The 144,179-nt window shown below is 41.1% G+C and overlaps 5 protein-coding genes across 5 annotated transcripts; all 5 read right to left on the reverse strand.

Moving 5' to 3' along the window:
* Nucleotides 1-6,028: 6,028 nt before the first annotated feature.
* Nucleotides 6,029-16,688, reverse strand: LOC116984974 (intestinal mucin-like protein). The gene is made up of 10 exons (XM_033039334.1): nucleotides 16,665-16,688; nucleotides 16,309-16,495; nucleotides 15,945-16,167; nucleotides 15,267-15,436; nucleotides 13,659-13,728; nucleotides 11,171-11,271; nucleotides 11,054-11,085; nucleotides 8,029-8,139; nucleotides 6,205-6,256; nucleotides 6,029-6,111 (listed from the first exon to the last, which is right to left on the reverse strand). Exons 1-10 carry the CDS (start codon nucleotides 16,686-16,688, stop codon nucleotides 6,029-6,031), a joined length of 1,053 nt encoding a protein of 350 aa, XP_032895225.1.
* Nucleotides 16,689-17,751: 1,063 nt separating this feature from the next.
* LOC116984975 (mucin-2-like) lies at nucleotides 17,752-27,364 on the reverse strand (the record flags this gene model as incomplete). The annotated part of the gene is made up of 7 exons (XM_033039335.1): nucleotides 17,752-17,790; nucleotides 18,822-18,979; nucleotides 19,150-19,163; nucleotides 22,647-24,758; nucleotides 25,011-25,031; nucleotides 25,416-27,122; nucleotides 27,294-27,364. Coding segments are annotated over 7 exons (4,122 nt in total), but the record flags the coding sequence as incomplete, so codon positions are not given.
* Nucleotides 27,365-28,578: 1,214 nt separating this feature from the next.
* LOC116984976 (mucin-19-like) lies at nucleotides 28,579-45,659 on the reverse strand. The gene is made up of 7 exons (XM_033039336.1): nucleotides 45,510-45,659; nucleotides 42,524-42,712; nucleotides 39,660-39,905; nucleotides 36,887-37,043; nucleotides 33,921-34,046; nucleotides 30,892-31,030; nucleotides 28,579-28,645 (listed from the first exon to the last, which is right to left on the reverse strand). Exons 1-7 carry the CDS (start codon nucleotides 45,657-45,659, stop codon nucleotides 28,579-28,581), a joined length of 1,074 nt encoding a protein of 357 aa, XP_032895227.1.
* A 28-nt stretch (nucleotides 45,660-45,687) lies between these two features.
* LOC116984977 (mucin-2-like) lies at nucleotides 45,688-65,606 on the reverse strand. The gene is made up of 20 exons (XM_033039338.1): nucleotides 65,520-65,606; nucleotides 64,386-64,553; nucleotides 61,653-61,830; nucleotides 61,383-61,505; nucleotides 59,949-60,229; nucleotides 57,389-57,528; nucleotides 57,163-57,301; nucleotides 56,960-57,061; nucleotides 56,800-56,872; nucleotides 56,580-56,717; nucleotides 54,670-54,828; nucleotides 53,265-53,356; nucleotides 52,498-52,624; nucleotides 50,142-50,376; nucleotides 49,995-50,056; nucleotides 49,813-49,904; nucleotides 46,513-46,661; nucleotides 46,283-46,421; nucleotides 45,857-45,961; nucleotides 45,688-45,744 (listed from the first exon to the last, which is right to left on the reverse strand). The coding sequence occupies exons 1-20, from the start codon at nucleotides 65,604-65,606 to the stop codon at nucleotides 45,688-45,690; spliced, it is 2,646 nt and encodes an 881-aa protein (XP_032895229.1).
* Nucleotides 65,607-67,681: 2,075 nt separating this feature from the next.
* On the reverse strand, nucleotides 67,682-79,833 carry LOC116984978 (mucin-6-like). The gene is made up of 7 exons (XM_033039339.1): nucleotides 79,785-79,833; nucleotides 74,510-74,545; nucleotides 73,764-73,838; nucleotides 73,437-73,665; nucleotides 71,314-71,431; nucleotides 68,578-68,668; nucleotides 67,682-67,707 (listed from the first exon to the last, which is right to left on the reverse strand). Exons 1-7 carry the CDS (start codon nucleotides 79,831-79,833, stop codon nucleotides 67,682-67,684), a joined length of 624 nt encoding a protein of 207 aa, XP_032895230.1.
* Nucleotides 79,834-144,179: the final 64,346 nt, after the last annotated feature.

Raw genomic sequence — 144,179 nt, forward strand, 5'->3', positions numbered from 1 at the left:
GCCTGCTCAACCTCTCCCTATAGTTCAGGCCCTCAAGTTCTGGCAACATTCTCATAAATCTTCTCTGCACTCTTATATTTGCAGCCACAAAAACAGCCAATTCACTTCAAGACTACCTTTGTGACGTTCAAGCCAGTTCTTACACACTCCTAATAATATTTTGTGATGAAGGTTGGGAAACTTAGCTGAAAAGTTCAGCAAATTCCATATTCCACATTAAAAGAGGGCATTTTTCTGGTAGCTCTTAGAAAATAATATTTGGTAGAATATTTCCAGTGTGTTGGGTAATGACTGGTTTGACCAGATCTTTCTGCCCTTTGCAGATAGTCAGAACATTTTTTCCCAGGATAGAAAGACTTGAGGGGCATAGCTTTAATGTCAGAGAGGGAAGGTTTTAAGGACACGTGTTGGGTAAGGTTGTTTTTCACACCGAGTGTGGGTGCCTGAAGTGTGCTGCCACAGGTGCTGGTGGAAGCAGGTACTTTAGTTGTACTTAAAAGGCTTTTTGATCGGCACAGGGATATGCAGGGAAGGAAAGATATAGAAGGAGGAGGTACAGAGGAAATTAGATTAACATGGTATCGTGTTTGGTGCATTTGTTGTGGGCTGAAAAGAATGACCCCATGTTTACTGTTCTATTTCTGTCCAAGACTATCTCAGATCTGGCAAAAAACACATTTGAAAATGTTAAGAAAAAGGTATGGATGTGATGAATGAAATGCTCATCCTTGGTTCGATATTTTACAAGTTAAACCATTTTCACAGATAAGTGACTATGGAATTAGAGTATGCTTGCAGTTATTTATTGATGTGCTTTTTCTAGCGTTGTTACAAAACCTGCCATCAGCGGCGCTGCAGATCTGCCACTACCTGTGCATGTGATTCCGGAGGCTTTGGGGGGGCGGGGATTAAAATGCAGGTTTGCATTGGTTGTCGGAGAGGAATTTGCTCTGACTGCTAGCTGATGAAGAAAATCCGTCTGCAAGCCCGCCCCCGATTTTTAAAATGTATTAATTTTTATAAAGTCGCTGGGCGATTGCTTCGCTGGATTGAACTTAAACGCGACTAAAAATACCTTCATCGTCATGGATCGCAAGTGCAGGACAAAGCAAAAGGTATGTCAATTATTTAACATATCATCTTGCTTTTTGATGCGGCTTCATTTTAATCTGCTGATGCAAAAAATGCTATTTAGGCCCCAATACAAATCGGCCATGTCTTGCTTAAATCATGGTTTAAATCATGGCAGCGGCAACATTCCAATCGATCACATTCCAGAAACAGCCACTCTCAAGATAATCAAATTCATTATTTATTTTGCACAATCATGTAATAGAATGACATGAAACATCTAAATCATCTATATTTTATGTTATTGTCTATTCATGATCAATATTTTCATACTAAATATCCACAGTACTGTTTTAGTCGGATGTATTGTGCAAAATATAATGATTTTGATTATCGAGAGTGGATGTTTCTGGATTAATTTATGGGAATTAAACATTAAATTCCTTCCATTTGGCATAGAAATTCATGACAAAGTGAGATTTCAAAATCATGTTATATTGTGAATTCTTGTGTGAATGGGATCAGTTTGCTATTTGGATACTTTGGCTATTTAAAAAATATTTTTAGCCTTCTCTTAAGAATGGGATAGATGTTTAGATTTAGTAATTGAATTTAGATTAATTTAATTGATTTGATGACACTGATGAATATTAATTTTTGTTGTGTATTTACTATTTGTTTTAACGTTACAATAATATTAAAGCTGATCTTGAGAATATCACATTTTTGAATTTTCAAGGCAGTCTGGGTGTTTATTACTATTTCTGTCACAACAGTCAATTTTGTAATTATCTACAATTAGGTAACTAATTATATGCTTTAATTTCAGGTCATCCAAGATGTATCATATTTGTTTCCAAAAATGAGGGGTGATCTTAGAGGTGTATAAAATCATGAGAGGAATAAATCAGGTAGATGCACAGAGTCATTCAGTTATTTTTTAAGAAAGGTATGGACTTTTATGTCAATTGACTGTCCTCAATCACAGCTTTTGGTTTAATTTAATGGAAAAGCAATAGGGAACAAGATGCTAATTTCCGAGTATGAAAATTACCATAACTTTTAATACTGAAGATATGATAGTGAATTGGGTATCAAAATAAAGTTATCTGATGGGATAAATTACAGGCTTGATTTTTAAAATCTCAAAATGTTGTAACATTCCTACTTTTTCAATTAAGAACAAATAAGCAGTTTATAGAGCAATGCAATAATGATGCAGATTATTTGTTGTAATTTGAAGCCCAACTAGAATTCTTTCTAAATATTATTATGATTGGCTAAATGTAATGAATTATTATTTTTTTAAATAATAACAGATTGGATTCAATATCATGCTTTATCATCTAGAAGAATTTTTCAGCATGTGGCTTTTCGGTAGAAGACCCAGGACAGACCTCCTTCTTACAGCGGCAGGATGTGATGTGAGGGTAGGTGTACAGTTCATTTTCTCTACCATCTTGGCAAGTAAGTTTTACTTTCCTAATTTCGATCTCCATTTCTTGACAGCACTCACATTTGCGTTCAGTTCTGTGTGTCTGGGTATCATAGCTGGAAAAAAAGATGACAGAATTGCAAATGTAAGAAGAATGGTCTTTGATTATATAATTGTGAAAATCAACGTAAACATTTTCCTATGATAAAATTATATCCGATATATTTAAGAGAATTTCATTTTCGAATGAATTATGCAATGTTAAAGAACATCTTACCACATTTGAAATACAGCTATGTATAACTCAACAGAGAGATTGAAGGAAATGGTTACCGAGTGGGTTTTGTGCCAATGAGGTCTTGATTTGAAAGCTTAGATGTAAATTGCAGTATTGTGACTGATGGATAAATATCATGATTTAGTTGTGCTTGGAAGCCTATAAACAGCCTCCTGCAGCTTGAGCATTCAAGTGTCAATAAGAAGCAATTTTTGTGGAGCTGTATAGTAACCAGGCATATACTTACACTGACTGTATGGTATCCGTTGTCTGTTGAACAACAGGACGTCTTAAAATGGATAAGGAAAAAGTTCACAGATTCTCATGTGTAACACTGGAGGTGTTTGAACAAAATCTGGGAAAAGTCTCAGATGTAAGGAGTGCAGAGTAGTCTGCTACTAGCCTCGCCTGTAGTCATAGCACTGTATAACACAAACGGCCTGATGAGATGTAGGGATACCACGAAAGACACAATAAGTAAACTGCATCAGTTTTGTGTTCATTATCTGCTATCTGTCTTCATGGAACTACTTAATGTTGAATCACCACCTTGGCAGAGAATAACAAAAGTATCATATGCAACCGTGCAAAGCTAAATTTACTTGTATCTCTCAAACGGAACAGATTTGTTAATGTGAAAAGTATTGCTCTGATTATTATTTCAGTCTCGGTAATTATTTTATCTCCCATTTGAAACTGTATTTAATGATTTGGTTTTAAACTACAATGAGAAGCAAAAAATAAAATACTTACTAAACTAAGCTGGCACAATTCCCTTCACACATGTATAGTTCAATGGCTGCTGTACAGTTTGTATTCTGGACTTCTTTTGTGACATTGGTGATTCTGGATTTCCGCTTGCACAAACCTACTGGAATGAATAATTGAACAATTGTAAACCTCATCTGCAATTGAATAAAAATTATGTTTGTATCTTGCATCATGGTTAGCATAGTTCAAACATCAAATGATTTTGACTTTTGGCAGATTCATTTACACTTAGCTATTCTTAGCTATTTCGAGTGGCACAACATGGAGACAGGCACTTCGGCCCAGCTTGCCTGTAATGGCCATCATGTCCCAGCTACACTAGTCCCACCTGCCTGCATGTGGCCCATATCCCAACTGTCCCATCCTTTAAGGCTCTACAACTTAAAGCTTGAAAAACTTAGGTTCTCTCTCAAAGGCTCTACCAAGACGTTCCTAGATACATGGAACCCTTTCCTGGAACTTGTTAACTCTCTTAACTTGTTTCCGGACTCGGAAGAGGACTGAGTGTCCTCTATCACAGCTCTGTCTTATTGCAGCTGCTATCCCCTCAACCCCTCCCCCCCCCCCCCCCCCCACAATTCTTTAAAAAAAAAATTATTTTTATTTCTATTTTATTTTATTTATTTATTTTTTATTTATTTTTTAATTTATTTTTTTATTTTTATTTAAATTTTTATTTTTTTTATCGTATTTGTGTGGATGTGTACGTATGTGAGTGTTGTTTGTTCCCGGGTGGCGAGGGTGGGTAAGGGTAAGGGGTTTGAGGGTCGTTTACATACTGTTATCTGTCTGTTATCATTGTATGTATGCAAATTGCTGTTAAATTCAAAATTCAAATAAAAAGATTTAAACTAAACTGTCCCATCCATGTACCTGTCTAACTGTTTCTTAAATGTCAGGATAGTCCCTGCCTCAACTACCTCCTTTGGCAGCTTCTTCCATCCATCCACCACCCTTTGTGAAAAAGTTACCCCTCAGATTCCTATTAAATCTTTTCCCAATTCACCTTAAACCTATGTGCTCTGGTCCTCGATTCACCTACTCTGGGCAAGAGACTCTGTGCATCTACCTGATTTATTCCTCTCATGATTTTATACACCTCTAAGATCACCCCTCATCCTCCTGTGCTCCTGGGAATAGGGTCCCAGCCTACTTAACCTCTCCCCATAGTTCAGACCATCTAGTCCTGGCAGTATCCTCGCATATCTTCTTTACTCTTTCCAGCTTGATAACATCTTTCCTATAATATGGTGCCCAGAACTAAACATCATACTCTCAATGTGGCCTCGCCAATGTCTTATACAATTGCAATATTCCCTCCTAACATCTGTACTCAGATTTGCAGTTTTCCCCAGATTGCCCCATGTTATGTAAAAACTAAGAATGCCGAAATACCTGCAGGTGAAACGAAAGAATCAGGCAAAAAGATCCTTTGCCGCCTGCTATTGAAAAATAAAACTTTCCCATGATTCAGCAGAACTCGAGGAGATTTTTTTTTTTTTTTTTTGTCTTAAGGTAGAATTTTGTTAGGGTTATGGTAGGGCATGTCTGACTTCCAAAAAATAACCAGAGCTGAGAGGAAATGGAAAGATAGTCTACTATTCCTTCTCTCCATAGATACTGCCTCACCCGTGTTTCTCCAGCATTTTTGTCTACCTTAGTCTTATGCCCCTAATATTTTGCTCCAAAATGACATTCTGCTCTTGCTCAGACTATTGTCTAATAAACAAGAGTGGTATTTTCCAAATTTATCCAACTCCTAATACAGCATCTGACAATTAAGTGGAAATTTCATGCTGAATTTAATTGATATTTATGTTACGAGCTCCTGGCCTCAAATGTTAAATTGACTTAATCCAAACTAATTTTGAAATAGACCCTTACACGGTTAAAGATCTGCTGGCACTACTTAAAGAAATACAGGGGAGTTAACTTGGTGTCTGATCAACATTTATCCAGCATAATTTTCCATATCAACACTTCAAAACAGATGATGTTTATTTGACATAAAATGGCCATGGCTCCATTTGACAACAATTACAACATAGCAAAAGCACTTCCATGCCTGTTTTGTTAATTAGCAGATCCTAAGAACTGCCAAGGGCTCTGTAGAATAGAAGTTTCTACATCAAGGACTTTTTACTTTATCCATCTGGTAAAACTGAACGCAACTTGCTGATAAAAATTAAACTTTTATGTTACACCCCCATTGAAAAATTTAACACACATAGTGTTACCCAGTGAAATATTTGAGAAAGGGAAAGAATATCATTAGAATCTAGCAGATGGCCAATCTCTGATAATGATTTGTTTGTGAAGTGGAATTGGTAATACCTTAAGGTCCACAACTATCTCATAATTAATACATTGTTTTATTTAAAAGTTTTGTACAAATGTTGAATAATTTTCAAAAAAATGTAGTAACCTAGCATCATGTTCAGATAACAATTAGTAATTTTGCTAAGATATGGATATTAAGAAAGACCCAAAGCCTGACTGAACAATCTACTGCCACTGAGGAAAAAATTCTGCGATGTGAGTTGATTCATAATTAGACCTAGTTAGGAATATTGAATTTAGCTGATAATTCATAGCAATCATCTGTGGTGTCCTATAAAATGAAAGCATTGATTAAAAAATAATTATTTACCTTGAGAGATACAGGTGTAGCAGCAGTGTTCATCATCCCATCCTCTGTCAGACTGAACAAAGATTTAACGGTTAGATTTAATACTGTGCATGATCCAGACATACATTGTTTAGATTTAATTTAGTTCAGAGATACAGCATGGAAACGGGCCCTCTGGACCACCATGTCTGTGTTTACATGTACATTAGCTCTGTTCTGTATATTGGGGACAATTTACAGAGCCAATTAACCTACAAATCTGTGTGTCCTTGGCATATGCGAGGGAGCAGGAGCACCTGGGAAAACCCACATTGTCACAGAGAGAACGTGCAAACACCGTATAGACAGCACTCGTAGTCAGGATTGAAACCTGATCTCTGACCTTGCGCCTCTGTGCTGACCCATAGTGATCTGACTTTGATCAGGTAAGACTGCTGAAAAGATATTATGTGTTAAAATTATTAATTTAAAAAAAATGAAGGTTCTGTTTATGTGCTAAGTCTTTCAGAAATGCCTCAAGCTACCACACAACATACTCGCAATGAATTATTTCAATGATCGCAGAATTGCCATGCTGTCTTTGGAGCTGTTGGTTAGCAACTTGTTTCTAAGGATCCAAAGCCTCAATTATGATTTATCTTGCCATAGGTTTTTTGATGTCAGCCATTTTGAGGTAATTGCCAGACATCTTACAGATAAATACAAAATAAGAGAGTTCAATGGCATACAGGACAGATAAGGAAGGGAACATAGAGTTTTATAGATTTTTGTTCCCTTGTTTTATGTCAGAAGAATGCCTCCAATGTTTAACATGTTCTAGTTAATTTTTAAAGGTAACTTAAAAGTTGTTAAATTAGAAATGGACTCTGGGCAGGTTTGAATTGTTGCTTCAGCTGGAAGAAATGTTTATGTCTTTGGATACTGGGAAGAGAACAGGTGAGATACCAAGTGTTGCTTCTCCTCTAGCTACATTGAACAGTCTGTGAGAAAGGGAGTGGTTGGCAGAGATGGAAAGCAGAACAAAGAGAATAGTCCCTTCAAAATGGGAAAGGGAGGAGATGTTAGAATCTAGTTGAAGGTGATAGAAATTGTGAAAATAACCTGGTCAATGAGGTAGGATGTGATAATCTGGTCAGATGGTAAGGACGAGGTGTGATCTATTTTTCCTCTGATTAGGAGGAGAGGGACTGAGCGATCTTTTGGGTTGAAAGTGATCATGGTTAACAATTGATTGTCTGGCAGTAATGAAAATAGTTTCAATTGTCATTTTCAAGAGAGGACTAAACGCCTACCTGAAGGAGAAACAAATTGGAGCAATGAAAACAAAATGTGAGTGACTAACTTGTTCATAGAGCCATTGTAGGAATAATGGGGTGCAATGGCCCTCTAGCATAGAATAACAATTCTGTGATTCTATTCCAATATTCAGTTGATATATCAGATTATTACTACCAGTCTTTATCAGTTTTATACTGGATTTGAACATATTGGGCAGAGTAGAAAATATAGTATTTTTGATTTACTGATATGTTCCAAAGGGTGAATTTACATGAATTTACAAAAAAATCAACTCTGCATCCTAAACTGATACAGTATGTGCTCAGAATTTACAACGTGTATAATAGAAAGGCCAATAACATATTTTAAACATATTAATATTTGGATTTTAAATAAAGGCACAGTTCATTTGATTTGTACGGTTATTTTGCTATTTTATACTTTTAATTTAATATTTGTTCTTCAAATTATTATAATTAATAATTTCAACTAACTGCGTCGCTATCTAATTAAGATCACCAGGATAATAAAAATAAATGTAGCTTGCAACTTATCTATTATACAAACCTCTTTGCAAGAGGTTTGAGGAGCACAAGTCTTTGTATGTGTTACGACTCCCCTTCTTGTGCATTTATGGGAAACACAAGTATTGTTCTGATCCTGCCAGTTATCGTTTATCTAGGAAAGAAAGCAACAAAATAAGTACATTCAACTGGCTTCACAAAGAAACTACAAGCAATTTAAGTCGACAAATCTTGTCCATAATCATTATCCTGGCACTTTTACCATTGTTTGGTCTGCTTGGCCTCCTAGTTTACTGCTGCCTGCACTTGTGGGGTTGGACTTTCTGTTTACATTATAGGCCACCCAATAGATACTTGAGAGATAGAAGATCTGAGATGTAGACAGATCTGAGATGAAGGATGAAAGAACTAGGTTGTTGTGGGCAATATCAATTCCTTAATATTAACTGGGACCTACTCGGGGAAGTGGATCAGATGGGAGATAATTTGTTTGGTGTATCCAAGAAGTTTTCATTAACCCATATGTAGATATTCCGACTTGAGGAGGGACCATATGGACTTTGAATTGGGAATCAAGCCTGGCCAGGTGATTGGTGTTGCAGTGGAAGAAGAATAATGATCACAACTCCAAACGTTTTACGATTGTTTTGAATTGGAACAGATCTGGATGTTGGGGGATGGTACTCAATTGGATCAAGGCAGATTATAAGTTTAAGAAAGAACTGCAGATGCTGTAAAAATCAAAGGTAGACAAAAATGCTGGAGAAACTCAGCGGCTGAGGCAGCATCTATGGAGAGAAGGTATAGGTGACTTTTCAGATTGAGACCCTTCTTTAGACTAATTTCGGGGGAGGGATGTTGCGGGAAAAAGAAAGTAAGAGGTGGAGACAGTAGGCTTCGTGGGAAAGCAGGGAAAGGAGTGGGAGAAAGCAAGGTCTATCTAAAATTGGAGAAGTCAAATGTTCATACCGCTGTGGTGTAAACTACTTAAGCGAAATATGAGGTGCTGTTCCTCCAATTTGTGCTAGGCCTTACTCTGGCACCGGAGGAGGCCCAGGACAGAGGTCAGAATGGGAGGGGGAGTTGAAGTGCTGAGCAACCGGGACGTCGGGTTGGTTAGTACGAACTGAGAGGAGGTGTTGGGCGAAGCGATCGCCGAGCCTGCGCTTGGTCTTGCCGATGTAGAGAAGTTATGTAGATTATAATGTCATTAGGCAGGAGCTAAGGAGTGTAGATTGGGTGCAGTTGTAATTTGATAAATTCACAGAGGAGTCGTTTGAAGGCCAGCATGATCAGCATTTTCCAGTAAGGAGGGATAACGACCGGAAATGATCAGTTGCAGAGTAATGGCAAATGGAGTTTACCCCAAGCAAGTGTGAGATGTTGAATACAAGGAGAGAGTATACAGTCAATGGCAAGACCCAGTGCAGAGGGATTTTGGAGTCCAAGTTTATAGCTCACGAACGGTGGTAGCACAATTAGATAGGATTATAAAGAAGGCGTATGGTATGCTAGCCTTCATTGCTAGGGGCGGTTCGGGTCGCTCCATTACAGGAAAGATGTTGAGGCTTTGGAAAGGATGCAGAAGAGGTTTACAGCTACAGGGAGAAGTTGGATAGACTTGGATTGTTTTCTCTGGAACATCAGAGATTGAGGGTAGACTTGACAGAGCTCCTGTATATAAAATTTTGAGAGGGTAGACAGTTGAAATCTCCAGTGTTGAAATGTCTAAAGGTAGAGGGCATGGGAGAGATTAGGATAGTTTAATGGAGATTTGCGTGGCAAGTGTTTTTTCACAGAGTGGTGGGGGCCTGTAAAGTATTGCCAGGGTGGATGTGGTGGAGGCACAATAGTGTAATTTAAGAGTCTATTAGATAAGCACATGGAAGTGCAGGGAATAGAGAGGATATGGATCATGTACAACCAGATGTTTAACTAGGCTTTGTGTTTGGCACAAACATTGTGGGCCAGAGGGCCTGTTTGTGTGCTATACTATTCTATGTTCTGTCTGTCTCATTACTGCCTCTAAACAATTGAAAGCCTGTAACACTGGGTGCGTGATTGGTAATATTTTAGTGAACCATATTATGTGTGCAAATGATCTTGTGGTCTTTAGTCCATCTAGCGCTGGTCTCCAGCAGCTCCTTACTATATGTTCTGTGTATGGTGTGGAACATGACATTAAATATAATGCTAGTAAGAGTGCTGTTATGATTTGTAGAACCAAAGAGGATAAATGCCTAAAATATCCTGATTTTAAAATTGTCTGACAACAATCTTAGTGTCTGTAATAAGATAAAATATCTAGGGCATATTATTACAGATCAAATGACAGATGATGAGTATATTTATAGGCAACGACGCATGCTGAATGTATAGGCGAATATCCTCTTGCGTAAATTTGGTGCGTGTGCAGATGTGGTGAAGATGTCGCTATTTAGAGCATACTGCACACCACTCTACACTGCGCACCTGTGGTCGAACTATTTAAAGACAAGTATGCAGAGACTAAAGGTGGCATATAACGATGCCATGAGAATACTGCTAAGGCAACCTAGATGGTGCAGTGTCAGTAATATGTTTGTGGCTGCAGAAGTCAGTACTTTAGAAGCTATCCTAAGACACCACATGTATAAATTCATTTGCAGAATAAATGACTCTAAAAATGTGCTTATTGTGGCCTTGACAAACATAAGGGTTAGCACGACACCCTACGAATCCCAGCTTTGGAGACACTGGTATCGTTGTCTCGTTGTAGGACATTGATCATCTTTTAATCTGGATTTTTAACTTAAGTATTGTGTTTAAAAAATATATAAATTATGATGGTTTTTATATGTGATATACCAAGATTTTATATGTATTTATGATATTTGATATGCAATGCATTTTTAATGTAATGTTGCCCCTTGTCAGGACCTTGAGTCCGTAATAAAGTTTATTATTATTATTAAGTATTATTAAAATGTTTCAACACCTTTTTCCTGGTAAGAAAGTGGAGTGTAAAACAAATTGTTTAATTGTGCTTGTAAAACATATTTTGCACAAAGGAAATTTCAATATCCTACCTCTCTTTGTTTTCCATTATTATCCAGGCAACCTGTTTTTAAAGAAAAAGGTTAATGAGTTCTGTTATTTTAATTGATACAATGAATAAAATTGTACATCATTCACTCCAAACTTACATGTAGAAACACATTTTGTCTTGTCTTCAGATTTCATCATTCCAGCTGGGCAGAAACAGCCTTCATGATAATTAAGTAGATTTGCCCCCTTCATCACTGAACTGAAAATTAGAATGCAGTTACCATCTTATAAGAGAAGGTGTTTATTGTCGCATCAATTTCTACCTTGTAATGCCAGCAATTGTGCCAGAAAAATGGCTTCAGGGATCCTCTTGCACCAACTTGGATAGATAGGGTGGTTAAGAAGGCTTTCAGTATTTTGTCTGCCTTCAGTAAGGATATTGAGTAGTGATGTTGGGATGTTATGTTGCAGTGTACAAGACAGTTGTACATTTTTTTCTGGCACCTCATCCATGGCTAACAATGGTGCAAATATCTTGGTCAGGGCTCCCACAATTTCTTCTCTAACCTCGCAGTTCTTGGATATGCTTGAGCAGGCCCCAGAAATGTATCTACCTTGATACATTTTAAGATGTCCAGCATCTCCTCTGCAATGCAGAATATCCCCAAGAAAACTCCATTGACAGTCTTCAGGTCCTTCTCAATTGTAAAAAGGCCTGGATTTGGTTTATGATACTTGGCAGAATTATTTATTTATTTTAGTTTAGAGATACAATGGGGAAGCTGGGCCTTCAGCCCACCCAGTATGCACCGACCAGCAATCACCGCACACCAACACTATACCTCACACATTAGGGACAATTTAACCAAAGCCAATTAACCTACAAACCTGTACATCTTTGGAGTGTGTGAAGAAACCAGAGCACCTGGAGAAAGCCCACACAGGTCATGGGGAAAACGTACAAACTCCGTACAGACAGCACCCGTAGTCAGGATCGAACCTGGGTCTCTAATGCTGTAAGGCAGCAACTCTACCACTGCACCACGATCCCACCCTGAGATTATGTCCTTTGATAGGCAACCTTGAATGAAATCTGGGGCATCAGTTATGGTGTCTGGGCAAACAACCAGACAAGATGTCACTGATCAGATGTTTTATGAATTTTTGTGATTTTAGAACTTGCAATCAAGAGGAAATGGGTTTAAAACGGATTTTAACTTATTTTGAGCATACTAACTATTTATTGGAATTGAATTTCCTCAAGATTTTCTTCATCTCTGTGCCCACCTAGTACTTATCTAGGATTAAGGCGATGCTGCCCCACCACTACGTATGATTGTTGATCAATTTAGTTAATTTCATGTTGCTGCTTGATTCCTCCTTGTGTCAAAATGATGAGGAGAAAAATGTTTTGAAGCTAACTACGTATTCTAAAGGTGATTTAAAAAATAAATTGGAATGGCACAAAGCGGTGAAGGAACTCAACGGGTCAGGCTGCATCTGTGGAGGAAATGGACAGATGGTGTCTTGGATAGGGATACTTCTTCAGACGGATAGGAATAGGGAGGAGAAAGTTGGAAAAAATGAAGTTGTAGCAGGATAAAGCCTGATAAGTGATGAGGGGATTTGCTGCCAGATGGGTGGAGTAAGTGACATGGGCTAGAGGTGAAAAGGAGACAAAACAATGTCAGGCTGGACAAAGAGGCGGGATGAAAGCTGGAGGGAAGGATAAAGGAGAAAAGAGATGGGGAGGTGAAAAGGAAGGTATAACAGGAAAATAGGAGACTGGGATGGGAGATGAGTGTATAAAGGAGGGAGCAGAGTACGGTGACGGGGAGGAATGGGAGATGCTGAGAATAGTGCAAAGGGGTAAGGAGGGCATTACTTGAAAGAAGGAGATTCATACTTCATACCATTGGGTTGTAAGCTACCCAAGCTGAATGTGAGATGCTGTTCCTTCAGTTTGTGAGTGATTTCATTTTGGCAATGGAGGAGGCCACGACAGAAAGGTCGGTATGGGAATGGGAAGGGGAGGTAAAATAGTTTTGCAACCAAGAACTCCAGCAGGCCTTGCAGGACAGGCCAGAAGTATTCATTGAAACTTGCCTAGTCTACGTATTGTCTCGTCAATGTAAAGGTGGCCACATTTGGAGCATCAAATTGCAGTAGATGAGGATTGAAGAGATACACGTGAGCCTCCGTCTCAGCTGGATGGGCTGTTTGAGTCCTTGGATGGAAGTGAGAGAGAAGGTGTAGAGACAAGTATTACATCAGTTGCGGGGGCAGGGAATAGTTCCCGGCGAGGAGTCGGGAAGAGATGAGCAACCCAAAGAATTGCAGAGGGACTGGTCTCTGCAGAAAATGTGAGGAAGGAAGATGTGATGGGTGGTGGGATCACATTGAAAGGTGGTGGAAATGTCAGTGAATGATGTGTTGAGTGCGGTGGCTGATTCGGTGAAGACCGGGGCAAATCTGTCCTAGTTCCATCTGGGGGAGCAGTAGTGCATTCCCTCCACAGATGCTGCGTGACCCATTGAGTTCCTCCGGCACTTTGTGCGTTGCTCATGATTCCAACAACTGGAGTTTCCTGTGTTCACTACTGACTAATTGTACTGGAATTGTACATCAAAATTGCCCCATACTTACTTGTCCTCACAGTAATGGTCAAGTTGAGTAGCACATGCCTTATAAACAAAGTTTTCTGTACAATTCATTTCTAAAAAAAAAACAAGGAATAAGGTTTAAAATGTATAACATTAATTACTTTTTCAGATTAACTATTGTGACATAAGTTCCCTTAAAGTTCCAATCATGCTGTGCCTGTAGGTGTCCACGCTGATAAACTATATAATCATCGTGGAGATTAATCCTTATCCAGAGAATGGCTAAGAGACAAATACAATTTAAAAAGGTAACTTCTGATGCCAAGGTAGGCAAAGAAGCAAATAGAGATTAGCATACACGCCATATTTAGCCTTTTTTTATCTTGCGGGGAAAAGACAAATAACCAAGGGATCATTAAAAACTAAATAGACAGTTGGCCGGAAGATAGCACCCATAGTCAGGATCAAACCCTGGTCTCTGCCGCTTTAAGGCAGCAACTCTACTGCTGTGCCACCTTAATTATCCAGCACAGCTGCTGATACAGCACTTAATATTTTAAAGCTTGTAATTAACTATGTAAATCTATTTCAACTGTTTCTAAATGTCATTAATGAGCAGTGGTCAATGATGGGGCCTTAAGTGCCAATGCTTGAAGCCTAATCACTAGTTGAGATCTTCCTGACTTTGTGGAGCAAACACAAGAGCGATGCCTCCAGGGAAATGACATGGCCGTCATAGGCAAACACTGCCTTATCGCTCAAATGCAGTGCAAGCTAGATCTTCTTGGGAACAATTGCAGCCATTTATTTCTGTTCCTTCATCTTTTTGTGGCAAAATGAGTGATTTAAATGGTAATGGAATTTAAAATTTAAAAAGTACTGCCTGTGAAAAATATTCCAATATCCCAGAAAAGCTATGAGAGCCTTGCTGATATCTTTTTTTTAAAATATTTTTATCAGTATCCTTACAATTTCCTATTATGAGTTTTTTTAAAGAAATCTACATGACCATTTACAAAAAATTACATCCTGTTTATAATTGCGTTGTACACAGAAATTTTAGGCACAGCACAGATAATCTGCCACTTCAATAAACATCCGTTTTTAATTCCATGCATCCTAATTTCAATTTCCAAAGGGAGAGACATGAAATGGTTTGCCAATTTAGAATCACTTCTACACAGAGGTTTAAAGAATGTTTCAAATAGAATATTTCATCTTCCTCCACTTTCTCACTGGTCTCCCACGGTCCAGGAAGCTCAGATGTGCAGATCCTAAACTCCAAACATTTATTCTCGACATATTCCCCAAACCTTTCCCTGTAAATCACCCACTTGTCGGCATGCTATCCTTTGATCCCAATGTGTATCCTCTGGCCACCTGAACTTTACTCAGTTGCTGGCCAGTTGCCACTTAATTTGGGCAGATCTTCTGTTGCACACAGATTGAACCATGGTATTAAAATATTCCAGATGTCTAAGGCAGCATTCTGCCCCTTCCTTACTTCTGCCTGATACCCAAAGTTAGCCTGTTATATTCCCATTTAAAATTGATGATACGTTGAATTAAAGTTAACAAATTAAATCACTTACAGTATAAGAACTATGTTAAAAAGTGCAATTAGATGGTTTCCTGCATTCAAAGTACTTACTGCATTCACCAGCAGGGGATCTCCAGTCAACACATGTGTCATTGCCACAATTGTCAGCAGCAGATTGAATGATGGAACAGGCAAATTCTGTAGAATTTGCCTCAGCACAGTCAAATAAACAATTTTCATAATAAGTAGCAGGCAAATTATTTGTGCAGTTTTCAAATGGTCTGTAGGGAAAATCACAAACAGATGAAAATATATGCTTTGTTATATTTTTCCTTTGTCATTTTAAATTTTAAACTCTCCTACCTATTTTCGTATCATCCATAAACATGGCCACAAAGACCAATCATTAATAGACAATGGCGAAGAGTAGTGACACCTGCGGAACTCAACTAGTCACTGGCAGCAATCAGAAAAAGCCCCCTTTGTTGCCACTCTTTGTCTTCTGCTATCCAGCCAACCTGCTATCCATGCTAGTATCTGCCCTTTGATACTGTGGGCTTTCATCTACTTTAGCAGCCTCTCGTGTGGCACCTTATCATAGGCTTCTGCTAATCTAAGTAATCTACGGCACTGTATTGATAGGTATACAGGCAGAGCACAGTTTAATGATTAGATTGGAGTGTAATGAGCAATAATCCCCAGGCTTCAGCATAGCCTCCTTACAACTGCCCTACACCAGTTATTTGAAATTTATTTTGAATGAAATTAATAGCTTAAAATCGTACATACGTTTCTAATATTTTCTTGCACACTGTCTTGCAATTTGGGGGAATGGGAGGGGGAGTAGGAGTTGGAGTGGGCGTCGAACAAGATGATGGCGGAGTTGCTACACAATATGGCTTGTTAGGGTCATTATATAGCCAATCTTGTGCTGTTGTGGGGCAGCAATCAGGGTCCTCTATTGTTCCATTTGGTCTAATGCAGTCATCATCCTGAAATGTTGTACAAGTTCCTAAAAGATAAAAGAAACACCAATTCTTGCAAATGCTGTAAAGAGAACATTAAAATTTTAATGTTTTATTTTGCAATTTTAATTTATGAATAAAATGGAAAATGATGAAATAACACAAAATGAAAATATAAAATCACATACCACACTGTCCTTGGGTATTATTCAAGAAGAAACGTTCGGCCACACTTAATTTGAAATTAAACCGGGAGGCAACAATTGTTGTTTTAATATCAGTGAAGTAAATATTTACAGCTCCATTGGGCAGTTCAGTTATCCATATTCCATTTGTAATGTAGGGAACCTTTTGCTCAATTCCATTAATCGTTAACTGTAAAATTATAAAACAGTTGCACTTAAACCATCAGCTGCAAAACAACAAAGGCTGATGGATATTGCTAAGCAGGTGGGGTTTTTTGTTCATAATATTAATAAAAGAAATGTATAGTGCTCCAAAGGAGTCTATTTAAATAAGTTCAGTGTTCTCATTTACCCATTACCCAAGGCACCAAATAGTCATCCATTAGTGCCTGGTGACTACCTCCTTTAAAGATTAGAATATTTGTCTCAGTTTAGTTTAGAGGCAGATCGGGAATAGAGGCCCTTCGACCCACTGAGTCCGTGACGACCACCATCACCCATACACAAATTTCTATCCTACACACTAGCGACAATTAACAAGGCCAATTAACCAACAAACCTGTGTGTCTTTGGATTGTGGGAAGAAACCGGAGCACCCAGAGACAACCCATGAAGTCACAGGGAGAATGTACAAACCCCTTACAGACAGAAACCATAGTCAGGATTGAACCTGGGACTCTGGTGCTGTAGGGCAGCAACTATATAGCTGCGCCACAATGCCGATCTTGCCAATTCAACTGAGCTAAGGAGGTCTGGGGCAGTAATACTGTAAATAACAAGTAGAATACTTACCACATTGACATTATGAGTTGTGATGACGATATTAACATTTCCGTAAAAAATGATTAAGCCTTTTGGACATGAAAGAGGCACAAAAGAAATGCAGTAGTAATTGTCCACTAGAACACGCAACTTGTAATTTGGATTCTGTTCTTCCATAAGCACGTAAGTGCAATTCTTGTAAAAATTATATGATAGCTGATTGAAGGTTTTATAATGTGGATCACCATATACTTCACATTCACCTGTAAGAGTAAGCATTTTTTTATTTAGTGAAAAGGCAAACAAAAACAGAGAATGTTAATGTATAAATAATTCACCATGTGTTAGTAATAAGAAAAAGAGAAATTATACTAACATCCACATTCCCAGTCTGGACAGCCACATTCATTTATTACTTCAATGGGCTTTAAATTGCTGGCGCATGTAGGCTTTTTGGGCACACATTTTTTTTCAATTGTCCATGTTCCAGTGCACTAGAATTATAGAATTGATTAATTGCATTTAGATTAATAGCATATATGGATAGAAAGATTTTAAAGGGCTAGGGACAAAATGAAGGCGAATGGAAGAAGCCCAATATGGCAACTTGGTTGGCACGGACAAGGTGGGGCAAAGGGCCTGTTTCCATGATGTATAGCTCAATGGCTGAATAAGTGGATTTCATTAACCATGTGCATCCAGCACATGGCAATTCAGTAATGTCTTAGAACAAGTGAAAATATCAGTTTAAAGTCCAACCTTTAAATTGTCCTCTGGGTTTTTCCACCCACTTCACAAGGTGTGAAAATATGGCACAAACCCCAACATTCACTTCCAATCAAGAGACCCACATAAGCAATCAGAAGTGGTAGGATCACTGAACTTACATACTCTTAAGCCTCTCTATAACAGCTATTGAATAATAAAAAAACTACCAAAAGGCTCAACACTTTCAACAATGCAATATCATGTATACGTAAGCAATAAACAGCCAATAAAGTTGTACAAATTTGCATAAATTGATAACTTTGCTCCAGGTGCTACAAAGGGAATTGACATAATCCACTTTAAATATGGTCCTAAATGCATGAAGTGGCAATTTTGAAACATTTATTTCCCTCAAAATGCTGAAAGGGGAGCGGAGGGGAATATGAGTCTGGTAGTGAATTCTTGTTGGAGCTGTTGGTAATTTGGAAGGCTGATCCATTGAATGCAGAAGTAGGGGGTGTGCAATGTGAAGTCCAGGGGAACTCAGGGGATTTCTGTTCTTGCTCTGTTTCAGTTCAGGCGGTAGGAAGATTTTTCAGACCCACCAGTACAAAAAGTCTCATTGTCACACCGAATGTAATTGAGATAGAAGAAATGGGAGCAAAAATAGGCAGGTAGGATGGAAAGTACTATCAAGACATCCATCTGCAGGAGCCTGTGAGTTTGTAATGATTTGTTGTGCTTGTCTGTCCCGAGATTAAGACAAAGGGATTCAGAAAGGGGTAGAATCAGTGATAGACTATGTAAAGCTGAGAGCAGGATGGAAACTTGCAGCAAAAGCAAAGAAATAATCAAGCTCTATATGAGAAAGAATTGGCAAGAGTGGGGCTGAATCAAAGAATGTTCTGTTTAGCCCATGGAAGGTAAAGCCCATACCTTTGTTTAGTTTAGTTTAGAGATAGTGTGGAAACAGGCTCTTTGGCCCATTGAGTCCACACGGACCAGCGATTCAATACTACAATATACAGTTAATTGCAAAAACATACCTGATGTTCTGTGTTCACATTACAGGAACATGTCGTTGGGGGAGTTGTAGTTATTACTGTAGCTGTGGTTGTTGGTGTCAAAACTGTTGATGAGATGGTTGTTGGTGTTGTTGAAACAGTTGTTGAACTGCTAGTTGGAGTTGTGGTGGTTGGAGTATCTGTTAAATGTCAGTTGAAATTGAAACAACGATAATTCTTCTCTTCTTTACAATATACCTCCTCCCCCCCCCCCTGCCCCAGTCAGGCTTTTAATTAATTTCAAATCACATCTGAAAAATCACGTGAGCTCACTATAGCACAAAAATATTAGACCAGATGATGTACTCACTCTTTGGAATGAACCTGCAAAGAAGATATACAATGTTATTTGGGGATGAAAATTCAAAGCAACATGAAGTCTGCATAAAGGGGAAATCAGAAGATAAGAGTGTAGCGGCACCTGCTGGTGCCCACAGGTAATCGAACCCTGCGGCCGGGTGCCTTGGACATTTGACTCTGGGAATGGGTTGTGTTTTGCGCGCTTTCTGGGCGTTGCCCCTTCAGTTGTTCTGGACCACCGTTGTGGCTGGATCTGTATACTGGCTGTGTTGAGTTGTTTCATTGATTGCATCATTTTATTAATAAAACTCATTTGGAAAATCAACTTTTATCATCAATAGTATATTTTAATTTCTAAATGGCATTCAGTAAGATGGCATATAGAAGGTTATTGTGCAAGGTAAAATCTAATGGCATGGGTACAGATAGAAAGAAGGCAACCAATTAAGTGCTTTAGTTTTCCAAGCTATAAACAGTTTACTGCCTGAGAAATGAGCATTGGGGGTCTCAGACCTGTTAATCATCATTTTGCCTATGTGCAGAACATGAAGACATTAAGGAATAGTTTCAATATTAACCCTGAGGTGTATCCTTGTAGAAGAAATGTTACCTTTGACTCAATGTCTGCCGGACAGCTCAGCTCCAGGTCTGCAGGTTGAAACAATGCAAAACAATTGGAGTGCACCTTACTGTGCAGTTCACCAGCTAAGACATTTCATGTGCAGCTTCAGGACATTGATTATTCCACCAACAAGGGCATCAAGTCATGTTCCACTCATAGGCCCAGCCTGCCATTCCAAAATTAACCACATTTTGCATGATTTCCATTACCTTATAGAGGTATATAATATAATTAGGGGCAGATATAAGGTGGATAGTCACAGTTTTTTTTCCAGGAGAACAGCCATCCAAAATTAATCTGCATAGGTTTATGGTGAAGGGGATAGATTTAAAGGGGACTTGACAAGAATATTTTTCAAATATAGAGTTGGTTGGTATATGGAATGGGCTGCATGAGGAAGCGATAGAGACTGCTCCAATTGCAACATTTAATAGATATTTAGGAGTTACCGGGATGGGAAAAGCATTGAGAGATATGCACCAAATGTTGGCAAATGAGACTAGTTGAAGACGACACCTTGCTCTGCATAGATATGTTGGGCTCAAATATCTGTTTCCGTGTTGAATATCAATGTGAAAAACATGCACCAAATTATCTGATTTCTAGATTAATATTAATGGATTGAGACAACATAATGCTCATTACACAGAAAGATCAGGATGTCTTTGTAGAAATCAAACATCCACAGTTGCATGTATACCAAATAATTTGGAAGGCAGTTGTGCTTCCTTCCAAGGTGGGTGCAGCATAAAAGCAAGAGAATTTTGCTGCAACTCAATTGGGTTTTGATGAGAACTCAAATGGAGTACTGTGTTGAGTTTTGTTCTCCTTAGATATAATCATATTAAAGTGCAGAGAAGCTCCACTCTATTATTTACTGCTGTGAAGGTGTTTTGAGGAATAACTGAGTCATTATCATTCGAGTTGAGAAGAATGAAAGGTTATGATTTGAAACTAATTTGATTCTGCAGGTACACAAAAATGCTGGAGAAACTCAGCGGGTGCAGCAGCATCTGTGGAGTGAAAGAAATAGGCGACGTTTTGGGCCGAAACCCTTCTTCAGACTGATGGTGGGTGGAGGGGGAGAAAGAAGGAAAAAAGGGAGGAGGAGGAGCCCGAGGGCGGGGGGATGGGAGGAGACAGCTCGAGGGTTACGGAAGGGGAGGAGACAGTAAGGGCTAGCAAAATTGGGAGCATTTAATGTTCATGCCATCCGGACGCAAGCAACCCAGGTGGAATATGAGGTGCTGTTCCTCCAATTTCTGGTGTTGCTCACTCTGGCAATGGAGGAGACCCAGGACAGAGAGGTCGGATTGGGAATGGGAGGGGGAGTTGAAGTGCTGAGCCACCGGGAGTTCAGGTAGGTTATTGCGGACTGAGCGGAGGTGTTCGGCGAATCGATCGCCCAACCTCCGCTTAGTCTCACCGATGTAAATCAGCTGACATCTAGAGCAGCGGATGCAGTAGATGAGGTTGGAGGAGATACAGGTGAACCTATGTCGCACCTGGAATGACTGTTTGGGTCCTTGAATGGAGTTGAGGGGGGAGGTGAAGGGACAGGTGTTGCATTTCTTGCGATTGCAACGGAAAGTGCCCGGGGAGCGGGTGGTACGGGAGGGAAGGGAAGAATTGACAAGGGAGTTGCGGAGGGAGCGGTCTTTGCGGAAGGCAGACATGGGGGGAGATGGGAAGATGTGGCGAGTGGTGGGGTCACGTTGGAGGTGGCGGAAATGGCGGAGGATTATTTGTTGTATTTGCTGGCTGGTGGGGTGAAAGGTGAGAACTAGGGGGACTCTGCCCTTGTTGCGAGTGCGGGGATGGGGAGAGAGAGCAGTGTTGCGGGGTATGGACGAGACCCTGGTGCGAGCCTCATCTATGGTGGAGGAGGGGAATCCCCGTTCCCTGAAGAGCGAGGACATTTCCGATGCCCTGGTGTGGAACGTCTCATCCTGGGAACAGATGCGGCGTAGGCGGAGGAATTGGGAGTAGGGGATGGAGTCTTTACAGGGGGCAGGGTGGGAAGACGTGTAGTCCAGATAGCCATGCGAGTCAGTGGGTTTGTAGTGTATGTCGGTCAGAAGTCTGTCCCCTGCGATCGAGATGGTGAGGTCAAGGAATGGTAAGGAAGTGTCGGAAATGGTCCAGGTGTATTGGAGTGCCGGATGGAAGTTGGTGGTGAAGTGGATGAAGTCAGTCAGTTGTGTGTGGGTGCAGGAGGTGGCCCCAAAGCACCCTTGATTCTGAAGGTGCTTGACATGTTTGATATTTATATCAATGGGAAATCTAAAACAAGAGAGCAAAGCTTTAAATAACAAGTCAACCATTTATTACTTTTTCAAGAGGGTTGGGAATTTTTGGAACTTTCTATCCTGTGCAGGCCAATTAATTAAATATATTCAAGGTTCAGACAGAATTTGGGTCAGAACAGAGATTATGATTTTGGGGGATCAGCCAGGAAGGTAGTGTTGGGACAACATTTTTAAATCACCCATGATTTTACTAGATGCCAGGGTAAGCTCAAAAGGACTTGTTTATTAATCTTACTCTGATTTCTAATATTCTTATGTTAATTTACTAACCATAGTCTAATTATTTGAAAGGAGCAGAAGAAATCTTATTACAACAGGTTTAATATTAGTTTTCCAGGTGACACTTCGAACTGGAATTTTGTGCCAGGCTATCAAAATATAATCTGTTCTACTGTTGCCAAGGACTCCTGCCCTTTGTGCTTTCTTACCTACATCCATCCACTTTCTTACCCACACTTACTTGCTGTGAATAGGGTTGAAGATGTTGAAGTTGAAGATGTTGTTGCTGTTGTTGTTGTGATTGGAGATGTTGTTGGTGTTGAAGTTGGAGATATTGTTGTTGCTGTGGGTGGCAACATTGTAGTTGGAGATGTTGATGTTATGGTTGGTGATGTTGTAGTTGGAGATGTTGTGGTTGTAGATATTAATGTTGTCGTTGGAGATGTTGGTGTGGTGATTGGAGATGTTGTTGATATTGTGGTTGGAGATGTTGTTGATGTTGTGGTTGGTAATGTTGTTGATGTGTTTGGAGATATTGTTGATGTGGTGGTTGTAGATGTTGTGGTTCTGGATGTGGGTGTTGTGGTTGGTGATGTTGTGGGTGTTGTGATTGGGGATGTTGTCAGTGGAGTAGTTGGTGATGTTGTTGATGCTGTTGATGTTGTGGTTGGTGATGTTGTGATTGTAGAGATTTTGGGTGTTCTGGTTGGAGACGTTGTTGATGTTGCGGTTGGAGATGTTGTTGATATTGTGGTTGGCGATGTTGTGGATGTGGTGGTTGGCGATGTTGTGGATGTGGTGGTTGGCGATGTTGTGGATGTTGTAGTTGGAGATGTTGTGGTTGTAAATGTTGTGGATGTTGTGGTTGGAGAAATTATTGAAGTTGTTGATGTTGTGTTTGGAGATATTGTTGATGTTGTGGTTAGAGATGTGGTTGGCGATGTTGTGGGTGTAGATGTAGTTGATGTGGAGGATGGAGATGTTGGTGATGTTATGGTTGGAGATGTTATTGATGTTGTGGAAGATGATCTTGTGGATATTGTGGTTGGAGATACTGTGGTTGGTGATGTTGTAGTTGGAGATGTTGTCGATGTTGTGGTTAGAGGTGTTGTGGTTGGAAATGTTGTTGATGTTATGTTTGGAGATGTTGTGGGTGTTGTGGTTGTGGGTGTTGTGGTTGGAAATGTTGTGTTTGATGATGTTATGGTTGGCAATGTTGTGTTTGATGATGTTATGGTTAGTGATGTTGTGGGTGTAGATGTTGTTGATGTGGTGGTTGGTGATGTAGTTGGAGTCGTTGTTGATATTGTAGTTGTTGATGTTGTGGTTGGAGATGTTATTGATGTTGTGGTTGGAGATGATGTGGGTGTTGTGGTTGTAGATGTTGTTGATGTTGTGGATGGTAATGTTGTTGATGGCGATGTTGTGGTTGGAGAAGTTGTTGGTGTTGTGGCTGTAGATGTTGTGGGTGTTGTGGTTGGAGATCTTGTGGTTGGTGATACTGTTGATGCTGTGGTCGGAGATGTAGATGATGTGGTTGGTGATGTTGTAGATGTTGTGGTTGTCGATGATGATGTTGTGATTGGTAATGTTATGGGTGTTGTGCTTGGCGATATTGGTAAGGTTGTAGTTGGAGAATTTGTTGAGGATGTGGTTGGCAATGTTGTGGTTGTAGATGTTGTGATCAGAGATGTTGTGCTTGGAGATGTTGTGGTTGGAGATGCTGTGGGTGTTGTTGTTGGAGATGTTGTTGATGTTGTGGTTGGTAATGTTATGGGCGTTGTGGTTGGTGATGTTGTGGGTGTAGATGTTGTTGTTGATGTGGTGGTTAGTGATGTTGTAGTTGGAGATGTTGGAGATGTTGTGGTTGGAGAGGTTGTGGTTGTTGTGGTTAGAGGTGTTGTGGTTGGAGATGTTGTTGATGTGGTGGATATTGATGTTGTTGGAGATGTTGTGGTTGTAGATGCTGTGGGTGTTGTGATTGGTGATGTTGTGGGTGTAGATGATTTTGATGTGCTAGTTGGTGATGTTGTGGTTGGAGATGTGGGTGTTGTGGTTGTAGATGTTGGTGTTGTGGATGGAAATGTCGTTGATGGCGATGTTGTGGTTGGAGAAGTTGTTGATGTTGTGGTTGTAGATGTTGTGAGTGTTGTGGTTGGAGATCTTGTGGTTAGTGATACTGTTGCTGCTGTGGTCGGAGATGTAGATGTTGTGGTTGGTGATGTAGTTGGAGATATTGGTGCGGTCGTAGTTGGAGAATTTGTTGATGTTGTGGTTGGCAATGTTGTGGTTGGTGATGTTGTAGATGTTGTGGTTGTAGATGTTGATGTTGTGATTGGTAATGTTATGGGTGTTGTGCTTGGCAATATTGGTGAGGTTGTAGTTGGAGAATTTGTTGAGGATGTGGTTGGCGATGTTGTGGTTGTAGATGTTGTGATCAGAGATGTTGTTGATGTTGTGGTCGGAGATGTTATGGGTGTTGTTGGAGATGTTGTTGATGTTGTGGTCGTAGATGTTGTGATTGGTAATGTTATGGGTGTTGTGGTTGGTGATGTTGTGGGTGTAGATATTTTTAATGTGGTGGTTGGTGATGTTGTGGTTGGAGATGTTGTGGTTGAAGATGTTGTGGTTGTTGTGGTTAGAGGTGTTGTGGTTGGAGATGTTGTTGATGTGGTTGATGATGTTGTAGTTGGAGATGTTGTGGTTGGAGATTTTGTTGATGTTGTGGTTGGAGATGTTGTGGTTAGTGATGTTGTTAATGTTGTTGGAGATGTTGTGGTTGTAGATGCTGTGGGTGTTGGGGTTGGAGATGTTGTAGTTGGAGATATTGGTGAGGTTGTATTTAGAACATTTGTTGAGGTCGTGGTTGGCAATGTTGTGGTTGGTGATATTGTAGATGTTGTGGTTGTAGATGTTGAGGTTGGAAATGTTGTAGTTGGAGATGCTGCGGGTGTTGTGGTTAGAGATGTTGTCAATGTTGTGGTTGTAGATGTTGATGTTTTGATTGGTGATGTTATGGGTGTTATGATTGGCGATGTTGTGGGTGTAGATGATGTTGATGTGGTTGTTGGTGATGTTGTAATTGGAGATGTTGTGGTGGGAGATGTGGGTGTTGTGGTTGGAGATGTTGTTGATGTTGTGGTTGTTGATGTTGTGGTTGGAGATGTTGTTGATGTTGTGGTTGGAAATGATGTTGTTGGAGAAGTTGTTGATGTTGTGGTTGTTGATGTTGTGGTTGGCAATGTAGTTGGAGAATTTGTTGATGTCGTGGGTGGCAATGTTGTGGTTGGCAATGTTGTAGATGTTGTGGTTGGCGATGTAGTTGGAGATATTGGTGCGGTCGTAGCTGGAGACTTTGTTGATGTCGTGGTTGGCAATGTTGTGGTTGGCAATGTTGCAGATGTTGTGGTTGTAGATGTTGATGTTGTGATTGGTAATGTTAGGGGTGTTGAGCTTGGCGATATTGATGAGGTTGTAGTTGGAGAATTTGTTGAGGATGTGATTGGCAATGTTGTGTTTGGCGATGTTGTAGATGTTGTGGTTGTAGTTGTTGTGGTTGTAGATGTTGTGGGTGTTGTTGGAGATGTTGTTGATGTTGTGGTTGTAGATGTTGTGATTGGTAATGTTATGGGTGTTGTGGTTGGTGATGTTGTGGGTGTAGATATTTTTGATGTGGTTGGTGATGTTGTTGTTAGAGATGTTGTGGTTGGAGATGTTGTTGTTGGAGATGTTGTTAATGTTGTGGTTGGCGGTGTTGTTGGTGATGTTGTTTTTGTTGTTGTTGGAGATGTTGTGGTTGTTGTGGTTAGAGGTGTTGTGGTAGGAGATGCTGTTGATGTGGTGGTTAGTGATGTTGTTAATGTAGTTGGAGATGTTGTGGTTGGAGATGTTGTAGTTGGAGATATTGGTGAGGTTGTAGTTAGAGAATTTGTTGAGGTCGTGGTTGGCAATGTTGTGGTTGGCGATGTTGTAGATGTTGTGGTTGTAGATGTTGAGGTTGGAAATGTTTTAGTTGGAGATGCTGTGGGTGTCGTGGTTAGAGATGTTGTCAATGTTGTGGTTGTAGATGTTGATGTTTTGATTGGTAATGTTATGGGTGTTGTGATTGGCGATGTTGTGGGTGTAGATGATTTTGATGTGGTTGTTGGTGATGTTGTAGTTGGAGATGTTGTGGTTGGAGATGTGGGTGTTGTGGTTGGAGATGTTGTTGATGTTGTGGTTGGAAATGTTGTGGTTGGAGAAGTTGTTGATGTTGTGGTTGTCGATGTTGTGGTTGGCGATGTTGTTAATGTTGTGGTTGTGGATGTTGTGGGTATTGTGGTTGGAGATGTTGTGGATGTAGACATTGATGTTGTGGTTGGTGATGTTGTAGATGTTGTGGGTGTAGATGTTGACTTTGTGGTTGGAGATGCTGTGGGTGTTGTGGGTAGAGATGTTGTCAATGTTGTGGTTGTAGATGTTGATGTTGTGGTTGGTGATGTTGTAGTTGGAGATATTGGTGAGGATGTAGTTGGAGAATTTGTTGAGATTGTGGTTGGCAATGTTGTGGTTGGCGATGTTGTAGATGTTGTGGTTGGCGATGTTGATGTTGTGGTTGGAAATGTTATCGTTGGAGATGCTGTGGCTGTTGTGGTTAGTGATGTTGTCGTTGGAGATGCTGTGGCTGTTGTGGTTAGTGATGTTGTCGATGTTGTGGTTGTAGATGTTGATGTGTTGATTGGTAATGTAATGGGTGTTGTGGTTGGCAATGTTGTGGATGTAGATGATTTTGATGTTGTCGTTGGTGATGTTGTAATTGGAGATATTGTGGTTGGAGATGTTGTGGTTGGCGATGTTGTTGATATTGTGTTTGTCGATGTTGTGGGTATTATGGTTGGAGATGTTGTGGATGTTGTGGTTGGTGATGTTATGGTTGGCAATGTTGTGAGCGTTGTGGTTGGAGATGTGGTTGGTGAAGTTGTGGGTGTAGATGTTGTTGATGTGGTGGTTGGTGATGTTGTTGATGTTGTAGTTGGAGATGTTGTGGTTGTAGATGCTGTGGGTATTGTGGTTGGTGATGTAGATGTTGTAGTTGGATATATTGGTGAGGTTGTGGATGGAAAATTTGTTGAGGTTGTGGTTGGCAATGTTGTGGATGTAGATGTTTTTGATGTGGTTGGTGATGTAGTAGGAAATGTTGTGGCTGTAAATGTTGTGGGTGTTGTGGTCGGAGTTGTTGTTGATGTTGTGGTCGGAGATGTTGTAGGTGTTGTGGTTGTCGATGTTGTGGTCAGAGATGTTGTAGATGTTGCGGCTTGAGTTGTTGTTAATGATGTAGTTGAAGTTGTTATAGGGGATGTTGTCGTTGTTGATGCTGACAATGTCGTAGTTGGAGATGTCATTCGACTTGTCACAGTTGTATTTTCTAAAAAAAAGTAATTAAGTCAGCAGCAAATATTTTACTTTGTGCATCAAATATATTTAAGAAATGGTTATGAAATAGATATGTCACTCAAGAATATAAGTATATACTTTTAGATATTAACAGGAATATTTAAAGTTACCACACAATTAACATTACTGTCTCTTAACATATCCTGCTTCAAAATTAATGCCGAACCTATGGTAAAGTGAAACAGTTGCTGATCCAATCAAGAAGAAGACATTAAAAAAAGACTGTGGGTCAGGCAATATCTCTGGAGCACATTTGAAAGGTGACATGCAAGCTCCTCCTCTTGAAGAATAGAATGGAAGAATAGAGGAATAGTGGCATTGAATAGTGGAATAGGCTCAATGAGCTGTATGTTTAAGAAGGAACTGCAGATGTTGAAAATCGAAGGTAGACAAAAGTGCTGGAGAAACTCAGCGGGTGCAGCAGCATCTATGGAGTGAAGGAAACAGGCATCATTTCGGGCCGAAACCCTCCGAAGAAGGGTGTCAGCCTGAAACGTTGCCTATTTCCTTCGCTCCATAGATGCTGCTGCACCCGCTGAGTTCAATTAACTGAATGTCAACACCTAGTCTTATATTTCTGTTTCTGTGTTTCTAACACCATATTTCTCCGAAAGATTTTATAACTGTTTTATATCTGCTCACTTCTCTATATTTTAATCACAGAAAATTAAGTAAGATAGAGAGAATTTAGTGTTAATTCCCTGACACCAATAATTCTTTCTTAGCAATAAGAACAATTCTACATGACGGAGCTGATCTATAAAATGAGTTACCGCATGCTGCAAAAATTCTTATACCAACCGGTTGGGTGGTACTTCATCCTGAGTAGCTGTCAATTATTTGTTTCCATCATGGTTTATACAGTTAAGTTATTGAAAAAGAAAGTTTGCTCACCACATATGACTCTTCCATCAGTGCATTCACTGTAAAATATTAAATGGTTAGATTATTTATTCTTAGGGAATCAGTACAAAACATTCCCACATCCTCGACAGAGTCTCCATATCATTGACAGTTATCTTTACACAATATAGGTTGATATATTTGTTCAACAGCGAAGTGGAGAGGGGTTACAGTATATTACCAACCTTTCTTAACTCACTGGTGAGGAAAGCCAAGAATGTTGTACTCTTATCCAACTGGGTGTCAGGGGTTTTGGGGAGAAGGCAGGAAAATGAGCTTGAGAGGAAAAGATAGATCAGCTGTGATTGATTGTCAGAATAGATTTGATGGGCCGAGTGGCCTAATTCTGTTCCTTTCACTTATGAACCGTGTCCAGCAGTCATTTACATTTTCCTATCCAAAATAATCACTTTTCAGATGACAGTGAAACCATCCTTTAGAGAGTACATTTTTCCAACAAAAAGGATATGCATAATTTTAATGTATTCTCCACAATTATCAGTTGCATTGTGGACAATGCAAGGTGCAAAATATTTGAGGACACTCTTAACTTAATTTTGGCAATTGTGCGTGCACACGGACTGACGGGTGAGGGTGGTGAGAATATGATTGGATTTAAATATCTGAGTTCTATACAACCGACTGTCATTACTTTCACCAATCATAATTATGAAATATCTCAAAATATTCCCAAAAGGCCAAATTATTTCATTTTTAGCTATTTGGTTTACTTATTAAAAGGCACAATCAAACTACATTAAAAGGGTAAATCATGTTGAGCTCACATCTAATTGTTTAAGATGAAATTGACACTTCAATATCCCCTGAGGGGTATGGGTGCTGGGTGACGTTTCGGGTCTGAAGAAGGGTCTCAACCCAAAATGTCATCCATCCTTCCCTCCAGAGATGCTGCATGTCCCACTGAGTTACTCCAGCTTTTTGTGTTTAACTCAGACTAAGATCCTGGCATTGACCTTGCCTCTATTTAAGCAGCAATCTCATAACTTGCAACTTCAAAACATGAACAAACAGTAGAGTTTGCACCATAGAATGAATGTAGACATTGCATATAAGTTCATAAGTTGTAGGAACAAAATTAGGCCATTCAGCCCATCAAGTCTACTCTACCATTCAATCATGGCTGATATATCTTTCCCTCTCATCCCCATTCTTCTGCCTTCATCCCATAACTGTTGGCACCTGTACTAATCACGAATCTGTCAATCTCCACCTTAAAAATATCACTGTAATTATTATGATATGCACATTAATTTAACTAGCATGTTGGACATAGGTAACTCTTTTTTGTTTCTTTAATCTATAGAATTGTGAAACAATGTCCCAGCTAGTCTTCTCCAATATTCCTGTGAATAGTAGCATGACAACTGACAAAAAGTATGTATAGTTTCCTTTATATTTGGCAACAATTCTCATGTTCTTTGGAAAGTGAAGAAATACACATCAGTAAAAGAAGAATGTAAATAATGTATTTAACTAAAAGGGAATGATAAAGGTAGACTCAGATAAATACCAATGATGGATTTTCAAAATGACCCAATGAGGCAAGTATTGCTTCTTGTTTGTTAATGGAAGCAAGTCACTTTTAATTAATGAAGAATTTCCCAGGGAGGCCATGCCAGTGGCAGACGTTTTGACGGTTCATAGGCATATAGATTCATCAATTATAAATAGGTCCATATCAATTGAAAGAAAATCATAAACAAATCCCTCCAATCCACCACCTGTCAGTTCTTATGAAGCCCCAATTATTACAGGTCTTAAACCAAACTTTCCAAATTTCATTACGGGTCTGTAATTGAACTATAAGAGGAACAATGTGCAATCATGAAGTTGCTTCCAGTCATCTAAATAAATGCCAATTTACAGAAAAATATTTCTCAATTCTGAAATATATTTTGGGTTAAGTCTAACAATAAAAAGTCAATGTGCAGCTTTAATACTATGTTACATTGCTTGCTGCACAGAAGTGAGGTATTCAGGCATATTTTAGTGCCACAAGATCTTCTTTTCACTCTGTTGTCCTAATATAAACTAGTAACATGTCATCCCATTCTTTTCACCATCATGTTTTCATTTAGCAAATCCACCACGTGATAGCATGTTTCACATTCTATCCGTTCACTGGAATAAAATATTCCTTCATTTCTACTTTGGTACTATTTTACACATTTGATCCCTTGTTTGTGGGTTTCCCAACAAACATAAATAATTTAATTACAGATTAGAAACTGGTAAAGCACTTTACCAGTTTCCACAGTCAATTATGTTTTCATTTGCATGATATATTTGCCCATTGTAAAGGCAGGTGCACTGATGGAGACGGACACATTTCATGATATTTTCATCCAGATAAGGAGCCGTCTCTGGGCACTTTGGATAGCAGCCTAATCAATAGAAAAATGTAAAATTAGGATGAGGTATTAACATTTATTATCATATTATCAATATATTAGTTCATGGTTTCATCACATAATTTAGTGGCTGACACATCTTCAACATTCTGGTATTGGTTTATTACTGTCATGTGTACAGTGAAAAACATTGCTTAGCATTCAATCCACCGTTCTATACATAATTACAACAGGTGATGCAAATAGAGAGACACTAAACAGTGTTACTGCTACAGAGAAAACACAGGTAAAAGAATGCAAAGATTATTGCTTAAATGGGGAGAGAATCCAGAAATTGTAGGTGCAAATGGACTTGGGAGTGCTGGTGCAGGTTTTCCAAAAAGTTAATCTGCAAATCGAATCGGTAGTAAAGAAAGAAAACGCAATGCTGGCATTTATTTCGAGAAGGCTTGTATACAAAAAACAGAAATGTAATGCTGAGGCTCTATAAGGCGCTCGTCAGGCCTCATTTGGAATATTGTGAGCAATTTTGGGCACCATATCTGAGGAAGGTTGTGCTGGCTCTGGTGAGGGTCCAGAGCAGATTTACAAGAATGATCCCAGGAATGAGTAGGTTAACCTATGATGAGCGTTTGTCGGCACACTGGGCCTGTACTCGCTGGAGTTTAGAAGAATGAGGGGGGACCTCATTGAAACATACAGAATAGTGAAAGGCTTGGATAGAGTGGATGTGGAATTGAATTTTGAAATAATTTAATTGCCACACAACCAAGGTCGGTGGTATTTGGGTTGCCAGCAGCGGTACAATAATAAAGAACACAACCACAATAAAAATTTTACACATACATCCACCACAGCATTCATCACTGTGGTGGAAGGCACAGAGCTTGGCCAGTCCTCCTCCATTTTCCCCCGTGGTCGGGACCACAGCCGTTGCTGCGGGCGTCCAGATGGTAAGGGACAAAGTCAAAGTCAAGGTGAGTCCAGGATCGGCTCTTCCCAACCAGAGACCGCGGCTTCAGGCTGGTGTAGGCCGCAGGCCGGCGGTCAAAGTTTTAAAGTACCTGCCGTGCTGCAGCCGGAAGCACCGCAGTCTGCAGGGCCGGCAGTCGAAGCTCCCCTCCTGGGAGGATGTTTCCACTAGCAGGAGAGTTTATGGCTAGAGGTCATAGCCTCAGAATTAAAGGACCTTCTTGTAGGAAGGAGATGAGGAGGAATTTCTTTAGTGAAAGGGTGGTGATCTGTGGAACACTTTGTGAAGGCCAAGTCAGTGGATATATTTAAGGCAGAGATAGATAGATTCTTGATTAGAGCAGATTGCAGAGGTTATGGGGAGAAGGCAGGAGAATGGGGTTAGGAAAGAGAGAATGATCAGCCATGATTAAATAGTGGACTTGATGAGCCGAATAGCCTAATTCTGCTCTGATCACATATGATCTTATGACAACTGCAGATGCTGGTCAGTACACAAAAGAATGGATTAACTCAGCAAGTCAGGCAGCTTCACTGTGGAACGTGGATAGTTTGTATTATCACAAATTACTCTGTAATTACTCTGTAATTTGCTCTCTGGGTTATTTTGACATTATCACTCAAAACTACACATTTTACATTCAAGAAGGATAAAGGCAGAAGCCACTTGGGAAACACCACCACCAGCAGGTTTCCTCATAGTTGCACAACATCCTAATTTGTATTGCTAGTCACTTGATCTAAATCTTGGACGTTGTTATTTAACAGCACAGTTTGAGTATCTTCACCAGCAAGATTGTAGTGGTTCAAGCAGGCCGCTCAATTAAAATTAAATTACTTACACTTTATTCTTTTGTCCCACAGTGTTCTACCTAATTGAACTTTAAATGGCCGACCGGATATGCCAAGTTGACTGGATGGATGCTCAATGAGCAGATATTTCAGCTTAATAAATGGAGAATTTTGCAGAAGTTTGTGTCTTCAGGCTGGTGGCCGAAATATATCCAATGTCAGTGCCCAATTGTTCAAGAATTAGGGATTAGATGAGCAGATTCTTGGATTTCTTCGGACTTCTGAAATGTTAACAATAATTCTATCCCTATCTCTCTTGCATGAACTTTGTTTAAATAATCCAAACACGATTGAAGAACTACTGAGGGGAATTATTCACAGGTTATTACATTATATGGAAGTAGCTGCCATTAATTCAAAACAAGAACTATTCTTCAGAATATCTCTTCTAATGTTCAATAAACTGCTTCTGGAAAAAGAGGCTCCTGCCTCCCCTACACCATTCTGGTTTACATGTTGGTCTGTTTCCACATTAACGTAAATTTGCATTCAGGAAATTACAATTACCCAGTTTCACCAACATTTCCAGACAAGAATGAAATAACATAAATCATGAGCAAAAATCCATGAATTGTCTGACAATATACAAATGCACATAGATTGAAATCAATGTTGTTCTCCATGTCCTCTCCATGCTGATCGGAATGTGTGCCACTGCTTACCAAATATTGAACCTTGTTTCTTTGTTTGTGTAACTCAGCACTCAACTATTAGCAGTACAAAATGCACGGCACAGTGGTGCATAAGTAGAGATGCTGCCTTACATTGCCAGAGATCCAGGTTCGATCCTGGATATGGGTGCTGTCTCTACCGAGTTTGCTTGTTCTCCCTGTGACCACATGGGTTTTCTCCGTGTGCTCCAGTTTCCTCCCACGTTACAAAGACATGCAGGTTTGTGGGTTAATTTACTTCAGCAAGTTGTCTCTAGTTTATAGGATAGAACTAGTGCACCGGAGCTGAAGGGCCTGTTTCCACACTGTAACTCCAAACTAAACTAAACAAAAAATAGGACCTCACCACATTAAAATCAATATAAACATACATCATAAAAAATCCAACAGCATAACCACGTTATGGTAAAGCTGTGAAATAAACCCACCTTCAATAACTGCAGAGAGCTTTTTTTTAATTGTATGATCCGAACATGTTTTAGCTGTCAATGTTCCACATGGCTTGTAGTGCCAGCTACATTCATTGTCGTCATTATAATAGTCACAGTAAACAGCTGCAACATAAAATGAAAAGAGTTAGCATACTATTGTCAGTAAATGAGTCAACGCACAAATGATTAAAAAGAGTTGTTTCACATCATCATCCAAACCCGATTGAAGAACTACTGATGGGAATTATTCGCAGGTTATAACATTATATGGAAGTAGCTGCCATTAATGCAAAATACGAACCATTCCTCAGAATATCTCTTCGAATGTTTATTAAAAGCAGTAATCAGTTAGAAATTAAAAGGGCTAAGACATTTGAGTATGTTAATTGAAAAACAAACACAAAGTACTTGAGTAATTCCACAGGTCAGGCAGCATCTCTGGTGAACATGGATAGGTGATATTTCAGGTCAGGACCCTTCTTCAGTTAATTGGGCATACCACAAACCAGAAATCTTCAGCTTAAATTATTTCACACCATCGCGACAGAGATGAAGAAAGCTTCCAGACCAAACTTATTTTGTCATTTAAAAAAAAAGCATGATCATATTTGTCTGTCTAGCAATGTGGTATATTTGTACTCAAGAGAGTTAGCTCTCACAACACTAATTCTGGGTAGACACAAAATGCTGAAGTAACTCAACGGGACAGGCAGCATCTCTGGAGAGAAGGAATGGGTGATGTTTCAGGTCGAGACCCTACTTCTTCCCCATTATGTGGCCAGCACCCCCAGCAGTCTTAGGGAGCGAGTATTTTTAAGTGTAACACCAAGTCCTTCGATCTATTCAGACCAGAAACCACAGGATTACAGTATATCAAAGAACATGGTGGAGTGCTGAAGAGGCAGATAAAAACGTGTGTGTGTGTGTGTATACATGCAAGGGACTAGTAATCAGATAGTACTGGGTAGTTTGGTAAGACAGGGACACCAGTTGTGAAAGGTGGTTACTGACTGGTCGGATTGCCAGAGGGGAGTCTATAGACACGTTTGGGAGCTTGTCCACTGGTTGTTAGAGCATGCTTATGGTTGTGAAGAATATCTTTGAAATAAGCCCTAAGAGAAAGAGTAAGAATGGTTCACATGTCATATGAAAGGGAATACTGCTGACATTATGAGGCCAGTGACCCAGAAGGGGGAGATTGCAGAGAACATACTCTCTGATTTTACAGATCTGTTCTACTTTTGTGCTTCATTTGTCTTTTATGTAAGGAATGTAAGGAACAGTTGAGAGAGAGGGAGATGGAGAGTGAGAGGGAGAGGGGGGAGGGAGAGAGGGAGAAGGAGAAGGAGAGGGAGAGGGAGAGGGTGAAGGAGAGGCTAATACAGGAAGTAGAGCTAATAGAGAGAGGAGAAGCTAATAGAGGAATTAGAACAATATAGGGAACAATTAGTTAATGACGGATATTCTGAGAGATGAATGGAGAAGGGTACAACAGGTGGGCGTCTACTGGGTAGCAGTCATGGTAATTGCGAATGAGGAAGGTGACAAGGTTGTCTGTGATGTGCTGACCTGGGAAGTTGATGTGGGAATATGCCAGTAAACAGAGGAAGTTATGCGCAGCCATGACTGTTAAGATGACACCTATTGAGGTCATACAATAGCAGGCCCATAATCCTGATGGCCCTAGCCAACCCATGACACTGATTACCGCCATTCATTTATACTTCAGCCCAGAGAGGTGCAGAGCATTCTATCTGAACTGCCCTCACTTGGAGTTGTGTAGGAAGGACCTGCAGATGCTGATCTGAAGAAGGGTCTCGACCCAAAAGTTACCAATTCCTTCTCTCCAGAGATGCTGCCTGCCCCGCTGAGTTACTCCAGAATTTTGTATCTACTGTATCTCATTTAGAGTTGCATGTGGGAATGCAGAATTTCAGCACAAGTTAGAATAAATTATTGAGATTCGTCAGGCACACCCCAAAGACATACATGTATGCCCAGGAGATATGTAGGCCAATATGGTTCAGGGGGTATAAGATGATACACGGGCCAGTGGGAGTGCCAGTGATGAGGAGAGGTTTTGTACCTTTTAGGGGGAAGTGAGGCAGCGACTGGGTGGGGTGAGAGCAATTGGGGAATGATTACGTAAGTGGTTTAGAGAGCTGATGAGCCTGCTACGGATTATGCAGAACATAAATATCAGGCATATGAATCCTGGTTAGGATGATCCCGTCTTCTGAAATTGCTGAAGGAAAGGCCAAGCTCAGGCCACTAGGAGGTTTTAGTCTTTGGAATAACTATGGGATGTACCTATTCCATAATAGTTTCATGGGGGGGGGGGGGGTTAGTAGATGAGTGGAGAGGTCACACGCTGGCTGTAGTGAATGGAGCTGCTGGGGGGACAGAAGGACTTGCTTTGTGTGCCAGCGACCGGGACACTTCACAAGGGACTGCTGCACGCGACAGAGATGGGTGAAGGAGATGAGATGTTACAGCTGGGGCCTCCGGGACCATGATTGGAGGTGGTGTCCGAACAAGGGAGGAAGGCGTGAGAATGGCCTGAGAGAACAGGCAAACAAAACAGCAGTCCCTCTCTGTCCACTCTAACTGATGGCCAGATTATAAAACTGTTAAGAACAGCATCCAGGTCAGACAAACAGTAGGCAGTGGAATATGGGCTGGACAGAAACAAGACTGTGGGCAGGGACAGATAGAACCAGTTAAAATGAAATGGGAAAGTAAGCAGCAGATAGCTAATGAGTGGGGGGACCTCAGAACAAATAGAGCAGCAGAGGAACAAGTGATGACAGAAATTGCTAGTGAGGAGAAAGCAACTATCAAAGCCTGTCTAGTAAAATTGTGTACAAATATGGAGGTGGAAAAGATGAAGTGCGGAAAACAGGGAGTAAGGGAGGAGACAGGTGGTACCTGGACATGGGGAGGTCGGATTAATTTAGACTTACGACATCGTTCAGGAGTTCTCCAGCGAATACAAACACCAGCTTTATTACAAGCCTCTGCATATACTGCTACAGCAGTACAGAAACCCAGGTACTTCCCCTCTTTATCGCAAGCACAAGCTTCTTGGAGACAAGCTTCATAGTATGGGTTAGGGTCAACCTGTTAAAATGCCAGGGAGTCAGAAATCAAATCAACAGAAAAAATATACATTATTCTTCATTTAAACAAGCAGAATGTCTATTTTAAATTTCAACAACAGCATGAAAACAATCCATGATCAAAAGGAGATGATTTGGGGTGAATATGGTCCAAAGGAATTGTTACAAAGAACTCCAGGGATGACATGGTAAACGTTAACACCTAACTTTACACCCGGCAGTTTCACATCTTTGAAGTTTTGCCACCACCATTTCAAGATATCAACCATTTTCTGCATAACGAATGTTTCCCTCAGACCACATTTCAAACAACCTCCTCCCGCTTTAAACCTATGCCCACTTGGTTTTGATATCCCTACCAAGCTAAAATGATTCTGACTGTCTACCCAATCTATGAACGCCTATGTTTTTATACACCTCCATCAGGTAACTTCTCAACCTTTTTTGCTCCAGGAAAGACACATCCATCCCATCCAATCAGTCCACATAATTAAAGTCCTCCAATCCAGGTAACATCCTGGTTCATTATCTCTGCACTCGCTCCAGTCATATTCTTTCAAAAATGTGGGGATCTGAAATGCACTAAGTTTCAATCACTAAGTTTAGTATTAATATGGCTTTAATTGGCTGAATTATATTTCATCTGTAGCATATGATAGGACAGGTAATTTTTCCACTAGATGTCGTTCAGTCAGATTCAGATAAGACAAGAATGTACAACGGAAACACAACAGGATTTGGAACAGACATGCGCAGCACAAAATCCTGTCAATTATTAGGACCTTACACCATCTTGTGCTCAGATGACCAAACTACTTCCAGTGAAACCAACTGCAGGATAGATAATGATGCCTATGGTGGTGGCCATCTCAGATACAGAGATTATCTACTTGTCAGCTTTTGCTGAAGATGCTCGATTAAAAAGACTCCTTTTGTGCTGCCTCCTGAGGCATTTTTCTCTGACACCACAAAAGTGTTAAAACACGTGTCCCTTCACTTCCTCTCACTTCCATCCAAGGGAGGCAGTGGTTCACAGCATTTCTTTCAACCTCGTCTATTGCATTTGGCGCTCCAGATATGGTCTTCGCTATTTCGATGAGACAACAATAGCATAGATTCATCGAGTACTAGCTAACTGACCATCAAGGCCAGGTGGAGATCCCGGTTGCTAACCATTTTAACTCTCCTTCCCATACTGATCATTCTGCCTTGGCATCCCATTTTGAGAACATCACTTCATATGCCATTTCAATACCCTACAACCTAATGGTATGAAGACTGATTTCTCCAATTTCTAGTTATATCCTCCTACCTACTCCTTCACTTCCTTCCCATCACCCTGGTGCCCACACATTTCTTCCGCCACTCTAAGCACCCTGTTCTGTTTTCCTCTTTGGACACTCATTTCCCACCACTCTCATCTCTGTGTCCACCATTCCCATTTTAACCTCCCTCTTTTCCTTCTCCACTGTCCAATCATATCCCTTCTCTAATGTTGAGGCTCTAAAAGGCTCTGGTAAGGCCGCATTTGGAATAGTGTGAGCAATTTTGGGCACCATATCTGAGGAAGGATGTGCTGGCTCTGGAGAGGGTCTGTAGGAGGTTTACAAGAATGATCCAAGGAATTAGTAGGTTGACCTATGATGAGCGTTTGTCAGCACTGGGCCTGTATTCACTGGAGTTTAGAAGAATGAGGTCATAGCCTCAGAATTAAAGAACATTCTTTTAGGAAGGAGATGAGGAGAAATGTCTTTAGCTGGAGGGTGATGAATCTTTGGAATTCATTGCCACAGAAGGCTCTGGAGGCCAAGTCAATTGATATTTTTAAGGCAGAGATAGATAGATTCTTGATTAGTACAAGTGTCAGAAGTTATGGGGAGAAGTCAGGAGAATGGGGTTAGGAAGGAGAGATAGGTCAGCCATGATTGAATGGCGGAGTAGGCTTGATGGGAAAAATGGCCTAATTCTACTCCCATTCCTTCTGACCATCCTCTGGCTTTACACTTGTCACTCTTATTTATTTATCTTACACCCTTCTGTCTGCTTTTCACTTCTTGTCTGTCACTTTCTCCACCTATCTGCCAATCACCCTTCACCCAACTCATCTCCCCCCACCCTATATCCACCAATCAGTTGTCAGACTTTCCCCACCCCTCTTTTTTCTAGTTTTCTCCAGTCTCCTCCAACAGTTTATGAACGTCATCTGTCCATCCCCTCCAAAGATACTGCTTCACCCACTGAATTCATCCAGAGCTTTGTATTTTTGCTCTACATTGCAGAATCTGCAGTCTCTTATGTCTTCCTTGGTACTCATATGTTTTGCTCCACCAGACATGAGAATGAGAACATACTCAGTAAGGAACATGAGATTGCAGGGAATAGAGGAATACGAATCATGTACAGACAGATGAGATCAGTTAATTAGGCATCATGTTGGGCATAAACATTGTGGGTCAAGGGGCCCATTCCTGTGCTATACTGTTCTATGTTCTATGCAGAATTACACTTTTGCAGAAGCTAAGCAACCTTACCTTACCATATGCAAATAGAATTATTCCTACAAGCATATCATTACAATTGTGGAAATTTGAAGAGTAGATTTATAATAGTGTCTTACCTTACTGTGACATTGTTGAAACTCTCCATTTGGATTATTAATTATGGAACATTTCTTTGTTGCCCAGGGTGAACAGAATGGATTTTCCTCACAGGGGAATGATTGAGTTACTGAACTTGGGCAGGAATCTGTAGACTTCCAACTGTTTCCATACTCAATTGAATTGCTTGCCAGAGAGTTAAATCTTGTTTTAAGATCATCTTCAGTGTTATCATTGAAGTTTCCACAGAGACCACACACTTTATCCTATTGTACCAGTTACAAAATAATCAAAAATGTTGTTGAAGATGTTAATCAGGCATTCCATAGTCAATGTTCAAGTAGACTAACAAATAAAATGACATAATCCACCATTCAGAAATATATGCTTTCAGCCTGCAAATATCACCATTTTTCTGTTACCACATTTGATCATGTTATTTTTACACCTACATTGGTTCATGCTAAATATGTCAGTTCACCTCGGCTGACATGTCATGACTTGACCACAGCATTATTGGTTTAGGGAAAAAGGATACAGGAGAAGATCAGTTGAGTATAATAGTTGAGAGCATTGTGAATAATAGTCGGGGTGTCATATTAAAGTTGTACAAAACATTTGTTAGATCAGACAGTTTTGGTCTCCACACTCCAGGAAGGATATGATAATGTAGAGAGTGCAGATTTTGACCAGGATATTGCTTGGAATGGAATACTGCAGTTATAAAGAACTATTGGGTGAGCTGGGTTTATTATTACTGGAACATCGGAGGTTCAGGGGTGAACTTGTGGAGGATTATAAAATTGAGGAACATAGATCAGGTAGATAGAATTGTATTATCTGATTCTAGGGACGTCTATAACGATCTGTGGAGTACGTTTTTGACACAAAGACTGGTGAATATCTGGAATGAGCTGCCAATACAGGGAGTGGAAGCATATACAATTACAATGTTTAAAAGGAAATTCGACTGGTACTTGGTCAGGAAAATCACAGAGAGATACGAACAAATGTGATCAGCATAAATGAGCATAATGGCGAGAATAGATAGAATGAGCCAAATAGACACGTTTTTGTGCTGTACATTTCTGCAGTTCTAAATTCTCATTAAAAACAACATGCAGCACAGAAGTGGACTGGAATGCAAATCTGCTGGCCTCGTTGTTTGGTATCATGTTGGTCTTTGATGGTCTTTTGGCCTACGGTGTGGACAGTCACAAATGCACAGCAATTCCACTCCAGCATCTTTTTGTGTTGGGATGTGGGTGGAAACTAGAGCACCCAGAGGAAATCCATGTGGTCACAGGGAATCCAAGTGTACACATTCTGCACAGACTGCACCCATAGTCAGGATTGAACCTGGGTCTCTGGTGCTGTGTCACTGGCAAGATCTTTGGGTAAGTAAACTTGAAACTGAGGATAAAGCAGAATGCTTTGATCTTGTTTTTGTAGGATTATACCAGATGGTATCATTAGTAATACACCATCTGATTCATTAAAATCCTGCAATTTTTTTTTCTCCCACCCGCAAGAATCTGAAAACAGGCGAGGGGGTTAAAAGAATTTTGACCATTGCATGCCATTTATCAATGCTTTCACTGTCAATTCAGCTCTCTTGTTAAATTTCATTTCACGGTTATGTTTCCCTCATCAATGTCTCCAAAGACGTACGTCTCCAAAGACACAGGTTTGAAGGTTAATTAGATTGGTAAATGTAAAAATTGTCCCTAGTGGATGTAGGAAAGTGTTAATGTGCGGGGATCATTGGTCGGCCAAAAGGGCCTGTTTCCGCGCTGTATCTCTAAACTAAACTAAACATGCGGGAGCACAAAGATGCCTTGCTGTAATGCGGAACTTTAATGAAAGCACATAAGGAGCAGTGAACAGCTACCCTAAGAAAAGAAATCCATGTCATATAGGAAGGAGACTGAGCGTTCTCTAGTCTTATTCCTGGAAACGCAGAGTGGATAAAATATGATCATATTCTCTGAAGTTTAGAAGAATGAGAGACAATATCAGTGAACATTGGTGGGGAGCTTGACAGACCATATGTTGTGGTTTGAATGTTGGGCTTATGGACCACTGTCATAGGAAAAGGTCCAGCCACAGTATGATTGAGTTGAGTAGAAATTTCTGCACACAGAGAGGAGCAAGTGTATTGATTTATCCAACCCTTGAGGCTATGTATCCTTAAACATGCTCAACTCTGTGTCCTTTCCAAGTGTTCAACTGTTCTGAACAGTGGCTACAAAACAGGTGAAGTACATAACAAAAAAATTCACACACCATTACAGAGCTGGTTAGGGTCAAGATATAGTTGTAGGCCATCTCCCTGAACTCTTTGCAAATGGCTCAACCTTTATGTGAGGAGTTGTGGGAATTTACCACTCATAAACATTCATCCATGGCAAACCCATCTGAAATTTCTCCAGTTGTATTATTTTTCTATTTGATGCCCTGGAAATTTAAAAGATCTGAGGGAAATTCACAGTGCATTGAGGAATGATGAGGAAAATTAACATTTTATTTTTCTCGTTGGATTAGACCCCTGAGGTTACATTACTCGATTGGTCTTTTTTTTTCCTTTCCCATATCCAATTTGATCCATTATTGATGCATTTATGCTGATATTCCATCAATATGAAAGCTTTCTTCTCTGCCAATATCAATACGATGTGCTTTAGTTCAGAAAAGAATGCTTTTATTTTGGTCATAAATAGCCACATCTAATCAAGCATTTTTCTCCTGAGCATCACATTGCTGATAACTTGTCTGATAGATCTCCATATTCTACTGTTCAGTGACATCTCAGCTTCCATTTGTCTGGATTGAGGAAAAAGATTCACAACCAAAAGAAAATGCTTAAAGTCAAAATGTCACCCACCTTCCAGTGTTTATCAAGTGTGACTGAGAACCTTGTGTGCTTGTCCCAAATCACAGTGATTCCATTGGTGAATGTCAGGCTTAAATAAAGCCCAACAGTGTGAAGTGAATAAGAATCAACTGTGCAACTTGAATTTGTATTTCCACCAAACACTTTTACTTTCCCATCTTCCAAATGTATTTCTTCTCCCTAAAGGCAAATAAACTCTTGCAAATTAATGCTTAATAATCAAATTGATCTTCAATATTCAGAACCAAAATTTTGCATTTTGACAACATTTTTGTCATGTTTGCCTTAATAGATCACAGAATGGAATATAAGAGTCATGTTGCGGTTCTATAGGACGTTGGAGTATTGTGTGTGGTTCTGCTCAAAGATCCTATAGCGGAGCAAGATGGGCTACTCCTGCGAAATGCAATGGGCTGACGTGTAGTACGCTATGGAGGAGATCCTGGGCATTTCACCCCGCCCATTTTAGTAACCTATAGCAGAGCTATAGGATCTTTGGTGTAATTCTGTTATTTCACACTTCTGTTAATTCTTGTCAAGAATAAAATTTGACTCTGGTAATCGTCTTTTTTAATGTTTTTTAAATCATTTCTTTTTAAATGGTTCATATGCTGTATTTGAGTTGATTTTGTATTACACTTGCACTCTGTAATTCATTCATCTAATCACATTAATGTAATCACACTGTTCACATCTGCAGTATTTGGGAAAATAATAGCAATATGAAGATAGTGGAATGAGATCTGCCTGTGGGGTTATCTAATTGAAGAATTTCACAAAATTAACTTTGTTTTGTGCAAGATTTACAAAAGATGTATAACTTAAGGATGGTTTTATTCCATGAGCATACAACTGACTAGATTGTGCTGGAAAGAACACACATACATGAATGTGATATAGATGTATATAATCATATAACACACACAATTATATTTCTTCTGATTTTTATATCCAATGATGAACTTTATTTCAGACTAGACAAGGGACATTAAATAATAAACATTGTAAACCTCCCCGCAACTTCACACACACTAGGCCCTATCCCACCCGTCAACTCTCCCCCCCCCCCCCCCCCCCGCCGGCACTCCCTCGCCTCCCCCCACACCACAATGTCTCCCCCCCTCCTATGCCCCTCTCCCCGCTGCCCCGGGCCGCGCACCTCCCTCTCCCCGCTGCCCCGGGCCGCACACCCCCTCTCCCCGAGCCGCACACCTCCCTTCCCCACTGCCCCGGGCCGCGCACCCCCCTCACCCCGGGCCGCGCACCTCTTCTCCCCGCTGCCCGGACCCCTTCTCCCCGCTGCCCCGGACCCCTTCTCCCCGCTGCCCTGGGCCACGCACCCCCCTCACCCCGCCAAGGCCTCAGGCCTCCCCGCTGCCCCGGGCCGCGCACCCCTGTCCCCGCCCAAGTCAAAGACCAAAGCGAAGATACGGGAGCGGTGGCGGAAGCAAAGATCGGATCTTTGGCCGGAAGCAAGATGGCGGAACAAGATGGCGGAGCAAGATGGCAGAACAAGATGGCGGAGGCTGGTTGCTAAAATGGGTCCTATAATCACCCATGAATCTGCCCATGACCGTACTACGCGTTTGCTTGAGAGTAGGCCATCTTGCTCTGCTATAGTACCTTTGCTTTGGAGAGGGTGTGGAGAAGGTTTACCAGAATGCTGTGGGGATTAGAGAGTATTAGAGGTTGGACAAACCTGATTTTTTTCTCTGAACATTGGAAGTCGAGGAAACAACCTGATAGAAGTATATAAAATAATTATAGAGAGGCTTATGTAGGGTAATCTGCCGGAAAGCTTTTTTACAGAATGGAAATGTCAAGGATTAGAGGTCATGGCTTTAAGTTGAGGGAACAAAGTTTAAAGGAGATGTGCGAGGCATGTTTTTTTGACACTGAGTGTGGTGGGTGCCTTGAACACGTTTGCCAAGAGTGATGGAAAGGCACATATACTAGTGGCATTTAGGAGGTTTTTAGATAATTATATGGAAATGCAAGAATGGATGGGTATGAATCGCAGAGCAGAGCAGAGCAGAGGAGATTAGTTTTGCTTGGGATCATGTTTTCAGGCACGGAACTCGCTATCAAAACATGGAGGGAACCGGGGGACAGGGGGGACACAATTTTTTGGCGGCCAAGCGTGCATGTGCACACTCACACACACGCGTGAGGCTTCGGAGGCTCAATCCAGCGCTAAATGCAGCTCAACTCTGCCTGTCTCGCCGGGTTAACCTACAAGCCCTGATTGGACTGACGGAACACCAGGCTGCTTCTCCGCGCTGGCCATATTTCCCGCAAGCACAGGCAGATTAATCTGGCGGGACAGGCAGAGTTGAGCTGGGTTTAGCGCTGCTTCTCTGCGCTGGCTGTGGGCCTGGGGGTACAGCTCGCGTCTGACTCCCGACCTCTCTGGCCACCCGTGGGGGGGGGGGGTGAGGGCACTTGGGTGGGGACGGGACAGGGCCGGAGAGGCGGCCGGGATCGATCCTGGTTGCGGATGAGGCGCAGGTCTGTGCCACGTCTCCCTCCTCCAATCACCGCGCTCTATCCTCAGTACCACACCCCCCCCCACTCCTCCCTCCTCCAATCATCACGCCGAATCATCTTGTCCCGCACCCATTGCCTGTTGACCAACATCTCTCTCGTCCAATCGGTGCCCTCGATCAGCAGTCCCACCTCCACTGTCTCGCGGAAAGCGGAGATTTTAAAATCCGGATGACAAAAACTTGGGGGGGCTGTCCCCCACCTCTCAAAACTTGGGGGGACGTGTCCCCTCTGGCCCCCCCCCCCCCGGGTTTTCCGCCCCTGCATGTTTTGCACAGACAATGTGGGCCAAAAGGCCTGTTCTTGTGTGTACTGATTGATGTTTGTTGTTTAATGAAAGTAGCAACAGAAACAGATGGAGTTAGCGACGATGGACGCGACGGGCGAGGAGCTAGGCTGATAGGAGGGGAGAGGGAACCGGTGTCTGGCCTACCACACCTTTGTGATTGGCTGTGGGAGGTACCCCCGGGGAGCAAAGGTGGACGGGCGAGGTGAGGGACATGGCATCCAAGGAAGGAGATGGCAGGAGGCCCACAACAGCTTGGGACTTGCCTGGTATAGGCACCGCTGATAAGAACCGCATGGTGCCTCCTGCATGCGGGTTCACGAGACTATTTCTGTAAACTTGCTAATCGTGGATCAAGAGTGCATGGTAAGATTCTACTGGACTGTTTGTATGAAAAATAATTTTACTGTGTTAACACTTCACACATGTGACAATAAAGGCACCATTGAACCATTGAACATAGTTAGGTAATAATTATAAATTAGTAGATATACCTTAAAAATAATCATAATATTTCTTGAACATGTCACTCCATTTTCACAGCAAGGAACATTTTCTATGAGCACTTGAAATGTACCACGTTTTCCATTGCAATGGTCCTGAATATATGACAGTTTGAAACAAATTCATGGAGTGTAGTTTATATTCCAGTAAACAGTTTAGTAATCAAAACCAATCAACAGTACATATCAATATAACGAGAAAAATGCACAAAACTTTTTTAGTCGTAATTCAGTACTGTGATTAATTATATAGTCAGGTTGAAGAGGAACTTAAATGAGCTATGTTGTAATTTACTTATTGGTAATGAGTATTGTTATATTTGTTTAAATCTTTGTTTAACGTTAATCCGATTACATGCACATATATTAATCGTTTTCTCTTAAAAGTAGGTTAAATACTTGGTAATTGCAATTTACCTGAACAAATATATATTCACAATTACCCTCGAACGTGAATCGAAAATCATCAAATGTTATGTAATGACCTTCACCATAAACTTGACAGGTCTTTGTGCATGGCTTATCAGTGCAGCTCCATGAACCACCTTGGCATTTGCTGCAATATAAAGAATGGTGAAACTTGTGCCATAATATCAAGCACCTTTTAATATTTCAGATTTATCAGTTTTACATTTGCTGGGCCTCACCACTGGCTGCAATCAAGTTGGATTTCTTTTCCTTTGGCATAACTACTCCCTGCATATAGACAAGGGCAATTTTCGGTCAAAACACAGTTTCCACTGTCATCTTCAGCTTTACCTTCAGGACAAACACATCCAGGTACACATTCGTTTGTCTGTTGTGCAAAATAAAAATTAAATGATTTATGCAACATTTTTTGTAATGATGTCAAAAAATATAAAAGAGCTCTATGTTAAAATGATTTGAAATGAGTCTGAAGAAGCATCACAACCCAAAACATCGTCTGTCTGTTTACTTCCATGGAAGCTGCCTGGTCCATTGAGTTTCCAGCACTTAATTTATTGCACAGAAGAGGGAGACTCATTGCAGGGAATGAGAAGAATGCAGAGTAATGATCCAAATGCATTGGCTCTGTGCCACAGAAGGGAATACTGGTAATTTTCCGGAATGGTTAAGAAATCAAGAAGCTAAAGAACACAAAAATTAGCATTAGTAAGAAAATACAATTGGAGAAATTTGTGGCACTGAATCTAATAAATTACTAGGACTTGGTAACGCGCTTCCCAGAAAACTAAAAAAGATGGTTACGGAAATAATGGATATATTGGTTGCATTTTCAAGAATTCTATGAATCATGGAATCGTTTCTGCAGATTGGAGGATGGCAAATGTAATCCTGCCATTTAAAAAGGCGAGAGAGAAAACAAAAGAAAGGGCAGACCTGTTACTTGATCATGAATAGAAGGGAAATTTCTAGAGCCTATTACAGAGGATGAGGTAACAGGAAACAAGAACAATATGAACAAGATTAGACATTGTCAACATGGATTCTATGAAGGAAGTAGTATTTTACAAATCTTTGGAGTTTTTTGAAAATATAACTGGTAACGTGGATAAGGAATAAGCAGTGGATGTAAAGTGATTGGATTTTCAAAGGTTTTATAAACGTCCAACTCGAAAGGTTAGAGTGCAAAATTGAGGTATTTTGATGCGACGTAGAGGAAACAAATAATTGGAATAAATAAACGCTTTTTGGGGTGGCAGGTGCTATTGTGAAGGATCCAACAAGAATATTTGGACTTCTGCTATTCATAAATAATTTGATTGTGGAAATAAAATTCAATATTTTGAATTTTGTCAATTACATTATGCTGGGTTGGATTGTGAATTGTGAGGAGGATCCTAAATGCATCAACAAGAACACATAACTAGGGGAATAAGTATAATTTACTACAATAATGCAGGGCCTTGATGAGATCACATTTGGAATATTATGTCCAATTTTGGTTTCCTCGTCTATCAACGTTTATACGTAATAGGGAGACACTTCTTTACTAAGCAAACGGTTAAGCTATGGAATTACATGATGGCTGTACAGGCCAAGACACAGGATGTAAGGTCGAACAGACAGATAATTACTTAGACACAAGAGGTATCAAGGGATAAGGGAAGAGCACAAAAAGATGGTATTGAGTCAGATATCAGCCTCAATCAAATTGAATAGCTGTGAAGGGCTGAATTACTTTATCATGCTCCAATTCTCTTTCCATTTTTGGCAACTTTTGTTTATCAGTATGACCACTCTGAGATGTACATATTTGATTAATAAAGAACTTAAACAACACTTACAGTGCAGATTTTTCTCTCACAAGCAATTCAATGTTCATTATCTTAAGAATATCTGAGATGGAAACAAGGCTCTGAAGCTTGCTTCATCAAGGTAAGGCTCATGGTTGAAGTTTTATATCAATTGCATTTTCCTCCCTCCCCATTTGCTTTCATTACTTTCGACACTCTAGATTATTCAGTAACTCAGCAAGCACAGCCATCTGTGGTAGAAAATCCTAAAGAAAAAAATATTTTCGGCTCATCCTAAATGTCCAATCTTTACCATGAGACAAGGATCCCAAATGATAGATTCTTAGCTGTCTCTCAAATGGCGGACGAGGCCATTTAGTTGAAGAGCATTTAGATAAGGTTATTAAATGCTTAACCTGCCAACAACTTAGACCCTGTGAATGTATTTTAAAAATTGGTGTAGATCATTCAAGAGAAACCAACCCTCATAATCTACTGAAGCTCATACAAAATGTATGTATCAATGCTATAACCAGTGGACTGATTCTATTAAATCTTTAGTGAGATTTTTCTTGGTATTCCATCTAATGTTCCTCTTTTCCAGATATTTTCTTAGGGAAGGAAAACTAAATAGTGGTCTTCATAATTTCATCAAAACTTTATGTTTAATTTTCTAATCCAAGCACAATAAAGGTTAATATATAATCTTTCAATGATGCATGCGATAAAGTACAGCCATCCTTTTGAATCACTGGACAGGCTTTTCCTGATAAAATATTCTTTGTAGTAATTAAAAATGATTAAAAAACAGCAACTACCGGAATGTTTTATTAAAAACAGAAAAGGCTCCAAAAGTTGGGTCCCATCTGTGGGATAATTGTATCAGTTCAGGTTGAATACCTTACGTTGATTACCTACTTTGGGTCTTTGGAGTGTTTCTAAACTTTTAATATCTTTACTCGCAGTTCAAAATATATTCCTTCTTGTTTATTTTATTACTGATCAGGACATGAGAATCAATAACAAAGCCAGCATTGGACTGACTGAGTTAGGCTTGTAAGAGCCATGTTCTGAATCAACACATTTCTGTGGGCCAGGAATCACATGGAATCACATGGAATCACATTGGACAAGTACATTCGATTTCTTTCTTTTAAGGGCATATTGACCAATTTTGTGACAATTTATGGTCTCCCATACTTATATTAGCTCCTTATTCTGCCTGGCTTTGATAATTATTTCAAGCCTCTGCATTATTATTAAGGGCCTGTCCCACTGTACGAGGTAATTCAAGAGTTCTCCCAAGTTTCCCCTGATTGGAACTCGGAGAATTACGGTAATAGCCGCTCGTAGTTACTCGGGGCTCTCGTGGACATTTTTCAACATGTTGAAAAATCTTCACGAGCTTATCGCGTTTCCCGAGTACCTGCCGTTAGCGTTATGAGCCACTAAGAGACGTCTCGAGCTCCGAGGTACCCGCAACGTACATTCTACATACTTACCACGAGTTTGATTTTTTTTTTAACTCGGGAGAGCTCTTGAATTACCTCGTACAGTGGGACAGGCCCTTTAATGTAACCAATATGATACTATAAGCCCTTGATTTGAATGGCATGTCTAATTATATTTTTTGTTAAAATTGAGACTATTTTGTGTTATGGTTCAGTACTTTGTGTGGTATGCAAGTATGTATAATTTGAACAGCTTATTATATTGGACAAAACTTACACAAGGTAATGCCAGGTTACTGCATTTCATTCCACAGTGAGTCTGATTTCCAGTAGGGGAACAACGAACAAGTTCCTTTCCCCCTGTGCATACTATTGAATTAAACAAAAACGGAAAATTATTTAATGGAGATTTCGATGCAGGCCTCTGATTATGACAGCACGAAAAGCTACAAATTTTACCTGTGGGTGTAGTCGTGGCTTCAGTAACTCGATTGCAACCAATTGATCCCCCTTGGCAATAACTGAAGTGACAAAAAAAAGGAGTTAATGATCTAGTTTCATCTGGTTCACAATCACATTTTAATAGACTTTAACAGGTATGTTTACCAATCATCAACTTCCTCTCCAGGTTGAATATAAATCCCCTTGTAGTAACAAGAGCAGTCTTCAGCATTAACACAGGCTCCATTTTCATTCATATATTTGCCCTCTGGGCAGCCACAGCCATAAACTGGAGTATCCTTCACGTCACAGGTGAAATCAGTTTTGGTTAATAATTTGCAGTTCCGGTTACAGGTTGTCATTTCATTGTCAAACATTTGGTTGTTCTTACAGGTTGTATCTGCAACAAAAAAAATCAGAGTAGAGCTGAGAACCAATGAAAGCCACACATCGAACACTCATAATTATCTTCAGAAAGACGTTTCAGAAAATCCACCTTGAACAGGACAGGTATAACTGGCCACCAATGCCAAATTCCAGCTGATTTTCTTCACTCTACTTAATATCTAAAAAGTGGCTGAGTGAACTTAGTGACAATTGATGCAGAAGATCAGTGTCGTATTGACACCGTTCCTGGCTGTTCAAACAAGTCTTTGACAGTGGGTCTTTCTGATAATGAGGAAGCTTGTTCAGCGTATGCCCTGTCCACAAAAATTAAACCAAATCAATTTTATCCAAATACTGTACAGACGGTTTATTTTTTGAAAGTTTTGGAAGTGAACTTGAGTCCAGGCTGCATTTGACCAAGTTTGAGTTGAAAAAACCCTGGCATAATAAAACTCTGATACCCTCACACTTGTGAAATTTGGTGGTGCTGGACATGGAAACGTTTTGAACAGTTTAACGTTATGCCTCTTACCAGAAAACACTATTTTTTCACTTATTATACCAAGTTACACAATAATTTTCAGTGTACTGAGGGATTTTAAAGGGAGTGGAAAATTTAGCCCAGGTAAGTTTAAAGGACCACAACAAACCTCATGAGCTTCAGCTGGGAGGGTGGTTGGGTCAATGTCTGGAGTCAGGATCTGGAGTTTTTTGACAACTGAAACATGAACTGAAGTTTACAAACATTGGACCTTGATTCACACTCCAGATCCTCACTCAGGCTGCAAACCTGCCCATGATTTTGATTCCCAGAGATCCTGATCACAACCCCGACCACTGCTCTGGTGGTACACTCCTGCTGCAATCCCACTAACGTACGGCCAGCCTTGTGTGACAGCGAATACCAAAGCTGCATGTAATGAGAACTTTGTGCCCTTATGAGTGAGATAGATGCAGAATCTTTGGACGCTCCAAACAACTGGATACCAGATTACCAGGAGCTAAAGCTAATAATAAGAAATTAGTTATAAGATTCAGGGGAAACTCCCCAATTGTTGGAGTCATGCATTGTACAAAATAGCATTATAGTAGCAAGTAAATCATCTAAGACCTCGGAATAAAGTTGAAGGAATTCCTCAGAGCAAAGTCCAGCAAATCTCTGCAACTACTTTATTGGGGAAAATTCTCCCATTAGGGTCAGAAGTGAGAATGTTCAATGAAAATTCAAAACCGTAAATGCTAGAAATCTGAAATAAGATGCTGGAAACTCGAAACATCAGTCAGCATCTGTGAAAAGTTAAAGACACTTTATTGAGATGTTTGGTAAAGGGTAACTCTGTAGAGGTTAACAAGGGAGAGACAAAGGGTATATTCTTAAAGAGAAATGCATTATTTTTAAGGAGCTGTGCATTATCTCTCCTTGTGTAGTCTAAATCTATTTATTTATCATTCCAGGTATAAGTGTGGTGCCTTGGGATGGACTGCTGCATTATTTGAAGTATAATTGGAACTATCCTATCTCACCAGTATTAAACATTCTCTCTCAATAATTAAGGCAGCATCTGTAGAGAGAGAGATACAGGGTTAACGTCTACTTTTAATCTTCACCAAATTATTGTCTTTAACTTAAATCTTTCTGATACTGCCCGATATTCAATGTAATCATTTCTCTCACCAGCATTGTGGATGGCATAGAATTACTTTGATATTATGAGCAGAAAAGTGATTGCTTATGATGTAGTAAGTGGTTCACCTCCTTGACTCATTAAAGTCTTGCACCATCTATAAGGTATCAGTCAGTAGCATGATTGAATACTTTTGATTTTTTTGCATAAGATCAAATTCAACATCATTGAAGAAGCTACGCATTATCTCGGACATAGCCCTCTTTATTTGCACACAATCTACCATATTCACTTCCTCTACTGTGGCACAATATCGTTATACCGTATACAGTATAATCTATGAGATGTATTGCAGCAATTCCCATGGCTTTGTTTGCGTACTTCACAAACTCATGGTCTACACTATTTGGAGTCAACTTGTGACCTCCAGTTTTATTCAATGTCATAAACTGCTTTTCATTAGCAGGAAAGGAGATGCATTTCTATGAAATGTAAAGACCTCAACTTACTGCAAATTGTTCCACTCCAACCCCTCAGTATGACACCTCTTGCAGCACATGCATGAACATAAGCCCCCAGTGCAGCACAGATGCAATGATCAAGATTCTCGCAGTTGCATATGGAAATCTTGCACATCTTTAAAAAAAATGCAAATATAATAATCACTTGGTCATTTAACATTATTAAGTTCATGTAAACTGGAATCGAGAGATGACAACAAGAAAACACAAGTCATTATACAATTTAAAAACAAAATGGGATCTTATTTAACTGACATAATTTTTGAGATCTCTGATCATCCAAGTTTGTTAGAAGAGCCGGTCACCATCCAATCCAATTTAGAAGATTCGGCAAAAAAAGGCAGATGACTGTGAGTCAGCCCAGCTTCAGAATGCCATTACGGGTTTCATCGAGGCAGTACGCTAGGCTCAATTTGGGAAGGTTATCCAAAGATTGATGACCTTCCATCTTTACATCAGAAGTGGAAATAGTTGCAGGTTATTGCCATTTACCAGCATGGGCTGATAAGTGGCAATTAACATTCATGCAGAAATGCCATGCAATGAGATTCTTCAGCAAGAGAGTGATTAACCATCCTTGCATGGTAATTTAAGAGATTATGCATGGGACAATAGGACAGGTTATAGTCAGTTTAACTTTTGCCTCTTTTACTGTTTCTTTGTTGCAGAGGTCGAATGCGGCTGTGTGGCTTTTCATTTTACTTAAGGCAGGAAACGTTTCTATTTGTACATATTTACATAATGCTTGTCCTTACCTGATAATATTGAATGTAATCCACTGTGGAATGACATTGAGCAAAAACACCATTTGTTTTCAGAAGAGCACAACGTTCCTTTGCATAGAATTCTACAAAAGAAGTCGGATAAGGTATGGTTGAATGTAGTCTGTGAATATCTTGAATTCAGATATTAGAATCAAACTTAATTTAATACAGATATAGTGAAATAAATTATACTGGGTCAATGGAGTTGCATCACATTGCTAGAACGTTGGTTCAGAATCAAACACAGGTTTTGGAGCTGTGCAGCAGCAACACTATTGCACTCTGCTGTGGACTGTCAACCCCCAGCTTGAAATTAAGTGATTGATCAATGTGGCATCCAGTTGAGAAGGAAACATCCTAAGGCAGCTTGTAGTACAGTGGATATGTTATTCAATTTTGAGAGTTGGCGTGTCTGACCCTAGGCCTCTGCATAGGCTGTGGAGATCTATTGAGAGAGGAACACTGATAATAGACACAAAATGCTGGAGTAACTCAGCAGGCCAGGCAGCATCTCTGGAGAGAAGGAATGGGTGACATTTTGGGTTGAGACCCTTCTTTAGCTTTGAAAGAGGAAGCTTGACAAAGATGTTCCATCATTGAAAACTGTGCAGACCTGAGAACATAGAGCAGTACAACATAGGAACAGACCCATCGGCCCACATTGTCTGTGCCAAACATGACACCAAGACCAATTATTTTCTGCCTGTGCATAATACATATCCCTCCATTTCCTGCATAGTCATGTGCCCATCCAAAAGACTCTTAAATGCCACTTTCGTAGCTGCCTCCACCATCACCCCTAGCAGCACATACCAGGCACTCACTATGATGTATTTGTAATGTACTATCATTGAATGTATTAGAATGGAATTTGTGATGTATATGTAATGTATTATCTAATGTAAATGCCAGTGCCCCTTGAGGCCAAAAGCAGAAGCTGGCAAATGTACCTGTGCCTCGTGACTGACGTCAAGTGACCATCTGGAAGTTTCAGTTATAGCAGATTAAACTTATATTACACGATGGTGGACGTGAATTCTTTGTGCTAGTCACAACAGGGCCTGACAGAGAGCATTACACTCGCCATTCTCTATGTAAAAAAAACATACCCAACGCATATCCTTTAAACTCTGTCCCTCTCATGTAAAAGCTATGCCATCTAGTATTTGATATTTCTGTCCTGAGGAAAACAATCTGTCTAACCTTTCATGTTTAAATTAGAATTTAATTATTATCATAGCATTATATTTCAGACATCTCTGGTTTCTCACGTGACCTAAACAATCCACTTTTTGTGTGCTGAAATTAACTATGGCCATCAAAGTGATCCAGGTCAAAAATATACTGCATCAGAATAAATACTTAGCAAAATATTTATGTGGAAACAGTACATTACCATTTTCTGAACTGACACAAGTTGGAATTTCCTTTTCAGGAGAGCTGCATTTAATGTCAGCAGCCCATGAATGAGCAAAAATGACATGTGATTGTTCCACCACATTCTGTACAGAGGTGAAGTCATCAATAGCCTTGCCATTAAAATTGCCACACAAGCCTAGAACGCAAAAAATAGAAAAGCTTTAGGGAAATGAATTTACTTAATTTGATTGAGCAGTTGTTTTAATTGAGAAATATCATAAAATACGACCCAGTCTTTGAACTGTTTTACAGAAATGATTCCCCAGATACTAAACAAAATACAACTTTAAACATGTTAAAACATTGATTGTTTAATGCATATCTTTACGTCATCTCTTTTTTTCTGTTGAAGTTAACCAGTGCTCCATTATTGTTTTTTTATTTCAATGCGATTAATAACACATCTCTAAAATACCATTTCAATTGGCGCACCTTTTGTTCTTCAAAGTCCTTAAATTATTGGTGAAGCCCAAATATGTCCTCATCTTTACTATTAGGCTTCCCTCCCTGTCAACTCAATGTAATAATACATGTACCAAGATAGAAAATGTTCCTCTTAATAATTGTGATACATTTTCTCTTCTTGTCCTATTCAAGTTTTCCCTGCAAATGTTGACAGTCTCTCATACTGTCATCCAACAGAGCTTCAGATCCAGTGTCATCTCTCATGTTGGCTATGAACCGTTGCCAGTGTCTCTTGTAATTGCTTCACTAGTTTTCTCTGCACCATCACCTCCAGATGTCTAAAAGGATTATTTCCTCTGGGTCATTCTGATTTAACTTTGTTTCCTACAGGTTTTTGCAAACACAGTGTTGGCTTCCAAAGATAGCTTCTTCTCATTTATCTTTCTTCCATTTCAGTTCTAGTTGCCATAAACTTCACTGGCATCCAAATGCTACAATTCCACACTTCCTTCTGAGCACAGCCATTCTTATCGAATACTGCCCAGGTTTACTCACATTCAACCATCACCTCTTCCAGCGACCTCAATATGAGCAAGGATAACAAAGATAATGGTGTCCTTCACAAATGTGAGATCAACAAACTGTGCAGTAACTCAAGTAAAATGTAATCTCACTTACTTAATAATTATCATCAGATTCTTTTTCTGTGAACAGTTTGATTGACTTTATTTTGATATGCTTGAAGCTAGACCACAGAGCAAGGTAATTTCCCAGAACACAGTGGCTAAATGTCTATGTTACCTTGGAATTTGATAAAGCAACACCTTTTCCTCAGGAGATTATATTGAAATACAAAGCATTGTCCAATGTTGCAGTTTTCAGCTGCATTTTACTAAAACAAGCCCAGATCATCATAACAAATATCATTTCATAATCACAAAAATAAAGGAGCATCACATGCCAAAATGTTCAAATGAAGACAAATTCAATCATCAACATTCCAACATTCCAGTGTTTGATCACAATATCTGATGTACTCAAAATATGCAGACATTTTCCTTACTCCATAATTGTTCACAACTTTTTTGCTTAGTTGACCTTTCTGCAGCTGACAATAATATGGAGTCGTCTATGCCATGGAAATTCTCCGCAAGGAACATGACCACACACACTAAAGGTTACATTGCCCTCAATGCCTTAGCAACCTTTTAAAAAGCTGGTTTGTTGCTGCAATGCCAATGTGATCCTTCAGTTATGGCAAACTTCCTTGCATACTACGGGACAAAATCTTGACAATCGCTATGAATCTTTGCAGTTCTCTGTGGGAAATGAGTACGTTGCGATTTATTGCTTTGAAGTAAAAACTATGTCAATTTGATTTGCAAAGACTGTTATGATTAATTGGGGTTATATGACATAATGCCTCTAATCAACTCGAGGAGTTTAAATCATGTTCACTCCTAAGTAGTCATTTAACCTTACCTCCTAAACTTCGTTTATTACCATCCAACAAAGAAACGTAAAGCTGCATAATGGGAGAAATCTGTATCTGCATTGTCAACCCGTGTGTTGTTTCAAGTTGAATGAAATGTGAAGATGGTTTAAATATTATAGTTCCATCTATGAAATAAAAAATGTTCATTTAATTTATTTACAGCTTCCTTCTTAAAAGGAACTTAATTTTCTTTAGTTTTGTTCATACCCCTTTTCAATGGAAGTACAACATTTTCTCCGTCAAATGTAACGTCACCATTATTATTGAATTCATACTTGGTCTATAAAAAAAATTCAAATATTAATGATATTTCAAATATCATTTACATTTATAACAAAAAGTACTAAAACAAAACATAAAGTCTTACATTATGTGTGGAAAATATAATACGACGTAAGCAAATATGTTTTGTTGCTTTGTGACATTCTCGCATCTCAATGATCACTCTCCAGAGATCGTCCTGCAGAGTCTACAAAAATATTCATTAAAGTTTAGAACTTTCAGCTTACTAAACAAGGGTTAATATCAGAGTGACCATCCATCACTGTTGTAGCAAAATGTCTCACTTACTGAAACTGCAATGTATGTGCAATCTCCTCTCAAATTATAGTTTTTCCCATCAAATGTTGTAATATGTGTTCCTTCTTCCACTTTGCAACTTCTGGAACAATTATGATGAGAACATTCCCATAGTCCACCTTTGCAAACACTGAGAAAAAGAAGACCAATATTGTTAGTAAAGTATTTGATGAGTGTGGATGAATGACCCACAATAGGACGAATTAGAAGCTGTTACCATGTTTCACACGAAGTGTTCCTTTTGTCTCCAGCATCATAAATGGTTCCACTGTATTCACAAGGACACTCTGATTTTCTGATGCATTTGTTGTCAAGTCGTATGTTATCAAGAACAGTGTCTGAAGTTGAACAGAGTACCTGCTTAAGTCATTTTATGAACAGGGTTAAGTTTAATATTTTCCCTATTGAAGAACTTACGGGGACATTCATGTCCGGAATTGTATATTTGATGATATGGTGGGAATTTGACACTCATAAACAAAGGGAATTTTCATTCATGGAAATAAAAGTTGTTACTGAGTTAGATGGCAATGAAGGAAAGTAAAAATATACCAATTGAAGATGGAGAAGTTATTTGGATTCGTCATATCTGCTCCGTCATTGAATAATGCTGAGGCTGACAACTCACTTTGGTGCCAAAAAAAGACACAGACTGCTGGAATAATTCAATGGGTCTGGCAGCATCTTTGGAGAACATGGATAGTTGATAGGGATCCTTCTTCAGAATGCTGGATTGCAACTTTGCAAGAGGCAGGGTGGGAGGAAGTGTACTGGAGTCGGCAGGATTGTAGTGGACATTAATCAATAGTCTACCCCCTGTGATGGAGACAAGGAAGAGAGGTGTCATAGATAATCCAGGGGGGGGGGGGGTCAGTTGATAGGCAGAGGGTTAGACAATGGCCAAAGATGAAAAGACAGAGGTCTGATACAGAAGGATTGAAGAGCTGATAATTGTGAATCTAGAGAAAGGAATGGTGGAAGCTGAGGAGGAGGGTAGAAATAAGTGTGGGGGAATGTAGGGGGTTAGGGAGATGAGTGGAGCAGGTGTTCATAGCATTGAATTGTAAGCTATCTAAGAGAAATATGAGGTACTGTTCCTCCAGTTTGCGTATATCCTCATTCTGGCAATGGAGGAGGCAAAGGACTGAAAAGTCAGTATGGGAATGGGAAGGGTGTTAAAATGGATAACAACCGGGAGATCCAGTAGGCCTTTTCTGCGCTTGCTCTCGGCGATCTATAGGAGGCTACATCGGGAACACGGCTGCAGTAGATGAGGTTAGAAGAAGTGCTGAAGTCACTGGATGAATGTGAGGGAGGAGGTAAAGAGCAAGGTTTTCTACTCCTATGTTTGCAGGAGAAAGTACCTGGGGAGGCGTGGTTTGGGTGGGAAGGATGAGTGTTCCAAGGAGTTACGGAAGGAACAGTCTTTGCAGAAGTGGGAACGGGGTGGGAATGGGAAGATGGGACTGGTGGGATCACATTGGAGGTGAAGGACATGTCAGAGGATGATGTATTGAATTCAGAGGCTGGTGGGATGAAAGGTGAGGACTATTGTTATTCTGTCTGGGGGGAGAGGGTGTGAGAGCGGAACTATGGAACACAGAATAAACGTGGGTGATGTCCCATCTAATTCAACAGAAGGGAAACTACATTTGCTAAAGAAAGAGGATATCATGGATGTCCTAGAATCGAAAACCTCATCTTGTGAGCAAATACGGCAGACACGGAGGAAACGATAGGAGTGGATTGCAACTTTGCAAGAGGCAGGGTGGGAAGAAGTGTACTGGAGTCGGCAGGATTGTAGTGGACATTAATCAATAGTCTACCCCCTGTGATGGAGACAAGAAGAGAGGTGTCATAGATAATCCAAGTGAATTTGAGGACGGAATGAAAGTGGTAAAGCTAAATGAATTAACAACAAGGGAGGCACTTTTGTATTCCAGAAAGCCCGCCGACAGGGGAGGTGCTGTTGTAGTCTGGCAGCCTGGCCTCTACTGTACTGAAGTCAGTAGCCAGCTCTCGGACACCTCCTCATATCTACCCCTTGACCATGACCCCACAGACAAAAACCAGGCCGTCATCCCCCAGTCTGTTTCGGATCCCATCACCTCTGGTAATCTCTCCTTCACACCCTTCAACCTTATTGTTCCCAGTCCCGCATTGCTGGCCTCTAGCTTCTTCCCAAAATCCTCAAATAGGACAGCCCTGGCAGACCCATTGTTTCTGCCAGCTCCTGCCCTACTGAACTCATCTCCACGTATATTGATTCCATCCTTTCCGCCTTGTCCAATCCCTTCTGATTTACAGTACATCTGAAACACCTACACACCCTTCAAATCTTCAATGACTTTCAATTTCTAGACCTCCATTACCTCATCTTTCCCATGGATGTCCAGTCCCTTTACACCTTCATCCCCCACCAGGAAGGTCTCAAGGCCGTACTGTTCTTCCTTAAACAAGGTCCCAATCACTTCCCTTATACTAACACTCTCCTCCACCTGGCAGAATTTGTCATTACCCTCATCAACTTCTCTTTTGACTCCTCTCAGTATCTTCAAGTTAAAGGTGTAGTTATGAGCACTCACACTGTACACAGGCATCAGCTATGCTTGCCATTTTGAAGATTGTGTTGAATATTCCCTGTTGCAAACATACACTGGCGCCATCCCCCAACTCTTTCTCTGCTACATCGATGACAGCATCAGGGCTCCCTCTTGCCCCTTGCTTGTTGATTTCATTAACTTTACCACTAACTTCCACACTGTACTCTCTCTTACATTAGAGCCACTTTTCTTCAACAATCCTAAAGCCTTGGTTCGATTCACTATCAAAATATCAATCTCTGTCCTAAATATCTCAGGAAATGAATCTCCAAAGTCATTTTGTTTAGAGAATTTCAAAGCTTCACTATCCTCTGAATATTTATCCGCTTCTTTCTTGAACAGTCGACCACTTATTTTGAAACTGTGATCCCTGGATCTAGACACGCCAGACCAACTCCTATCCCAGGAAGCATTCCAGTGAACTTGCATTGGAGCCCTTCCATCGTACCTCTTTTCTAAGATAAGCAGATGGTTGATCGGCAAATGGTTGGAACAAAGGCCAGAGAATAAAACAGAAGGTGCGAGACAAAAGACTTGATGAGTTGCTAACTGTGAAGCCAGAAGAAGGGTGGAGGGGGAGAAATGGGTATGTATCCAAGTGGAGTACAAGGGAAAGGAGGATGGATGAAAGGTGGGGTGTGGGGTGAAAGGAAAGGAAGAAAGGGCATTGTTGGAGCTTACCTAAAATTGGATCATTCAATGTTCGTACGGTTGGGTTGTAAGCTACCCAAGCGGAATGTGAGGTGCTGTTCCTCCAGTTTGTGTGTGGCCTCACTCTGGCAATGATGGAGGCCCAGGCCAGATGGGTCAGTATGGGAATAGAAGAGGACTTAAAATGCTTAGCAACTGGGAGATTCAGTGGACCTTGGCAGACCAAATACAAGTGCTTGGTGAAACGGTCACTGAGTCTACACTTGGTCTCGCTTATGTACAGGAGGCCACCTTGGGAACACCAGATGCAGTAGATGAGGTCCGAGTAGGTGCATGTGAACCTCTGTCTCACCTGGAAGGACTGCTGGGACTCCTGGATGAAGGCGAGAGACGAGGTATAGGGGCAAGTGTTACATATTAAATCGGTTGAACGGGAAAGTACCTGCGGAGGGGGTGGTGTGGGTGGGAGGGTATGAATGAACATAGGAGGTCCGAATTGAGTGACCTCTGTAGAAAGTGTAAAGGGGTGGTGATGTGAAGATGTGACGTGACCTCCTACAATCAGGCTGACCAGAAACTTATGAAAAGAAAAAAAAGATACAAGGCTGTTGTCAATTAATTAAGAAAATAAGTCAGTGAAATAAAGAAAAGATTAGAAAAAAAACCTACCAAAACTTACCTTTCAAATGAAGGTTGCCAATATTATTCAAATGACTGGTGAGTAGCTGGAAGGCCAGACATTAAATGTATCTAGTCATTCAGCCAAGCAATTTTAATTTGAACATGGAATTGAATGAAAGGTCAGATGCACTAGCACATTCTAAACTTCTGCATTGCAGTCTATAGTTATTGACTGTAGAATGGAATGTAGCAGTCCTCGAGAGACGTGCTGGCTACCCATCAGCATATTCTCTAATTCCAACATAATGAATCTATTTTAGTCAAAAGTATTGTCACCTTTTGGACATTCACAAGTATTTTCAAGAGCATCTTTCTGTTGCGGATCTGGATCAGTACAAGTTGGAATAAATGGTTGACCATAATCACTGTAGATCCTATTCCCAGGACATTCAGGTTTCTCTAAAAAAGCAAATTCATGTATTTCACATTTTCAGTTATAAAAAAGTACAAAGGCACAACTGTCATTGTGCTATTTCTGAATGAAAATATTTGGTAATTGTAAGCTTAAATTGAATATTTATTTTCTCAATATGGAGAAAATCGTACCACATCCTGAGGTATTTCTCCAATCCTCCTGAATTTGACAATGCCGTGCAAATTCTTTTATACTCGGGCAGTGACCTTGATTTTTATTGGGAAAAGCACTGGTATCCATTGCACACAATCTATAGAAGGTTTTAACATCCTTACAACTCAAAAGTGTTGAGAACGCCTTTGTGCAAGCCTAATAAGGAAAACAATAAACAGTAAAATCACACAGTTATTAAACATGCAGATCTGAATCAATGCAAGTTGGAATAAATGGTTGACCAAAATCACTGTAGATCTGATTCCCAGGGCATTCAGATTTCTACTCTAAAAAAAGTTTCAAATTAGGCCCTGCCTCCTGCTGGAATTTTAACAATTACTAGACTAAGTGGGACCCGTTGGGTCCCAGTCACATGGGAGGCCTGGTCCGCCACAACGCAACCCATTCCCCAATGCAATATTCCACCACTCACCTGTTCCCCCAACGCAACCCGTTCCCCAAAGCAATGTTCCACCACTCTGGGGAGGGCGTGTTGGGGAGGAGGGGTGGGGATGGGGTGTGTGGGGGTGGGGGAGGGGGAGAGTGGGGGTGGGGGAGGGTTGTGGGGGAGGGGTGTGGGGGAGGGGGTGGGGTGGGGAAGGGGTGTGGGGGAGGGGGGAGGGGAGGGGAGGGGATGGGGTATGGGAGGTGGGGGAGTGTGGGGGGTTAGGGGGGTTGTGGGGAGGGGGGTGTGGGGGAGGGGGAACCTTCAAAACCTTCACACCTTTTGTACTATTTCACCGATTGGAACAAAAGTTATTTGATGCAGCAGAGGAGAATGGTGAGTAAGGTGGCAAAACATCGTAGTGCTATGGGGATCGTTTTTGCGCAAATTTAATTACAACGCAGACAGGAAGTCGTCAAGATGAGAGTTTTAGTGATATATATAGATATTTAACGTGATGATGTTTCCTAAAGAAAGGCATTACACTTTCAAAGAAGAGCACTTTTATTCATTGTTAAATCTATGTAGCTGAACCTCTAAAGCATGAAAGAAATGGTCACAATTTTAACATCTTTTTAATTTAATGTCCGATATTAGATTATAAATGTGAAACAGAATTGATGGGGAGTTTGAGATTAAATGTTTAGTTTGCAGAATGGGATGCACAATAGAGTTTATTGTATTTTAAAAAATAGGATTTTAAATCATACCATAACAATAACATCAATCTGCTGAAAATTCCAGTGAAAAGACATCAAGCTGAAATGTTAACTCTGTTTTAACTCTTCACAAATACTGACGGATCTGTTGAGTATTTCTTGTATATTGATGAATCTGAAATGGTATAATTTCATGCTGGCTGTGCCATCCAGTCAGTAGGAAATCTATACATCTATTTCTGAATCACCAGAATAAATTCACAGAAAAGTCTGAAGATAGAGGGAGATGGGGGGGTTGGTGGAGGGAGATGGGGAGGGGTGGAGGAGGGAGATGAGGTGGGGTGAAGGACTCTCTACTTCCTCCCTATCTACCATCACTCCCACGCTCTCCACCCTCTCCTACTCTACCCCCCTCCCTCGCCCCAACTCTACCCCCTCCCTCTCCCTCTATCTCTCTCTCTCTCTACCCCCTCCATCTCTGTCCCTCTCCCTCTCTACCCCCACCCCCCTCCCCATCTCTCTACCCTCCCTTATTCCCACCCCTTCCCTCCCTCTCTAACCCCTCCTCCTCCCTCTCCCTCTCTACTCCCTCCCGTCCCTCTCTACCCCACTGCCTCTCTTCCCCACTCCCTCTCTACCACTGCTCCCTCTCTATTCGCCTCCCTCTCGATCACACATCCCTCTCTACCACCCCTCCCTCTCTACCTTCCCTACCTCTCTTCACCCTCCCTCCTTGAAGAGGGAGGGTGAAGAGGAGGAGGGAGTGCTGGGAATGAGGAGAAATAAGCCGTGCCTGCGCAGTTGGGGGCTATGTATGAGTGGTTCAATATTGCATTGGGGGAATGGCTTGCATTTGGGTGGTGAGTGGTGGAATCTTGCGTTGGGGAAGCAGACCCAACGGGTCTGCACTTGGTCTAGTTTATATCAAAAAAATCTGGAGGCTTAGCATTGAGTTCTGTGGAAACCTCCTGTTAGTAAAATTCCTTTTGTCTGCTTCTCCCTGTCCTCTATCACTGAACCAGTTTCACTTGGATGAAAGATCATCACTGGCTTGATAAATTCACACTAATTGCTTTTGATTAATCCTTGCCTCACTCAGTGTTAATTTATGCCATCCTTCACAGCTTTTACAACAATTTTCTACCAGTGATTTTAGGCATACAGGTTGACAGATACAAGAGGCTGCAGATGCTGGAAGCCACTTAGGATTGAGAAGAGAAGAAAATTGTTCTCTCAGTATATCTGAATTTTCTAAGCTTTCTACCCTCAAGAGCATTGTTTGCCTAGCCATAGATTGTGTCAATATTTGGACTTATGGGAACCAAGGGATAAGGATTAAAAGTTAATTTTATATGAATGTTCAGCCATGACCTTATTGAATGGAGCATTCTCAGATTCATTAAGTTCTTCTAACAGAAATAAGAAACTGAACAGAACTCAGTAGCTTAATATATAAAAGAGATTTTTTTGTAGATTATTTAACATCATTGTCTGCATCTCTGCACTTATTAACAAGCACTTATTCCTGGCTAGAAGTTAGGTTATAATTAAATTAAAATGAAATATAGTTGGAGTAATAGTAAATCCTGCAGAAATGCAAAACTTACCTGGAATGATTGGGGATTCGTAAGATCAGGTATGCTGACAGGACAATTACCAACTGCAACAAAGTCGCCACGAAGAGAGGTAGCAGTCACTAGAAAAGAGTGTGAAAGCGACATTGCATTTTGAAATGCAGCTAGAGTTATAATTGCGGCAAATCCAGCGGACTTGGACTATAAGTAAAAGCATATGTGCAATTCAAGTTAATGATTGAAAATATTCATGAGATTTTCAATAAATATTGTAACGAAATCTGGGGCTGGATTTTTTTGTAAAATTGGTTTGGCATATGTTCTGATTGCTGTTGGAGTTATGTCCTATGTGCAATGGGATCAATTTGTTTTCCCCCAATATGTACCATCTTTTTTTAACCAGCAGTTCTTGTGTACAGTTCACATATCTATTCCTTCACATTGCCAATTTATCTTTGCAGTGTTTTCTAATTTTGATACTTATGACTGATGTGGGTTAGAAATGGTGCAGACATTCATAGAGTCATACAGCATGGAAACAGGCCTTTCGGCTCAACTTCCTCACGCCGACCAAGGTGCCCCTATGCCTCTTCACTAATCCCACCTGCCCACTTTTGGGCCCAGATCCCTCTAAACATTTCCTGTCCATGTACATGTCCAAATGTCTTTTAAATATTGTATAATACCTGCCTCAACTACCTCCTCTGGCAGCTCGTTCCATATACGCACCACCAACTGTGTGAAATATTTGCCTCTCGGGTTCCTATTAAATCTTTACCCCCTCACCTATGGCCTCTGGTTCTTGATTCCCCTCTGCATCTGTGCATCTACTTTATCTATTCCTCTCACGATCTTATACACCTCTATAAGATCCACTGGGTGGCGCCGACAATGGCTTCCTCGCCAACAGTCTGCTGTCCTTTCTTTCCTTTGTGTTTAATAGTCTGTGTTAAATGTATGTTTTTTTGTAGTGTTTTTTAGCTTCTTTTATGTGGGGGATGGGTTGGGGAGGTGTGGTGGGAAGCTTTTTCTCATCTCTTACTCGACGGAGATGCAATTTTTTCCCATATCATATCTCCGTCCGCACTGCGGCCTAACATCGAGCAGTTGGCGGCCTTTGCTGGGCTCAGTCTTCAAGAAGCTCCACTGCAGAGCCTGCAAACTTACCATCGCAGAGCCCGTGATCCCTTTGCCAGGGATCAACTCGGAGCTCCAGCCATGAGTGCTTATGGACTTTAACATCACAGAGCCCATGGTCTCTGGTCATAGACCGACTTTGGGAACTCCAAGCCACGGGAGTTTCGACGGCCCCAACGCAGGAATTTCGATCGCACCGATGCAGGAGTTTTGATCGGCGTGATGTGGGGGCTTCGACTGCCGGCTGTGCGTGCTTCGATCGCCCTGATATATGGTTCAACAGCCTCGACCGCGGGAGAATAAAGAGTAAGAAGATTTGGACTTTTTTGCCTTCCAGAGTGAGGAATGTGGTGGATGTTTATGTTAACTTTTATGTAATTGTGTGTCTTTTTTTCTTTTCCGTATGGCTGTATGGTAATCCACATATCACTGCACCTTAATTGGTACATGTGACAATTTAAGGCCTTTGAACCATTTGAAACCTTTGAAGATCAGCACTCATCCTCCTGCGCTTCAAGGATTAAAGTCCTAGCCTGCCCAACCTCTTCCTGTTGCTCACGCCCTATGTCCTGGCAACATCATTGTAAATCTCATCGACTTCATGTACAACTATAACATAACAACCCAACTTCTTTACTCAATACCCTGACTGATGAAGGCCAATTTGCCAAAAGCTTTCTTGATATCCCTATCTGCCACTGATGCCACTTTCAAGAAACAATGTACCTGCACTTCTAGATCCCTCTATTCTTTTTTTTATTTTATTTTATTTTTATTAGAAGTACGGTAAGTTACAATAATACACAACACATATGTCTTAATACATTTTTTTGTACCGCTTCATTTTTTAAGCTTTAAGAAAAAGATAGAAGTAAAGAAAGTAAGGAAAGTGCGCAAGAGTCGTGAAGTGCAAGAGAGTGTTGAGAAAAGAAAGCCCCTTAGAAAATAAGTTAGAGAAGGAAGTAAAGAAAGAAAGAAAGTAGACCCTAGAAAAGAAGTAAAAAGAGAGGAGAAACAATCGCTCTATTATAACATTAAACTCCGCAGAAAGGGTAGATCCCTCTATTCTACAACACTCCCCACAGACCTGTTGTCCTCTGGTTCTTGATTAGCATACCCTGGCAGAAAGACTCTGCATTCTCCCTATCTATTCCCCCTTATGATTTTGTATACCTCTGTAAAATAACCCCTCAGCCGCCTGAGCTCCAAGGAATAAAGTCCTCAAGTCTTAGCATGCCCAATCTCTCCCTGTAGCTCAGGCTCGTGTCCAGGCAACATGCTTGTAAAAGTTGCAGAATATTTTCAAAAGCCTTGCAGAAATCCATATAGATTATGTCTACAATGTAATCAACCTCTTAGTTACTTCCAAAAGCTCAATCAAATTCATAAGACACAATCTCCCATGCACAAAATCATACTGACTTTCCATAATTAACCACATTTTTTCACAAATGCACATATCTCTTATTCGTCAGAATCCTCTCCAGTAACTATCTTATCATGGATGTTAGTCTTACACGTCTATGGTCTCATGATTTAACTTACAATTGAGACATTGGTTAAACGTATTCTTCAGAAGTTAAAATTTTCAAGAAGTACACTTTCCTAGTTTGAGCAAGGTATAGTCACCTTGCTAACTCTGGCAGATATTTAGAGCTGTCTGATCCAATGTCCTATTATGAGCATAGTAAAACTTTAAATAATATCTGCACATTAAAGTCAATAGATTGGGATTGCTTAGCCTAGCAACTGGATTTCACTGGATTTTTGTTGAGCTGAGGCACCATTGCCAAATCAGGTAGCTCAAAAAAGTAATCATAAAATGGACTGCAAAAAGATTGGAAGACAATTAGGGTGAGGCAGTGTTCATTTGAGATCTGCCTTAGAACCAGTGGAAGTTCAGAAAAGGATGTCAGCCGTTAAGGATACTTCACTCGGGCCACAGGCACACAGAGACGACAAACATTGTGATTGACATCCTTCTCAGTGAGCTGACGAAGGCATGGATGAGCACCAACATTTTCAAAGAGAAACGTTACAATATTGGTGAATTAAATACATTGGAGCCATACAAGAAATAATATCAGGCATTCGGGGCAGGGTAAGTTGCTTCTCTACAGCATCAAAATGGTGCTTCAGGATCCATGCACACATATACACACATATAGCATATTCTCCTGCACACACCACAGTCAGTTCTCCAACAAATAATTCAAGCCTGCAAATGTGTAATAAGATGTTTATTTAAATCAAATAAACTGTCAGGAATAGTAGGGAATCCACCCGAATAGGTCTTACAGCCCACCTTTTTATAGGCAGTGGGGCACTTACTACTAAATAACTTTGTCAGTGGATACATTATCAAAATGGACTGCCCATGAGTTTAATCACAGTCTATACTTTGGGAGGTTGGTGAACAGTCTTCAGTGATATTTGTAGCGGCTTTGTGGAGTGCCTATTGAAAGTCGAGTGTCACTTTAAATAGTGTGTAAATGTTCAATTCCTTGCATTTTTGCAAACAACAGTTATTTGCTAGACCTAGGTGCTCCACTATACTGTATGTGCAGTAAAGCTCCTAATGTGCAATGCATGACAACTGATATCTGAGTATGTGTATAGCAGTGGGATAACACTAATAGAGTAAAGCAGATCCCGTCAGCCAATATCTATTCTAAAATACAAGATTGAAGTGAACTTATCCAGAAATACTCCCTAATGCCTTTTGCTCCCATAGTGTCTTGATTTAGGATTGCATTGCCGTGACCAAGCCAGCACAATGCAATCCATTTTCTAGGTATCCATGTTCCCTCTATCACAAGCGCTGCCTCGTTCTTTCAACCTGCTTATTTCATCATTCAGTTCACCATGTTTCATCATGGGGCTTTCATGTGCAATAAGAACATATTAATATTTTACTAGACAGAGTACATCTAGAAAGAAATTAATTTCAATCAATAGACAACATGATTGTTGCACTTAAATTCCCATATTCATGTAAAATTATATTTTCTGTACTTCACTTGGAGAAAAATGCCAAAATATAGTAGGAAAATGGATGCTAACTTACATGCTAACAATTTATACTTACCCTGTTTGAATCTCAGATCTTCATTTCCAATCTTTTCAAAGTTTCCACAAAGTCCACAGACATGTCCACTGTACCTAGGGTGCAGTTTAAGCTGAAGACAAAAATGTATGCTCAAAATCATTTGCATAGTTTGGTAATTTAATTTTCTTACAGAAACATCATCACCTGAAACTGCATCACCAACAATTAATCTAAATCTAAATTTGGTCTTTGCTGATCATTTACACATCCTGTAATTAGTATGCTTTTTTTTACAACATACTCATAAAACTTTTAGATTGAAAATGGACAGTATGTCAAAAGTATCTCTTGAAGACATTATAGTCAACAACCAAAAACAAAGAAGTCTGATGCTTTGGGGTAATCATAAGGATGTCATCTTTGGGGTATCCATAAGGACTGTCCTTGATAAGGACGTCAGAGATGAAGGCAAACAGACAGTGGTTTGATTGAGTTGGCATTTAACTTAATCAATAAGTTAGAGGCATAAGGAACTGCAGACACTGGAATCTTGAGATGTAACACAGCGTGCTGCAGTAACTCAGCGGGTCAGGCAGCAAGGAAACGGATAGGCGATGTTTTGGGTCGGAATCCTTCTTCTGAGTGATTGCTATAGTGGGGAAAGAGAGGTGGGAGTGGACAAATCCTGACAGGTGGGTGAATGCAGGTGAAGGGGGTTGATTGGTAGATGGGTGTAAAATGTGACAAAAATATGTCCGATTAGGAGAGGTGATGTGAAATGTAAAGTCAGAGGGAGGGATATAGCTGAAAGGGGATGTGCTGGGAGTGGTAGGAAGAGGGGCAGAATAGTGCGAGAAACTGGTGTGCACTGGGGGAAGGAGAGCACAGAAAGGGGAGATGGGGCATGGAGGGTATTACTTAATATTGGAGAATTCAATGTTCAAACCGTATGGTTGTAAGTTACCCACACGCAATATGAGGTACTGTTCCTAATATGTGGGAACACCGCCTTTCTGCTTTTCGTAGAGACAACTCCCTCCTCAACTCTTTGGATCAATCATCCTTTCCCACCCAACTCGCCCGCTCGCAGGCACTTCCCCTCCCACTGCAGGAGGTGTATGACTCACCTCATACACCTCTTCCCTCTCCTCCATTCAGAATTATGAACTCCAATTGCTGCATTTACCCCTCTCTCTTATTTGACTGTGATTCCCTGTCTGCACAATCTAATGCGATTTCCAACCAAGTGTCAGTTGCAAATTCAAATATAGAAAGTTCAACACTTACATGGGAGGAGTATTGAAGGAGTTTAAAGAAATAGATGGTGGGAGAATTTAGTGGAAAGAGTAGCCAATAGACTTCATGTGAATAAAAGAGGCAGCAAAGTGATATAATTAATTAGTAGTTTACTACGTTTAAGTAGAAATATTAGATAAAGCACTTTTTTTTTTACCCATATGTGGTTTTGGTTTGGAATGCACGACCCAAGTAGGTGCTGCAGACAGCGACTCTCACCACATTTAAAAAGAGTGCATTTGAGCACATCGTACAAGATGTTACAAAGTGGAGGAGACTCAACATGAAATAATTACCAAAGTGATGGATGTCTCTGTGAACAGGAACAATAGGTAAGCAGGGCTTGAGGACCATCATGGCATGAACAGGAGATTTGGGGAGATCTTCAGTTAAAGCATGAGGGGCAATTTTGATGAGAAAAGTGTGAATAAGGGTCTAGGCAGCAGATTGCTTGAAGAAGACGTGGAGACTTTGATGCCATTGGAATGATTAGGATTTGGGATTAGAACATCATCTTGGGGTCAATTTGGGACGCTGGATTCTTGAACAGTTTGGATAGCTACTAATTTCTAAATCAGAAAAATAATTTCCCACAATTTCAGTGCAGTAGGGAAACTGAGGGAATATATTATAGAGGAAGTGGTAAATGGTCACTTGGGAAATAACAACAGAAGTTTGTAGAGTCAGCACATTTACGAAAGGGAAATCATCTTCAACAAATCTACTAGAATTTTTTTAATGTAATTAGCAGAATAGATGAGCCCAAACCAGTTGATGTGATGCACTTGGCCATTTAAAAGGCCTTCATTAAAATGACACACAAGGGATTATTAGACAAATTTAGAATACAAGTTGTTGGGGATAGTGCACTGGTAAGATTCTAAAGTTTAGACATGGAATCAGTTTCAACTGGAGTGAGCTTTGAGAAACAGACATTCTTTCCACAGAAAAACTGCACTTTGTTCCCTAACACACTTATAGTTCTGCTCTGTAATATTTTTTCTTTATATGAAATGTGTTTGCTCAGATGTAAGAAATGTCTGTTCCTATAGGGTGCAAATAAAAGCAATACATTTCTGATAAAATGGTAGTTTCTCTGAGGTTGCACAGACACATTTTTGAGAAATGTGATTACACCTTCATTTGCCTCGGATAGAAACCATACAGGTGAACTGCATGTTGTGGAGATTCACACTCACACAATTCACAAATGTGAGGTAGAATTCACTCCACTGGAACTTATATGAAAAATGAGTGAATAAATCAACACGAGATTTATTTTTGTTCTGCTCACAGTTCTTGACGAGTGTGCAGTTTCACGTTATAGAAACCGCGATAGGGGCCATTTTCAGAGAACACAACCACCTTCACTTAATGCAGCCATCTTTTATATCCCATTAAAGCAGATTGAAACATAATTCATGGTGTCATTACTTACTTTACTTGCTAAGAAGGAAGATTACACTGAAAATATCTCACCGATAATGTATTGTTACCATTCCAGATGAGGGAAATCGAATGCTTCTTGTTTGAAAATTTGATATTAACTCCATTGCTATGAATATTGATCATCTTGTTGTCAAATGGTAAAGTTACTCTAGAAATAATGGTGACATGAAAGTTGGGTTAAAAATACTTTTACCATAAATCTTAAAGTCTTTTTAATCCCTAATCATTAAATAGGCCAAATTGTGTTTAATTCAGGATTGAATCTTCCTCAGTCTCCAAATCCCAGTGTCGGGCATTAAGTAATGACCACTTGGGTAAATAAGCCTCAGCTGGCATGTCAGCCCTCCAGAGGGCTATTGTCAGTATTGTAAACAGTATTCACAAATCTCTGATAAATGCACTAAAAGTATTGCAAAAACTTGAATAGTAAGTTTTTTTAAATATTTAAAATTATTGATTAGTACCAAATAATTAAATATATTAAAAATTGAAGTAACTCAAGTACAGATATGTACTTGCCTTTCACCTCAAGGGCGTTGAGGGTCCCGTTAATCGAGGGTCACTATCCTGCTAGACATAATATACTATGTACCTGATATAACTATTGATCAGTAATGAGTTTCTGTTCTCCTTGCTCATCTCGTCTCATCTTATTTTCAAAGCTTTTTCGTTGTAGGAGCAATATGTTGCACCAACTAGGTGTCGGATTTTAAGGTTAGAACTGTGGGTGGCACAGTGGTGAGTTGCTGCCTTATGACACCAGAAACCTAGGTTTGATCCTGACCAGGGGTAGGTACGCAGTTTTTACATTCTCCATGTGACCGCGTAGTTTTTCTCCGAGTGCTACGGTTTCCTCCCACATTCCAAAATGTGTGCGTTATTTGTCATGTGTGTAGGATAGTGTACCGGTCATCGTTAGTGAGCCGAAAGGCCTGTTTCACTGCTGTGTGTCTAAAAGTAAAACTAAAAACTGAAAGACCAAAACAAAATCAATCAGAACTTTATTATTCCAACAAGCTCTAAAAATCAGGGTTTTTATTTCACTTGACCAAGCAGAGGCCATTCAGCCCATCGAGTTTTTGCCAGCTCTCTGAGCAATCTCATCATTCCCCATTTATATCCTTACAACCAATTTTCTCTCACATTCCCAAATACTCCATCCTTAATTCCCTGCCACCTATCTACACATCAAATCCATCAACCAGCAGGTTTGGGGATATGGGAGGAAACTAGAGCACTCGTGGGAAAATCAAACAATGTTAGGAACTTGCAAGTTCTACACAGACAGTACGAGAGTCTGGAATTGAAGCTGGGTTGGTTGAAACTTGAGGCCCAGCACTAAGTGTTTTGCCACTGTGGCACCCAATTTTCGGTCAACAAACCAAATTAATTTGCACTGAAGTATACAACAGATTACATAATGATTGACGCAGAGAAACTGTTTAACAGAACTCTGCAACTGCAAAGTTTGCTTTCCCCTAAGCATTTAACAGCCTCACATGTTAGTCAATTCTACCTTTAGCAGTGTGGCATTGGCATCTTTTGGTGCTTTTAAGTAATAAGCGATGGCCCTCCGGAAGAAAGATTTGATCACAAGAAATGTACAATCAAATTTTGCTAATTTCAAGTAACCATTGCATTATTTCTCTAATGTCAAGTAATCGTTACATTCCCTCTCTCTCTGTCCCTCCCCCACCCTAGTCGTCTTGATAGCTTCACTGTTCATATCTCTTTATTATCACCTCGTCCATAGCCAACAATGGACCATTGTGGGCCTCACCTTTCCTGAATCATCGATACAAGCTCTGATTTGTTCTGTTCCTTTTCAGACCCCTATATTCCCTTCCCCCTAACTCTCAGTCTGAAGAAGGCTCTCGACCCAAAATATCACCTATTTCCTTTCTTCAGAGATGCTGCCTGACCTGCTTTCCTCCCATATCCCCAAAACATGCAGGTTTGTAGGTTAATTGGCCTCTGTAACATTGTCCTTAATGTGTAGTGAGTGAGTGAGAATGTGGGATAACATGGAACTTGTGACAATGGGTGATAGGTAATCGGCATGGTTCTGGTGGGCAGTTTCCATGCTGTATTTCTCTAAATTCTCTAAAGTCTTAAAATGACAATCAAAAGCAATCCTGCAGAATTCAACTTACATTTGGTTTTTAACCTTAATTACTCCATTAGTCACAACAATCGTATTGGTATCAATTTTAATGAATATCTCCTCGAGGTCTCCAGATGATCCACGGCGGATTTTCACCTCATAACTATCAAGCCCTTCCTTGCATAGCCTGCTCATGAAGAAGTCACAGGTTGATGCAAAGTAGAAAGCTTCATTGTTAAATGCCTTGAAAGACCCTGTTCCCCATGTTTTGCAGGTATCTGGAAGAAAAGAAAAACTCCCTCTGTCACAACAGCAAAAGATTAAAATCAATCTAATGTAATTGATCAATCAAATATTCTGAACATAATGTACTTACGATGATTATCTTGTGCTTTAGAGACTTCTCGGATTGAACGCTTGAATACTTGGGTGAGGACATCCTGATCCAGATCTTATACAAAATAATATTTTTAAATTACTACTTGTAGAATATACTATGCTAGTATGCAGTTTATATTCAATAATATTTTTGTGCTCATGCCATGCTTTATTAAAATTAATTAAATTAATTGAAAAACCTGTGATCATTCTATTTTTTTAAAATGTTGAGTTTATCATTGTTTCAGCCATGAACAAATATAAAATGTGTATAAATATAAATTATATTTCAAACAATTTTAGAATTGTTAATTTTTGATTGGGCATTGATAATACAAATCCATACAATTTGAACAAGCAATTTATTGTGATGCATTAGAATTGCCATTATTTATATTTTTAAGAACAATATTTTTGTTGTCATGGTTGTCATTTGTGAGGCAATGGAAGGGCTTATTGGGCAGGGGACCGGCCATTAAGGACTTCAAGTGCAATTAACCTGTAAACCAAACTGACAAGTGAAAGGGTATGAAAGACAGAAATATATTTCATCGTTTAAAAAAAACTAATTAAAAGATAATTACAGAGAGATTTAGGTGACAAATGTCAAAGAAAAAAGGCAGAAACACTTCTACTAGTACCTCAATACAACTTGGAATTCAATTAATACATTTTTAACTATACTATCTAGATGTTTTCATCACATTGCAAAAATGATTCAATTGCCTGCTGATGTTAACTTACCAAAAGTGTTCGTGGAATAGTCATTGCCAGATGAGGCTGAGGTAGAAAAGTAACAAATATGGAAAATAATTCACTTTAAATTTTTCCTTCTTGACATTCAAATATTGTAGGTTAACATTTATTTTGATTATAAGAGTAAAATATTTAATTATCATTAATTAACATCAGGTTCATATCAGATCTGAAACACAATTAAATTCAAAAGCATACATTCAAGATGTTGGGTAAATGGGCTGAGGAATGGCAAATGGAGATTAATGCAGATAAGTGCGAGGTGTCACATTTTGGGAAGTCAAACCAGGATCTTTAGAACATAGAACAGTACAGAACAGGATTGGCTACTGGTGCTTGCCTGGTATGGGCATTACTCATAAAAACTAGACATAATAAAACATGGCGCCTCTTGCATGTGGGGTCATTTGAGTACTTCTGTACAATTTGCTGATCAGGGATGTGCTTAGGTATGGTAATACTCTACTGGACTGTTTGTAAGATAAAATTCCACTGTGCGTTGGGAAATGTAACAATAAAAAGCAACATTGAATCATTGAACCATACACTCTAATTTAGGAAGCATTCTATAAAACTCTTCAGCACCCTTTCCAAAGTCTCTACATCCTTCCTGTACTGGGGTGACCAGAATTGTATACAATATTCCAAGTGCTCTAATCAAAGCATTATTAAATTGCATCATGACTTCCTGACATATAGTTAATGCCAACCTATGAAGGCAAACATACCATATGAAACCTTTCCCACTATATCTACTTGTGTTGCCACTTTCAGGGAGTTATAGACTTGGACCCCAAGATCAATCTATACATTCATGGTGATAAGGGTCCTTCCAGTAACTGTATACTTTCCCCTTACATTTGTCCTTCGAAAGTGTCCTCACACATACTCAGATTAAACTCCATGTAACATTTCTCCGCCTATTCCTGTAGCTGATACCGCTATTAAACGTGATAACCTTCCTCACCCAACGTAATTCTAGCAATCTTGCTGTCATCAGAAAACTTCTCAACCAACCCATCTACATTTTTATCTACAAGGACACAGGAACTGCAGATGCTGGTTTACAAACAAAGACACAAAGTGCTGGAGTAACTGAGTAGGTCAGGCAGTATCTTTGGAAAACATGGGCAGTTGGCATTTCTGATCGGAAACTGCTTCAATCTTCAACCCGAAACATCACCAGTTCATGTTCTCCAGAGATGCTGCCTGACCCACTGAGATACTCCAGCACTTTGTGTCTAGTGTTACAGCGGGGCCCCTCCCTCATGTGCCACTCTGATCCCCGTCACCGGCAGACAGGCCAGGAGAAGCCAAACCTCAGCATCATGAACCTCGTCCAGCTGCCGTAGATCACTGACTGTCGTAGATCACCGGCTACCGTAGATCACCGATGCTGTAGATCACCGACTCCACGGACAGAGCTCCGGATTGAGCCGAGGCCACGGCCAAAGGAGCCGTGTCCAATTAGCTGCCATTGGACTGGCCCTGCAGCACCTCATCATCCTTCTGCTTAAAACCCAAAGCAATTCCAGCAAGCCAGAAGCATGAGAGAAAGGCTGAGAGAGAAAGTAAGATAGCATGAAGGGCAGAGGAAGGCAGAGAAAGAAGGGAACCTCACAACTAACTGTGTTTTCCTTTTGCAGACTTGGAGGAAGACTGAGTTGCAAAGACAAACCGGAGACTGACTGCGCCCCCTCACCTGCCCACAGACCATGAGGGACTGTGCACCACATGGTGAGCAAAGCATAAGCTGCCGAGACAAGCCCTAAACAGCACGCACCTCCCTTGAGACCTAGACTGATCTACCGTGACAAGCTCAAGTCCACCACTTCCTCCTTTGAAGCCGGAGCTGCCGGGGCAAGCCCGAGACCATCAGTGCCTCCTCATTTGAGGTCAAGACTGAGGGTGGCAGTGTCTCCTCACCTCATCTTTGCGGCAAAGACTGAGTTGCCAGGCCAAGCTTGAGACCTCCGGTGCCTCCTCTTCAAGGCAAAGACAGAGTCATGGGGACAAGTCCTAGACTGCCAGCATGTCCTTCAAAGCCAAGACTGAGCTGCCCAGATAAGATGGAGACTGCCAGCACCCCCTCTCAAAGCCAGAGTAAACTGCAGGGGCAAGATGAGATCACCACACCTGCTCCTCTAGGAATTCAGAACTAAGCCACCAGGACAAGCCTGAGACCGGCAGCAGCCCTCTCGAAGCAAGAGTGAACTGCAGGGGCAAACTTGAGATTGCCGGCCTAATCCTTCGATGCCCCGACTGCACAGCTGGATCAAGTCCAAGACAGCCAGTGGCCCTTTTGGGGTACTGTACTTTGACTGATTGGGGGGATCTTATAGAAACTTACAAAATTCTTAAGGGGTTGGACAGGCTAGATGCAGGAAGATTGTTCCCGATGTTGGGGAAGTCCAGAACAAGGGGTCACAGTTTAAGGATTAGGGGGAAATCTTTTAGGACCGAGATGAGGAAAACATTTTTCACACAGAGAGTGGTGAATCTCTGGAATTCTCTGCCACAGAAGGTAGTTGAGGCCAGTTCATTGGCTATATTTAAGAGGGAGTTAGATGTGGCCCTTGTGGCTAAAGGGATCAGGGGATATGGAGAGAAGGCAGGTACAGGCTACTGAGTTGGATGATCAGCCATGATCATATTGAATGGCGGTGTAGGCTCGAAGGGCCGAATGGCCTACTCCTGCACCTATTTTCTTTGTTTCTATGTTTCAATGACTGGCTGTACTTTGTGCCTTCCACCACAGTGAAGAATGCTGTGGTGGATGTTTGTGTTAAATGTTATTGTGTATTGTGTATTCTTTTTTGTACCATTGCTGGCAAGTTCATTTCACTGCACTTTATTGTGTATGTGATAAATAAAAACTGATTGATTGATTGATTGAAGACTGAGCAGCCCTGACAAGCGCAAAACAGCCAGTGCTTACTTTTCCAGGTCAAGACTGGGCTGCTGGGACAAGCTGGAGATGCTACACCTCCTCACATGTAGATCATGAGGGATGAGGGACTGCAACCCCACACGACCTTCTCATCACTAAAATTAACCCATATAATGACAGTTTACCCTACTGCGAATGTCGGTTTAGTCATTATCGACCGGGCATCATCCCTGACGTCACACTACATTTAGTCCAATTCATTTGTGTATGTCACCAACAGCAGAGGTCCCACCATAGATCCCAGTGGAAATCCACAGGTCACAGATAACCAGTCTGAATAATACCCTTCCATCGCAACCCCTTGTCTTCTATCAGTAAGCCAATTATGAATCCATATGAGCAAGTTACTCTGAATCCTGTGCATCATAATCGTCTGCATCGGTCTAACATGGAGCACCATGTTATCCAACCCCTTACAATGTAGAGAATATCCATTGCCCTACACTCATTAATTACCTTCATTGCCTCCTCAAAAAACTTGATAAGTAGGACACCACCTGCTATACACAGAACCAGGCTGACTGCCTCTAAATAACCCAATCTCTACCAAATGAGAATAAGCCCCACCCTGAAGAATCCTCTCCAATAGCTCCTCTATCACTGAATTGAGGCCCACCAGCCTGCAATTCCCTGGATTCACTCTACTTCCATTCTTAAAGAAAGAAACAACATCAGCTACTATCACCAGAGTCCTGCAGAACCTCATCTGTAGCTAGAGACACTTAAATGATATTTGTGCAACGTCCTCTCTGAATAACCCGGGATAAATCTCATCAGGCCCCTGGGGATTTATTTGTTGACCCTGCTAATCTGGTTCCCAACCCCCTACTGCTCTAGTTTAAACCATCCCAAGTACCACAAACAAAGCTTCCTGCAAAGATATTGGCCCCCTCCAGTTCAGGTGCAACCCGAGTTTCTTGTACAGGTCACCACTGTCCCAGAAGAAATCCCAATGGTAAAAAAATCTGAAAACCCATTACCCTACTTAACTCTGCACCTTGATGATTGCCAGTCACCCCCCCACCCCCCACCCTTGGATAGTCCTTCCCCTAGTGACTGATCTCCCCCCCTAAAAATTGCACTACTGCTACTGTATATACATATATATATTTTACTGTTCCATTATTCTGTGTTCACACTTCTGGGTGAGATGCTAACTGCATTTTGTTGTCTCTGTACTTGTACACTGCACAATGACAATAAAGTTTGAATCTGATCTGCACCAACGCCTGAACCGCGCACTCATTAGTCCTATCTTCCTATTTCTACCTTCACTAGAACATGGCACTGGAAATAATCTGGAAATTACTCCTCTTGACGTCCTGCTTTAATAGTTGTCTAACTCCCTATAATCACTCATCAGGACCTCATCCCTTTTTCTAGCTATATAATTTGTGCAATGCACACAACAACTGTTTCCCCTCCCTCTTGAGAATGCTTTGTAGCCACTCCAAGACTGTCTGGACCTTGGCACCAGAGAGACATCACACCATCCTGGAGTCCCATTTGCTGCCACAGAATCTCCTGTCAGTCCCCACACTAATGCATCTCCTATCTCCTTTGGCTCTGCCTGACTTTACCCTTCCCCCACTGTGCTAACGATTACTTCCATAAGTATAATTAGCTGTATAAAATATCAAAGCAAAGCACTGATTTCCTTGGCAACAATTAACAAGGTGGTGTAAACAGCTAAGGATTTCATTTCTGTGATCTGAAAAGACTAGCTGATAGAATGAATCACATTTATTTTCGCAGAACTAAAGTTTTACTAAGATAATTTGTATTCATTAATGAAAATATTGTAAACAGTGGGAGCAAGAATGCAAGCATAATAGACCCACATAAATCAGGCTAATTACACTACTTTACAAATGACACATTTACATTGCCAAGACAGAGTGCAACTGTGCACAAGATGTGAGGAAACAGAAAAAGGCATTTAATTATGGAAAATTGCTGCAAGTTGAATGGCTAAAAAATCATTAAAGGAATTAATACTTATAATTGATCTCTGTGCTGTAATTGCCTGAAATTGGTGACCATACACGATGAGCATTGGAGCAGTTGGGCAGATGGACCTATGCTTACTTGTACTAATTTCGAACTGCTGTTTGTTATCCACCACCATTATGCATAAAAATAGAAATAAGTAATCAGGTAAAATTATTAATGAACTTGCAATGCAAAAGTTATAATTATCAACAATTACTTGTTACTTGGAGTAATAAAACACTAACGTAGTTAATTTGTTTAAAAAGTTACACATTTCGATGGAAATAAATAAATCCTGCAAAAATACTTAGAAAGTTTTACCTTTAATGAGGGCAAGAACCCAGATCACAACTAATCGAGCATATTTCATTATTGGTACTGCTGGCAGACTTACGGCCCTTTGAATGGATTTATACTTAAGATCAGTTCATTGACATGCAAATGGCATGCGGAAGTGAAAACTGGAAATATTGGTTTCCAGTAATTAAATTGCATGCGATTATGAAGGACCAATGCAGATCCTAATTGCATCTGTTTAAAACATGTTATTCTTATTTTCTAAAGTAAAAGATTGCCAATTAAATCAAAGCATTGAATATAACCTCTAGCACTTGGTCTCTTGTACGTTCATATAATTGGTCTTTCCACTCCTGCTTCCAAGACCTAATGCAATCAGATGGACACAAAGTGTTGGAGTAACTCAGCAAGTCAGGCAGCATTTCTGGAGAACATGGATAGGTGACCTTTCGGGTCAAGACCCTTTTTCAGTCTGATTCAGCAATCAGTCTCAAGAAGAACCTTGACCTGAAACATTGTTTATCCGTTTTCCAGGGATGCTGCCTGACTAGCTGAGTTACTCCAGCACTTTGTGTCCTCATGTGTATTAACCAGCATCAGCAGTCCTTTGTTTTTACCTAATGCAATCTATTGTCCTGTAAATTTTACATACACAATCCAATACTTTGGAAATAATATAGAAGAGATTGTCTTTCCCTCTTTCTATGGATATCTTTCAGTTTACTAAATATTCAAGCATCCAAGCATTAGTCTATTCACAGGCTGAAGATGGACTATTAATAGTCTGATTAAAGCTTCTTAGTACTAAACATATTTATTATATATTCATAAAACTGCAAATTACAATTTACAAGCAAGACAAATATGTAAAGAAACCATGTTGGACCTCATTGATAATTAAGTATGGTCTTTGATATTCCTCTTAATAGATTGGATAAGCCTTGGATAAGCCATTCTATATGCACCCATTATTCATCAAGAGCAATGGGTAGTCATAGTTTCAGAAATATTTCAGTCTACCTCTACATTTGTATAAGTTCCAATCACTCTGTTGCTCTATTTGACACAGTTCCCCAATCTAGTGTGTAAAGATAACTTTGAAATGTATAGGAACTTGTTTAACCTGGCTACTAATACATGGGGGAAAAATCCAAAACAGTGAATTCTAAGATAACTAAAACTGTAACATAAAACTTTTCAGCTTTATGAAACACGCAAACAAAAGTTCAGGAATAAAGCTGGTGGAAATAAATGAGTTACAGGCAATGATGAAAGAGATAAAACAAAGAACATGATACAAGGCCTTGGTACAACCATAATTCGGGCAAGTAGCCCATTTTATTTTTTACATGATGTAATGACTATTGAGAACTTAGAAACAATTGAACAAACTTATACAAACTTAAAACCATACACATCATATTATGTACACATCATATTCCATATCAGGAATTGAGGCTGCCTTTTCAGAGGAAAACTAAAGTGACAATGTTTGAGATTCTTACATTGATAACAATTGAATTATTTGAAGTTAATTCCATTTGAAAAATATTATTTAGACTCAAAATGTATGAAAAAAAAGATAAATATGCCAAATAATTCAGATGTTGGGAATACAGATTTAATAAAAAAAAAGGAACTGCAGATGGTGGTTTATACCAAAAACACACAAGAATGCTGGAGTTACTGCGGGTCAAGCAGCACCTGTAGAGAAAATGGATAGGTTGGAATTCTTCATCAGACATTTAATTTTGAACCTCAGTATTATAATATTACAGTCTAGGGAGCATGAATTATACAGTTTATTACACAGGAATGTACCCATTGGGTCCAATTTAAAAGTCAGTGAGCATCGGTTAAAGCTTGTGGCAATAATTATAGCCATTGCCTATAGTTCTTAAGGATGAAGTGCTCACTGCCTGCGCCCAATGGTTTAAGACATTTCAAGTTCTGGAAGTTTCAAAGAAGTCATGGAAAGGATGAAAGAAATAGCCACCAATCTAAAAAGGTAAATATGAGACAACTTGACCACCTACAGGATTCACAGGCAACTGAAGAGTTCAGTGTGATATAGGAGTATATTTAAATCTGTTTAATTTATCTATTGATTTCTCAGAACGCAGGTGTTCTTGAAAGTCCAACATTTATTGCCTATTCCTATTTGGCTTTATGAACATGGTGGTCAGCAAGCTTCTTAAAATGCTGCACTCCTACTGGTGAAGGGTCTCCCACAAAGCTGTGGGGAAGGGAGCTTGAGAATTTAGACCCAGTTCCATTTACCATATTTGGTTCAATGCCTTCTACACCTTGGTGATTCAAGTGTTCATACCGATAATTCTTAGTTGTTGTGCAAGTAGCTACTTTTACCCAGTGATGAGGGTTGCCCACCAACAAATAATCCAGCAGTAATGAATGGTTTGCTTGAAAATATGATTCCCTGCCTTTCCCATTATATTCAAACAACCCAGTATCATCGTAACTGCTCTAAAAAGCCACCAAATATAGAATGGAAAGCCATTTGGCCCCCTGTGTCTGTGCTGGCTTTTTGAAAACCATCTCCAATGAATTCTTTCTCTTAAGCCTTGTATTTTTTTCCCCTTCCTGATAGTTATTCAATTCCATTTGAAAAGCTGTTATTAAATTGGCTGCCATGCTTTCACTTCAAACAACATGAGCTTAATTGTGTGACCTCTGGTTACCCATAGAATATAATTCAATACAGCTCCAATAATTACAACTATAATTTAAAATAAATACTTTAAGCTCTGACCAATTGTAAGCATTAACTGCAGAGATTTCCTTTCTATAATTTTATTTTTAAATCATATATAGATTTCTTAAATTTTGTCTGAGATGCAATTATTGCTCCAGTTTTAGTATTTAATGGGCTGACTCAGAGGTTGGAATCTAATCCCTTATGTAAAATAAATTACTATGCTCGATGGACACTTGTTCTCAACATTACATGATTCTAATTGTTGTTGGCAAGACATTATGGAGTAAATTTTAGTCAGGGAATGAGTTAGTGATCGAGTTGATTATATGAAAACATACCGAGAAATGAACAAGAAAAAAAATACCTGAACTAATGATAAACAATGTCTTTGTAAAACGAAGTAAAGAAATGGTAAAAGGATACTGGCAATTAGTTCAACGTGAGGAGGAAGTTATTGTAAAATTGTAAATCTCCTGTTCAGTTCTAGCTTTTAATATTCTTTTCAGTTTAGCCCATTAAGATGCAAAGGAAATATTCAAACCTCCCTTAAATGGATTCATGGATAATCAACAAATTTCGGGCAATTTGGTCCTGAAAAAAGAAACATTGTAAGAGACCACAAAATATATTATATATGTAATATTGGTTACAGTTTTACTCCAAGCCATATTAGATTCCAAAAGGAAAAAAACAGATTTAAACCAATTGGAAAATTAAGGATTGACAGTAAGACATTAAGAGTTATAATAGTCAATGTGTCATACATCACAGAAGCAAGCCTTCAGACCTGGATAGTCATGACAACCATCTTGTGCCCATCTATCCTGAATCAATTTACAAACATTTGGTTCCGTTGCCATGCAAACAAAAGTGTTTCAATATATCTGTAAGAAAGAACTGCAGATGCTGGTTTAAATTGAAGGTAGAAACAAATGCTGGAGTAACTCAGCGGGACAGGCAGTGTCTCTGGAGCGAAGGAATGGGTGATGTTTTGGGTCGAGACCCTTCTTCGGACTGATGTCAGGGGAGTGGGCTAAACAAAGATAAAATGTAATCGGAGACAATAAGACTAGTGGGGAGAACTGGAAAGGGGAAGGGATAGAGAGGGAAAGCAAGGGCTATTTGAGTTAGAGAAGTAAATGTTTATAGCGCAGGGGTGTAAACTACCCAAGCAAAATATGAGGTGTTGTTCCTCCAATTTGCGCTGGGCCTCACTCAGACAATGCAGGAGGCGCAGGACAGAAAGGTCAGATTGGGAATGGGAGGGGTAGTTGAAGTGCTGAGCAACCAGGAGATCAGGTAGGTTAAGACGGGCCGAGAGGAGGTGTTCAGCGAAACGATCGCCAAACCTGTGCTTCATCTCGCCAATGTAGAGAAGTTGCCACCTGGAACAGCGGATACAGTAGATGAGGTTGGAGGAGGTGCAAGTGACCCGGTGGAGGTGCAGGTGAGTCTGCCGCACCTGGAAAGACTGTTTCCATCTTTGGATGGAGTCGAAGGGGGAGGTAAAGGGACAGGTGTTGCATCTCCAGCGGTTTCGGTGGAATGTACCCGGGTAGGGGTTTGTTTGGGTAGGAAGGGGCAAGTTGATCAGTGAGTTTTGGAAGGAACGGTCTCTGCGGAAAGCAGAAAGAGGTGGAGATGGGAACATGTGGTGAGTAGTGGGATCATGTTGGAGGTGGAGAAAATGTTGGAGGATTATATGCTGTTTGCCACGGCTGATGGGGTGGAAGGTGTGGACAAGGGGGACTCTGAATGCGGGAAGAGCGGATCTGCGGGATATCAAGAAGATCCTAGTAAGAGCCTCATCTATAATGGAATAGGGAAACCCTCGTTTCCTAAATAAATTATTTCTCAATGATTTCAGTATATCTCGGTACACGTGACAATAATAATAAACTAAACTATGCCTTGGTTATTCAAGTGTTCATTTATATACTTTTTAAAATGTTGTTTCTAAGTGGCTGCTTCTTGCCAGACTGTCATCACCCTTGCAGGATAAGCAGCTTTTCCTCAGATCCTCCCCTCCCTCTTACTCCTCACCTTAAATCTGTGACCGAGATTTTAGATGTCTCCATTATTGGGCAACAATTTACACAGTTTCTAACCATCAATGCCCATCATTATTTTGGATCCACACATCAGGTACCCGCATCAGGTACCCTAACTTCACTCCAATGAAAGCCAACCCAGCCTAACCAGACACAAGAGATGACTGAAGCTGGAACCTGGAGCAAAAAACAAACTCAGTGGGTCAAGCTGAAAGAGTTAAAGGAAGTAGGTTACAAAATGGATTCTGCTGTAGATTTAAAAGTATACAAAATGGATGCTTTGTCCTTTCCTCTCCATACTCAGCAAGATTAAAGTGCACAAACACTGGATGCTTTGCCCTATGATATAAATACTCAGCAAGATGTACAAAACACTGGGTCCTTACCCTTTCCTCTGGAGATTGTAATGTACAGACGATGAATAAACAAGGTAAAAAAACAAGACCGTTTGAATCTTCAAAGATAAGGAATAGCTTCTTTGAGCAAAACCATATATGGACATAACCTTTCCTCTATCAGAAGAAACTGCCGATCTTTAATATTACCATATATGGACAAGGCAAGAGGCTGTACAATGCTCTGTAAGATAAATAATTGCTCAATGACTGACTATTGGGGTATAGGTACATCTGATTGAAAATTACATCTTGGTGTGGAACACAAGAAACTCTGTAGTCTGTGTTTACATACTTAGAGTTGCCTCCCACACCCGCCTGGGTGAAATAAAGACGTTACTGTATTACTAACTTTGAGGAAGCACCAGTTGCATATCGCTACAGAGAACCTTGAGTCCATATTGTGCCCCCAACAATTCTGGGTAATTGATTCCATGTGTTGGGGAATTACAGACTCCTGCTCATTCCATCTGCCCCCAAAGCTTTAGACTGTGTTGGTGTCTCCCCATCCTTAGCCGCTTGCATAGGTCTGAAGAACCCTCGATGGCTTTCGAGCAAAATTTCCCCGAGCTGTCTCCCATTCGTTATCCACCATAGTTATTCAACAATGGCCTCTGCTGGCAAACCATAGTTTGCCAATTCGGCCTGCATGTAATCTGAGTGTTCGTTCCTTTGCTTGCTGTAAGTTCTGGTAATGCAAAGGCCCGTACTGCTGGGAATGCAGCTACTATTTGCCAATTACACTCGCTGTTTGCCTGATAGATGGCTAGAATTTGACTATCAGGTCATTGCAGGCTTAATTAATATTGTCGTTTGCCCCTAGGCAAAGTCACCAACATATTTACTGTTTTTGATAGTAAATTCTAGGTAATCAATTACCCTTGTAGGTGTCAATTTTGATTTAACTGGATGGATGAGGTAACCAATTCTTTCCAACAGGGTTTTGGTTTGCTTGACTGATGCTTCTGCCAATTCTTGGTGACTCCAAAATGAAAATGTCTTCCAAATATGCCATTACTATGTGGTTTTGAGACCTTTGTAGTCCCAAAATTGGTTTCTGTAGTTTAGTCAATAGTCTAGGAGCTGATGTCAACCCATTTGGCAGAGCCATGCCATCCAGTTAAACTTCAAATGTCTCCTGTTCTTAATGAATAGACACCGAATAGTATGCATCTTTGAGGTCGATGCATGCCATGTGACCATTTTATAGGAAGCTCCTATAAAACAGTTGTTAGACCATAACAAAAATTGCTGTTTCTAAAAGTCTGTACTGCACAAATGAGTTAAACCTGGATGAAGTGACATCCTCCCTCCGTCACCTGTCCTGGAAGGCAATCCTGCCCAAATACTGGGCCTGCCTTGAAGACAATTCCGGTCCGAGTTCCAAGTCTGCTTGGAACCTATGCATGTTGTGCAGTAAAAAATAATCACATGTTGTTATCTGTTTTTTAAAACCAGATCTGAAATTCATGTTATTGTTATTTTGAACAAAAACACAAGAGTAAAATTACCAACATGTAGTGGTCCACAATCCCTTGTTTCAGTAAACCCAGGCCCACCCATCTCCATGGCTACCGGTGGTCTTGTGGTAAGCCCAAAGGCCCCTGATCCGGGTTCCTTTTCTCTCCTTGATTGGGAGTTGGACTGGTAGGAAGTGTGGATTCCATGTTTCTCCTGACCTCTGCTTGGGTCTTGGTCTGAAAACCTTATCATACTGAGCCTGCCTTGTCGGACAATTCTGGCCATAATTCTGAGTCTGCCTTGAAAGACGACTCTGATCATATTTCCGTGCCCAGCTTTCAAGCTACCACCGGCTTCAGTGAACTGCTTACCCCCTATGGAGGTGTGGGGTGTGTTGTCGCCTACTGATGAAGTTTGCTTGTCGTTGGTACCTTGATTGGTCCGACAGTTTTTGCTTCCTTCTTCTGGTCTTACCTGAAGAGAGGATTCGGCGGTTGGTTTCTCCAAAGTCACCCTGATAATGCTGTTCCCTTGCCGGCATTTGTGCGGATATTCTGCCAACTGCTGTCTCTTGAGGCCATATGCATGTGCTTCAGTATGTTCATACTTTAATTCGAGATCAGTTACCTACTGATCTCGAAACCAAATTTCGTTTGAACGTTATGTGAGGTTCAAATGACAAATAAATGGTATTGTATAGTATTGTAATTCGAGACCAGTTACCTACTGATCACTCACACTCCTCTCCATTGAGAGTGAGATTTGTAGGTAGCCCTGAAAACAGGTGCTGCCGCAGGCCCCTGAGGATACCTGCGCTGACATGGCCCCTCCAGCGGGCCTAAATGAGATTCTTGCTTTGGGTCAGACTGAAACTGATCGTGAATGCTCCTCTCCTCAGAGCAGGAGACATTTTCTAGATCTCTATCCAGGGAAGCACCCAGTGGAACCTGGATGATTGCAGAAGTTTTTCTTTTCTTTTGTGCTTATTATTTATTTTATGTAAAGCTTTTTGGTGCAAGTTAACTTAAACAGTGCTATATAAGTAAAAGTTACTTACTTCCTTTCTTCTGCTTGTCCCTGGGAAGGTTTCCCCCCCCCCCCCTGCTTTTGTACTCTGATTCAGAGTGGTTTCTTCCATATGTACTTCCCCCTCCAATGGGGATCACATTGGGCTGCCCCATTATGCGAGGCTCCCGGTACTGCCTGCTGCTCTAGGCCCGGGCTGACACAGCTCTCTCCTTAGAGCAGGTCATTTTTGGAGCAACTTCTCCAAAAGTTGCTCCTATGTGGGAGAGTCGTCCTCAGACGCTCTCCGTTGAGGGAGGGTATCCCTTTCCCTCCCCGGGCTCTTCTGAGTCAACGGGTTGTTTGACTTGCGGGTGGATTTTCCCGTATTGCAGGACCACCAACGGAGCTCTCCTCCTGCAACAAGTCTCCTGCCGGTTCTGCCGGCACTATGTCGGGAAACACCGTCGCCCGCTACTGGGAAATGCTGCGGTCTTCGGCAGCCGACTTCCCCGTGGACCGTATCCTCGACATCTGGGCCCTGAAACTACAAAAAGTTTCAAGCCCGAAAGAACACAGGTAAGTGATTCAACTTTCCTTACCTGCCCATCCTAACGGCCTGGGAGGATGCAGTGCCTCTCCAGTCCATCGCGCGTTGCGTTCAGACGTAATGATGCGCACACAGACGGACGGCCCTTCTTCACGTAGACACTCACGTGCCTCCGAAGTAAAATTCCTCGTATGTTGCAAAACATACTTGGCTTATAAAGTATTATTTTATTGTATTGTATCCTTATCTCTTTGTATAATTACCTTACTCCACCAAAAAGGTCATTCACAAGCACTTCAATTATTTGACTGATTCCATTTCCTATAATTACTGACCCTTTTCTGGTAGGACTATCTACCTACTAGTATAAAATGGTTTCATGTACCAACTTAAACAATTCTAATCCCTCTAAGCCTTTAACACTAAGGCAATCCCAGTTAATTTTGAGGATGGTGAAGTCTCTTGTGACTACAATCTTAATACCCTTACATCTCTTTGGGATTTATGCCCTGCTGAGTGTATGGTAGCCTGTACTATACCCCAGCAATATTATCGCTCCATTTTTTAATTCAGCTCTATCCACTCGCCTCACTTTAATAGCCATCTAAGACATCCTTCTTCATCACTGCAGTGAAGAGCTCCTCATTGACTCCTTCTCTTCACTTCCTTATCTATCACACCTGATGCTTGTCTACTCTGTAACACTGAGATGCCATCCTTGCCCTTCCTTCTACAAAGTCTTGCGATTGCAACCATATTATGTTTCCATTTGGTTATTCAATTGGTCTGCCATGTCCTTGTTCCCCATGATCAATTCGCCTGTTTCTGACTGCAAGGGACCTACATTTGTTTTAACTAATCTTTTCCTCTTCACATATCTATAAAAACGTTTGCAGTCAGTTTTTATGTTCCCTGCCAGTTTTCTTTCATAATCTATTTTCCCTTTCCTAATTAAGCCTTTTGTCCTCCTCTGCTGGACTGAATTTCTCCCAGTCCTCCGGTAGGCTGCTTTTTCTGGCTAATTTGTACGCTTCATCTTTTGTTTTGATACTATCCCTGATTTCCCTTGTTATCCACGGATGCACTACCTTCCCTGATTTATTATTTTGCCAAACTGGGATGAACAATTGTTGTAGTTCATCCATGCAGTTTTTAAATGCCTTCCATTGCATATCCACCGTCAACCCTTTAAGAATCATTTGCCAGTCTATCTTGGCCAATTCACGTCTCATACCCTCAAAGTCACCTTTCTTTAAGTTCAGGACCCTTGTTTCTGAATTAACAATGTCACTCTCCATCCTAATGAAGAACTCAACCATATTAAGGTCATTCTTGCCCAAGGGGCCACGCACAACAAGACTGCTAACTAACCCTTCCTCATTACTCAATACCCAGTCTAGAATAGCCAGCTCTCTCGTTGGTTCCTCTACATGTTGGTTTAGAAAATTATCCCGCATACATTCTAAGAAATCCTCTTCTTCAGCACCCGTGCCAATTTGATTCACCCAATCTATATGTAGATTGAAGTCACCCATTATAATTGTTTTACCTTTGTTGCACGCATTTCTAATTTCCTGTTTGATGCCATCCCCAACTCCACTACTACTGTTAGGTGGCCTGTACACAACTCCCACTAGCGTTTTCTGCCCCTTAGTGTTTCGCAGCTCTACCCATATCGATTCCACATCCTCCAAGCTAATGTCCTTCCTTTCTATTGCATTAATCTCGTCTCTAACCAGCAACGCTACCCCGCCTTCTTTTCCTTTCTGTCTATCCCTCCTGAATATTGAATATCCCTGGATGTTCAGCTCCCAGCCTTGGTCACCCTGGAGCCATGTCTCCATGATCCCAACTATATCATATTCATTAATAACTATCTGCACATTCAACTCATCCACCTTATTACGACTGCTCCTTGCATTAAGATACAAAGCCTTCAGGCTTGTTTTTACAATACTCTTACCCCTTATACAATTATGTTGAAAAGTGGCCCTTTTTGATTTTTGCCCTGGATTTATCTGCCTGCCACTTTTACTTTTCACCTTGCTACCTATTGCTTCTACCCTCATTTTACACCCCTCTGCCTCTCTGCTCTTGCACCCATCCCTCTGCCACATTAGTTTAAATCCTCCCCGACAGCACTAGCAAACACTCCCCCAAGGACATTGGTTCCATTCCAGCCCAGGTGCAGACCGTACTGTTTGTACTGGTCCCACCTCCCCCAGAACTGGTTCCAATGCCCTAGAAATTTGAATCCCTCCCCCTTGCACCATTTTTCAAGCCACGTATTCATCTGCAATATCCTCCTATTTCTACTCTGACTAGCCCGTGGCACTGGTAGTAATCCAGAGATTATTACCTTTGAGGTCCTACTTTTAACTGGTGGAAGTGAACATCATGGGGATTGGGGATGAGGTGCAGGACAGTGGGAGAAATAAGTGCCCACCAGGGTGGGGTTGGGTGGAGTTGCACAGGTAAGAGAGAGGGGGAAGATTGGTTGTTACTTAATATTGGTATCAATGTTCATACCACTGGGTTGTAAGCTACCCAAGTGGAATATAAGGTGCTGTTCCTCCTGTCTGCGTGTGGAGTAGGCCCATTTGCAGGATGAGCAGAAACGTTAGTATGAGAATGGAACGAGGAGTTAGAATCGTTAGCAACCCGGAAATCCAGCAGGCCTTGGAGGTCTAAACAAAATGATCACCTAGACTGCACCTGTGCCTCACCGATGTAAAGGGGGCCACATCAGGTGCACCAAATGCTCTAAAAAAAGGTTTGAAGAGGTGCAATGAGAACCTCTGCTCACCTGGAATGGCTTCTGGGATCCATGGATGAATGTGAGGGAGGAGGAATAGGGACAGGTGTTACATCTACTGCAGTTGCAGGGGAAAATAATTGAGGAGGGGGGCTGTTTGAGTGGGATGCAAAAAATGAACCAAAGAGTCGGGAAGGGGTTGATGTCTACAGAAAATGGAAAGAGGTGGAAATGGGAAGACGTGACTAGTGACGGGATCACGTTGAACCTATGTTCTAGAGGAAGTTTGTAGGAAGGACCTGCAGATGCTGGTTTACAACGAAGATAGACACAAAATGCTGGAGTAACTCTGCAGAACCCATTTCTATCTAGAAATACTGCCTGTTCCAATGCATTACTCGAGCATTTTTTGTCACAACCATGGTCGAAATGTAGAACAAAACTAAATTCTTGAGGTAAAGTGGGAGTTATTGCCCGTTGAGGTCAGGATTTGACTGAATGTAGCATCAGGTTGACTTGGCATAATTGGTTAATGGGTAAAGGGTTGCACAGTAGCGCAGCTGTATAGTTGCTGCCTTACATCGCCAGAGTCCCGGTTTCGATCCTGACTATGGGTGCTGTCTGTACGGAGTTTGTATGTTCTCCCTGTGATCGTGTGGGTTTTACCTGGGTTCTATGGGTTTCTCCCACACTCCAAAGATGTACAGGTTTGTAGGTTAATTGGCTTTAGTAAAAATTGTAAATTGGCCCTAGTGTGTAGGATAGTACTAGTGTACAGGGATTGCTGGTCTTCACAGACTCGGTGGGCTGAAGGGTACCTCTAAACTAAATTAAACTTCTGTTTCTGGATATATCTTGGAAATAAATGTAAATGGGTTGGTTAGTAAGTTTGCAGATGTTACCAAAATCAGTGGAGTTGCGAGCAGTAAGGAAGGCTGTCAAAGCTTGTTTGTTCGGCAGTATATAAACCTGTGCCGTCTGTGCTCTCCCAGGGCAGTTCCTCCGTGATATCACATAATAAAGTCTCGCTCTCCATAAGTCCGAGTCCTCGATTGATTTCTCTGAGACAAAGGTTACATTGGGATATAGACCTGTTACAGGTAAGGGTGGAGAAATTGCAGATGAAGTTTGATTCAAGCAAGTGTGAGGTTTTGCACTTTGGGAGATCGCTTGTATGGGAATGCAAAGAATGTATACAGTTAATAACAAAACCTTTATCAGCATTGATGTACAGAGAGATCTTGGGGTCCTAATCCATAGCTCCTAAAAGATGCAACACAAGTAGATAGCGTGGTAAATAAGCCATACGGTATGTCAGCCATCATTGGTCAGGGCATTGAATATAATGTTCAGGAAACATGTTGCAGCTTTATAAAACTTTGGATAGGCTGCATTTGGAGTGTGGTGTGTAGTTATGTTTACCCTATTACAGGAAGGATGTGGAGGCTTCAGAGAGGATGCAGACGATGTTTACCAGAATGTTGCGTGGATTAGAGGGATTAGAGGGATTGGCTTGGAATGCATTGCCAGGGTGTGTGATGGAAGCTGAGACAATAGTGATATTTAAGCAGTCACATGAAAATGCAGGGAATGGAATGATGTGGATCATGTGCAGGTGGAGGAGACTAGTTTAACCTTACATGATGTTCGGCACAGATATTGTGGGCCGTGGGGCCCTTTCCACTGCTGCATTTCTTCCATCGTTAGGACATTATGTACTTCATGGATAAAAAATATTTAGCTAGCTTGTAATCATTACTTGTTACAATAGTCATAAAAAGAGGCATAGAATCATACAGCACAAACATAGGCTCTTTAGCCAACTCATCCACACTGAGCAAAATGCTGCTTCTGAGCTAGTCCCATTTTCCCACAATTCCCTATAAACTTTTCCTATCCATGTACCTGTACAAGTGTCTTTTAGATGTTGTCATTGGTACCTGCTTCAAATGTCTCCTCTCGCAGCTCATCCCATATACCCACCACCCTCTAAATGAAAAGGTTGGCTCTCATGTTCCTATTATATCTTTCCCCTCTCACCTGAAACCTATGTCCTCTGGTCCATGATTTCCCTACCCTGGGTAAAAGACTCAGTACATTCACCCTAACAATTCCCTTCATAATTTTACCTGTATAAGATCGTCCCTTAGCTTCATGCAGTCCAAGGAATAAAATCCTAGCTTGCCTTATGTTTCTCTATAGCTCAGGCCCTCCAGTCCTAGCAACAGTTGTGCAGAGCCCTAGTGAGACCACACCTGGAGTATTGTGTGCAGTTTTGGTCCCCTAATTTGAGGAAGGACATTCTTGCTATTGAGGGAGTGCAGCGCAGGTTTACAAGGTTAATTCCCGGGATTGTCATATGCTGAGGAGTGGAACAGCTGGGCTTGTACACTCTGGAGTTAGGAAGGATGAGAAGGTATCTCATTGAAACATACAAGATTGTTAAGGGCTTGGACATGCTAGGCAGGAAACATGTTCCCGATGTTGGGGGAGTCCAGAACCAGGGGCCACAATTTAAGAATAAGGAGTAAGCCATTTAGAACGGAGACGAGGAAACACTTTTTCTCACAGAGAGTGGTGAGTCTGTGGAATTCTCTGCCTCAGAGAGCGGTGGAGGCAGGTTCTCTGGATGCTTTCAAGAGAGAGCTAGATAGGGCTCTTAAAAATAGCGGAGTCAGGGGATATGGGGAGAAGGCAGGAACAGGGTTCTGATTGGGGATGATCAACCATGATCACATTGAATGGTGGTGCTGGCTCGAAGGGCCAAATGGCCTACTCCTGCACCTATTGTCTATTGTCTATTATCTATTGTCCATAACAGCCTCATAAATCTTCTCTGTACTCTTTGCAGCTTAATTACATACTTCATATAGCAGTATAACCAAAACTGAACACAATATCCCAAATGTGTAGGAAGGAACTGCAGATGCTGGTTTAAAGCGAACATAGACACAAAAAGCTGGAGTATCTCAGCGAGTCAGACAGCATCTCTGGAAAAAGGAATATTCCAAATGCGGCCTTACCAAGATCTTTTACAACTTGAAAGTAAGGTTCCAACATCTATATTCAATACCCTGACTGCTGAAGACTAATATACCAAAAGCCTTCTTTGTCACCCTATCTTACTTTCTATATTGTTAGTTTACGATACTCTCCAGGGCCCTACCATTCACTGTGAATGTCCTGCCCTGGTTTAACTTCACAAAATGCAACACCTCGTACTTATCTGCATTAAAATCCATTAAACATTCTTTTGCACTCTTGCCCATCTGACCAAGATTCCGTTGTAATTTTTGATAACCATCTTCACTGTTTGTGATACCACCTAGTTCTTGGTTACTTCTTCAAAAGGCTCAATCACGTCCATGAATCATAATCTCCCACGTATAAAACCATGTTGTCTATCACTAATTAGTCTTTGTTTATCCAAATGCATATATATATACATATATCCCTCAGGATCCTCTCCTGTAACTTACTACTAAAGATGGTAGGTTCACTAGTCTCTAGTTCTCAGGGTTTTCCTTGCATGTTTCTGTTAAAGTGAAAGGCAAGGCAGGTGGGAGTTAGGAAGCTGGAATTAAGTGCATCCCTGCTGGCGCCTCATCTGTGCCTAACGGTGATTCATATATCTCAGCTAGTGCAACTGCAATTTCTTCTCAAGCTTTCCACAGTGTCCACAGATAAATCTTATCAGGTCTGCAAGATTTATCTACCTTAATACACCTGAGGATGTCCAGCAACTCCTGTGTCTGCTCACATTGATGGCCACTTCGGTTTCTATTCTCCAAAGGTCCCATTGGTCCAAATCTCTCGCTCAAGCCACCCTCTTTCCCTTAATGTACTTTTAATGTTTTTGGATTTGCCATAATACTATTGCCAGAGCTATCTCCTGCCTCCTTTTTGCCCACCCAATTTCCTTTCTAAATATGGTCCTCACTCCTCCAGGGATACACTTGATCCCAGCACTAACAGGAATATAGATGCTTTGAACTTTCACTATCACACTCTTTAAGTATTCCACTTTCTGAACATTCGTTTGTTTACAAACATACTACTCCAATCACAGTTGGCTTTGGCCTAATTCAGAACTTTAACTCATAGACCAGCCTTTTCCTTATGGATGACTATTTTCAGGCTAATGGAACTGTGGTTTTCACTGACACTTCCTCAAATGCCCTTCCCAATTTCCTAAGAGTTGATTGTTTTGCCTTTTCCCTTGTAATGCCATCTATATATTGGGTACGGAAACCTTCCTGGATATATTTGATAAATTCCACCCCGCCTAATCTGTTGATGCTATGGCAGTCCCAGTCAATGTTTGACATGTTAAAATCTCCTACTATGACAACCTGCTGATCTTGCAATTACTGCAATCTCGTGCATATTTGTTCTTCAAATTCCTATAGACTATTTGGAGGCCAATAGTACACACCCAATAAGGTGATCATTCCCTCTTTATTTCTCACCTCACCTTTCCCCTTAATTGATAAAGAAACTCCCATTTTGACCCCCACCTCTGTCTCACCTGCAGTACCTGTACCCTGGAATATTAAGCTGCCAGTCCTGTCCCTCCGTACGCAAGTTTTCCGTAATTTCTTATAACACCCCAGTAATACTTAGCTAACCAGGCCCCGGGTACAGCCACTTTAGCCATCAGGTCTCTTGCATTAAAATAATGCAAATTTATCCAAAATCCTTCCTTGCTATCAGCCACTATCTTGTGCTTTCGATGACTTCCAGCATTTCACCTGCCTCATTCCTGCTTTGGATCCCGTTTCAACCATCCCAAGTAGCACTAACAAACCTGCCTGCCTAGATAATGGATCCCGTCACGTTCAGGTGCAACCGGGTTCTCTTGTACAGGTCACCTCTGCCCCAGAAGAGATCCCAATGATCCATAAATCGGAATCACTGCCCCCTGCACCAACTCCTCGGTCATGCATTTGCTGTCCTATTTTCAGAAAGCATGGGGAGTGGAATTAGAGACATTTAACAACAAATTATTCAATTTTACATCAAACTGTGACCTCGTTGTGAGCAGATGTGGGCTTGATGATTGAGATGAAAATCTACTGAGGATCAAGTGTGGACCTGGAGTGTAGGTATATTCATCAAAGGTGAAGCCACCATGATTGTTGAGATGAATGGGATGAATAAGGTTTAAGGCCAAAAGTAAGTTACAAAGGTTTGCTTTTGATTGTAATTGTAAGACTGCCATGTATTTTATCGGTTTGCTTCATATATTTGATTCCTAATCCACAAGTTTTGATTTTGTAAAACATATAATTCACAGGTCTTCATTTTAAAATAACCCCAATGCAACAGTGGCATAGTAGTAAACCTTCTCAATATGTTGAATTATATATTCCTTATCAAGCAAATGGATATATGGATTGTCTTGGTAAATTCAGAGAATGCCAATCAATTTGCTATTGATAGGATAACGTTGTGAAAATTACTTAATGCGATTCGAAAAAATTGATTTACATTTTTTTCCTAATTTGCTATACATTAATATAGACCAATATTAAGAAAACAAATGAAACTGTTATTTTTTAAATTACTATACATTTAATCTTCAGGTCAGGTGGCTTGTTGATGCCACATGATGGCAGTGCAACACTGAAGGAAGGAAGGAGGCATCCACAAGGTTTTGTTAAATTCTTAATACAATCTTGATGGAAGGCAGATATAGGCCAGGAACAAAAATATTGTATAATTAAATAATTGTTTTGATAATGCTGCTAATTAAAATTCAAGTCATTGGACAAGCATAAATTATTGATTTTTAGAACTTGATATAGTAACGTTCCATCTGGCTTGATTTTATTTTAAATGTATTTCTTAACTTAAAATGAAACACTAAGGTAGTGTAGTGCTATATTTCTTCAAATATAATACCTCGGAAATAAGATGGCTTCATGTTCCTAATCAATGGTCGTACCATTGGTTCTGTACATTATTCTGTGTCTTGCGAGATATCCTTAAAGTCAGTGCTTCCACTCCACTGATATTATTTACTTTGTAATTTTTGCATGTTTTGAATAATGAACATACTAAAGATGAGTAAAATCTTCAAACCATTGAGTTGCTTCGTAATTTTATTTATTGAATGCAATTACTTATTATTTATTGATTCTCAAATTTATCAGCCCCTGATTCAGAGTGCTGAGTTGTTTCTTGACTTCCAGTTAAGCTTAAATTAAAATGTATTTTATATTTTCTATTTTCTCTGAATTTACACAGGTCTTTCTTCACTTATTTCGAACGCCTGGCATTAAAAGACAACCAGTAATATAATACAAATTTAACAGTTAATACCTTTGACTGATGTACAGAATATAATTCTGCAGTTACTATAACTTCTTGTTATCTGTGGTAATTTAACTTTCAAATCCACTTGCACACATACTTGGCTGTAAACTTCCCTTCTGTTCCACATACATTGCTAAACCGCTTTCCGATTAGTTTAATTACTACTATTATTTTTAAACCAATAATCACCACATTTCATTACATTAATCACATCTCCTTATCTTTCATCAGGAGCATGGAGAATAGTTACTGCTCTGATTAGTATTTGCAGCTACACAGGTTATCAGTTTTGCAACGTTTATTGTGCCTCATATGTCCATGATTCATTTCACATACTGTATGTTCCATCAGCTTTAGATTAGGGAGGGATGGTGACCAAATAGTGACACCATTTGAATGGGGTCACCACCATTGAGAAAAAAGGTAATCGCAGGTTTGCGCTTGGGTTATTTTAGTTTATGAAACTTTAAAAAAAAAATAATTGTTAGTTATTGGCATATTAAAATATATGTATATATATATATTCCTTGAACGTTTTTTCAATTTGCAGTTTTAAAATGCCACTGACTATCAGGATCACTTAAACACTGTTCAATACAACTTGTCAGCCAGTGAGCTGCTGCAGCGGAGGAAATCTGCGTGGTTACAGGGGGAACTTGTGAACTCCACACTGACTGCACCCATGGTCTCTGGTGCTGAGGCAGCTGTCTACCAGCTACGTCACTGTGCCACCCTCTGCCCCACCATGCCACCCTCAATGGAATTATCAAATCAGGTGTTTGAAACTATAAAACATACACCACAGTGGCACAATTACTGCAGCCACTGCCTTGGTGCCAGATATCTAGGATTGATCCAGGTGCTAACTGTGTAGAGCTTGCAGGTTTCTCTCTGTGACATTGTCGGTTTCCTCTGGTTTCCACCCACTTCCCAAAGATGTGCTGAGGGGGTGCTGTGAATTACCCCTAGTGTGTAGGTGAGTGGTAGAATCTGGGGGTAGTTGAGGGGCATATTAAAAGGGCTGGTTGGATTACTCTAAGTGGATAGTTGAAGGTCGGTGTGGACTGGCTGGGCTAAAGGACCCATTCCATGCTGTATGTCTTTATGCCTCTACATCAAGGGTCTCCAAACTATGGCCCGTGGGCCACATCCGGCCTGCCACAAGATTTTAACTGGCTCGCAGCAAGCTCTTAACACGTAGGGGGGTGGGAGGGGGGGGAGCACTATGCACCAGCAGTGCCAGACAATGTGCTGTCTGCATCGTGGAGACTGTAGGCCTGGTGCTGAGCCTAGAACTCTGGTGAGGTGACGGCTCTGGCTCTGGGTGTGGGCATGTGAGTGAGTGAGTTTGTATGTATGGGTTGGTGTGTGAGTGAGTGAGTGTGTGGGTGGATGTGAGAGTGTGAGTGAGAGTGTGTGTGTGTTGGCCGGTGTGTGTGATTGTGGGGGTGAGTGTGTGTGGGTGTGTGTGGGTGTGTGTGTGACATTTCTTTATTTTTTCCTGCGGCCCGCAAAAATGTGCCAAATATATAATGTGGCCCTCATGCTGAAAAGTTTGGGGGCCCCAACTCTATATCAACATACATTTATTGGATTTCCGGGGAAATCAGCAAATTAAAACAAGTTTGATATCATGTTTAAGTAATTAATGTTACTTAAACATGTTAATGTTACTTAAACATGTTTCCTGTTCCTATAATTGAATCCAAATCCTTAAAATCAGATAAATATGATATTTCCTCTGGTTATTAAATTCAGAACAAGGGATATAATTTTGAATTTAGGACCAAAATCAGGAAAGCAGTTGTTCACAGATGGGAACTAATCTGTAGCCCTCTTTCTTGAATACAACAGATAGTAGGTCATCTCACAGACTGCTTCTTGATTGAAATACATAGGGTTTTACTTGTAAAGATAAGAAATGTGGAGTAAGTCAGGTAACCCCCAAGTTGAAGATACAATCAAGCAAGATCTGATTGAATGGCAGAGCAGGGTTTATTGGCTAAATTGTGTATTCCTGCTTCTATGTCCTTGAGTCGTTGGTCACTTTAGGTTTTTTTTTAATTCTGTCATTGCTTTGGTAGTCATTTATTTTGAATTCCAATGAGCTGTCTTGAGATGTTGTATTTCATATACGTGGATGAGAGGTTTTTTTTGTTCAAGAAACTGTATCCAAAATATTTTATTCTTTATCTTGCTACCGGAAGTGGTGGCACTGCCTAAGCAGTTGCGGCTCCGTTTGTCTTTTTTTTTTTTTTTTTTGTCTTGTTAGGAGTATGTTTTTGGTTTATTTTTAGTTGTGTATATGTGGGGGCATGGGGGAAACTTTTTTAAACTCTTCCTTGAACGGGGACGCGACCTTTTCCTTGTCGTGTCTTCGTTTCGTTGGGGCCTCCAACTGGAATCGATCTGAGGGCACCAGTCGTAGAGCCTGCGGACTTACCATCACGGAGCTGGCTGACTTCGGAGGCTGTGGTGGCACTGCGGCTGTGACCTGACTTCGGAGCTTCGGAGGTTTCGGCCGCAGGCCCTGTGGACGGTAAAATCGTGAGCTGACAGGTCCCCGGTAGGATACCGATTTTCGGGAGTTCCCGCAACGGCAACTTCGCCCGCCCTCGAATCGCAGGGTTTGAATCGTCCCATTCGCAGGGCCTTACATCGCCTGGCACGGCTTAATCGGCCGCGGGACTTACCATCGCCTGCCGGGGGCTTTAACATCAAGAGCCTCGATCGCCTCGACACAGCAGTTTGACTGCCTGACTGCGGGGTAAGAACAGGGAAGAGATAAGACATTTGCCTTCCATCACAGTGAGGAGGTTTGGAGATTCACTGTGATGGGTGTTTGTGTGCAACTGTGTTAATTGGGTGGGTTTTTTTGTTGTTGTTATAACTGCAGGGAATGACATTTTGTTCAAACCTTTGTTTGTTTAAATGACAATAAAGGCATTCTATTCTAATGAAATGTACTGCCTACTCGTTTGAGTTGTTGCCTTTTAACCTTAATCTCTGGCTAAAGTTAACTTTTCCAGGCATGATATTTTACTACACAAGGATATCACACTTATTATTTCTGAAGTGGTTTGTTTGTAATGTCTCTTAGAAATACTCTGGCAAAATGGTCAGTTTCAATTTGATGGGAATATGTTGTAAACATTTAATATTAGAAAATGTTGCAGAGGAAGTAACCAAAAAGGTTGATGAGGCCAAAGCCATAGATGTTGTCTATATGGACTTCAAAAGGTGTTCAATAAGGTTTGATACGTCAGGCTGCTGGATCCAAGGGATCCAGGGCAAGCTAACCAACTGGATAGAGAATCAGCTTCAAGGAAGAAAGCTGGGGTTGATGGTGGAAAGTTGTTTCTTGGACTGGAGGCCTGTGACAAGTGGTGTGCCTCAGGTTTCGGTGCTGGGCCTCGATGCTGTTTGTGGTTTATATCAATGATTTGGATGAGAATGTTTTAGTAGGTTTTTAGATGACACTAAAGTGAGTGGTATTGTAGACAATGAAGATAATTATAATATTTATAGCAGGATCTTGACCAGAAAGGCAAATGTGTTGATGAATGATTAATGGAGTGTCATGAAATAAATTTGAGGTATTGTATTTTGGGAAGTCAAATCGGGTCAATACCTTCACTGGATGACAGGGTCCTGGGGACTGTTGTTGAGCATAATCAAACAGCGCAGGCGCAAAGTTCTTTGAAAGTTTCGTTACAGCTAGATAAGGGTGGTCAAAAAGACTTTTGGTACAATGGCCTTCATCAGTCAGGGTATTGAGTATAAAAGTTGGGATATTATGTTACAGTTGTTCAATACATTGGTGAGGCCACATTGGTGAGGCCTTTTATTTATGCATTGTAAAACTGAGCCCGTGAGAACGATCAAGTTACGTAAAATATAGCTGTACAGTTCTTGGCAGAGGGTGCCAGCTGAGAGTTGAGAAATTGTCTCTTCTTTGAAAAGATCTTGCATGTGCAGTGGAGTAGGTAGCATTTAAAATATTGACTATTTAGTCTGGAGTGTTCCATGGTTCATAGAAGGCCGAGTAAGAGGAGACCATACTTATTAACTTGATCAGCCATTCAATAAGGTCATGGCAGAACTTTCATACTGACTCCTTTTCAATAATTCCCACATTGCATGAATCAATAAAAGGCATGGCAAAGAGAGAGTAACTGAGGCTATAGGTACTCAGCGGGTTGAGCAACATCTATGGTGGAAAGGAATGGTTTATGTTTGAGTCTTGCATTCTAATGCAAAATTTAGACCATTCCATTCTACCCACAGATGCTGCTTGACCTGCTGTGATCCTCCAACTGATCATTTCTTCAGATTCCAGAATTTGCACTCTAATGTCTCCAGTAATTGAGGCTATTTAACTATCAGGAAGACAGCTGCTCACAGCCGTTTGATGAAACTTTCTCTTAAAAGTAACTGTGTGAACAGCGCTTGGTCCATTCTGCCTGGGGTAAATGTCACATGAGCTTTATCAGCCTATGACTGAATATTAATCCGATTTTTGGTGCATTGAAAGAAAAATTATTTTTAATTATGTATCACCATTAAACAACCACATTTCTGGTTAATAATGAAAAAGCTGAACATGTTACAACTACGAGGATTTGAGTATAGGAGCAGGGAGGTTCTACTGCAGTTGTACAGGGTCTTGGTGAGACCACACCTGGAGTATTGCGTACAGTTTTGGTCTCCTAATCTGAGGAAATACATTATTGCCATAGAGGGAGTACAGAGAAGGTTCACCAGACTGATTCCTGGGATGTCAGGACTTTCATATGAAGAAAGACTGGATAGACTCGGCTTGTACTCGCTAGAATTTAGAAGATTGAGAGGGGATCTTAAAGAAAGTTACAAAATTCTTAAGGGGTAGGACAAGCTAGATGCAGGAAAATTGTTCCCGATGTTGGGGAAGTCCAGAACAAGGGGTCACAGTTTAAGGATAAGGGGGAAATCTTTTAGGTGAGAAAAACATTTTTCACACGGAGAGTGGTGAATCTCTGGAATTCTCAGCCACAGAAGGTAGTTGAGGCCAGTTCATTGGCTATATTTAAGAGGGAGCTAGATGTGGCCCTTGTGGCTAAATATATTAGGGGGTATGGAGAGAAGGCAGGTACAGGATACTGAGTTGGATGATCAGCCATGGCCTACTCCTGCTCCTATTTTCTATGTTTCTATGATACTACCTGAGGAATTCATGTTGTAATGTTTCAGGACTGAGACACCTTAAGGGCCTGTCCCACTTGGCTGTCATTTACGTGACATGCCGGTAGTGAATGACGCGCGATGGTCGCGCACGTCATCATGCGTCCGCACAGCCGTCTGGAGCGCTTGACGTCATTTGAAGATAGACACAAAATGCAGGAGTAACTTAGCGGGACGGGCAACATCACTGGAGAGAAGGAATGGATATTTCAGGTCGAGACACTTCTTCAGTCTGTAGAAACTTTGGATCCAATCCTCCTCAGTACAACATAGAAACATAGAAACATAGAAATTAGGTGCAGGAGTAGGCCATTCGGCCCTTCGAGCCTGCACCGCCATTCAATATGATCATGGCTGATCATCCAACTCAGTATCCCGTACCTGCCTTCTCTCCATACCCTCTGATCCCCTTAGCCACAAGGGCCACATCTAACTCCCTCTTAAATATAGCCAATGAACTGGCCTCGACTACCCTCTGTGGCAGGGAGTTCCAGAGATTCACCACTCTCTGTGTGAAAAAAGTTCTTCTCATCTCGGTTTTAAAGGATTTCCCCCTTATCCTTAAGCTGTGACCCCTTGTCCTGGACTTCCCCAACATCGGGAGCAATCTTCCTGCATCGAGCCTGTCCAACCCCTTAAGAATTTTGTAAGTTTCTATAAGATCCCCTCTCAATCTCCTAAATTCTAGAGAGTATAAACCAAGTCTATCCAGTCTTTCTTCATAAGACAGTCCTGACAACCAAGGGTCTTGCAAGAAATATAATAGGTACATAAGAAATTGGAGCAAAATACAAGGTGCTGAAGGAACTCAGCAGGACAGGTAGCATCTGTGCATGGAATGGACAGATGATGTTTCAGATCAAGGCCCTTCTTCCATCTAAAGAAGTGACTAGACTCAAAGCATTGTCTATCCATTCTCTCCACAGATGCTGCCTGACCTGCTGAGTTACTCCAACATGTTGTGTTTTACTCAAATTCCAGCATCTGCAGCTTCTTACGTTTCCATAAGAAATAGGAGTAAAGTAGGCCATGCAGTCCCTTAATGCTGTTGATCTGAGCATTGGCTATCTCTCTACTTTTCTGCCTAATTGCCCAAAACCTTAATTCTTCCATAATTAAAAATAAACTATTTTAATTTGGAACATATGTAATGATAAATCATCTGTGGCTCTCTGGGGTAGGAAATCCAAAACATTCACAACCATCAATGAAAAATTACCCATATCGCAGTCCAACAATGGCCAACTTTTTATCCACATACAGTTTAAAACAAAACATTGGGCAGAAGCCTAGCCTTCAAATTCCCCTGCACCTTTTCTTGCATTAAAACAACATTCCAAGTCTCTCTGATGCCATATACAAAAGTCCCCAAATTATCACAAAATTACACCATGAAAAAAACACGATTGTTTGAATTCCTCAAATTCCACGCAGCTGCCAGCTTTTAGTGTGCAGCCTAGTTTTCATTTTCCAGCTCTCAAAGGCACAGACATAATGCAACTAGCTGTCTTGCAACTACTGCAGAAGGCTGATTACATGCAGATGAAAGCAACTGTTTAACCTGAATGCAGAGAGCTTGGTCCCAGGATACAGTGAAAGGAATTTAGAGACTGATAGATTATATAATTCAAATGATGAATATCTTATTTGCAAAGTGGCCATATGTATTCTCCAAAGTTACATGCAAGTGATGCTGGCAGGAAATTGCCAGGGAGATTTACCAACATGAGCAACATCCCTTACAGTAAAGTCAAAGTAGCCTTTATTGTCATTCAGACCTTGCGGTCTGAACGAAATGTCGTTGCCTTGCAGTCCTACATATAGTAAAAAATTGGCAAAAACACACAAAAAACACAAATTAACATCCACCACAGTGAGTTGAATACTCCTCACTGTGATGGAAGGCAAAAGTCTTAAGTCTTTGTCTCTTCCCTTCTTATTCTCCCTCTGCGCCGAGGCGATCCAGGCTTCGGATGTTGTGACCCCGCCGGGTGATGGTAAGTAATGTCAGTCCCGCGGCTGAATCCAAGCTCCGCAAACGGGCCGGTTCAACCTCGCGGCCCGGGGTGGTCGAAGCCGCCGAAGCTGCGGCCCTCCAGTCCAGAGGACACAGCTGTTGTCGCGGGAGCTCCAGAGAACAGGTCACCAACCTGCGAGCTCCCGACAATGTCGTCCATCGGGCCCGCGGCCGATCCTCCGAGGTCGGATCGCTGCTGCCGCTGCCTCTGCCCGCTCCGAGGTCTGGTGGCTGCTGCCGCTGCCTGCTCTGAGGTCGGGTCGCCGCTGCCGCAGCCGCTGCCCGCTCCGAGTTCGGGTCGCCACAGCCGCTGCCCGCTCCGGGGTCGGGTCGCTGCAGCCGCTGCCTGCGCCGGGGTCGGGTCGCCACTGCCGCTGCCCGCTCCGAGTTCGGGTCGCCACTGCCGCTGCCCGCTCCGGGGTCGGGTCGCCACTGCCGCTGCCCGCTCCGAGTTCGGGTCGCCACTGCCGCTGCCCGCTCCGGGGTCGGGTCGCCGCTGCCGCTGCCATTCCGGGGTCGGGTCGCCGCAGCCGCTGCCTGCTCCGAGGGCGGGTCGCCACTGCCGCTGCCTGCTCCGAGGGCGGATCGCCGCTGCCGCTGCCTGCTCCGGGGTCGGGTGGCCGCTGCCCCAGCTCCGAGGCCGCCAGCTCCGCTATTAGGCCCCGGCGCAGGCAGAGACGGAGACGGGGGATACGACAAGAGAAGTCGCATCCCCCCGAAATAAGAGACCAAAAACATGTTTTCTCCCCCCCACCCACACACATACACAATAAACCTAAAACAGGACAAAAGAACAACACAAAAAAGAAAAAAAACAGACGGACTGCAGGCGAGCCGCAGCTGCTAAGGCAGCGCCGCCATCTTGACACCAGTCTTGCAAGATATACCAAAATCTTTGTTCCCTTTCAGGCTCTCTTGTATCCTCTGGCTCTCATGCAATGTCTTCACCAACACAATCAAACTCACTTCCCCGAGACTACATGTCTTATAGTCTTATAGGTAATCTTATAGATGTGTATAAAATCATGAAAGAAATAGATCGGGTGGATGCACAGTCTCTTGCCCAGAGAAGGGGAATTGGGGACCAGAGGACATGGACTTAAGGTGAAAGGGAAAAGATTTAATAGGAATCTGAGGGGTAACTTTTTCACACAAAGGGTGGTGGTTGCATGGAACAAGCTGCCAGAGGAGGTAGATGAGGCTGGAACTTTACCCAACATTTAAGAAACATTTAGACACATACATGGATAGGACAGGTTTGGAGGGATATAGATCAGACACGGGCAGGTGGAACTAGTGTAGCTGGGACATGTTGTCCAATGTAGGCAAGTTGGGCCGAAGAGCCTATTTACACACTGCATCACTCTATGTCTACAGGTACACCAGTTAGTACCAAGCAGTCTGTGGTGCACCAAAGCCACAAATCCATCACTGTCATCTTGAGAGGAAATTTGCATTTTTGCAGACAACAGAAAACAAATTGCTAACAGCTTGATGGTAGACTTTGTGGAAGAACAAAATATTGAGTGGTGTTTCTATGTTAACATGGAAAACATAACAAATAAGAAATGTTTGTAATGAGTAGAATATGATTAATTGACTGAGCAATTTCCCTTTTCAGTCAGATATTCTGTTAAATCAATGCTATTGCTCTATTTGTGCAGCATATTCTGAGAGAAGCTGTTTGAATGATGAGCGATTGATCTCAAACATTGAGTTGCTGAATTCCTTGCTATTACACAACTATGGCAAATCAAATGATTGCTTTGATGTTTATGTGGTTGTCAACAGCACAAAGTGAACACCCATGTAATTAGAGGCAAACTATATCCTGTTGTCGTGAGCTGGCAGTTATCATTTATTATTCTTGTCCATACCAGCCAACAAACACCCATTTGTACTAATCCTATACTATTTCAAAAAAAATTCCCCCACATTCCCACCAACTTCTCCCAGCATCTGCCAATCACTTACACATTATGGGTAATGTCTGGTGGCCATTTAATCCAATTTTTTGTTTTTATTTTAGATTTCCAACATCTGCAATTTTTGTAATTGTAATTTCACTGATTAACTCTGCTAATTGGTGTTGATATCCTATATACCATTAGCATACTTAGCTGGGAATTTTGCTGTAGGTATTTGATGGGTATCGGTAACTCCTGCATACAGAAAGACTGGCCTACTGTTTAAACATTTGCACTGATTATGTTAATTCAAATATGAAAATTGAAAGTCATGTGTAAAAAGAATAAGTCATACTGTACAAAATGTCATGAAAAAATTGGCATTAAAAATTATGGCTTTTGCTCTGAGTGGCATATTGTTGAAATGTCTGTTTGCGACCAAGTACAAATTTGTGATTATTCACCTATTTTTTTGGGAGGGAAATTCGCTGTCTTTTTAAGCTAAGTAATTTCCTTGAAATCATAACTTTACAGCCATACCAGATTTATCACTAATTGATTGAATCATGTTAACTGAAGACTTTCAAGAGCAGTAGTCCATCAACCTAAAGGTTTATTAATCCATCACATGGATTTTAGATTGGAAATGTTTATTTGGTTTTAAAATCTTAGAAAATACAGCATGGGACAGGACAATGTTGAACATAATGCCAAGTTAAACTAATCTCCCCTGCCAGCAAATGATCCATATCCCTCCAATCCCTGCATATCTACGTGACTAACAATAGTGGTATTTCAGTGGTAAGCAAGTTGTTTCATGAACAATAGTGGTATTTCAATCTGAAATGCCACTATTGCATATGCCTCCACCACCACCCCTGGCAGGGCATTCCAGCCACCCACAACTCTGTGTAAAAGAACTTGTCCTGCACATCTCCTTTACACGCTAAAACTATGCACTCTTGTCTTTGATATTTCCACCCTGGGATAAAGGATCTGACTATCTATCCCTTTTAATAATTTTATATACTTCTATCAGGGCTCCCCTCAACCGCAGATGTTCCAGAGAAAATAATCCTTACCAATCGGCTGAGTTTGCCGCCTATATCCAGGGCTCTGGAAATCCGGACCGGTCCTTTCCCATAATTGACTTCCGTGGCCAACTTAGCAGGCAATATCTTAGCCCCCCCCCCCCCCCCCCCCAAGGCAGGGACCTCTGTTGGACTGGAAAAACGGATAATCCAGAAAGGCTCTGCAACCAAAGATGCCAGAAAATTGGTGGTAGACCCGAAATACAATAAATCAATAACAAGCAATACTATAATCAATATGTAAAAACACACATTGCCTGATCCATCAGTACCCATGCACAATCAGGCAGTGTCTACCACGTTCTACAACCTCTTACTAGCGGCATCTTTAACTGACCATTAATGAAGGAACACACACTGTCATTATTGTAATAGCACAGAATTGTATATTTATTTGTGTCGTTATTGTAAAGCTACAACAAGTAAGAATCTACTGCTGGTATATATGACAATTAAATACTTGATTTGAACAGAGGCATGCCTATACGTGTTAAAAGGGAAAGTTCGCTGGATACAGTTGGCAAGAAAGAGATCTTTCAATTTTGTAGAAAGTCATGACCGGACAAGAACAAGAGAAAAACTTGTAATACTTAAGTGAAGAGATGACCACTTCTCATATTGCAACCAGAAAGTTCTATAGGTGCAAAGGAAATAATAATAATAATAATAACTTTATTTATAAAGCACTTTAAACAACTACAGTTGCCACAAAGTGCTGTACATGAGAACTCATGAACAAAAAGCTATTACAAACAATTAAAAACCATTAAAAACCGTAAAACGAAGGACTATAAAAACACACTAAAAATTAAAACACATTAAAAGCACTAAAAACAGGAGCAATGCCTCAGCCAGTGTCGAAAGCCAAAGAATAAAAATGTGTTTTTAGGGAGGATTTGAAGATGGACAGTGAGGGGGCCTGTCTGATGTGCAGCGGCAAGGTGTTCCAGAGTGCCGGAGCAGCAACAGAAAAGGCTCTATCCCCTCTGAGCTTCCGCTTAGACCTTGGTACCTCAAGGAGCAGCTGATCAGCTGACCTGAGGCACCGGGCAGGAGCATATAGGTGGAGCAGCTCAGAGAGGTAAGGCGGGGCGAGGAAATGGCTGATCCATCTCTCCCTCATTAAACCCCATTCTCCTGCCTTCTCCCAATAACCTCTGACACCTGTACTAACCAAAAATCTATCTATTGCTACCTTAAAAATATTCACTAACTTGACCTCCACAGCCTTGTGGCAAATAATTCCACAGATTCACCACCATCTCACTAAATAAATTTCTCCTCATCTCCTTGAAAGAATATCCTTTAATTCTGAGGATATGACCTCTAGTCTTAGACTCTCCCACTAGTGGAAACATCCTCTCCACAACCACTCTATTTAAGCCTTTCACTATTCTGTATGTTTCAATGAGGTCCCCCCTCTTTCTTCTAAACACCAGCGAGTACAGGCCCAGTGCTAACAAATGTTAATCATAGGTTACCCTACTCATTCCTGGAATCATTCTTGTAAACCTCGTCTGGAACCTCTCCAGAGCCAGCACATCCTTCCTCAGGTATGGTGTTCAAAATTGCTCAGAATATTCCTAATGCAGACTTACCAGCACTTCAAAGAGCCTCAACATTACATCCCTGTTTTTGTATACAAGCCCCCTTGAAATAAATGTTTGCTTTCTTTACTACTGATTCAACTTGCAGATTGGGGTGGAAGATTGCAACCTTCACGCGGTCCGCCCTGTTTCGACTAATGCAATCAACTAGACGTGCACAAATGGAAGATCAAATAGAACAAGTTGTCCAACAACTTTAGGCTGTGCATGCCACACGAAAGAAGAAGAAGAACTTGAAGATTGACTTTTTGGGAATCCTGCACCAGCACTCCCAAGTCTCTTTGCACCTCTGGTTTCCGGATTCTCTCCCCAATTAGAAAATAGTCTACGCTTTTATTCCTAATACCAAAGTGCATGATTCCACACTTTGCTACACTATATTCCATCTGCCACTTCTCTGCCCACTCGCCCAACCTGTCCAAGTCCTTCTGCAGAGTCCCTGCTTTCTCTACACTACCTGCCGCTCCACCTTTTTCGTATCAGCTGCAAACTTGGCAACAAAGCCTTCAATCTCCTCATCCAAATCATTAATATACAACGTGAAGAGTAGCGGCCCCAGTACCGACCCCTGCGGAACTCCGTTAGTCACTGGCAAGCCAACCAGAAAAAGCCTCCTTTATTGCCACTCTTTGCCTTCTGCCATCCAGCTAACCTGCTGTCCATGCTAGTATCTGCCCTTTGATACCATGGGCTCTCATCTTCCTTAGCAGCCTCACGTGTGGCACCTTATCAAAGGCCTTCTGAAAATCTAAGTCAACAACATCTACTGACTCTGTCTGTCCTGCTATTTACTTTTTCAAAGAATTCCAGCAAATTTGTCAAGCAAGACTTCCCCTTCACAAAGCTATGCTGACCGGCCTATTTTATCGTGAAGTACTAAGTACTTCGTAACCTCATCTTTTATAATGGACTCTGAAATCTTACCAACCTCCGGTCAGACTAACCAGCCTACAGTTCCCACTATTCTGCTTTGCTCCCTTCTTGTGAAGTGGGATAAATGTCCCAAAGTTAAATTTACATTCAGCCAACCAGCCCAGACTGTTCTTGGTGAGATAATGCAATCTAAAGCTGCACCTATTGACTCATAGCTGTTTATTCTACCTGGATATTTGCCATTTCCACCTCTTCATACCTTGCAGTCATCCTGCAGCCTCCAAAGAAGCAATACTTCTTTGAACAAAGAACAAAATGGCAGGCAACAGCAATCAGAAGACAGTCATCAACACATCGGATCAGCTTAGTCTTGTGTGATGTGAGCTGATCTATGACCCACTAGAGCAGGCCTTGGGTGATACCAATAGATTGGTTGTGAATTAATAGCACAGGCCTTGCACTGAAACATTCTTAATTATGCCAACTCATTGCTCAAATTGATGAAATGTAATCTTGCATATTCTGTGCCTATAAAACTGTCAATTTTGCTATACCCATTACATATTTTCAACACGCTGAAAAACAGATCAAATCTGACTTTAACTTTATATCTCTTTTTCTGAACTTTGTACCTCTTGACCTTGGTTATCCTTTTTGTAGTAGATTATATATTAGAATCTTTGCAATGCTGTGGGTCCTACATATGATGGCTGTGGCCAGCCTATGATATTTGTGCTGAAATAAGCATAGGTTCATAGAGAGAGGGTTGTAGTGGAAGTTTGTTATTCTGGCTAGAATGTCTGGGACCAGTGGCGTTCTACAGGGATATATGTTGGAAACTGTGTTTGTTTATATGTAGAAAATTTATATATAGATGTTGAGCAACTTGGATGTAAATAGGTTGGTAAGTAAATTTGCAGATATCACATAAATTAGCACAGTTGTGAATAGTGAGGAAGAATGACAAAGTATACAGTGATACAGATCAGCTGCAAAAATAGGTGGAGAAATTGCAGATGGTGTTTAATCAAAGTAAGTGTGAGATGTTGCATTTTGGGAGGTTGAATGTAAGGGGATCGTGGGTTCCAAGCCCACAGCTCCCTGAAAGTGGCAACACAAGTAGAAAGCATGCTAAAGAAATCGTATGGTATGCTTGCCTTCATCAGTCGGGGCTTTGAGTATAAGAGTCAGGAAGTTACTTCACAATTTTATAAGATTTTGGTTAGGACACTTGTAGAATTATGTGCGGTTCTGGTTACCTCATTACAAGAAGAATGTGGAGGCTTTGGAAAGGGTGCAGAAGAAGTTTAACAGAATACTGCCTGGATTAGAAGGCTTAGCTATAAGGAAGGTTGGACAAACTTGAATTGTTTTCTCTGGAGAGCCGGAGGCTGGGGTGGAGACATAATACAATTATGAGAGTCATACAGGCGACAGGTAAAACCTTTCTCCCCAGGGTGGAAATGTCAAAGATTCGAGGGCATAGTTTTAAGGTGAGAGGGCAAAGTTTAAAGGATATTTAAGGGGCTATTTTTTTAAACACAGAGCATGGGTCAATGCCTGGAGGCAGATATATTAGTGGCATTTAAGCAGCTTTTGGATATACAGTGAATGGAGGGAAATAGGTCAGGTACAGGAGACTAGTTTGGTGTTGCGTCATGTTTGGCACAATCAGTGTGGGCGAAGGGCCCATTCCTGTGCTGTACTGTTCTATGCTCTATACCTGAATGCTTCATATCTCAAGACATTGTGTTAGGAAGGAGTTTGTAATCTGATCCTCCCATGGTATATGCACTGCCTTTTGGAAGGTAGTTCAGATGTAAACTGTCAAATTTTGAAATATGTTGATCATAGATGGCCCAATTCTTGTAGCAAGATATTGGTGCTGAAGTATGAAGAGTATAAAAGAGTGCAGGTATTGGAATGTAAAGTGAAAAACTGGGGGGAAATCAGTGGGTCAAGCAGAATTCCCTTTGTGGAGGCAAATGGAAGGTCAACATTTCAGGTCAAGACCCTACATCAGTCTAGATACTGCTTAACCTGCTGAGTTCCTCAAGTACCATGTGTTTTGGTGCCAGAAGTATAATAATCACATAAATAACCATCCTAACCTCCATAATTATGTCACTTGTATTGTCTTTAGTGCACCATCAAAATATTTTCACAGTTGGCAAAGCCATGACCCCAACTTCAGTAGATGTCCTTGACTTGCAGAACCTTTTAAAAAGTTACTAAAATAAATTAAACATCTAAATTACTTTAATTTTTCTTTAGTCAAAAACTTTAAAACAAACATTATTGATTTAAAATCAATGCATGTGGAGGCCAGTGTTAGGGAACAGCTGGGAAATCACTGGTGGACCACAGCCAGCAAGTTCAGGACACGTCTGTGTAAGGGCCCTAGCTTTCCTGGCACTTATTTGTGTAAATTAACAGTGTAAATTTCTGGCCCAATGCCATTTGTACAAAACTCAACCATCTTGGTTATAAATTAAAAACAAATTAAAGCACTCATGTCATGACTGTGGGCCGAAGGGCCTGTTTCCACACTGTATCTCTAAACAAAACTAAATGTGTTTTGTTGCTCATGATGGCACAACACTTTAAATTGACATGAATTTCCAAAAAGAGGCACTCAGTCATGTAATAGTCAATACAATTAATATGTGGAAGGCTCCTATGTGGTATGCGCTTTTGAAACTCATTGTATCTATTGTGCACTCAAGCACAGAAGACAGGAGTGGTACTTGCTGGTAGCCTGCATGGAACGTCACTCCACATGGAACATGAGTGACACAATGCATTCTAAAGTATCCAGCTGCAATTGACAAGGAATTGGGCCTCTCAACTCAGAGAAAGCACCACAATTCCCCCTTCTTTTTCGGTAGAGAGTAAAAGAGAGTATCAGGCAGAGGCAGCCTGTGGAATCTTTAGGTCAGTGGACTTCTAGTTGGTGACAGGTGCTATTGACTTCTTTCACAAAGCCTTGAGGATTTAATTGTTGAGAACTTTGTTGCAGATGTGAAATGCATTTAGTAATGTCCCGAGTGTGGTATGTTTAGGTATTGAGAGATATTGAGGGATTGCATCGCTTGGGAAATCCAAAATGTACAAACATAAAAGAGGTTGGTCATTGAGAAGAAATTGAACTCTAAGCATGCACAGGAAATTGAGGCAGCAGAATTTGCATTGTCCCCCAGGATGTTCAGAATGTTAACAGAATATTCAGAGAAGGGAAAGAATGATGTGCTGTCATTATAGTAAAACACAACTTCAAACCAATTAGTGAAAATAAAAAGAGTTAAAAAAAACGGAGGGTACATCTGTCATCAATTTGCTTTAAAGCAAAGCAAAACCACAGCTAACTTGTGCAACCTAGAAGTATGAAGCTTGCTGAGAAAAATAGGAAAAGGTAACACATGAGTCATCTGGGTGAAGAAGGTGTTGACTTGAATGAATCGTTTGACTGGTTGCCAAAAGTTCACTACTATACACCAACATATGATGAAGAAAAGTGGTTATAATATTTCAGAATCAATGGTTTGTAGCACTTAATTTACTATATTTTTGTCAAATGGTATAATGAAGCCCAAGGAGTCATTTACCATTATTTTTAACTTGCCTGTGAAAAGATTGTGATGAGAGAATAATATGAATGAGATGTGGTGAACATAAAGCACAGATCCTTCTGCTGCTTGTACTAGAGCAAGAATGAAAATTGATAACAGGTCATTGAAGATTAGCTGGATTGGGGAGAGATCAAAGCAGGAATGGCCTATTTTTCATCAGCTGACAATTGACAATTAACCCAAAGTAACAATGAACCCATACTTGACAATTAACACAAAGTATATCACGTTGACGCTGAACGCATTCATATCATAGAAACCATAGTTCATCAAGAAAATAATGTTCTACCTTAATTATTACAGTCTCACCACCAATGTTAAATATCATTGTTGTCACCATTCAATTTTCATGGTCCTGTGAGTTGCCTCAGGCTTGAGGAGCTGCCAGAAACATTTTACGAGAATTAAATCAACCTCATTGACTCAGAGATAATCCAATTTTTGGCAAGCTGAAGACCTACGTGTCAAAAAATAGCAAGTATGTCAGATCAGAGAAAATTGATATCTGACAGCATGCTCAGCTCATGACTGAAATTCAGAATAATCTTTGGTATTTCCTTCTGCATCTCACTTGCCTTTCAATATAATCAACGTCATTGAGCATCACATGAGGATCATGAGAAGAAATCCTGTATCCGTATAATGCATTCTAGATTATCTTGATACCCTGCATGTGGGAAAGACAAAACAAGGAGCTGCAAATGCTGGTTTACAAAAGAAGACACAAAGTGCTGGAGTAACTCGTTGGGTCAGGCAGCATCTCTGGGGAAAATCGGGAAATTTTTGGGTTGGAACCCTTCTTCAGAGTGTGTGTGTGTGTGTGTGTGTGTGTGTGTGTGTGTGTGTGTGTGTGTGTGTGTGTGTGTGTCTGTCTGTCTGTGTGTGTCTGTCTGTGTGTGTCTGTGTGTGTGTGTGTGTGTGTGTGTGTGTGTGTGTGTGTGTTTGTGTGCTTGTGCGTGAGCGTGAGCGTGTGCGTGTGCGTTTGCGTGTGCGCGCGTGTGCGCGCGTGTGCGCGCGCGGTCAAGAAAGCTGGAAGATAGGAGGGGCAGGACACATTTGGCAAGTAATTGGTTGATACAGATGAGGGGTGTTTTGACGGGCATATGGTTGGACAAAGGCCAGAGATGAAAAGACAGAAGGTGTGAGACCAAAGAATAGAAGAGTTGCGAATTGTGGAATTAAAGGAAGGAATAAAGGTGGAAGTGGAGGGGTGGGGAAGAAATAGGTGGGGCACAGGGGAGAGAGGAGGAGGAGGGGAGGGTGGTGGGGGAACAAGGACGAAGGGGGTTTGTAGCTACCTGAAACTGGGAGAATTCAATGTTCATACAGTTAGGTTGTAAGCTAATCAGCGAAATATGAGGTGCTGTTCCTCAAGTTTGTGTGTGGCCTCACTGTGGCAATGGAGGAGGCCCAGGACAGAAATGTCAGTATGGGGATGGGAAGGGGTGTTAAACTTTTGCTCTAAACTGGAGGATGAGATAGACATTCGGCAGCCAGGTCAGGGCTTGCATGCTATCACATCTACAAGGCAAAATCAAAGGTAGCCCAAGAAATAGCATAGGATCACTCTCAGATGAATTCAATGGTTTCTACAGTCACTTTGACAAGGAGAACATCAAGGTACCATGTCAGGCCACCATACCCCCGGTGATACTATGATCTCAGTCACCAAGACCAATGTCAGAAGACCATTCATGAAGATGAACCCATGCAAAGCATCTAATGCGCTTTCTGAGGGTGCACCTTCATGGAGGCCCCAATGGTGTACTGGCTGCATTATTAAAAGCTGCGCTGTTTAACTGGCTGGGATTTTTACAGGCATCTTCAATCGCTCATTACTAAGGTCCAAAATTCCCACCTCCAAAAGGACATCAATAACACCAATGCCCATGAAGAGTAAGGTGACTTGCCGCAATGAATCTGACCAGTGGTACTCACATCCATGGTAATAAATTGCTTTGACAGTTTGTTCATTGACTGCAGCTCAGGGTTCAACATCATCATTCCCTCCAATCCTCTCCTCAAACTAAGAGAACTGGGTCTCTGCTTATCCCTAAGCAATTAGATACTTGACTTCTTCATTGGCAGACCACAATCAGTACAAATTTGCAACAACAATCTCTGCTCGGTACCATCAATACAAAAGCATGTCAGGGCTATGTCTTCAGTTCCCTGCTTTAATCCCTCTTGAACCCATTACTGTGTAGGTAGACACATCTTAACTGCCATTTTTAAATTAGCTAACTGATACCACCATCGTTGGATGAATGTCTGCTAATGATGTCAGAGTCCAAGAGTGAGATTGGAAATCTGACAGAATGGTGCCAGAACAACTATTTTGCAGTCAATTAGCAAGACCAATGCTGATTGTTGGCTTCAATAGACAATAGACAATAGGTGCAGGAGTAGACCATTCAGCCCTTTGAGCCAGCACCGCCATTCACTGTGATCATGGCTGAACATCCATAATCAGCACCTCATTCCTGCCTTCTCCCCATATCACTTGACTCCGCGATCTTTAAGAGCTCTATCTAACTCTCTCTTGAAAGCATCCAGAGAATCGGCCTCCATTGCCTTCTGAGGCAGAGAATTCCACAGATTCACAACTCACTGGGTGAAAAGATTTTCCTCATCTCCATTCTAAATGGCCTACCACTTATTCTTAAACTGTGGCCCCTGGTTCTGGACTCCCCCAACAACAGAAACATGTTTCCTGCTTCTAGTGTGTCCAATCCCTTAATGATCTTATACATTTCAATAAGGATCCCTCTCATCCTTCTACATTCCAGTGTATACAAGCCGAGACACGTGATTCTTTCAACATTTGACTGTCCCGCCGTCTCGGGAGTTAACCTCGTGAACCTACGCTGCATGCTCTCAATAGCAAAAATGTCCCTCCTCAAATTTGGAGACCAATACCCCAGGTGTGGTCTCACTAGGGCCCTGTACAACTGCAAAAGGACCTCTTTGCTCCTATACTCAACTCCTCTTGTTATGAAAGCCAACATGCCATTAGCTTTCTTCACTGCCTGCAGTACCTGCATGCTTACTTTCAGTGACTGATGTACATGGACACCCAGATTCGTTGTACTTCATGTTTTCATAACCTAACAACATTTAGATAATAATGTGCCTTCCCGTTCTTGCCACCAGAGTAGATTTTGTTTTGTTTTTTAAATATTTTATTTATTAGAAGTGAGTACAATGCATTGGTACAAAAACGATGTTAACATATTACATTCTCTGTACAACTTCCCTTTTTTTTTTTTTTTAAAGAGAGAAGTGAGAAAGGAGAGAAGAAAAAGAGGTTGTGAAAAGTGAAGAATAGATTAGTGAGCGTGGGTGAGAAACCGATAAAGAAAAAGTGAAAGAGAAGGAATAAGTGAAGAAGGAAAGCAGGAGGGAGATTGTTCAATCGCCACAGTGAGATGATTTTTTTTAAATATTCTAAATCATCTTTCACCCATACCTGAAACTGTTAGTTTTCATGATACTATGTCACAACATGAATCCAATAAATCAATAAATGGGGACCAACTCCTTAAGAATAGGTCTTGTTTGTCTATTAGGAGGAGTCTCATTTCTTCAAAATGTGCTGTGTCCAGCATATTACTGATCCACATTTTAAATGTTGGTATATTAGCATTTTTCCAAAATTTAAGTATAAGTTTTTTTGCTGTTATTAACCCATAATTGAAAAATGAGTTTTGGTGTGTATTTAATTTGTTCCCATCTCCACTTACTCCAAATATAATCATTTCAGTATTAGGTTCCATTTTTGTCTTAAATAGCTTTGAGAATATATCAAATATGTCACACCAAAATTTATAAAGTTTTGTACAAGAGACAAATGAGTGTGTAATATTAGCATTTTGAGAAAGACATTTATCACAAATGGGAGAAATATTTGGATAAAATTTATTCAACCTAGTTTTGGAATAATATAATCTATGTAATATTTTAAATTGAATTAAATTATGTCTAGCGTTGATCGAACATTTATGTTTATGTATCAAATATTTTTCCCATGTTTCTTTTGTGATTTTTATCATTAATTCTTTTTCCCAGTCTTCTCTAATTGCCTCTGTTGATGGTAATTCTATATTTAAAATACTGTTATACAAGTATGATATTAATTTTGTTGACTCCACATTGATATTCATTACTTCTTCCAGTGGGTCTAAAATTATACTTTGGAATCTTGGTATATATTTCTTCATAAAGTCACATACCTGTAGGTATTTAAAATATTGATTGTTATTCAATTTAAATTTTGATTTTAGTTGTTGAAATGATAATAAATTTCCCAATTCATACAAATCACCTACCTTTTTAATTCCCACTTTTTCCCATTGTTTATGTTTTATCCATACCAGATGGTTTAAATACTGGGTTATTCACTATTGGTGTTAGCACTGATAAATTTCTTAATTTTAAAGTTAATTTTATTTGTTTCCAGATTCGTATTGTATTTTGTATAATTGGATTCTTCTTATATAACATATTATTCAGCTTTATTGGGGAAAAAATGATCGCTCCTAGATCGTAGGGGGCGCAATTCTCTTTCTCCATTCTTATCCATTCCAACTGTTGAGCAGACCTGTCCAACCAATAAATTATATTTTTAACATGTACTGCCCAATAATAGTATAGAAAATTAGGTAGTGCAACCTCTTTGGGTTTGCACAAGTGATTTCTTTTAATTCTATGTGCTTTATAATCCCAAATAAAATTAAAAATATTTGAGTCTAAATTTAAAAAAAAAGTGTTTTGGTATATATATCGGTATAGATTGGAATAAATATATTATTTGTGGTAGCGCTATCATTTTTATAGCGTTTATTCTGCCGATTAGTAACAGTGGGAGCGTGCTCCAAAATTTAATCAGTGAATCAAATTTATTTAATAATGGTATAAAATTAGCATTAAATAATGATTTATATCTTCTAGTAACTTGAATACCCAAATACTTAAATTTTTCCGTTGCGATTTTAAATGGAAATTTTAATAGGTGATTCGCTTTCTGGGGTTTTAATGACATAATTTCACTTTTATTCCAATTTATTTTATAACCGGAGAAAGAGCCAAATTCCTCTATTAGATTTAATAGATTCGGGATGCTCGTTTGGGAGTTTGTAATATATAAAAGTATATCATCTGCATATAGTGATATTTTATTAATAGTATCCTTGGTATTATATCCCTGAATATCCGGATGCTTTCTTATCTTTTCAGCAAGCGGCTCTATCATAAGTGCAAATAGCAGGGGTGATAAAACACAGCCCTGCCTATTGCCCCTCGATAATTGAAATTTTGAAGATAATATATTATTAGTTAGTATTCTTGCCATTGGTTTATCATATAGTAATTTAACCCATCTGATAAAATTCTCTCCCATATTACATTTTTGGAGTACTTTGTATAAATACTGCCATTCTACCTGATCAAATGCTTTCTCTGCATCCAGAGATATAACTGACAAGTCTTCCTTTTCCGTTTTGTATGAATACATTATATTAAAAAGGCGTCTCAAATTGCTAGATGATTGTCTTTTAGGTATAAACCCCGTTTGGTCCGGATTTATCAATTTATTAATATATTTACTCAATCTTCTTGCTAAAGTTCTTGCTAAAATTTTCTGATCTGTATTTAGGAGTGATATGGCTCTATATGAGCCCGGTTCTTCTAAGTCCTTATCTTTTTTAGGTATTAACGTAATTGTGGATTTGGCTAATGTTTCTGGTAATTTATTTTCGGTAAAAGCATATTTATATAATTTAAGTAACCGTGGTACCATTAACTCCTGGAAACCTTTATAGAATTCATTATTAAAACCATCTGGTCCTGGCGTTTTCCCATTTTTTTAGCTCTTTTATTGTTTCACATTTCTTCCCTTGTGATCTGAGCTCCTAATTCCTCTTGTTCCAAAATATCCAATTTTGGCAGATTACAATTATCTAAAAAATCTACAATTATATTGTCTTCTATTTTCATTTTAGACGTATACAAGTTTTGATAAAATTGGGCAAACCTTTTATTAATATCCTGGGGTAACGTTAATAGTTTCCCATTCTCTGATTTGATTTTAGTAATCGTCTTTTCCTTCTCCTGTTTCTTCAATTGTCTAGCCAAAAGTTTATGTGGTTGATCACCAAATTCAAACTGTGCCTGTTTTGTGATCTGAAATAATCTTATTACTCTTGCCGATAATATTCGATTAAGTTTAAATTTCAATAATGTGATCTTATTATGTTTATCTATAGTTGGGTCTTTTGCGTTATCTAATTCTAATATTTTAATTTCCTTTTCTAAAGTCTCTTGTTCTATGCAGTTCTTTTTATTTTGGTAACTTTGATATGATATTATAACTCCACGTATAAATGCCTTAAACAATTCCCATAATAAAGATGGTGAAATGCCTGGTGTCTCATTTGTATCAAAAAAGAATTTCATTTGTTGTTTTAAATACTCATAACCTTGTGGATTATTAATTAACTGTGTATTAAAACGCCAAAACGATTTTATACCTGGCGTTCCCTCTAGTTTTAAAGTAAAGGTCAATGGTGAGTGATCAGAAATAATACTATTGTGATATTTAGGGTTAATCGTATAAGGAATTAATTTTGTGTCCACTAAAAAATAATCAATTCTCGAATAAGTTTTATGTAAAATGAGTATTCCCTTCCCGTAGGATTGACTATTCTCCATACGTCTGTTATATTAGCGTTTTTTATATATATGTTTAAAAATTCACTAGTTTTAGATTTAACCTTACTCTTCCTTACTTTTATTGATTTATCTAAATATGTATCTATAACACAATTAAAACCCCCCCCCCCCCCCAATATTACATTTTGGTAATTATACTCATCTATTATATCCGTGATTTTCTTAAAAAATTGGGGGTTATCAAAATTTGGTGCATAAATATTTATCAGAGTCAGTGGTGTAGAATAAATGTCTCCTGCCACCAGAGTAGATAACCTCACATTTCCAGATTAAACTGATTCTGCCATGCATTTGCCCATTCACCCAACCTATCCAAGTCACCCTGCCTCCTCATAGCATCCTCTTCACAGTTCACGCTGCCACCCAGCTTTGTGTCATCTGCAAATTTGCTAATGTTACTTGTGATTACAAGTAACATTAGCAAAATTGCAGATGACACAAAGCTGATCTAAATCATTAATGTATGTTGTAAATAGCTGAAGTCCCAGCACCGAGCCTTGCAGTACCCCACTAGTCACTGCTTGCCATTCTGAAAGGGACCCATTAATCCCTACCCTAAGTAGATGCTTTACCATTTTAGAGAAGGCATATGGCATGCTTGCTTTCATAGGTCAGGGCATTGAATATAAGAATTGGGAATTCATGATGTTACTTTATAGGACTTTGGTTGGGTCGCATTTGGAGTATTGCATGCAGTTCTGGTTGCTCCAGTATAGGAAGTATGTGGAGGCATTGAAAAGAGTACAGAGGAGGTTTACCAGAATGCTGCCTAGATTAGCTTTCTCTGCACTTGCCTGTGCTTAACAACCGAGATTAGGGGATATTAGCCTTAGGGAGAGGTTGGACAGACATGGATTGTTTTCACTGGAATTCCAGAGGTTGCTGGGAGACCTGATAGAGGTATATAAAATTATGAGAGGCATAAATAAGGTAGATATTCAGAACAATTTTCTAGGATGAATAAATCGAATACTAGAAATCATACCTTGGTAGAGGGGAAAAGTTTAAAGGGGTTGCATGGGCCACTTTTTTACACAGAGGGTGGTGAGTGCCTGCAACATGCTGCCAGGGTTGGTGGTTGAAACAGAAATGTTAGTGGCATTTAAGCTTCAGGAGAGGCATATGGATATGTAGGGAATGGAGGCATATGAATTATGTGCAGTTAGATAAGAGATGGTCTTGGCATCATGTTCGGCACAGACATTATAAGCCAAATGGCCCGTTCCTGTGCTGTACTGTTCCATGATAATAATAATAACAATAAATAGGTGCAGGAGTAGGCCATTCTGCCCTTCGAGCCAGCATTGCCATTAAATGTGATCATGGCTGATCATTCACTATCAGTACCCAGTTCCTGCCTTCTCCCCATATGCCCTGACTACACTGCCCTCTGCGTCAGAGAATTCCAGACTCACCACTCTCTGTGAGAAAAAGTGTTTCCTCGCCTCCATTCTAAATGGCTTACTCCTTATTCGTAAACTGTGGCCCCTGGTTCTGGACTCCCCCAACATCGGGAACATGAATAACAATATTTTTATTTTATGTCACATCATAAGGATGATGCTACCTCAGGCCAAATGTATGGACTATGGTCATCTGTATATTCTGCACTATTTTGCTTCCATCTGTGGATTCTACATGGTTTGGGGTTGATAATTATGAGAAAGAGTGAGTGGATTGTATCCCTGTATTCTGGCAGTCCACAAAACCCGCAAATGAGTCTGCATCAATATCAGTTTTATTCGTCAATATCAGTATTCATCACTTGCACATAAAGTGCAAGTGAAATGAATTTGCCAGCAGTGGTACAATGAAAAAAGAACACACAAAAACACAATAAAAATTTAACACAAACATCCACCACAGCATTCATCACTGTGGTGGAAGGCACAAAAGTTGGCCAGTCCTCCTCCATTTTCCATTTTCCTCCGTGGTCGGGACCTCAACCCTCCGCAGCCGCTGCTGAGGGCGTCCAGATGAGTAGACAGGTAAAAGTCCAGGTAAGTCCAGAATCGACGCTTCTCCACCGAAGACCGCGGCTTCAGGTTGGTGTAGGCCACAGGCCAGCGGTCGAAGATTTAAAATCCCTGCCGTGCCGCAGCCAGAAGCACCGCAGACCACAGGGCCGGCAGTTGGAGCTCCCCTCCAGGGGTCCCCGGCGAGGGACCCCGCTCCGGTTGGTAAGTCCACGCCGCGCCCACGGTAGAAGTAGGCCACGGGCCGGCGGTCGGAGCTTCTTCTCCTCCCGGGTCCTCAACGAGGGATCCCAGGCTGCGGACGCCGGGCCAACTGAAGCTCCGCAGACCGCGGCTTCAGGCTGCCGCGGGCCAGCGTCGGAGCGCTCCCCTCCGGCAGCACCCGGCGAGGGCTCGCCCGCACCGCAGCAAGAGTCCACGCTGCGCCCGCCGCTGAAGCACTGGGCGCGTCTCTGGGAAAGGCCGCACCGATCCTTACTGTTAGGCCACGGGGGAGGCGACATGAAAAAAGTTGTCTCTCCGTGGAGGTTTAATTGATGTTTATAAAACAATGAGAGTCCTGGACTAGTTAACAGGATGGGTTGTTTTCCTTTGGTGGAGCTAAATAACAATGACTCATTTAAGTTAATTGGTTGATGAATTAGAGGAGATTTGAGGACTCTTTCAGACAAAGAGTATAGAGGCTAAGTTCTTATAGACAAACTGGCACCAAGAACATGCTATACTTAAAGGCAGTTTTGTGGCACTCATACATTTAAAAAAAATGGCCAGCCTTAATTTCCCATTTACCACGAGGGACTGAGGGGCAGTGAGATGAGGGAAATGTTGAAAGAACTGGTGAATATTCGTTTAAGTTTAGCCATTTATTTTCTTCTCTGAATTCCTGTAATCTAGTTGTCATAAAATTTAAAGTAACAACTTTGACACTGCCAATTAAAGTTGGTGACAGTAGGGAGGGGGTTTGTTGGGTCCAGCAAAACTGATAATGCTGCCTGACTGATGCATTTTATAAAGTGAGTTGTGAAGTGTTCATAATTGTAGGTTCATAGGAACTGTACAAAGCAAAATGTGAGAGTTAAACAAACTAAAAACATTGTCTCGCCTGAATTCTTGTGTACTTAATGCCAGAATGTTTAGAGGCTTGACAAGCAAGATGCAGTTGTAGATAAATCATATTAAGAGGCATATGGCAGCTGATAATGGCCACCAACTATGAGGACATGGCAGTCAGGAAGAATGAGTTGGTTAGTTACCTGAAGGCAAACATCTCCAGACCATTGGCAGATTGGGTAGCTATATGTGGGTATTAGTTCACAATTTAGAGAGGGTGTCCTAGATTGCAGTGTCAGCCATTACATTCAGTTCTTTTAGGTAAGCAGCATGGAAAGAGGCCCTTCAGCCCGCTGAGTCCATGCTGACCATCGATCACCTGTTCACACAATTCTATGTTATCCCTTTTTCTCATCCACTCTCTGTACATCAGGGGCAACTTACAAAGGCCAATTAACCTACAAACCTGTGTGTCTTTAAGATGTGGGAGAAACCCCATGCGGTCATAGGGAGAACGTGCAAGCACAACATAAACAGTGTCAGGGGTGAGGATTGAACCTGGGTCTCCAGCGCTATGAGTTATTGTAAGCTTTCAACTCAAGTAAATGTTCATTAATGCCGAATAAAAAATCAAGGTGTGTTATGATTGATTACGTCCCTTACTGGGATTCTTGTATAGCTGGGGACTATATAATTGCACCCCCCCCAACAAATGTCCAATTGAGACACTTGTTAAATAAGGGAAACAATATCACCCCAGGGTGCCGCACGAGTGGCAAGGGTGCTTGAATTAAGGATGGTTCTGAACACTACTGAATGTGACAGAAATTAATGTATAGATGCTAAAAATATCAGTATAGCTTTAGTACTGTTTTTGTTTCATTGTTTGGTTGCACCAAGACCTTGCTTGGCTGCTGTTGAGTCTTGCTTCCAATGCACAATGCTCTTGGGATGGCTGCTATGAAGAGGAAACTGTCTTCATCCTTGCCAAATTCAACATCAAACCCAGAACATTGTGTCTCTGCTCCTCCCTTTGCAGCTGGATCCTCAACTTTCTTTTCGCCAGACCTCAATCTGTATGGATTGGCAATAAAACAATCTTCTTGCTGCAGACAGGAATCAAAGAGTAGGGATTAACGGGTCAGTTTCAGAATGGCAGGCAGTGACTAGTAGGGTACCACATGACTCAGTGCTGGGACCGCAGCTATTTACAATATTTATTAGTGATTTAGATGAAGAGATTACAAGTAACATTTGCAAATTTGCAGGTGACACAAAACAGTGAGGAGGATGCTATGTGACTTGGACATGTTGTTTGAGTGGGCAGATGCATGGCAGATGCAGTTTAATTTGGATAAATGTGAAGTTATCCACTTTGGTAGCAAAAACAGGAGTACAGATTATTATCTAAATGATGTCAAGTTGAGGAAAGGTGAAGTACAATGGGATCTGGGGGTCTTTGTTCATCAGTCAATAAAAGTAAGCATGCAGGCATAGCAGACAGTGAAGTAAACACATCGCATGTTGGCCTTCATAACACGTGAAGTTGAGTATAGGAGTAAAACGGACCTTCTGCAGTTGTACAGGGCCCTAATGAGACTACACCTGGAGTATTGTGTGCAGTTTCGGTCTGAATTTGAGGAACGACAATCTTGCTATTGAGGGAGTGCAGCGTAGGTTTACAAGGTTAATTCCCGGGATGGCGGAACTGTCATATGCTGAGAGAACAGAGTGGCTGGGCTTGTATATTCTGGAATTTAGAAGGATGAGAGGATATTTTATTGAAACATAAGATTATTAAGGGTTTGGACACACTAGAGGCAGGAAACATGTTCACGATGTTGGAGACCAGAACCAGGTGCCAAAGTTTAAGAATAAGGGGCAAGCCATTTAGAACGTAGATTAAGAAACACTTTTTCACACAGAGAGTTGTGAGTGTGGAATTCTCTCCCTCAGAGGGCGGAGGAGGCTGATTCTCTGGTTACTTTCAAGAGAGAGCTAGATAGGGCTCTTAAAGATAGCGGAGTCAGGGGATATGGGGAGAAGGCAGGAACGGTGTACTGATTGTGGATGATCAGCCATCATCACATTGAATGGCGGTGCTGGTTCAAAGGGCCGAATGGCCTACTCCTGCACCTATTGTCTACAGAAGGGGTGAAATGGTTGTATTTCTGGGTGAAGATAGGGGGAAGGAATAAATAAATAGATTTTTTCAACAGGGGTGGTTGTTTGTTGGTTCATCTCCAAATATTGGAACATTCTATATTCATACTTTTAATTTGTAAGCTACCCAAGGCTGCAGAAAGTGGTGGACATTTTCCATTCCATCATGGGTATCGACCTTCCCACCATGAAAGGGATCTAGAGGAACCTCTGCCTCAAAAAAATGATATAATCAAAGCTGATATCAACAAAGACCCAGACCTCCCCAGCCACAACTTCGCTCATGGCTAAATTGGGGAAAAAGTACAGATGTTTGAAAGTCATTATTCCAAGTTCAAGAACTGCTTTTTCACCATCAACAATCAGGATCTTGGACTAGCCTGCACAACAATAACCACAGCCCTACCAGCACTGAACTATATGGACTTTAGTGCTGTAGTATGACAATAGCATGAACTACTGTGTCTGAAGAAGCATTCTGACCCAAAACATCTCCTATTCCCTTTTCTCCAGAGATGCTGCCTGACCCATTCCATGTCTACTATGAACTTTGCAATAATTATGTTGCACTACGTATCATTCATTATCATATTCTACCTAGAATATTTGCCAATGTATTGTATATATATTTGTTGTGTGTTGTGTAAAGCAACATAAAGTAAGAATTATATTGATCTGGCCGCGGTGCTTATGACAATTAAACACTCTTAACTTTCAACCCGTAACTTTACAATACATCAATTATACATGGTCTCTTGACCATTTCCAATTTAGTACTACATGAACATTAACTAATCCCCAATAACCTTTCATCCTATCTTAAAGAAAATAAAAAGTTATTTACAAAACTTGGCAATTGTTAGCTGAAATCATCAGAGAAACCAATGTTTATTGTGTGGGTTGAAAAATTGCTTATGTAAATAATGCATGGTGACAGGTTCCGGGATAGCCTGAGGGCAAACCTTGCAACAAAGACACTGACACTCGTAACTTTAATAATTTCATTTCCCCAGGCTGTGTGACTTATTTAAGTATGGAAACAAGTTTAGCCAGAGTATAATTACTTGTTGCACAGATTTAAATTTAGCGATACTTAGTGAAAATTAATATTCGTATACGTTTATTTTTTCACTTGTACCTAGTTAAGTGACAAACCTTAGACAGACACAAAAGGCTAAAGTAACTAATTGGCTCAGGCAGCATCTCTGGAGAAAAGGAATAGGTGACATTTCGGGTCAAGACCCTTCTTCAGAATGAGAGTCAGGGGAAAGAGGAACGAGATATATCGACGGTACTTAGGAGAAATTAATGGAATATATGCAAAAAGCAACAATAATCAAGGAAAGGTAGACGCAACATTCTGGAGTAACTCAGCGGGACAGGCAGCATCTCTGGAGAGAAGGAATGGTGACATTTTGGGTAGAGAATAATCAAGGAAATGTGGGGCCACAATAGGCCAGTGTTGGCTGTGGGATAGGTGATAACATGTATACAGCCTGAGGAACTCAACAGGGTGACAGTAAAAATATCGCTCGGTTGTAAGCTGCCCAAATGATAGATGATGTGCTGTGCCTCCTATTTACATTTGGCCTCACTCTGACAATGGAAGAGGCCCAGGATTGAAAGGTTAGTATGGGAATGGGAAATGGAAGTTAAAGTATTTGGCAACTGGAAGATCACGTAGGCCGAGACGGACTGAACGAAAGTGTTCAGCGAAACGATCGCCGAGTCTGCGCTTGGTCTCGCCAATATATAGGAGTACACCCTTGGAACAGCAGATACAGTAGACAAGGTTGGAGGAGGTGGAAGTGAACCTCTGCCTCACCTGAAAGTACTGTCAGGGTCCCTGGACAGAGTTGAGGGAGGAGAAATAGTGACAGATGTTGCATCTCCTGCGGTTGCTGGGGAAAGTACCTAGGAAGGAGGTGATTTGGGTGGGAAGGGATGAGCTAACCAGTAAGTTGTGAAGGGAACGGTCTCTGCAGAAAGCAGAAAGGGGTGAGGATGGGAAGATGTGGCTAGTGGTGGGATCCCGTTTGATCAGTTGTGTGCCCACATTTCCTAGATTATCGTTATCCCTGACTCTCAGCCTGAAGCAGGGTGTCGACCTGAAATATCACCTATTCCTTTTCTCCAGAGATGCTGCCTGACACGCTGAGTAACTCCAGACTTTAGTGTCAGTCTTTGGTTTAAACCAGCATCTGCAGTTCCTCCCTACCCAAGTGACAAGCCTTGTTTTGTATGCTATCTAGGTGAAAACATCCATATATGATTACATCAAAGCATCTCATTTAATGGATCATCCACCATAATTTCTACTGCCTTCAATGTAATACCATCACCAAAAAAATACTCCCACAAACACCCCTTTTAGCATTCCAAACAGACCATTCCCTTCAGGGTTCATTTCCCCATAACCACCTATGCCTAATCCCTTTTTCAAGGCACTTTTCCAGTTTTAGCTCCGAAACTTCTTCCAGATGAAGCAAAGATACACTCGTAGTTCATCTAGTTTTGTGCACTACATCTGCTGATGTAGTCTCTTCTACACTGGAGAATCGAAATGGAAATTGCATGACTGCTTTGAAAAACACTTCCATCCAGTCTGTAAAGTGATTCTGAGCTTTCAGTTGTAAACCTATTTGTAAAACTTTTAGATAGGTTATTTTGGTGTTAGTGTCAATATTTAGCAGCACAACACTGAATGCAGTTATTATTCAGTTGCTGCAAAATATCTCAATAACTCAGGTTGGTGTCCAAATATAATTGGCTGTTGTATAAAAATAAATCTGGTACTCAAGAAATAATTAGAAGTTGGTGGACATGAGTGACCATTTCACAGTGTGTGACTGCCCCATGCTCAGTTCCTCATATCGACATCCAACAAATGCTAACAGTGTTTTTGTTAACTGCATCAATTATTTCCACTTTAGATTACATAAAAATCATACGTGATCTAAATGGCCTGTGAATTTGTTCCTCCAGCTATATCTTACTGCCTGCAGGCATTCTTTCTTCCTGTCTGCTCTTTCTTGTGGCTCCATATTTTTATAGCAATTGCAAACATAAAAATTGCAGCTATATCAAATGTGAAGTAAGAGCACAAAATGCTGGAGAAACTCAGCAGGTCAGACAGCATTTGTGCAAAGAGAAACATAAGTATGTGGGGGCTTTGAAGAGGATGCAAAATAGGTTTACCAGAAATCTGCTAGGATTCGAGTGTATTAGCTACAAAGGGAGGTTGGCAAACTTGGATTCTTTTTTTCTGGAGCATCAGAGGTTGGCAGGAGACCCGATAGAAGTTTAGTTTAGTTTAGTTTAGAGAAACAGTGCTGAAACAGATCCTTTGGCCCACCGAGTCAGCGCCGACCAACGATCCCCACATTTTACAACCATACTACACACACTAGGGACAAATTACATTGTATGGAACATACAAACTCCATACTGACAGCACCCATAGTCGGGATCGAACCCGGATCTCTGGCGCTGAAAGTGCTGTAAGGCAGGAACTCCACCGCTGCGCCACCGTGATTCCTTAATTATGAAATGAATGGGTCGGGTAAAATGTAAGAACCTTTTGATCAGGGTGGAAATATCAAAAGACTACAGAGTTTTAAGGTCAGAGGGGAAAGTTTAAAGGAGATGTATGGGGCAAGTTTTTTGCACAGAGTGATGGCTGCCTGGAACGTTTCCAGGGTTGATGGTAGAAGCAGATATGATAAATGGTGCTTGAAGCTTTTAGATTGGTTGGCATATGGCTATTCAGGCAATGGGGGGATTTTGAGGAGATCAAAGGAGATTTGGCATCATGTTTGGCTCAGATATTGTGGCCCGAAGCGCTGTTTCCTGTGCTGTAAGGCTCTATGTTCTATATTTATTGAAATTATAAGGATATTTCTGAGGAAGAAGAGGCATTTATGAGCTTTCTTCGTGATTGCATTAACATGCTGGGTCCAGGACAGATCAGAGATATGGATGCCCAGGAACATTTAGCTATTGATTCTCTCCACTGCTTTCCTGCCGATGAAGACAGGCACATGGCCCTTCATGATGTCAATAATCAGCTCCTCAGTCCTGCTAATGTTGGCAAGATTGTTATTCTGGCATCACTGAACCTGATTATCGATTTCCTGTACTGACTGGTATTCATCCAATGATGGTGGTATCATCCACAAATTTAAAGATGGCATTAGTGCTGCGTCTGAATACACAGTCATGCATATATAGGAAGTAGAGGTGACTGACAATAGCACAACATATGTGTTCCTATTATCCAAGTGATCCAATGCAGAGTGGAGAATTGGGCCATTCTATTTGTGAAAGGTCTCCAGTAAAATGAATCTGCAGATTGAAGGAAGCACAAGAGCCATCTGGATTCCTGGCACTGACACTGAGAAAAGTCCTTTCATGGTTAACAAAGACTTACATGTTGAGGGACGAATTAATCTTATCATTCATGAAGATGCTCAGGGTTTTGAAGAATGTCTATCATGGTAGAAGCAACCTTAGCAATTCTAACAATTATGAAGCCACATCTAAAAGTGAAAACACAACTGACCACTAATCCAGAACTTCTACATTCATGTCAAAGTCCTGAAATTATGATCAGTTAAGTAAATTCAACAATACCAAACTCTTAGATTAAATCAAATTCAAAAGACAATATGGACCAAGTTAAAACTATAATTATCAAAAGATATTTATATACTTCCTTTCGGTGTGACTTCCTATACAACTCTCAAAATTGGAATCATTGTTACCATTGGATTGATCAAAAGATGCAGCATGGAATCAGACTCTTCGGCCCACCAAGTTCATGCTAACTATGGATCGCCCATTGACACTAGATCTATGATGATCAGCTGATCTACATCGGTGAGACCAAGCGTAGGTTTGGCGATCGTTTCGCAGCACACCTCCACTCGGTCTGCATTAACCAATCTGATCTCCCTGTGGCTCAGCACTTCAACTCCCCCTCCCATTCCGAATCCGACCTTTCTGTCACTGGGCCTCCATTGCCAGATTGAGCACCACCGGAAACTGGAGGAGCAGCACCTCATATTCCGCTTGGGCAGTCTGCATCCCGGTGGACTGAACATTGACTTCTCCAATTCCCGGTAGCCCTAGCCCTTGCTGTCTCCTTCCCTTCTCAGATCTCCCTCAGCTCTCTGGCTCCTCCTCTTCCTTTCTTCTTCCTGCCCCTCCCCCCCCCCCCACCCCACCCTGCATCAGTCTGAAGGAGGGTTTCGGCCCGAAATTTTGCCTATTTCCTTCGCTCCATAGATGCTGCCGCACCCACTGAGTTTCTCCAGCAATTTTGTCTACCTTCGATTTTCCAGCATCTGCAGTTCCTTCTTGGACACTATCATGCTACCCCACTTATGCATCAACTCCCAACACATGAGAGGCAATTTTGTTTTTTACGGAGGTCAATGAACCTACAAACCCATAGTTCTTTGGGATGTGGGAGGAAACTGGAACACCTGGAGGAACCCATGTTGTCACAGGGAAAGAGTGCAAACGCCACACAGACAGCATCTTCTTCTTCTTCTTGCGTATGGTGTGCACAGCCTAAAGTTGTAGGACAACTTGTCCTATTTGATCTTATTTGATTGTGCACGCCAGGTTGATTGCATTCGTCGAAACAGGGCGGACCACGTGACGGTTGCAATCTCCCACCCCAACAGACAGCATTGAACCCAGGTCTCTGGCGCTATGAAGCAGTGGCTCTATTAGCTACGACACCTCTCTGTTCATTATTTTGTCCATTGTCCATTCTTGGCACCTATGTAACAGGCAATTGCTTAATCTTGTTCTTGCCATTGAACATATGTAAACTAATACAATTTCCCAGCAGTCTGTGCATTGCCCTATAGTTTGTGACACTTCAGTTTTCACCGGCTATTTTAGTTTTTAAATGTGACATTGATATCTGCCACACCGCATTACCAAGAAGTGAGTTCCAAATTACACCACAATTTTTAAATTTTGGCTAATTTATGAAAAATGTTCGCCGGGATATTTTTGAATCTTATTTACTTCTCTTGAATAGGATATTAAAGAGGCCACATGTTTTTTTAAATCATTTGCATGGAAACCAAAAGGAATTAAACCATTTACTAGACTTTATCTGAACTTGAAATTATCAAATAAAGGTAGTGAAAAAATGGAGTCCTATAAACAAACTTTCTTACAAAAATTCCCTGGTAATTATCAATTATGTTAAGTATCATTGTCACAGCATTTCACTGAAAGTGACACAAGATGAAAAAAATCATGCCAGTGATCAGAATATTCAATTCCCCGCAACTGCCAAAATATGCCAACCATGTACATAAGTTTTGTCAGTAATCTTGAAAAACTGGATCTGAGGTTACTTTGTGGAATAAGGACTTTTGTAACAAGGCACCTGCAGCTGCTTGGCAATCTAGGTCATGACGGCCATGGAGATTCTCACTGCCATCTCCGAGGGCGCCACACGATAGGTAGCCCCGCCAACAGTCTGTCTGTTTTTTCGTCTTTTTTTTGTTATTTTTAGTGCGTTTAAAAAGTTTGTGTAAATGTTCTCCGATTTGTTTTATGTGGGGGAGGGGAGGGAGTCAGGGGAAACTTTTTTTTCAGTCTCTTACCTTGCCGGAGATGCGAATGTTTTCCGGATTACATCTCCGGTTGCTCTGCGGCCTAACATTGTGAAGCTGGAGGCCTCCTCGGACTGACTTTTGAGCCCCACCGCGTGACGTGGACTTAACATCGGAGCTGATCCCTTGCCTGGGATCGCACCAACCGCGGCCTGCGGAATTTACATCAGAGTTCGCACTCGGGAGAGGCCGTGTCGGGAGCTCCAACGACGCAGAAGTTCGATGCCCCGACCTGGGGTCCGATCACCCGGCGCTGGTGAGCTGACATCCCCCCGATGCAGGAGCTGATCGCCCCGACGTGGAGGGCCCAAACGCCGCCGGCTACGGGAGTCAAGATCGTCCCGTCAACGGAAGGCTCGAGGCCCTCCAACTGCGCGAGATTGAAGAAGGGAAGAGATTGAACTTTTTTTTCCGTCTTCCATCACAGTGAGAAATGTGCAGGAGTCACTGTGGTGGATATTTATGTTAAAATGTATTTTGTGCGTTCCGTTGCTTTTTATTTGTTTGACTGACTTGACAAATGAAATTCCTTTTATGATGCAAAGCATACTTGGCTAATAAAGTATGATTGTATTGTATTGTATTTGGTGCACTGCTCTGAGCTGGGAGTGAGAAAGTCTGGGAATGAGAAACACTAACAATATATAACAATTATATAACTAACTTTATATAAACATCGTGTGACTGTTAGAAATTTTCCAACAATGACTATTACAAAAACGGAGGTAGAAACTGAACAAACTTTATTGTGAGAGAGAGAGTCACACAGAGCCCAAGTGTCTGTGGGAGTCCTCTCTGAGCTAATGCTGAAAACCATCTCTTTTACTGAATCTTTTATACATTGATTTAGACAAAAAAGCATCCAGACAAATGGTAATGAACAAGGACACTCAGAATTCAAAGGAAATAACATTTAGCTGTGGAAAGTTGCCCCGGAGCAAGATTAGCCGTTCTGCAAGTTCTGTGATAGACTCTTAATCTCTTGCCGAGACCTGTCAATTACTTGTGCCCTAGGCAGTTTCTGTAAACAATCTTGTGCAGACACAGATAGAATACACAAGGAAATAGTTACATAAATGTTTCCATCATTTTCTTCCTCTTTATACAAATTTACTGAATTATAATCTAAAACAAATTTATGTCCTTCGAGTTGAAGTCCCCAAGTTTCTTCACAGAACCACATGTTCTCTCGACTTTCTGTAGTTCGATCATTCGTGAGGGTTCAATCAGTCAGGAATGTTTATCTCAAGTCAATTTCATAACATTGTCTCTCTTCTGCTTTGGTTGGTATTAGTTTGTATAACATAGTCATTTTCTTAGTGAGGGCCGTTTCAATCAGTCGCTGGGCGAGTCCTCTCACACAGGGGATGATGCAGCAGCCCAGGCAGACCAGTACCCCTGCAATGACTATGAAAGCGGTTAGTGCAGAAATAACAACATTTTTCCATTTCCCGAACCATGAGTCCAGGAACCCTGTCCAGGAGGTGACGACTCCTGAATTCTCAGCCAATTCCTCTGCCAGTGAAGTGAGTCCAGCCAGGGCCCTGGAGACCGACCCATCAGGTGCGGTATTATTGGGAATAAAGTTACAACAAGAAGCTCCGAACATTACACATACTCCTCCCTTGTCTGCTAGTAGCATGTCCAAGGCCATTCTATTCTGCCAGGCCATTAGACTGGTCTGATCTAGTTGTTCGGCTAACCCTTTCACAGCATCTCTTGTATAATTGATAAATCGCTGTTGATTATAATATAAGTAATTTATCCAATCTACATTTTTATTAATGGTTGACCACCAGAAGATGACAGACTCAAATCCTGCAGCTATCTGATTGTGTGCCTTAAATTCATCTGGAACCCCTCTGGGCACTCCAATTACATCTATGTAAATGTGTGCATCAAAAGAACCTTTAGCAAGTTCCCTTTTCACTCTATTCCCTGTCTTGGATTTCTCCTTCACATCTTTCAGTGCTACGAGAGTAAACGGCATCATCAGCTGTATCAATGCACAGGTACATTTCCAGTTCTTAGGTAGCTTAGAAACATAGAAACATAGAAATTAGGTGCAGGAATAGGCCATTCGGCCCTTCGAGCCTGCACCGCCATTCAATATGATCATGGCTGATCATCCAACTCAGTATCCCATACCTGCCTTCTCTCCATACCCTCTGATCCCCTTAGCCACAAGGGCCACATCTAACTCCCTCTTAAATATAGCCAATGAACTGGCCTCGACTACCCTCTGTGGCAGAGAGTTCCAGAGATTCACAACTCTGTGTGAAAAAAGTTCTTCTCATCTCGGTTTTAAAGGATTTCCCCCTTATCCTTAAGCTGTGACCCCTTGTCCTGGACTTCCCCAACATCGGGAGCAATCTTCCTGCATCTAGCCTGTCCAACCCCTTAAGGATTTTGTAAGTTTCTATAAGATCCCCTCTCAATCTCCTAAATTCTAGAGAGTATAAACCAAGTCTATCCAGTCTTTCTTCATAAGACAGTCCTGACATCCCAGGAATCAGTCTGGTGAACCTTCTCTGCACTCCCTCTATGGCAATAATGTCCTTCCTCAGATTTGGAGACCAAAACTGTACGCAATACTCCAGGTGTGGTCTCACCAAGACCCTGTATAACTGCAGTAGAACCTCCCTGCTCCTATACTCAAATCCTTTTGCTATGAAAGCTAACATACCATTCGCTTTCTTCACTGCCTGCTGCACCTGCATGCCTACTTTCAATGACTGGTGTACCATGACACCCAGGTCTCGCTGCATCTCCCCTTTTCCTAGTCGGCCACCATTTAGATAATAGTCTGCTTTCCTGTTTTTGCCACCAAAATGGATAACCTCACATTTATCCACATTATACTGCATCAGCCAACCATTTGCCCACTCACCCAGCCTATCCAAGTCACCTTGCAGTCTCCTAGCATCCTCCTCACATCTAACACTGCCCCCCAGCTTAGTGTCATCCGCAAACTTGGAGATATTGCCTTCAATTCCCTCATCCAGATCATTAATATATATTGTAAATAGTTGGGGTCCCAGCACTGAGCCTTGCGGTACCCCACTAGTCACTGCCTGCCATTGTGAAAAGGACCCGTTTACTCCTACTCTTTGCTTCCTGTTTGCCAGCCAGTTCTCTATCCACATCAATACTGAACCCCCAATGCCGTGTGCTTTAACAGTACCACCAAACATCTGCCCTCCCGACCTCATGTTCAACCAGAGCAGTTGTGTCCAACCCTGGCAAGGGACCAGATGATAGTACAGGGGCAGGAACGGAGATGTTTACTATAATCTCGCATAACTCCAGTGTTCCCAGCTCCTTACCGACAAGATCCCATCTAGTGAAACAATTACATTTTCCACCGGTTGGTACAGTGAATGGAGGTGAGATCATGTCCTTAACTATGGGGGGGAATAGAACATGCAAATCTATGCAATTCTTATTCTGTGGCTTGCGTTTACTAAGGTACAATGATAACATGCACTTGACTCCGCCTGGTGAGTTGGTAAAATTTAACGGGAAGGGTGTTGGAATAAGTTGTGGTTTTGCGGATGCACAAGCATAACAATCCGTCCTGTCTAAGGACTTAGCTGTGTAACGCATCCATTCCAGCCATGCATTATCATCTGTATATCCAGTCTCAATTTCCAGACTCTTCCGGAGGTCTGCTACTGGGATGACCTTAATTACTTGTTCTCCTGTCTTTGGTGGTGGCCGAGTTTCCTTATCTACCTGGGGCCTTACTGTAACTTCAGTGTCTGCTGGTTCGACTACTCTCACTTCCAACTGGCTACAGGGATCCTTCCAACTAACTTCGACACACACGTAATACCACCCTTCACCTTTCTTCTGGATGTTTCTCACGGTTATATACGTTTTCCAAGTAGGCTGTGCATTTCCCCATTTTCCCCGGTTACTCCAGCCAGGGTTTGTATGGGTGTAGGACTTTCTTTTTAACGACCATCGCTGGTATTGCTCCATTCCGGTCTCTTTATAGCCTGAGGACTCAGAATGTTGGAAAACATAATGCCATTTTGAGCAGGGTGCTAGACAGACATATACCCCATCCGTTACGTATGCTTTGTCCTCGCAACTGTCAGTTTTATACTGACATGGGTTGATTTCAAAAGTGCTAGTACTTCCTCAGGTCAGGTATATTGTATACTTCGCAAATGCTGTGGTGATTAATGCAATTCCACTCAGAATAATCAGCCCCACTTCATGGTTTCTGAGGTTTAGGTTTCCGATCGTTACTGGACCTATACAGGCCGTCAGCCGTCGTCGGTCCCCCTTTCTCCTACTCTGAAGTTGGGATTTTTACTCTTTTGCAGTGTGTGATATGTACCCACGTTGGCCTTTCGGCAATTCTTACCGCAGTGGGAGTAGTAAGTAGTACTTGATACGGACCTTCCCACCGAGGGCTTGACCACTTTTTTTTTTGATAATTTTTACGAACACCCAGTCTCCTGGCTTTAATTCCTCCACGAGATCCCCTTCCGCTTGGTCAAGACCTGTTAAACCTTTCAACACACGAGATTTGTTTATTAGCATTTTCTTCATGTACTGTGCTAGGGTGCTATCTTCACTTGCTGTTTCAGAAAACCTTTGTAGAACAGGGTATTGGAATGGTTTACCATACAATATTTCGTACGGGGACATTCCCCTCGTACTTGGCAGCATTCTCATATTTAATAAGACTAATGGGAGACAATCTATCCAGGAAAGTCCCGTTTCTGCCATTGCCTTCCTTAATTTGCTTTTAATAGTTCCATTAGTCCTTTCTACTAACCCTGCAGACTGTGGGTGGTAAGAGCAGTGATGTTTTAATTGTATCTTTAGGGTCACCGTGAGCTTCTCTATTACCTCATTGACAAAATGGCTCCCATTGTCACTATATATTTTCTCTGGTATCACGAACCTTGGTATGATGTCCCTGAGGAGAGCTTTTGCCACTGTCAATGCATCCGCATTAGCAGAGGGAAAAACTTCAACCCATCGGGAAAATATATCAATAATCACTAAACAATATTTCTTCCCTTGCGATGGGGTTAATTCAATAAAGTCCATATTTAAATTTTGAAATGGGTACCTTGGTTGTGGGTACTTCCCTTGTTGTTTCTTCATGTTTCCTTGTGGATTGTACCTGGCACATATCTCGCACGTTTCGCAGTATTACTTTGCATAACACGTGAACCCATATGTTTTGAACACCTTCTCGACTAGTTGCACCATTCCTCCTGTTGAGACATGGGTTACCCCATGGCTCATAACACAGGCAAATCTCCACAGTCCATCCTTCTGTTTTTCCGCTTCATCCATTTTCCATTAGGGTTTGCCTCAAAGTTCTTGCTAACAGTACTCTGACGTTTGGCACAGGATCAGATGCTAACTGTAGCAAATGTGGCATCAAATGCTCAGCAAATTGTTCTACTGGGATATAATCATCTTCTATCACTGCCTGGCAGACAAAGACAAAGGCTTGATGACCTGACCACTTCACACTGTGGCAAAACTTATCAACAAGTTCACTGATCAAGTCCACCGCTAAAGCAGAAGTTGAAGCTGCATTACATTTTCTGATCATCTCACTCACCAGTCTGTAGGCAATCCATCGGACTGAAGATGCCTTGTCAGCACAGAGGCTGAGAGATAAGGGGCGCAGATAGTTATACACATCTTTGGGGTTGTACAGTTCCAGCAGCAAAATAAGTTGTTCGGAAAGATCAGCTCTGAAGCGCCAATTCCTGCTGTTATCTGTTACCATTGTAGAAAAGGGTGGTGCAATGTGTGATTGGTCGATATGCACTGTATCACTAACACAGTCTTCCTCAATGATGGCTGAAATGTCAGCAGTTAAAGACACATTGCCTTGCTCAACCCTTCTTGGATCAACTGCAGCAGATTCCGTTTGTAACTGTGTTTGATTAAACAGTGACTCTACAGATTTTTTCTTCCTCAAAGTCAAGATCCAAAGCTTGCAGTGCAGCAGTTAAAATATCCACTTGTGCTTTGACATCTGGGTCATCTATGTGTGGTGGGTATTATACCAATCCACAATCCCATCATAATATCTCGGCCTAGCAAATATACTGGACAAGTCGCTGAGACCAGTACCTGTTCCTCGCAACACATATTAGATATTGGTTCTTGGAACTTAAGTGGTTTAGTCAAGAACTCCACGTTAGTATGCCCGGTGGCGGACTTTATTGTTATTGAATTCTTGGAGTATAGTGTTCCCGGGGGCTCTTCGTCTTTTATTATGACAGTTTTACATGCTCCATTATCGCATAAAAATGTCATCCTTTCCCCATTCACTATTAAACTTATCGTAGGCTTTAGGTAGTCTTGTAAGACATAGAAGATTTCTTCTAGATCCAATATTTGCAGAGGCTCTTTGTCGGCTGGGGGAGTGGGAGTATCTCTGGTTGATTTGTCCCTCCCTTCAGCCTCGGTCAGTCAGGATCGGTCATAGCTTCGGGACCTTGAACCCTCCTCGCCTCTTAGTGTAATATGCTTAGCCTGGGGACAACCTCGAACCCAATGGTCGAGTTTTCCGCAGACAAAACATCCCTCCCCCATTGGGGACCTACTCCCTCTACCTCTGCCTCTACCTCTTCCTCTGCCTTTCTGGCATCCCCGCCCCTGATCTCCTTGTTTTACCCGGTAGAATACAGAGACGGTATTTTCGCTTATTTCCTCAACATCGGCCAGATAAACGTTCTTTACAATCTTTTTCTGTTTGGTGTTTTCCTCCGCATGTACTGCCCAATCTTTTACATCATTGAGTGCCTTTGTTTTCCATCCCACCATGTGCTTTTTTATATATAAATTAATCTCGGATTTTAATCCATTTAACAGTTCGATTTTAAACTGTCGGGCAAACGGTCCATCATCCACCCACGGGATCGGTACTTCTTGTCCACTATTTGCCTCAAAGACAACCCTAAGTCTGGAGAAACAGTGTAGCACTGGCTCGTCTTTATTTTGTGTACATTCCCTAATTTTATTATAATCGACTCCTCTCTGGAAGTGTGCTCTTATTCGATTTTCAATAGCTATTCATCTGTTATGATAATCATTCTGACCTGGTGCCCACTGAAGGGGTGCTCCATTTACAATAGCATTCCAGTCTCCTTCAATTAAACACCAATCACACCCAATAAGACTTCGCAACGCTTGTTCATATTCTACCGTATTTAAACGATAACTTACAACCAGGTTTCCAAAGTCCCTCTGCCACTTTGCGAAATTATCTCTAGGATGTGGAATGCCCTCCAGTGCCTTTTTAATATCCTCCATATTCCATGGCCTGTACACGTACATTGGCCCCACTGTACCGGCATCTGGATTAGGCATTGCAATCATAGGATACATTTCAGCCCTGCTTGGTCTTATTGACCGTGGAGATTTAGGCTCAAATATAGGACCTGCATGAAGATTATAAATGGTACCTGAGCGAGTGGTTTTCGGACTTTGCAAACCTGGGTGCAGCTGGCCGCTTTCCTTAATGGTTGGTTTTTGTTCCAGTACGGGGGTTGGAGCCCTTGTCGAGTCCGATCCGACGGTTTCTTCCACCGGTGGCAAGGCCACCCCCTTTTTCTCCGGTGTGTACGGAGGAGGGGCACTCGCCATACCCGGTGATCAGTGGGAGACCTCGTTGTCCCCCTTCTGGAGGAAAGCGTTTGTCGATGGTTCGCTTTTGGTAAGTTGTTCCTTCTCTTTTTCTTTTCCGTCTCTGCGCGATCTGGCTTCCTGAAGCCACAGACGTGCTTCATGGTAGCCCAACTTGTCTTTATCCTTCCTTCTTTTTGTTGCATCTTTGGCAATAGCAGACATTAATTTACAACAATCATCTACAAGTAACTTACCACTAAAATCAAATTTAAACCAATTGTTTAAATACTTACAATTACGCTCACTTTGTATAAACATACATTTCTCATCACTTTCATAACCTTTTGAGTTTGTCGAGCCCATTCTGATTCCCTCCTCGAGAATTACGACTATACTTTTCCCCCGCCAAGTCCAACTTGACTGAAGTCCCAGACTTCTTACCTTGGACGACCCCGTTCGTCGCCCGAGTAGTCCAACCACTCTTCTCAATTGTCCCCGACAATTCTTTGGTAACCCCGTTACCCGAGTAGTCCAACTACTCTTCTCCTGTCAAGTCCAACTTGACATCTGAAGTCCCAGACTTCTTTGGCGACCCAGTCGCCGGAGTGGTCGAACTACTCTCTTCAATTGTCCCTGACAATTCTGTATGCCGTCCCGGGTCTCTGAGGAAGGTAACAAAATACAACTCGGCAAAGTCAAAATTACTTAGCTGGGGCCCCACTATCTACGGAAGTTCAGTCCTACCTGCGGCGTGTCGGCTGAGCCACGTCACTCTGCCCCGGTGTCCTTAAGAAACATTAAAATGAGCGCTCTTGGTTCCCCTGAAAACCGGCAACAGAGGTATTGGGGCCCCACGTTGGGCGCCAATTATGTTAGAAATTTTCCAACTCAGATAGGTTGGGTGAGTTGGCAGCTGCATGGCAGCTGCAATATAATGTGGATAAATGTGAGGTTATCCACTTTGGTGACAAGAACAAGAAGGCAAATTATTATCTGAATGGTGTCAGATTATGAAACGGAGAGGTGCAATGAGACGTGTGTGTCGTTGTACATCAGTCACTGAAAGTAAGCAAGCAGGTACAGCAGGCAGTAAAGAAAGAAAATGGCATGTTGGCCTTGATAGCGAGAGGGTTTGTGTATAGGAGTAAGGAGATCCTACTGTAGTTGTACAGGGCCCTGGTGAGACCACACCTGGAGTATTGTGTGCAGTTCTGGTCTCCTAATTTCAGGAAGGATATTCTTGCTATTGTGGGAGTGTAACTTAGGTTCACCAGGTTAATTTCCAGGTTGGCAGGACTGACATATGATGAAAGAATGGGTCAACTGGGCTTGTATTCACTGGAATTTAGAAGGATGAGAGGGTAACTTATAGAAACATATAACATTCTTAAGGGATTGGACAAGCTAGATGCAGGAAAAATGTTCTGCATGTTGAGGGAGTCCAGAACCAGGGGTCACAGTTTAAGAATAAGGGGCAGTCCATTTAGGACTGAGATGAGGAAAAACGCTTTCATCCGGTGAGTTGTGAATCTATGGAATTCTCTGCCACAGAAGGCAGTGGAAGGCCAATTCATGAGGTGTTTTCAAGAGAGAGTTAGATTTAGCTCTTGGGGCCAACGGAATCAAGGGTTATGGGGAAAAAGCAGGAATGGGGTACTGATTTTAGATAATCAGCCATGATCATATTGAATGGCGGTGCTGGCTTGAAGGGCCGAATGGCCTACTCCTGCACCTATTTTCTATGTTTTTATGAAAGAGTAAATACAGTGAAAGTTTATTTTGTGCCAGGAACAAGAGAACATGGATTTAAAGATGGACACAAAAAGCTGGAGTAACTCAGCGGGACAGGCAGCATCTCTGGAGAGAAGGAATGGGTGACGTTTTGGGTCAAGACTCTTCATGCCGAGGTCAGGAGGGGTAGCAAACATCTGCACTACAGGAAGCTAATTCCAAGAATTGAGAACTATCATCAACCTGGATTTCTGAAGTCTGAGGCCAAATCCTTCTGAACCAGAGACAAGAATGCTAACAAATGAACTTTACCTGGCATTCTTCTGCTCCTTAATTCCCAACCATATTCTAAATCACTCAAACTTACATTTTATGATTATCTTATTAATTAGTAGAAGAATGATTGAGCTTCCTCAAATCCCAAATTATTTATTATTTTTTAATCTTTAGTTTCCCATAATTGGAAACTGCGGGAAACTGCACAGTCATTGTGGGAATCCTTGGCCTGTAACAGATTGTATCGAAGGTATGTTTTCTGCATCACAACAGATGAAATGCATTCTGCTCTCGCCATGTCTATCTGTGGATCCTATTGTTCCCTTCAATTTGCGTAATGATTTTTCCAATGTTTCACGTCAAGAGTTCCGGCCTGAAGTTAAAGTCCACACCACATCCTGAACTGCACTATCCCTCATGTCCTCCCTTCAAATGGTGAAGGTGTATTGCATTAATGAAGCAAAGCATCGCAGGTGATCACCCTCAGGGTGCAGCCAACAGATGGTTCATTGGGCCCACACCTTGTATGAAGCAATTATATAAAGGTCTGAAATAATTGCTTAATATGTCACAATATCAGTGATCTTTTGTTCTTTGCTACCATAACCAGTAGTTGAATGTACTGTAAATTATGAAATCAACAGGTAGCAGGTTATAGAAATGCATCAAGTCAAGTTTATTCGTCACCTACACATACGAGATGTGCAGTGAAATGAAAAGTGGCAATGTTCGCGGATTTTGCAAAAAAATAAACAAAGAAACTACAAACAGAATGGAACAGAATCACATATTCACATATTACATATTTGTGGGAGGGAAGAAAAAGGAAAACAACATCAATTTTAAAAAGACATCACACAACAGTAGAATGGTACAGTAAAGTTAGTCCTTGGAGAGATAGGAGTTTATAGTCCTAATGGCCTCTGGGAAGAAACTCCTTCTCATCCTCTCCATTCTCACAGCATGGCAACGGAGGCGTTTGCCTGACCGTAGCAGCTGGTACAGTCCGTTGCTGGGGTGGAAGGGGTCTCCGATGATCTTGTTGGCTCTGGAGTTGCACCTTCTGATGTATAGTTCCTGCAGGGGGGCGAGTGTAGTTCCCATAGTGTGTTCGGCCAAACGCACTACTCTCTGCAGAGCCTTCTTGTCCTGGGTAGAGCAGTTCCCAAACCAAATCGTGATATTTCTGGACAAGATGCTTTCCACAGCTGCTGAGTAGAAGCACTGGAGGATCCTCAGAGACACTCTGAATTTCCTCAATTGCCTGAGGTGGTAAAGGCGCTGCCTTGCCTTACTCACGAGTGCTGCAGCATGTGATGTCCATGTCAAATCCTCAGAGATGTGGACTCCCAGGTATTTAAAACAGCTCACCTTATCCACAGTATCCCCATTTATCTTCAATGGTGTGTACGTCCTCGGATGATGTGCCCTCGTAAAGTCCACGATCAGCTCCTTAGTTTTTTTGATATTCAAGAGGAGGCTGTTGTCCTGACACCAGAGTGCCAGATCAGCCACCTCCTCCCGGTAGACCTTCTCATCGTTATCTGAGATCAGGCCCACCACCACAGTGTCATCAGCAAACTTCATTATAGAATTGGATCTGAACCTAGCCACACAGTCATGTGTGTACAGGGAGTACAGTAGGGGGCAGAGGACGCAACACTGGGGGGATCCTGTGCTCAGGGTGAGGGACTTTGATGTATTTCCCCCCATCTTGACTACCTGGGGCCTGGCGGTGAGAAAGTCCAGGACCCAGGCACACAGGGGGGTGTTGAGCCCCAATTCCAGCAGCTTCTCGGCCATTCTGGTGGGGACATATAAATGCATACTGTAAGTTGCAACTCATGAGAAATAAAAACTTGGTTTGGTATAACACCCCAGGAAAAGCTAAAGATATCTTACATCCTTGGTCTCCTCCAATGTCAGAGTGAGGCTAAATGCAAATTGGAGAAACAGCATTTCATATTTCACTTGGACAGCTTACAGCCAAGCGAAATATGAGATGCTCTCACTTCAGGTAGCCCCTGCATTCCCTCTCTCTCTATCCCTCCCCCACCCAAGTCGCACTAGCTTCTCACCCTATAAACAGTTTACAATGGCCTGTTTGCTTTATCATCGTTAGTTTTGTGCATATCTTTCATTCATTGTTCTTTATCTCTCCACATCACCATTTATATCTCTCGTTTCCCTTATCCCTAACCAGTCTGAAGAAGGGTCTTGACTCGAAATGTCACCCATTCCTTCTCTCCAGAGATGCAGCCTCTCCCGCTGACTTACACCAGCCTTTTGTGTCTATCTTTGGTTTAAACAGCATCTGCAGTTCCTTCTTACACATTTTGACTGCCCTACTGCAAAATCTCCTTAAGGTATGTCTGCTTTGAAAAGGTTCTCCTCCTCTCTCCGACGAGAGTTCTGCAACATCCTCTCTCGCTGCTCCCCTTCTGTGATTCCCCCTGCTCTCCGACCCTACGACTATGTTTTCACCCAGACTCGTTACCACAGCCATGTGTGTTTTCTCGGTGCATGCCTGCGCCTCCATCTTCTACCTAGTGGATTCCAACTCTGGTTCCAGACATCCCAGTTCGGACCGAACCTGGATTACAGGTACCGGCAGTATGGTTCTACACTGACTACGAAGCGC

The sequence above is a fragment of the Amblyraja radiata genome, chromosome 21, assembly GCF_010909765.2.
Source record: "Amblyraja radiata isolate CabotCenter1 chromosome 21, sAmbRad1.1.pri, whole genome shotgun sequence".
Taxonomy (NCBI): Eukaryota; Metazoa; Chordata; class Chondrichthyes; order Rajiformes; family Rajidae; genus Amblyraja; species Amblyraja radiata.

Bases quoted from the DNA above. Each gene is read 5' to 3' on its own strand.
- LOC116984977 (XM_033039338.1), bottom strand. From the start codon at position 65,606: ATGGGCTCTGTGATGTTAAAGTCCATAAGCACTCATGGCTGGAGCTCC. The intron at 61,506-61,652 runs GTACGATTTTCT...TTGCTTTTTTAG, and splicing joins GAGAAATACCTCAGGATGTG to AGAAACCTGAATGTCCTGGG. The intron at 50,057-50,141 runs GTAAACATACCT...TTGTCACTTCAG, and splicing joins GGAGAGGAAGTTGATGATTG to TTATTGCCAAGGGGGATCAA.
- LOC116984976 (XM_033039336.1), bottom strand. From the start codon at position 45,659: ATGCGGTTCTTATCAGCGGTGCCTATACCAGGCAAGTCCCAAGCTGTT. The intron at 37,044-39,659 runs GTAAGACACTAT...GCATTTTAACAG, and splicing joins TTCAACAATGTCACAGTAAG to GTTGACCCTAACCCATACTA. The intron at 31,031-33,920 runs GTGGGTTTATTT...TCTATTGATTAG, and splicing joins GCTCTCTGCAGTTATTGAAG to GCTGCTATCCAAAGTGCCCA.
- LOC116984974 (XM_033039334.1), bottom strand. From the start codon at position 16,688: ATGGATGACTATTTGGTGCCTTGG. The intron at 13,729-15,266 runs GTAAGTACTTTG...TTTTTTTTTTAG, and splicing joins ATCCCCTGCTGGTGAATGCA to AAATGAATTGTACAGAAAAC. The intron at 6,112-6,204 runs GTAAATAATTAT...ATTCCTAACTAG, and splicing joins CTACACCTGTATCTCTCAAG to GTCTAATTATGAATCAACTC.
- LOC116984978 (XM_033039339.1), bottom strand. From the start codon at position 79,833: ATGAAATATGCTCGATTAGTTGTGATCTGGGTTCTTGCCCTCATTAAA. The intron at 74,546-79,784 runs GTAAAACTTTCT...TTTCTACCTCAG, and splicing joins GGTTCTTGCCCTCATTAAAG to CCTCATCTGGCAATGACTAT. The intron at 68,669-71,313 runs GTGAGATATTTT...TTTTGTCTTCAG, and splicing joins ATGGTAACAATACATTATCG to CTTAAACTGCACCCTAGGTA.